This window comes from Sminthopsis crassicaudata, chromosome 4, assembly GCF_048593235.1.
Source record: "Sminthopsis crassicaudata isolate SCR6 chromosome 4, ASM4859323v1, whole genome shotgun sequence".
Lineage (NCBI taxonomy): Eukaryota > Metazoa > Chordata > Mammalia > Dasyuromorphia > Dasyuridae > Sminthopsis > Sminthopsis crassicaudata.
Window position 1 is genome coordinate 347,092,998 of NC_133620.1, and position 144,179 is coordinate 347,237,176.

General features: G+C 38.2%; 4 protein-coding genes and 1 long non-coding RNA gene across 6 annotated transcripts in view; 2 read left to right on the top strand and 3 right to left on the bottom strand.

Annotated features, from left to right (window-relative positions):
- Positions 1–4,580: 4,580 nt before the first annotated feature.
- IGF2BP1 (insulin like growth factor 2 mRNA binding protein 1) lies at positions 4,581–70,353 on the bottom strand. Its single transcript, XM_074261241.1, has 15 exons — positions 70,021–70,353; positions 68,735–68,795; positions 31,287–31,335; positions 29,354–29,405; positions 26,591–26,654; positions 23,485–23,766; positions 22,934–23,068; positions 19,051–19,173; positions 18,154–18,289; positions 16,627–16,749; positions 16,078–16,197; positions 15,341–15,415; positions 14,401–14,532; positions 13,796–13,909; positions 4,581–11,524 (listed from the first exon to the last, which is right to left on the bottom strand). The coding sequence occupies exons 1-15, from the start codon at positions 70,193–70,195 to the stop codon at positions 11,432–11,434; spliced, it is 1,734 nt and encodes a 577-aa protein (XP_074117342.1). The 5' UTR covers positions 70,196–70,353; the 3' UTR covers positions 4,581–11,431.
- Positions 70,354–71,966: 1,613 nt separating this feature from the next.
- Positions 71,967–88,222, bottom strand: LOC141539032 (uncharacterized). Its single transcript, XR_012481183.1, has 3 exons — positions 87,914–88,222; positions 72,512–72,612; positions 71,967–72,085 (listed from the first exon to the last, which is right to left on the bottom strand). It is a non-coding gene; the product is annotated as an uncharacterized LOC141539032 (long non-coding RNA).
- Positions 88,223–91,619: 3,397 nt separating this feature from the next.
- On the top strand, positions 91,620–107,606 carry GIP (gastric inhibitory polypeptide). 2 transcript variants are annotated; one of them, XM_074265472.1, is made up of 7 exons: positions 91,620–91,663; positions 101,971–102,049; positions 102,780–102,882; positions 104,080–104,226; positions 105,106–105,195; positions 106,565–106,653; positions 107,479–107,606. In XM_074265472.1, the coding sequence occupies exons 3-6, from the start codon at positions 102,797–102,799 to the stop codon at positions 106,650–106,652; spliced, it is 411 nt and encodes a 136-aa protein (XP_074121573.1). In that variant the 5' UTR covers positions 91,620–91,663; positions 101,971–102,049; positions 102,780–102,796; the 3' UTR covers position 106,653; positions 107,479–107,606. The 2 variants fall into 2 exon arrangements, with proteins under 2 accessions (XP_074121573.1, XP_074121574.1); XM_074265473.1 differs by lacking the exon at positions 91,620–91,663 and adding an exon at positions 101,349–101,644.
- Positions 107,607–128,430: 20,824 nt separating this feature from the next.
- SNF8 (SNF8 subunit of ESCRT-II) lies at positions 128,431–136,637 on the top strand. Its single transcript, XM_074261243.1, has 8 exons — positions 128,431–128,613; positions 128,819–128,869; positions 130,134–130,272; positions 131,000–131,104; positions 132,252–132,324; positions 133,228–133,369; positions 134,152–134,226; positions 136,408–136,637. The coding sequence occupies exons 1-8, from the start codon at positions 128,560–128,562 to the stop codon at positions 136,543–136,545; spliced, it is 777 nt and encodes a 258-aa protein (XP_074117344.1). The 5' UTR covers positions 128,431–128,559; the 3' UTR covers positions 136,546–136,637.
- A 1,036-nt stretch (positions 136,638–137,673) lies between these two features.
- The window catches only part of UBE2Z (ubiquitin conjugating enzyme E2 Z), a 14,064-nt gene continuing 7,558 nt past the window's right edge, over positions 137,674–144,179 (bottom strand). The window contains exons 5-7 of the mRNA XM_074261242.1: positions 143,765–143,877; positions 141,593–141,683; positions 137,674–139,795 (exon numbers count right to left, since the gene is read on the bottom strand). Of these exons, the coding sequence (XP_074117343.1) occupies positions 139,625–139,795; positions 141,593–141,683; positions 143,765–143,877 (375 nt within the window). The 3' untranslated portion in view covers positions 137,674–139,624. The remainder of the gene's footprint in view (positions 139,796–141,592; positions 141,684–143,764; positions 143,878–144,179) is intronic.

Consider the following 144,179-nt stretch of genomic DNA (forward strand, 5'->3'; position numbering starts at 1 on the left):
ATGCATATATTGGATTTAGCATATATTTCTACCATGTTTAACATATACTGGATTATTTGCCATCTGGATGGAGGAAAGGGGCGGGAGAATTGGAACAAAGATTTTGCAAGGGTTAATGTTGAAAAATTACCTATGCATGTGTTTTGAAAATAAAAAGCTTTAATAAGAAATTATTTTGCATTAACTTTGTTATTATTATCTACATTATTAATTTTATATATAATAATTGTATTATTTATATAAATATTATTATTTGTTATAAGATTTTGATTTTTCTTTTTTCTTTTCATCAGAGAATGAAGAACAAATGAATGCTTTTTTAATTTTAAAAAGTTTGGTTCTAATAACTTCTTTATCAGTTATTCAATTTTCACAAGGTTTTTTTTTTTAAATTGACTTTATTTCCTTGGAGTATTGAAATCTTGTTGGGTTTTTTTTCCCCAAATATCAATTCACTATATAGCTTTTCTTTTAATTCTGTTTTATTTTTTTTGAAATTTTTTATCCCATGCAACATAGTTTTGATAATTACCACTTTGTAGCAAACATATTTTGAGTTCTGATATGGCTATGTCAAGAATGATTGATGACTGATAAGGAAAGATATCCACTGAGTAGTCTAAAAGAAATGTTGAAAAGTTCCAACTACCTCTTTTTTGAGCATATGCCCTGGGACTCTGCCAACTCTCCCTGTTCTTCCAGTAAGGGGTTATATAAATGAAAAGATCCCTCCCCAGGAATCTGGGTGCATGGTATGTTCAAGCACATACACATCACCTCATTCTTTTTCATTTTTCTGTTTCCCTTCCTTTCTTTCCAATCTTTGCTCTAAACACTAAGGGTGTAGTTCAAGTGTAACAACCAGGAATTAGGCTGCCAGAACAAAGTCTCAGCAGAGAGGACAATGAGGGCTTTAAACCTATCTAGGAACTTCACACCTTTTTCTAGGAAACTAGAGGGAGGAGAAACTCCCAGGCAGGACTGAGCATGCCCTTTAAGCATCCAACTGTTGGAAAACGGCTGAATAAAACAGGGTGTATCAACAGGATTACATCATTAAAAACAATATGAAAAACAGAAACATGGAAATACCCACATAAATAATGCAAAGCAAAGAAATCCTACTAAAGAAAAGTCTACTAATTATCTATAATATAAAAAGCTTTATATGTTTGTGTGTGTACAGACAGCAAAAGACAAGCCGAAATTAAAGGGGGGGAGGGTGACTACATCTTTATTGTTGTCAAAGTGTTTGTTCCGGGATTATTGCTAGAACAGGAAAACGAGTAAAAGGCAGCTGGAGGACAATGACTGCTCACCAGAATAATTATGGGTCTTGCCTGTTTTAGAACTCTCAGAATGGAATCTGGAAGCAGTAAACAGATATAGCGGGAAGTACACTAAGGAGTTTCCAAGGAAACGAAAATTCCTTATAGAGTCTTTAAAGTGAAAGAAGCACGGATTTAGAGACAGGAGTCTTGGATGGTAGCTGAGCTCTGCAGCCTCACTGTGTATTAGCAAATCACTTTCCCTCTCTAGCTTGGGTTTCCCAAGGTGGAAAAAGTATCTCTTGAAGCCCAGACTCAATCTCTCTTACTCTACCGGATCCCTTCTTTTGTTCTCATGAAACACTATCTTAGTGTTTCTAAATGAGCTAAGGGAGAGATTGTTCCTTTGGAACTTTGAGAAGGGATGTTCACTAGGAATCACTTCACTGATTAGGGAGAAAACGAAGACTCAGTAAGATTAAATGACCTGCTCAGAATTTGACCTGCACAGGATTTGAAACTGAGTTCTGTCTCCAGATGTGACACTATCCACTGGACCACACTATTTCACTTCCTTTTGGTCATCATTCTTTGCTTATTTTGCTCAGGATCAGGCATTCCTCATACCTTTCTTGGTGTGAAAAACAAGCTGATCTTTTCTCTTCTATACTTGAAAAGTTACCTCCAGAATTATTCTCATTTAAGCTTCTCTTCTTAGGTAAGATTTGAGGAATCTTTCCTTCTGAAATCTCAATGTACCCATTGGAGCAGGAAGGGAGTTGGGGAAGGGACAAAGGAATAAATCATTTTAGGAGATGGGTGGTCATTATGGAAAGTGAAGTCCTAGATCTCACAGTTCATCTCCATTCTTGGAATCTCCCTATCTCTACTGGGATAATCCTGCTCTAGTCCCAATCGCTTCATCCAACTGGACTCAATTCTCAAGGAGTGTTTTCTTCCCACATTCAGGAGGTGAATGTTTTATTGAGTTGATTTTTCTTGAGGACCACTTACAAACTGTTTCCTAAAGAATATGAATAGAAAAATGTGAACTAGCCAGGGAGCATCTCTGAAGATGTCCACATTGAGAAAGACTAGGTGGCAAAAATAAGAAGGTAGAATTTGAATACTTTCAAAAGAGAAACATCTGGAATTGCTCACATAGGCCGTGTCCTATGGGGTCAGGTTTATGCTTCAGATAAGGTCAGACTAGACCTATCTACATTGTCCAGGATGCGCCCTACAGGGACTGAGATCCCCAGGTGATAGGACACCTGATAGATCTTGCCCTTCCTCATCCTTGTTTTGTGAGTGTTCCCTTCTCCACTACATCTCAATAAAAGAAGCTAGGAAAGAATAAAGAAAAAACTACCTTGTATATATTTTGCATGTACCTAATTGTTTGCATGTTGTTTCCCTTAGTAGAAGGCAAGTTCCTTGACCTCAGGGACTGTATTTGCCTTAATAGGAATCTCTAGCACTTAGCAGTTTGTGGCACATAGGAAAAATTTAAGAAATGCATAGTGACCTGACTTCACTTGTACTATCCTACAGTGAAGGAGGAATAACAGAAAGTCCATTTAGAATTATTTGTGGATGAAGATGGCTTGATTCAAGGTGCTTATACAAAGTACTTGCAGATCACAGTCAAGTTAATTTATCAGTCACCATCACAGATTGGTGGGAAGAGTTCTAAGCTGGACACCCAGAGAGACTGAAGGTGAGGAGCCATAGTCTTGCCCTCGAGGAACCCCCAGCTTCAGTATGGAACAAGATTGGTAAAGGCAGAAGACAGAGCTGATTCATGTTTATGGATTTAGAACTAAAAGGGACATTTATTGGTGGTGGTTGATGATTGTTGTTAGTTATTGTTTAGTTGTGATCTCAATTGTGATCAGCAAAAATACTGAAGTAGTTTGCCATTTCCTTCTCCAGCTCATTTTACAGATGAGGAAACTGAGGTAAGCTAGGTTACAGGACTTGCCTACGGTTACACATCTAGGAAATATCTGAGGTCAGATTTATACATAGGAAGAGATGGCTTTCTGATTCTGGGACTGGGATAAGTGGAAATCACTTATCAGTCAGATTATAATCTCCCCAATGATACCCCGCACTTCCTTACTATAGTCAACAAAACAGCCATCAGTTTCTAAAGCTATCTCACAAGGGAGAACCAAATGAGACAGTATATGTGGAGAATTTGCAAACCTTAAAGCACTCTCTATATCACCTACTTATCCTATCCTAATCCTAAACGAATCAAATTAAGCAGTGAGGAAATGAGATCTGCTTTAAGAAAAATTAAGATGCAAAATTCCAGAATTTGTCAACTAGATACTTATTGAAATGGAAGAAGAGGAGAAAGATCTTCCAAACTTGGAGACTCCTAATGAAGTTTCAATGATCTGTGTATGTGGAGATAGAGAAGAGCAGAAAAATATTATTAAACAAGGGTCACTATTTTAATGTTGGGATTGTAATGACCAATTTTGATCCCTAGAAGAGGTGAAGACGCAATTGGTTTTGATCAACTAGGTTGTTATTATAAGGGAAGACTCACAAGGGGAGGGGAAGGATTTAGAAATGACTAAAGTAATCAAAAGGAATCGATAAAACAAAATTTTTTAAAAGAATCACTCCGTTGTGCTTTAGGGTCACACAATAACTGATTCGCAGAGAACTCTTCAGGAACTAAAATATTGTGTGCAGTAGAAGTTCACTTTTGGATTATTTTACCTTTGGTTTTATTTGGTTTGGTCATTCATTCATCTGTCCCTTCACCTGTAAAAGAGATGCCTGCAGTTCCGATGATCTTGTGATGATGAGAGCCATCTACATCCAGAGAGAGAATGTGGGAACTGAGTGTGGACAACATAGCATTTTCACTCCTTTCATTGTTGTTTGCTTGAACTTTATTTTCTTTCTCATTTTTTTCCTTGTTGATCTGATTTTTTCTCACGCAACAAGATAATTGTATAACTATGTATGCCTATGTTGGATTTACATATATTTGTTACGGTATTTAACATATCTTGGATTACTTACCATCTAGAGAAGGGAATGGGGGAAAGGGAGGGAAACTGGAACACAAGGTTTTGCAAGGGTCAATGTTGAAAAAAATCATCCTTGCGTATGTTTTGAAAATAAAAAGCTTCAATTAAAAAAAAAAAAAAAGAGGTGTCTGAATCTGGATAATTAAAAAAAAAAACCAATGAACATCTGGAATTCCGACCATCAAATGATGAGACTTACCCTGCTCTCTCCTTTCACCTGATGTCAGTAACCAACAGAATGCTAAATAGACAGTGGTTTGTCAGTATAAGTTTCTTTTTATTTTAAAATGGAAACAGTGGAGTAAAGCGGTTTGTGGCTAAAACAACCTTCACTGGAAAGAAAACTGGAGCCCACATAAATCAAAAGAACAAACTCCAAAAGTCTGAACCAGCTGCCCCGCCTCCCCAGAGGACAGAGTAAAGGACAGGGTTAAAGCAGAGGATATAGGGAGGGTACAATCAGAAAGAAAGGTCATTTACAGTCAAGTACAACTTCCCAAGGCAATACAATCACATAGAAAGAGGGTAGCACTTAAGTTGAGACACATTCAAAACTACAAGCCCCACTCCACCCCCAACCCCTTAAAAATCCTTTTCTCCAATGAGGAGGGAGCAATGACATGGAGCATTTATGAGGGTAGGGGTGGGAAGGGATGGTTCACGGCCTGTGATATTCTGCCAAGGCCAGGGTGTTATCAGTGGTGGTTGTAGGAATTGTGTATTTTTTCATAAATGAAGTGGAAGAATCCAGTGGGGATTCAGGTATTTCTTTTAGGTATTACCTGCCAGAGTTAGTTTACATTGCTATACATGAAGTTGCGAAGAAAAGTTTTACTACACAAAAAATATTACATTAAAAAAAGTTCCTCCCCCCTTACAGGCGCAATGGTGGGTAAGGCGTGGAGCCCTCCAAAGCAATGGCTTTTATGGGGTGACCTGATTCTCAGGTGTGTTGGGGAGAGAGAAGTGAAAAGAGCCCAAGCAAGGCCCGCCAACAGGATAGGGGTGGGATCCACTGTAGATAGTTGGGGAATGCTGTACCCAGAAATCGAATATCTTCAGAGTGGGGGCTGGGAGGGGAAAGTTGCAGAAGATTGCAATGTATTTAAGGGAGGGGAAAAAATTACTGGGGGAATGTAGACAGTCTATTGAATATTGGAAAATGTCTTTTTTTTTCTTTTTTCTTTTTTTTTTTTTTTGGTTTTTATATTTTTGGAAAGTATTTTTAAGGTAATATTTTTTTCTCTCTTTGGAAAAAAGAAATCTTTCCCCCATCCCTCCCCCCACCCCAACCTACAGTCTGTGGAATTGCCACTATCTAATTTTTCTATTGTTTTGCTAAGAGGTAGATTTTTTTTAAATCAAAATGGGTTTTCTAGGAGGGCCACTGGAGGGTGTGGGGGGAGGGGAATTTGTCCAAAGGGAGTTCCCTCAGGACGAGGAGAGCCTGATAGGGGGAGGGGTTCCCTTCAGCTCCCAGGTGGGGGTTCCTGCACCACCTCCTCTCCCCACAGAGCAAAATGATCCCTTAAGAAAGGGGTTATTTGAGGGCAGGGGGATTGAGGGAATTTCAAAGAAATCTCTCTTCCCCTCTTTCCACCTTTTGGGCCGAGTGAATGGTAGGTGAGAGGTCAAGCCCCAATCTCAGCCCCACCAAAGCTTCTCTCCCTCTGCCAATCCCTCTTTTAAAGCAAGATGGGAGACAGGTTGAAGAACTGGAGGTGAGAGTAAGGTGGGGCTCCAGAGCAAGGAAGGTGGTGGTAGTGATGGTGGTGCCCTTGGTCCAGCCTCCAGATCTCCTGGGGGTGAGTAGGGGCTCCTGTGGCCCTGCCAATCCCTACTCCCACCCTACCAAGTTATCACATGGAGCTGGGGCCTCATCTGGTGTTCTCTAGGCAGCTGGGAGGGTGGATCCGTTCACCCGTTCATCCGTAGTCCCTGCTCTTCCTTCCAATCTTATTGTAAGGATTGAGGTAGTTAGTCCATTTTTACTCCTAGTCTCACCTGTGGTTACATGCTCATAAGGAGCTTCCTGCTTATTCCTTAAGAAAAACATTCTGTCTTGTTTCTTTTCTTTGTCTCATCCTTCTGGGAACAATACTCTCATGGCAGCCCTACAGGATAGCGCTGCCAATAAATCTTGCCCCAGGGATGGTGCTAAATAAAAGCCAGAGGAGAGGTGGGGAGGAATGGGATAAGGATCTGGTTTCTTGCCATCATCCCTTCCAAAACTCCCCTCACTCTTCCAAATCCATCTTCAGTCTTGAGGCGTCCTTCCTGTTCCTGGGCACCCAAATGAGAAGCCTTATGTATCTGAAGGAAAGAAACTGAAGTCTTCAACTGGTGTCATTCCTAGTCTGTGTTCAGGATAATTATTCTGCATCTAAAGGATGGATGTGTCTGGGAGGAAAATGGCTTGTGTCTATCCCCTACAAACAGAGGGATGGTTCTTCTACCTTTTTGTTATTTACTGATGCCTTGTTGGGTAAAAAGGCTTCCTGTCCCCTGAGTTCGTACTTAGAAATACACTAAATTGTTATCATTTGAATATTTACCCCAGAGTGAACTGAGCAAGAGGGAAAGGGAATCAGAAAGCTCAGAAAAACACTGGAGATGGAGGGGGAGAAAGTGAGGGCTTCTCCTGCTTCCACCTGAGTAGAAAGTCAGGTAGAAGTCTGAGAAGCTGTTGCTAATTCCCAAAGATATCAGGGGAGAGCTCTGGGCTCTTCTCTCACAGCCTCCCCCCAACTCTTCTATCAGGCTCGGTGAGGTAGTTAAATAGCATTTCTGTTCCCCCATTTGGCAGAGGGCTATGTTGGCTGGGAAGGAGGGGGAATGAGGAGAAAGAAGTTGATGGGAGAGTAGGGAATGGAACCAGGTTTCTCGTGCTCAAGATTTTTTTTCCCTCCCCTACAAACCTCAGCTTCTTCCCTTAACCAACACTGCCTCCACTTTGCTTTTCAGTGAAGCAAGAAGCAAAGTGGCTGGGCAGGAATGCTCAGATCTTCAGAGCCCTCAACTCCCTGTCATTCCCAAAAGTGCAACCAGGAGCCAAATGACCATAAGGAGGGGGGTAGTCATTAAGGTAGACCCCCTTTTGAACTCTCTACTTGTGGCAAAAGCTCCTCTAGCATGTCCCCCACGGAACTTTTGCTTCATCTTTCAGCAATCCACAATCCCAGACCCTACTTCTTCCAGAGCCCTTCTCCAACAGGCATACCAAGGGATCTGAGAATAGGTCTGGGGAATAGTTCATGCGTTCTTCCAGAAATGGTCACTCTCTCTGTCAGTCTTTGGCACAGAGGAAAATGGCCACACAGAACCAGTTCTGCTTGGTAGTGGAGCAAAGAAAAAGCTCCTGTTTCCCTGATATGTGGAGAGTTCAGGGAAGGGGAAGTAATAAGATTATTTTTTCTTTTTTTTTGATGGGATAAGGAAGTTGTGAGGTGGTAGGATGAGCATCTCACAGGGGTTGAATACACAAGCCAAAAAAGGACCCAGCCTTAGACCTTTGGGTTGAACCCTTGGAAATCGGTCTATGGGTGGGATTCGTGAGAGATGGGAAGGATGGGATTGGCAGATGCAGCTTCAAAGTAAGTCAGTGGATCAAACCATTCTGTTTTTCAATGGGATTCAAAGAATTAAAAACAATATCCTAAGAGAAGAGATGGTCCTTTCTTAAAAATATATAGAATACATATGTATCTATCTCAGCACAGAAGTGGCTTTTTAAAAAGTCGCCTTTATCAAGTCATTTCATCCAAGTCTCCCAAGTGCTTTTAGCCAGTTTGTTTTCTCTTCTTCACCAACAGGGAAGTGAAGGCACCATGGGGAGCGGGCAAAAGAACAGCCCTAACTACAATTAGCCAATGGGAATAAGAAGACCCCACCAAAGCAGAGCCTCTGATCCCTTTGCAAACCTTCTGCTATAACCAAAAGTTCATATTCCCCGGGAGTTTCTCCCGCCCCCCATTTCCCTGCTAGGCAAACTAAGGCTACCTTTGAATGTATGTCTCACTCAGTTCAAGTGAGTAGTGTATTATAGTCAAAGTCCCCATTCTGCTCTCCCTAAGACACCAAGATTGGCAAAAAAGGGAGACGGAGGTGAGGAGGTGAGGGGAATAGGATCCCAAGGAAAATGAACGCTGCAACAATAAGATGTCAGATATACTGTGGGGTATTTTTTTCTCTGATAAAACAGTCTGAACCAGGTATCAAAACATGCTTGCTGCTGGAAATTGGCTTTAAATTATCAACTGCCGATGTCTGAATAAACTGTTTTCTGCTTCAATTAGGAGGAAGTATGTAGAGCCAGAGGTTGAAAGAAATTGGGAGACCCTTTTTGCTATTAGGATAGGCAGGGAGCTAAATTACACTGGCCTTATCTGTCTCAAAATGCTGTTTGTTTCATCTCTTAGGAAGAGATGGATGTGGAAGCTTGGAAAGAGGCCTGATAAGGTGGGGTAAATTCGTAATGGCTAAGTTTCAAAAATTGCCAACCTAAAGACCAAAAATGCTCCAAGCCAGGTTCCATGTTTAAAATCTGACCATTCCAATGAAAAGGAGGCGAGGGACTCTGGGAACAGGCAATGGTTTCTGTTTGTCCCTACAGGTCGAAAGTGAAAGGAGCAGCAAAGATGGAATTGGGTCAAAAAGAACAAAGACAATGCAACTATAATGAAAAACCAGGTAGGCCTCTCTTTGGGGCAGATGGGTCAACCCTATGTTTTGTTTTTCTTCTGTGCATAAAGTCTTGGCTCCCAAATTTTAGACACAGATAAACTGGGGGAATTTTTAGAGGGTTGGTTTGTTCCACTTTTGATTTTTTTTTTTTCCTCAATAAAACAGAGGCAATATTTGCAAAATATTTCAACAGTGCCACAAGTGGGGGAAAACCAGCTGGAAGAGTCTTTGACCAAGGAAAATGAAGAGTGGGGGGAGGGGGGCAAAAGTGGTGGGCTACTAGACGTGCTGATTTTGATGAGGGTCACTGTAGACCTTCTATAGCACATTTCATTTTATTTCCCAGAATTTGGGCAAAGAGCCAGATAGGCAAAGTTTCTCCAGCTGGGGCAAACAATTTTTGGACTCAAAGTCAAAATAGAAGTGGAGCAATTTAATCCCACACTACTTTCAATATTTTCCCTAGCTCTGCCCCAGGAAAATTCCAGCAGTCTTTCTCCCACTAGGCCTGTTCTCCATACAGAGTTCCTATCTGGTGACTGGCTCATGTATAAGAAATTTATGAAACGTAACTTTCTTCTTTTTTTTTTCATTAAAAAAATAAAATATTCAAGACTATCAGCTTCTTTTGCTTTTTTGTTTTTCTCTCTTATATAAAATATCAGCAAGCCAAAATAAGAAAAAAAAAAGGGAAAAAGGGAACAAAAAGAAAAAAAGAAAAAAAAAAGGGGGGGGGGTTGGGGACAATTGCTGAGGTAACTTCATACCTTGAGGTAGTTTTACTATCACACACAGCATCACCTGACTCCACCCACATCTTGGGTTTTGTTGCAAGGTGGGAAGGAAGGTAATTTCATGCATGTGGCTTTCCCACATATGCACAGACCTTCCTCTCTTCCCAACACACACGACAGCATTTTCCAGGGTGTCATAAAGTTCATCACCCAGCTTGGTGTCCAGCAACAATCAGCTAATTAGATGGTACCCAAGTTGGTCATTTCCTCCACCACATAATGATGGGTCTAAATGAAACTGACAGCTGCTGCCTTCCTTTGGCCTTGTCAGTGTTTCCAAACCCATGTCTGTTAAACCTGGGAAAGTGAATTTATCTTTGATTCACCCTTTGGTTCCCAAGGTATTAGACTATTATTATTGTTTTTTTAGCACCTTTTCTTTGGGCCAACAGCAGCCAGGGAAGGCATAAGCTTACAATCACACAAATAATCCATCAGGAGAAAATAGGAACAGCAGCCTCCCTTTCTGATGGGCTGATTGTTGAGGAACACTTGCTAGTTAATGGACTTAACATTTCTATGGAGCTCAGGGTAAATAGAAGTCAAAGTCCCATCCTCAGAGAGGGAAGAAGAGGGACTACACATCTCCTCATTTTCCATGAGCTTTCCCAAGACCAGTCAGTGCTCCCCAAAGCTTTGTTTGCTCCCCTGATACCAGAGGAGAGACTTGATATCATCTCATCCCAACCACAAGGGCTAGGAGTGGGAAGCACCACAGGATTACCCAGGTCCTCAATGGAGCTGAGGCTTTGCCAAGGGGAACATTCCCCTTCTTGATTCTCACATCCAATTATTAAAACAGACTTTTAAAAATATAAAATCAGCCTAAGAGTGATGGGAATCAGGGATGGCAGCTTGACCCCTATCATGGACACAGCACCACATATGTGGATCCATGTAGTAGACAGGGAGTTTCATGAGGGAAAACCCTAATAAGGGTTGGAAAAGATTTCTCCCCAGAATTACCTGCTTCAGATCAAGCCCAAATGACTCTTTTAAATGTGGATCATTGTAATTCAAAGTGTTTTTCCCCATTCTTTTGAGTTTAAAGGGTAAGAATGGTTATATTCTATTCCCTGGGATAATGGACTCTCCCTTTAGAGCAATAGTGAGATACCTAGGGCTATGGACAATATCCATCAAGGGTTCCTTTTTCCCATTACAAGAAAGATGAAACCAACCTGACTAAACATAGTCCACTGAGGAATGAGGATCAGAATACTTTTGTCAAATGAGAGGTAAGGTTTGGGGTTATTGTTTTCAAAAGCAAATGACCTTTCCAAGAGGTTCCCCCTCCTCAATATGGGGCATTCATATTTGGGATATTCAAAAAGGGATATTTATATTTCTTTCCCTGATGTAGGAGAACAAGAGCTTGAATGTAATCCACATTTAAAAGCAATTGTCACTGAGCTATAAATTTGGAAGAGGAATGCCCAGGGGAAGGGCAAACAATAGGTTTGAGCCAATTGGTTTGATCTTTTAGAATAATCAGCCTTCCTTATTGAAACATGTTTTAAAGGGTGGAAAATTCTGATTCAATCCTCCCTGATTCCCACTCATTCTTAAGCTTGCTGCTCTCTTTTAATTTCTACTTTTTCTGTCCTGGGCCAAGAGAGTAGGAGGCAGATCATTTCCTCCGTGGCTGGGTCTGGTTATTCTGTCCCTTCTGGTGCTGTTGCTTCACCTGAGCAAGGATGTCTCGGATCTTGCGCTGGGCCATCTGTCCAGAGGAAAAAAAGAATAAAAATGAGACAGTGTTAGAGGGGTGTCGGGAGCTCAGACTCAGACACACAAGCTTCTGAAGACAACCACAACTGATGGGGCAGTGGATCAAGCACCAGCCTTAGAGTCAGGAGGACTCGAATTCAAATCTGGCCTTATACACTCAATACTTACTAGGTGTGGGACCCTCAGTAAGTCATTTAACCATAACAAAGAAAATCACAGCTGGAAGAAGGGAATGAACCATCCCCAGTCTCCAAGTCTGTCAGCTCATTCGCTAGCATTTCAAACCTCTTGAATTCAAGAGAAGGTACAAACTCATTTTATAAAACCAAATACTTAAGGAACTTATAGGCAGGGATGATATTATATATTGTTAGATGGTGCCATCAGTTTATTTATTGACACTCAAATCACCCTCTTCTCTCTAGGATCCATCAACACTACTCCTTTCTGGTTCTCCTTCTACCTGGCCTACTTATCTTGTTCAGTCCTTTGCTGGATACCTTCCCTCCATGTCAGGCCCTAAAAGCAGGTGATTCCAAGGGCTCTGACTTGGGCTCTCTTTTCCCACTTGGTGATCTCCATGGATTCAGTCATTTATCTCTATGATGATTATTCTCAGATCAGTTTATCTCACACCTATCTCCTACCCTGTAGATTCTCATCTCCAGTTTCCCAATAGACACTTCAAACTGAATGTCTTATAGACATTTTAAACTCAACAAATCCAAAACTGAACTCATTAGCTTTCCATACCCATCTCTCCCCTTTCTCACTTCTGAATTTCTCCATTATTGCCAAGGACACCACCAGCCTCCACATCATCCAGGATTACAAGCAATGTGTGTCACACCTATCCTCCTCTCCCATCCATATAATGTTGCCAAGGTATTTTACTTTTGTGCCCATATCTCATATACGCCAGAGCCCCTTCTCTCCTGAAGCTGTTACCACACTTGTACCAGCCCTCCCCTCTTCACACTTAGGTTATTTCTTTTTTGAAGGTGTTGAGGGAGGTAACTAAGGTTAAGTGACTTGTCCAGGATCACGCAGATAGCTCACACAACTAGTAAAAGTCTGAACTAGTAAATAACAAATGTACATTTTCCTCAAAAACTATTTTTGAGAGAACTCATGCAGGGGGCAGAAGAAGCAATACAAGGACACTCTCAACGTCTCTCTGAAGAACTCTGGAATTGAATGGGAGACATGGGAGACACTGGCACAGAACTACCCAGTATGGCGTGCCCACATCAAAGGCAGCATCGTGATTTAAGAACAAAGCAGAGTTCGAGAAGCTCAAAAGCATCTGAGGCTGGATATTAAAGCAGGTTCTTCTGGCTCAAGAACTGATATATGTCCCCTGTGCTGCCCACCGAGCTGCCCCCACATCCAGGCTACTCAGTAGCTATTAATTGGCTTCTCAATCTTAAGTTTCCCCCATTTCACTGTCAAATTAACCTGACATCTTAACTGACATGTTTTAACTTAATTAAAACTCTCCATCTCCAAAGCCCACCATTTCCCTCGACTTCCCCATACCTAGAATACATCACCTCTACTTCCTGCCTTCCTTCAAGTGCTAGTTAAAATCTCTCCTCTATGACAAGTATTTCTGATCCTCCTAAATGCTAGTGGTGGGCAGGTAGGTAGCCCAGTGGATAGAACACTGGATGGCCTGGAATCAGGAAGATGAGTTCAAATGCAGCCTCAGACTTTTTTTTGGTTTGTTTTTTAACCAATAACACTCAGGGTCACTATGGGATTCAAATGAGCAAACATGTGAAACACTTTTCAAACTTGAAAGGGTTATTAAATCCAAGGCAATGCCAATAAACTTTGGGTAGAAAATACCATCTGTATCCAGAAAAAGAACTATGGAGATTGAATGTAAATCAACACATGCTATGTTCATTCTTTTTTCTGTTTTTTAATTTTTCTCCCATGGCTTTTCCCTTTTGTTCTGATTTTTCTTTCCCAACATGATTCATAAATAAACATGTATTTTAAAAATTAATATACATGTATAACCAGAAAAATAAAACAATTAATAAAGGGGAAAAAGAAAATAAAAAATGGTTATTAAAATTAATTTTTTTGTTTCTGTTGTTGAGTCATTTCAATTGTGCTTAACTCTTCACAACCCCCTTTTGAGGATTTTCTTAGAAAAGATGCAGGAAGGATTTGCTATTTCTTTCTCCAACTCATTTTACAGATAAAAAACTAAGGAAAACTGAGTAAAGTGACTCCCTCCCAAACTTCTTACCTGGCTAGCATAGAAGTGTCCAATGATCTTGACAATGACTTGCTCATTTTCATCAGGAGTCTGATCTCTGGGCACCACAACTTCAGCTGCTGTCAAGTTCTGCAGCTCATTGACCTAGATAAAAAAAAAGGGGGGGGGACGGTTGGGAAGGCAAGGGCAGATTATTTAGTGGAATAAGAGCGCTACAAGTTAGAGGCAAGAATGAAGCCCTATCAGAATTAAAGAATAAAGAGAGAGCAGAGTCAAAAGGTAAGAAGCAGGAGAGAGGAGATCAAATGGGGCTGAGACATATATTCATCAGAGTCAGATGGCTGAGCAAGGAAGTCAAATGTCTGTTCAGTGAAACTTAGGATCTGAATTGTGGAGTGTGAGAAACAGAGATTAAGTCCACATAGTTATCACTTAGTTCTTTCCACTCCCCATTTTATAGGTAAAGAAACTGAGAGACAGTTAAGTGGCTCATAGTAGTCTACATTTTAATTCAAGTATTCTGACTCCAAGTCCAGTCCCTCATTCTTTCCACTTTGTCATGCAATTGGGTGATGAGATTAGAAACTCCCCATCACCTCTGACTCCCCCCACAACCTCCACTTTCTATAACTCACAGTTTTGCCACCTTTGCCGATGACTCTGCCAGCTGCTGATGCAGGCACCCTGATGTGGGTTTCCAGTTTTACCTCTTCCTTAGGACCAAAAAAGTTCTCCTCCTTGAGCTTTCCATAGATTCTTCCTTGAGCCTAGGAAAATAAGTAAAGGTCAAGCTAAAGTCCTCCTTGGGCAAAAACGAAGGATCTAAAGTGCTGAATTTCTTATCCCCAAGGAAAAAAGTGGGAGAGGGAACAACTAAATGGACAAGTTAGCTGTAACTGTCTCTATACTCTCTAGCCTCTTCCTAGACCAGGGTAACCACCTACCCAACTATAATGGGTTTGGTAGAAATCATTTAGGTTGAGTGAGACAGAGTAAGGAACATGACCTGGGAAATCTGTTTCTCTTTATTCTCACTCTGTTGGCTAGAGATGCCCTACAATTTTCCCATGATCTATACTACCACAGAAGAACAAGAAAGAAGATAGGAAAATTGAAGAATGAGTTCTATTACATTTGGGAATGAATCAAGAATATAAACAGTGACCCTCTCAAACCAAATCACAAGCAATTTGATGAAGACTTGATTCAGGAGGACCTGGAAAGCTGCTCAACTCTCAATCCAGCCTGTTCTGCTCTAACACTTAAGGGTAGGCTAATTCCTACTTTCCCTGGAAGCCAAAAAGAGAAGGGAGAGGTGAGAACAAAATCCAATGATAAGGAGGAAGAGATTCCTATTTTGGCTGTAAGAGATTAGAGAAAGGGAGATTAGAATATAATGATTTTGAAGATGACAAGAAAAAATAAAGCAGCAAACCTTGTTACCCTGTGGCCTGATAGATAAAGCCTAACAATTTGGCAAGTAATTGGCAGATAAATTGAGAACTAAAAACAATACAGACTCCCTCCTGAACAACCCCAAACTCGTTTCTTCCACAAAAACTGAAATGAAAATACCTTAAATTGAGCCTCCGGGGGTCCAGTGATGATGACCATCCGAACTTTAGAATCCGGGGTTTCTGGGGGAGCAATCTGAAAACCCAAACAGACAAGTCAAAGAAACAACTAAAAATACCCTTATCCTCCTTAAAGGGAAAGGATAAACTTAAAAAAAGCTAACTTTATCAATCGCCAAATTATTATTTCCATTAGCAAATCTATTATAGAGAGAGACAAACTAGCCTTTCTGGCATAACTATTGAAAAGCTTATATCAATGCGATTTCAAATCTTGATAGAAGGAGATTGTCCCAATTAGGATGCTATCCATTCTCACCCTAAAGCTTCCAAGAGCTAGTCAGATAGGATTTTGTCTACAAGCAAAAGTATGAATGAGGTGAACACTGATTTCTCTTCCCCCATTAAGCAATGAGAGGTCTTTATGGGCTATATCATAATGATTCCTATTACGATACTAATTGGGACTTGATGACCCTTTGATTCTTCTATAATGTATTAAATGTTTCTGACCAAACTGATGCTCCTTTGTTAAAGGAATCCATTTCTCCAATATGGCCCTCAAAACACAGGTGAAAAAATTTTTAAGTTCAGAGTACAAGCAAGAGGCTCTATTTGCCTCAAGAAGGGACTGAGTATAAATGAATAGAAATTCCCAAAATTGGAAGTACCTAAAGGAGGGTTAAAGTGAAATGGGATGAACTCCTGCCCCAAAATAGAAAAAAATGAGCAACTCACCTTGATGGAGGCGCTGGCAAACCTTGAGAGCTGTTTAATGTGCTGCCCCTTCTTGCCAATGATGGCACCCACTGCCTGAGCAGGGATGAATACCTGCACCATCTCCTGCTCTGGGGCCTGCTGTTAAGTAAGACAAGAGACAGAACCTAGAGGACCTGCTAATGCTCTAAAGTCACTCCGTCACCAAACCAGGCTGGGAAAAGATATATATATATATCCCTCCCCCACACACCCCGCCCCAACTCCTCTTCTTCCTCCAGCATCCCCATTCCTAGTAACTAACTGGACTGGCCAGGAGGCATCAGTTTCCTTATGCCTTCAACATGGCCAGTGAAGATAGGAAATTCCAGACATTAGACTGACATTAGAAAAGTATAGATAAAGATTATGGAGAATGCTGCCATATAAAAGGGTTCCTACTATAGCAGAGTGCTGGCCCACCCCCCCAAACACTACTTGGAAAATTCCCAGGTTGAGTGTCCATAAAGAAAGATTTAGCCCTTTAAGACCTTCGAAGAAGGGTCCCTTGAAAATACTTCTTCTACCTACCATGAAGGAGCTATAGGGGGCAGCTCCTGAGACACTGCTTGGAGGTGGAGGAACAGCACTGGATGAGGCTGGGAAGAGGCCCACAGCAGCCAAGTTGAGGCCAGGGATCAAATGAGATTGTAGCTGAAGAAGAAATGGTGAAAAAGAAGCAATTAACACAGTTCCTTTTGTATGTCAGTAGTAGTTTAACTGGTCCTTTTCTCCCCTATACCCAAATAAGCCTGGCCACTTTCTGGCAGATTTCCAAAAGAGACCGTATTATGATTACTAAAGGATGTCCACACTTTCATAAATCTGCCTAGATATTTTTTCTTACACATATCAAATTATAAAAACATTCATCCCTTTTATAAATACCCACAGTCTAACCAGACCACATAGACAAATATAAACACAGAGCCATTGAGTCAAAGGGGTGAATTTGAATCTCAGCTCTGCTGCTTACATCTTTTGCAACTTCCCTAGGTTTCCATTTCCTCATCTGTAAAATGAGGTTCCTTTGATCTCCAGATCTATGCTCTACTCACTTATAGTACTCTATAAAATACTTAAAGACATTGAAAAAATTTCCTCCTAATAAAACATAAATGCAACACAATTCCAAAAATAACTATGGGCAATACAAGGCCAGGCACATTCACACACCCCTTCGTCACTGCTTTGTAACTAACTGCTGCATGTCTGGGAAATGGCTCTGACTAGGCAACAGAATTTTCCCATTTCTGAGACCAACTGACCCTTAAGGCAATTACACTTATTTTCATGGGTGCTGGGTTTTGACCATAAGCAAACTCATCAGAAAGAACATAAATGAGAAATCACAAGAAAGAAAAAGTGGGGATTGGGTTATTTCATTAACATCTAAAATTTCCAGCAGAGGAACAGATCAGGAGATTCTGCAACTCATAGCTAGTCTGTGCTGGAGGGTATTTTTTGCCCAGGTCTACTTGGTTTCAAGGTCAGTATTACCCACTATGTCATACTACCTCTTTAAACTTCATATAATTAACTCTCCAAGCACTTCAAATTCAGAATCCAAGGGAATATGTTGTGTGCATGCACATATACATACACATGTAACTATACACATATGTAGATCTGTGTGTCTGTGCATATATACATGCGTATATGTGTAATGTCTGGTTTTGTTCCCTTTTTTTTTTCTTCTTGTAGGGAAAAAGGTTTCCCTTTGAAGAGTTCTAAGGATTGCCCATGGAACATATCCTGGATCTTTTGACTCTAAGACTAACCCTTTACCCAACTATAGTATACTGCTTTTCAAGGAGTTTATTACCAGAATTTACAGGATACCTCTCTCCTAAGTTCAAAAACTTTATTTAACCCATCACACAACCTGCAAGCTCATCCCCCAGCTTCCAATGATTTAAAAAGTTGGAAAAGATTTTACCAGAGAACTGATTTCTCTCTATCCCTCACACAAGAGTTATAGATGGGCAAAAAACTGGAAGGGGAATAGGGAAGGGGGTGGATTTACAACATATTCATTTTATTCCTCTAACTACTCACACTCATGGCTGCAACATCATTCTCATAGGCCTCCCGAACTTTCTTCATAATCTCCTGCTCAGCTTTACAGCAGTTCTCAATAGAGCCCTTAACTGTAATGGTCCTTTCAGGATTGTAAAGGGTCAAATCCTGCAACCTGAGGAGAGAAGTCAAGAAAATAAAACTTTAAAAAGTATTTCTCATACATAAGCTCCAAAATTAAAAAAAAAAGTAGTATTATACATTATAACTCTTAAGGCAAACAGCTTGTCCTATCTCTCAAGGTCAACACAACATACTTCCCCTCTTTTGACTAATACTGCTTGGTTTTTAATTTCTTCAACATTCTGATTGTCTTTTACATCCCAGCTTCTTAAACTGTAGTTCAAAACCTCACTTGGGGTCTCCTAATTGAATACAGGGGTTGTTAAATGATGATTTATTATCAGCATTGATTTGAATACCTATTTTATACACCTTATATGCATCTGGTCATATAAAAATTTCTCAGGTGAAAAGGGGTGACAAGTGGAAAAAGTTTAAGAAGCCCTGCTTTAGGTCTGCTGGGCACATGATAATGTTCAATTTTGTTTTGTTTGTTTTTTATTTTTCTTTTCTGTCTTTTTTTTATTCTTTTTTTCTTATTTCATATTTAGTACAATAAACTTTTTAAAAAAGAAGCTCTGCTTTAAAGAATGTGTTCCCAAGTCCCACAACTAACTCTAAACACAGTAGTTACATTGGAAAAACTTCAGCTATTAGATACACAAATATAAGCTCTCCCCCTAAAATGAACAAATACTATCTATAACCAGAAAACTATGTACAAAGAACTGAGGGAGATACATCCTCAAGGGCTATGACTAATACAACCCTTTTATTTCTCTATTTATGTTAAAAGCAATGAAAAAGTCTTACGAAGAAATGGTGATTTTGGTCTCTGTATCCTGTTCCACTTTTTTCAGGTTTCGTCCTTCTTTGCCAATTAGACGTCCCACAAAATTATTGTGAGCCAGAATCTTCAAGGGAACCTCATCAGCTCTTGAGAGAAAAAAGAATGAATAATGAATGAAAAGGCATTAACATTTATTATATGCTGCTAGGTGGCATAGTAGATGGAGTGCCCATCTTGGAGGAAAGATAGAATTCCTGAATTCAAATCTGGCCTCAGGCACTGATTGTGTGACTCCAAATGACCCAAGTCACTTAACCCCAACTTCCTTATCTATCTAGCTATCTATATATATATGTACATATATATGTAAATGAATAAAAGTTGGAGAAGGAAATGGCAAACTACTGTAGCATTTTACCAAGAAAACCTCAAATATTTTCCCATTTACTTTACAATTTACTAAAATAGGCGCATGGAGAGTCAGACAAAATCAAAATGACTAAACAACAAAATGTGCAAAATGCTGGAGATACAAATTGAAAAATAAAGCAATGTTTGCTCATATTCTAATGGGGGATGAAGGAACAGCACATAGGTGATTTTAACTACTAGTTCAATGATATGAGTCCCACATAACCCAACAGTGAGACTAGGTCATGATCGCCAAACTATTTATTTGCTCACATCTTCAAGGCTCAATTCACAAACAATCTTTCCCATAGACTCTCTCCTAATGATGAGGTTAGCAGCAGTCAGAGAGTTGTTAAAATTACCTTATGGTCAGCGCAAAGGTTCTTCATGAAAGAATTCATGAAATTCCCGGATTATTAATTGGCAAAAATGAAAGTTTATTGTTGGATAGGAAGCCATTTTTGCTAAAAGACTGACTTCCATAGTGGCAAAGTCCTATTAGGGAAATGGAGTCTGGCACAGAGAAGAGAATGTCTTCTCAGTGGGCAGGGTTCCAGCAGCTGAGCAAGCTGCTTGGGCATTCTGCAAAGACTGATTTTAGAAAATGCCCTTTAAAAGGAGTCTTGAGACTTCAGGAAGCCAAGGTTCCAAGCCTAGATGCTTGTCAGTATCTGGCCCAGATCTCCTATTGGAATTAACAACACTTCAAGGGGATGCTTTTTGACCAGGATTTCTAATTAAATCAAAGGGTCTGGCATCCCCAAAAGATAACTTACCTAGTAGAAGGGGAGAGACTCAAAAAGGAATCACAGATCAAAAGGGAACACAGTTTCCTTCTCCCGTCACTAATATCTTCCAAGTGAAAGTATTTTTTTCCTCCTCAAATCTTTCTAGAGCTCTATGTTTCAATCTCTTTTTATCCTCAATTAGAACATTAACAACTCGCATTTATATCACAACTGACCATTGGCAAAATGCTTTATATATGTTACATCATTTGATTCGACAAGATTGTTATCTAACTGCTTACAATTCTTATTTTATAAAAGAAGAAACTGAGGCTCAGAAAAGTTACAGGAGTTTTCCAGGGTCACACAATTAGCATGAGTCTGAGAATATTATATTTCTTGAGTTCAGTACTGATTCATTTATGACTTGGTATGCACAGCATTTTGCATAAAGGATACACTAAATGTCTACTTAATTGAATAACCTTGTATAAAAAAGCATTAGTAGAGAGAAAGAATTGAATTTAGGGCAGCTGAAAATAAAAGGATAACAAAGACGATAAGATAAAAGGCTATTTTGGCAATACAAAATTTAAAAGCCTTGCACAAATAAAAGAATCAGAAATAAAAGAGAAAAAATATTGACTTCATTGAGAAATAACTGTCAAATCTGATATTCAGAATATACTGGGATTTGATACAAATATTTCATTCTCCAAAAGACAAGTCATCAAAAGATATGAACAATCTTCAAGAAGAATTATAAACTACAAATGACTACATGAAAACATGGTGATTGGCAAACATGACTAATAATAATGATGTAGAACTAGATGCTTTCAACCTGACATTGAATTCAACCCTTGCATTTTGCATAAGAAAGTTAAGACTGAGGAAGATGAAGTAATTAATTTCATCAAGCTCATACAACACAAGTACAATAAAGGTTGGAGACAGAATCTGAACCCAGGTCCTCTGTCTCCCATCAGTGTTGTTCTACTTCTATTGGAAAAACTATGTGGTGAATGGGTCCCTATATAACCTCAGCAGGCCTTCATTACAGAAAGGCAATCCTTTCAAACCTCCCTATTTGATTCATTATTCCACTCACCACAGTGATTCTCTCAAAACCTTTCTATTCTTCTTCAAACTTCTCATACTTACCTTTCTTACCATCCTCTCAGCTAAGAACTTTGCCTCCTAATTAATTGGAGGGAAAAAAAGAGATCTCCCTCTTCTCATATCTCATGTCCAAATGCCTTCCCCCACTATCTCTTCCTTCACCCCATGTCATTAGATGACCTTTCTCCTCGCCAAAGGAAACCATTCCAGCCTGTCTTCTCCAATAGATTGATGCCTTTCTCATTCCTCATTTACTCATCATCTCACTTATTCCTACTGCCTAACAGCATGTCCATATCCCCAACCTCAAAAAAAACATACCATCCCGACTAGCTATTTATCCCACATCTCTTCTCCCTTTTGTAATTAAACCCTTGAGGTCATGTACATTTACTACCTCTACTTCCTTTTTTCTCATTTCTCAATTTTTTAAGTCTAACTTCAGACCTCCATCAATCAACTGCAACTATTTTCTCCAAAGTTACCAGTGATCTCTTAATTGCAAAAGACAGTGGCCTTTTATGGTCTTTTTTCAATCCTCATCCTCCTTGATTTCTCTGCAGACTTTGACACCATGGATCATCCTTCTCTTTCTTGATACTCTCTTCTCAACTTTGTGACATTATTCTCTCTTGATTCTCCTCCTCTTCTCAGTGTTCTTTGCTGAGTCTTCATCAAGGAAAAGCTTGCTAACCAGAGGGATCTTGGGCCCTGGGCCCTTCTTCTCCCTTATTTGGTGATTTCATCAGTTCCCATGGTTTTAAATACTATTTCTATGCTTAACCTCTCTCCTAACCTCCAAACTACATAGTGGACACTTCAACATCTTAAACACAGTTCCAAAGCTGAACTCATCCTTTTCCCCCTCAAATTCTCTCCCTTTTCAAACTTCGCTATTAGTTCAAAGACAAATATAAAATCTTGTTTGGCATGTTCAAAATCCTTTATGACCTGGCCATTCCTACATTTCCAATCTTCTTACACTTTATTCCTTTACATATATTCTGTAATTATACTGGACTTATGTTCTTTGAACAAGACAATCTCCTTGCTCCATACTTTTCCACTAACTGTCCACCATGCCTGGCTTCCTCTTGGTCTCAACTAAAATCCTGCTTTCCTCAAGAAGTCTTTCCTACTCCTTTTTAATGCTAATGTTTTTGTTCTCCTGATTATCTCCAATTTACCCTATATTTGTCTTTCTTTGTATGTAATTGCTTTCATGCTGTTTGCACTATTAGATTGTATACTCTTTTTTCTTTGTATCTCCAAGGCTTAGAAAAGTACCTGACAGCTTCATAAAATTTGCTGACCAACTGACTTGTTCTATGGAATTAACACAAAAAAGTGACTTGAACATCCTCTCGGACCCAGTGGTTCAACTGGTCAACAACAGAAACAAAAGTCCAACATATACTAAAATAGTCAGCATTTTCATTACTCTTCATGATAACATAGAAACAAAGGGAGTATCTTTCAATTAACTGCATGGAGGGGGGAGGGGGAGAAGAAGCCTATGGTACCTGAATTAAAGAATATTAAACAGCTAGAAATGACACTCTACAAGTGCACAGGAATGATCTGCATCATAGATCAGGGTTAATGGACACTGGTTTGGGAAATGAAAAGCAAGAGTAAGACTTACGTCTTGGTATCTTTTGCTTCTTTCTGCATGATTTCCAGAATCATCTTGCAAGCAGAAGAGCACCCTTCTGGAGTAGAATGAACGCTGATGGCCTTCTCGGCTGCTCCAGCATTCTCCTTTCGGTGAACATCAATTCTGAGGTAAAGTAAGAAATTATTATATTCTCCCAGCTAAGAGCTAGTTCTTATACTTGATCCAGAAAATGAAGTCCCTAAATGGGTACAAAGCCAAATTTAAAGCTGACCAGCACAGGGAGTGATATCTTAGGAGATGGTGCATATCCTTACCCAGTCATTGCTTGTCACCAGCCCCAACAAATTCCTTCCTCCCCATCTGATTTATATAATGAGGAATGGGATTGGAAAACCCTAGCCCTCCAAAGAGGAAGATGCAATATATCAGTGTAACTGAATTAACTTCTTGGAAATGAGGAATCAGATCTGTAATACCCATCCCTTTTACTTTCTCCCCTAACCCCAATACTATGCAGGATTTTTAGTCATTATTCTTTCTATATCCATATCCAAATGTCCAATCATATGTATACTCACTTAGACTGGGTCTGTTTAGTAATGTTACGGATGGTAGCTCCTTCCTTGCCAATGATGGCACCCACATACTGAGTGGGTACCAGGAGCCTCAGGGGAATGTCAACTGGCTGTTGTTTGGAGGGAGCACCTGCCACCACAGGTGAGCCCTGGCGGGGCTGACCTCTGGAATTAAAGCCACCCCGGCGACCATTCTCAGGACCCTGAGCCATCTGCTCATCTGGGATGTAGGAGACCTTTAGTGAGTGGTTCTCCAGCTGGTGACCATTCAACTTCATGATTGCTCTGTGGGTATAGGGAAAAGACAGTTACCCATGTATCCATCTACCTCAAAATAAAATTGAGAGTGTGTGCTCCATCCCTTTACTGTACTTGGTACTAATGAAATGCCATACCTGGAGAGTTCCTAGTCCAAAATTAATAATAAAAAATATAATTCAGAATCTTAGGAGTTACCTAGTCTAAGTAAAGACTTGAAGAGAGTTCCAATTTCCCTTACAGAATCAATTTTTATCTTGATGCAGGGGGAAACACCAACAGACATGTTAGTAACAAGGAAGGCATATTTAATTTTGAGAATTATATATGTAATCTTATTATGATTTGGCAGGGGAAAGAAAGTAAAGAGAATTAAATTAAAAAAAAAAAAACTTTTGTACTAACAGTAATCACTAACCTGATTAGAGTTCAGCTATGCTCAGAGAACACCAAGAGAATTTTACACTTGAAAAAGATCTAGATCATCTCCAATCGTTTACTTAAACAATAAAAATTTGTTAAATTATTACAATGTGCTCAGCAAAAGCTGAGATAACAAGGGCTCAGAGTTCTAATTAGTAGCATAGTAATTACTGGAAAGTAAACACAAGCCACAAGTAAACACAGTTCCCACATCCCTCCCTAGCAAAGTCCAAAAAGAGACAAGATACTAAAAATAGGGAATATAAAAGAGAAAGGCCATTTGATAAACCTGAGATGGAACACTAATTAAGCAATTTTAATCAGTACAAACTAACAATTTGGCATTATTTTGGAGTAAGTATTACATATACTGAAGGGGGACAGGGAGCAAAGGAGTGATCAGTTAAGATTTTTCAAGGAAGATTTCTTAGGGGCCATGAGTTTTGAAGGTCAGAGTCAAACAGGAGAAAGGACTCCTAAGACAAGTATAATGAAAATGTTTAAGAATAGCTTGTAATAAGTAATTAGGTTCTACACGCATTTACTGTATCTAGGATATACTGTAACATATTTAACATGTATAAGACTGCCTGCCATCTAGGGGAATGGATGGAGAGAAGGAGGGGAAAAACTGGAACAGAAATGAGTGCAAGGGATAATGTTGTAAAGAATTATCCAGGCATATGTACTGTCAAAAAAAAGTTATAATTATAAAATAAAATTAAAATTTTAAAAATTAGCTTGTAACATTTGGTAAATCTGTAGGATAAGGCAAAGATACTACAGACTGGTTTAGCTATTTTAGTTACAAGGTAGGGAGACTTATGTACAATGTATCTCTTAGTAAGAACATGAAGAAAGGGGGAAAAGAATACCTTGTCTTGCTCTTGTGTGAGCCAGAAAGCCATCAAGACATATAAAGAAGGAAATGGTAAAGAGAGAGCAAAACTATTGAATATGAGGAATGCAACTGAGCCACTGCTAGAGATTCTAAATTTCAGAGATTTAAAGTTTTAAAAAAAGACAAACCTCTTCCCCTCCCCTCCTCCATCCCCCCAAAGTTGAACTGGAAGCGATGCCTTTAATGACAGCAATCATTCTACTACAGAGATATTATAATGCTGGGCTTCCTAAAAGAAAAGATATTGTTTTATAAAAAAAAAGATCAACCCTACTTAGTAAAATGCCTGTGACCTCTGGGAATGCTGGCTTTTCCCAAGGAGAGGAGGCAAGTCCTTCTTTCAACCAACAGATGGAGCCATTGACCCAGCAAACAACCTTTGGGGTGGACTATTTAGCAGCCAGGCTGAATTCCAGAGACCAGTTAGTTTTTAAAGCAGATTCCTATCAATTAACCATGAGAGGTTTCAATCCCTTGCTTTATCTCTACTTCAGCTGGAAAACTGAAATCAATCTCCCACCCATCAGGCTGGCTAATGGCAAAAAAAAAAGAAGAACAATAAACATTAGAGGGGATGTGGGAAAACTGGGACACTAATGCATTGTTGATGTAGTTGTGAACTGATCCAACCATTCTGGAGAGCAATTTGAAACTATGTTAAAAGGCATAAGCTGTGTATATAACTCTTTGATTCAGTTATAACTCTACTAGGTCTATATCCCAAAGAGACTTAAAAGCAGGAAGGGAAAGGAGTTGAAGTAGAGAAGAAGCTATTTGTATGAAATATTTATAGTAGTTCTTTTTATGGTAGCTAGGAATTGGAAATTGTAGTATATGATTAAAATAAGATATTATACTAAAAGAAATAACAAACAGGATGATTTCAGGAAAAAACCTGCAGAAACTTACATGAACTGATGCAAAGTGAAATGAGCAGAACCAAGAAAAAATCTGTACACAGTAACAATATTGTATGAAGACCTGTGAATGACTTAACTATTCTCAATAATACAATGATTCAAAACCATTCCAAAGGATTCATGATGAAAAATCCTATCTGCCTCCCCAGAAAAAAATTGATGATTTCTGCAAATGGATTCATGCATACTATTTTTCACTTTCTTTTTTGAGTTTTCTTGCACAAAATTACTAATATGGAAATGTCTTATATGATTGCACATGTATAATCTATATCAGATTATTTAAGCTTAGGGAAGAGCAGGGGAGGGAAGAACAGATAGAATTTGGAACTCAATGTTAAAAATGTTTTTACATATAATTGAGGGAAAATATTACTTAAACTAAAAAAGCAAAGAAAACTGGGGTCACTCTCAAGAGGCCAGTGATTCATATGATAATATATTACCATTATTACACATATTTGTACAATTCTTTTAAGATTTTCAAAACACTCTCCTCACATACCAACCCACTGAGACACAAAATACACAAGTCAATATGGTTCTCTTTAATGTATCCCCAACCTCCAAGCCTCCCTCAGTATTGTGCATCTCCCAGCTAACTCACTGCCTGGTCTGCTCCCGGTTGGAATAGGTAACATTCACCACTGCAGTCTCGCTCTCGGTGTTCACTAGAGGAGAAAATATAAGCCAGATTCAGAGCTAGGGAGTCACTTTTTCCCCACCTCCACTCCCTTCCCAAAGCTTAAAAAAATCCCATAATTCTTTTTAAGAGAGACAGAACTATATCACAAAAGCTTCCCAAAGTGAAAGCTAACTGGCCAAAGTTACAACTGTTAATGCCACCAAACCCATCGTTTCCAAGAAATATATGTACAAATACATTCTGCCCAGTTTTTCTTTTTCAGTTTTCTTTCTAATTTCATCATTGTAGGCAGATTAAGTGATATATCCATCAGGTGTGGAAATATTAAGGAAAAACCTTGGAAAGAATCTAATCCTCTCGAACCAAATCTTCAAAATTTATTCTATCTCATATCCTGAAATACTGAATGACCCCACCTATGTAGAAAGGAACATGAAACTCATTTGATTAAAAAAAGAGACCTGAGTTCCTGGGAGGTATCCAAATAGAGGGCGGGCAAACTATAGGCCTTGGCCAGCCTACTCCCCGTTTTTGTACAGCCCAGAATGCAAAAAATGTTTTTTTAACTTAAAAAAAAACCTTTTATTCTATTTTAAAATGTAAATAATCCATTCTTACCCACAAAAACAGGCAGACCAACTCCAGTGCCAACTACAGTTAGAAATCTCAAACTCTCCTAGTGAAACTCATTGCAGGCTCTTCAAGTCACCTGCTTAACCCTGCTTGTCTAGTCAAGCCCAAAGTGATTTGTTAGTACAGGCTGTGAACAATGTTGGGCAGCATGATTATTCTATGATGTGAGTTTCATCCTGGTATTTATGATAAAGGCTTAGTTGCAGGAAGAGAGCTTCAGACAGCATCTGGTCCACCCCCTGCTTTCAAGCAAGTGGAATGTATGACCTATGCTGGGCAGGTCTCTTAGGTCTAATAGGACTGCCTATTCTCTTCAATTAGATCTTTAAGGATCTTACTTATAAAGAAGGTACCCATTCTAGTGTCTTCTTTCTTTGACAATATCTAACTTAGGACCATAGAATTGAAAAGAAAAAAAATTTTTGGCATCCCAAGACTAATCTTTTTTGATAAAGAGGAAAAAACTGAAGTTCTAAAACCCTGCAAGTTCCCCTCTTTGGGGGAATCTTTGGGCAGAGATTAGAAAACCATTTCTCAGGCACATTACAGAGGGGAGACTTTTCACATGTAGGTGGAACTAGATGGCCACTGAGATAATTTCCAACTTTTAAATTCTGTGATTCTATGATATCCTTCTCCACATAAATGCACAATTCCATAAAGATTAATGGGTTTTGGTGGCTATAAGTAAATAAGATAACAGTCCTTGTTCTCAGGGAGTTTACAATCTAGTAATCTCTCACATATGTGAAGATATTTGAATATAATAAACTAGCTTATATTTTAATTAAATCACCTGATGGCAGTTCCTACTTTCAGGCAGTTTCCAGTTATAAATTATGTCAAGGACACTGAAATAGGATGCATATACCAGAGATGTATATGTTGTTCTTTTCTCCCATCAACTTTCATTACATTTATTTCTCATATTTGGGTCATCAGTCTCTGGAAAGCTCCCCAGTTTTGTACAAAACTTTTTGTTTTTGTTTTTGTTTTTTAATGGAAATATAGTGACCCAAACTGGCCACATGTTTAGCAACATCAAAGAGCAAATAAACACCCCACACTTCTTTGCTTTACGTGTCTGAAATTCACATAATATTCATTCGAACACTTCATAAGAATTGCACATGTTTAACATATATTGGACTACTTGCCTTCTAGGGGAGAGAGAAGGAGGAAGGGGAAAGGGAGGGAAAAAATTGGAACAAGATTTTGCAAGATTGAAAATTACCTATGCATATGTTTTGAAAATAAAAATCTCTTTAATAAAATAACAACTTTGAAAGAATAAGTCATTTTTTACTCTTATAAATACTCAAATTAATTACAAAGTGCTTATGAAGGAAGAAGCTATCTGCATCTGGAGAAAGTACTGATAAATAAAAGCATGTATACTATGATTTTGCATATATGTACATATATATCTATATATAAATATATGCATATGTACATATATATGTCTAATGGTAGCCATCTCTAGAGTGGACAGGGAAAAAAGGAAAAATAAATTTACATGATAATTGTATATGTTTTTAAATTTGTTATTCTACTATGTTATCAAAAAACTTGTTTTATTTCGTGAATTAAAAATAGAATAAAAAAAAAAAAAAGAACACTCTTTGTAGAAACCAAAGAAAGGAAAAGAATTTCAGAGACATCCAATTAGGGTTAACTTTACCTGGGCTTGGGGGACTTATTAAAAAATATTTCACTCTATTTCAAAATAATTGGTTGCCTTTGCAATTCTATTCATATTTTATTTTGTGCATTTAAAAGCCTTACTCTGTGAGAAGATTCATAAAGCAGACTGCCAAAAGAGTTCTGTTGTAATCTAATTCCCTCATTTTATACTAGAGAATGAAGGTCAGAAAGAAATGACTTTCCCAAGGTCTCCTAATAAGCTTCATGGCAGGACCTAAACTTGTTTCCAAGTCACTTCTCACTCAACCTGAGTTTCTTGTTCCTGTTTTCATCAACTTTCAAAAGGATCTTTTTAGTGAGATACAAATATTCTTGTGGGCACTGAAGGACCAGCTGATTTCTCAGCCCCTCTAAGTCCCACAGTCCTTTTTTGTCTCAGTCTCTTACCTTGTTCGCAACTCTCCACTGTGCCATACTGAGCCAGCAGGCTGTCCAACACCTGTAAAAGCACAGAAAAGGTCCATGGTTCTTACCATCTCAGTCTTCTACATTCTTCATTTCAATTAACTGAACAAATATTTAAGACCCTACTTTGTGCTAAGCACTGTGCCAGGCACTGGTAAGAGATACAAAGACAAAAACTAAACAGTCATTATCCTCACAATGCTTGCATTCTCCATGAGGCTCTACATTTCTGAAAGCCCCTGCTCTTACTTAAGGGTAAGAAGTATCCCAGAGAGCACTGAAAAATATTCAGAGAATCTTGAACTACAGTGGGCATGGGAGGAGGATTGGGAATAATAATGATAATGATAATAATTTATATAGAGGCTACTATGTGTCAGACACTATTCTAGCCCTCTACAATTATTATCTTATTGATCCTCACAACAACTCTGTTGCAAGGTGCTATTTTTATGCTTATTTTACATAAGAGGATACTGAGTCAGAAGTAAATGAGTGAGTACTCAGGGTCACACAACTAATAAGTGTTTGAGGCTAAATTTGATTTCCTATTCCAGTGCTCTACCCACAGCTGCCTCTGAGTCCATAACCTTTTGACAGTGAGGGCAAAAATAAGCAGGAAGGGGGGGGGACAAAAAAAGAACATCTGGATATTATAGTCTACCCACTGGCCTAGGTGACGGGCCTAACCAGTTGGAGAGAAGTCATCCCATTCTTGTTTTAGTCCCTAGAGAGCAAAGCTGTGATGAAAACTGGTGGTTTTCCGACCTGTATCGCCTCCAAAAAATGTGGAGACACATGATTTGACAAAGCTTTCTGGCCATATTTGTATGTATGACTCATCCCAGCTGGAAATACTTTTGCAAAAAAGCAACACATATATCTCTGGCATATGAATCCTATTTCATGGTTGCTGGCAAAATCTATGACTGGAAACTGCGTGAAGGTAGGAAATGGCATCTTTCTTTCATCTGAATTTGCACCACAAGCTAGTACAGGACTCTCTCTCCCAATAACAATGGAGATTCAGATTAAGGGAATACACTTATTAGATACTGGTTGAACCAGATGACTTTTAAAGTCACTTCCAATTCCAAATCTATGATTTAATGCCAAGAGGGAGCTTCAGGGCATATGAGGAAGAAATGAGCAAGCCTACACTATCAAATGATGTGTACACTGCCTCAGAGAAAGCTACTTACTTTACAATCAAGGGAATACAGAGTGATGGTTATGAAAAGATAAGTTTTGGTGGTGATCAGGTCTGGAGAGTTTACTCCCCTGGCCAATTTTCTGCCACTTTCAATGCTCTCAGGTGTGATCTTCCCTTCATAAGCTTACTAGGTCATCTGCAACCCTCTCACCACTAGGAGAGTCAGAAGGTAATTAAGGAGGAGTTAGGTGGTTCAGTGGATAGAGCCCTGAGCCAAAGTTGGGAAAAGCTGAGATGTAATCTAGCCTCAGGCACTTAGTAGTTTGTGTAATCTCTTTTTGCCTTAATTTATTAATTGTAAAGTAGATCTCTACTTTACAATAATGGCGCCTATTTCCCAAGGTTGTTGTGAAGATAAAGTGTATATAGTACTTAGCACAGTACCTAGCACACAGTAGGTACTATATTAAATAACAGTAAACAAGATGATGACATTGATGATGAAGACTGAATCCTATTGTGAGGAAGAGGCTCAGAATTTGCTTCAGGTTCTATAATGAGAAACCTTCTTTCCCCACCTCCAATTATCCTTCTCCCCACCTATGAAGTAGCTGCTGGGAATATTGTCCCTATTCAAATCTACAGTTTTTGAATGGCACGTGCTTTCTTTCTATATATTTCCCAGAAATCTGTCTTCTCAATAAAGCAGCTGCTCTTCCTCCTCCTCATTTTGAGGATTCCCCCCCCCCCAAGGGCACTTACCTCCCATCGAAGCTGGGGTGGAATATTTCGGATCTGAATTTTACGGCTCCTGAAATGGAAAGAAAAAGTGGTCATTCACTCATGCCAGACCATTATCTAGATGCCAGGATAACCAATGGCACTGCCATTAAAATTTTTCCTGCCTTTTGCTTCAACATCAACTTCATTTAAAAATTATCTCCTTTTCTCCCTACTTAGTAGGAAATTGAGCCAAATTATAAAAAGCAAACAAAAAATAAAAGTGAATCAAACCAACTAACATCAAAAATGTCCAACAGTATATTTAATATTGTTCATCCCCTAGTTTCCCACCTCTGGAAGTCAGAGATCGGTGTTGCCTTTTTCCAACTTTTTTTTTTTTTTTTTTTTTTTTTTTTTTTTTTTGTGGGCCAGCCAAGCTTGGTCTTTATAATTATATCTTTCAGTTCCATCTTTTTGTTCTTTCCAATTACTGCTATGGCATTGCCATTTCTAATAACCACAATAACCACAGACATACCATGGATACCACTACACAACCTTAATCCCCATCTCTCAAGCCTAACCTACTCACAGTTATTTCTCAAAGGCTAATAATGTCACTACCCCAAACTTTTTATAACGACAACATAGTGTAGTGGTACAAAGTACTCAGTTGGGAATCTAAAAGTCCGAGTTCAAATCCAGAATCATCACTGTACAACTCTAGCCAAATCACAAACTCTATCTGTAAATTGGTGTGGTTGGATTAAATCCAAGAGGTTCCTTTCAATTTAGATCTCAGTGCTGTGGTTATAAGGTTTGAGTAATTGAAGAAAAGAAAGAAGGTCCCATGTGGAATCTCTCTACTTCTCTAGGACCAGATTACCAATAACAGATTTACAGGTTTAGGGAATCAAATAAGACATAAGAATGGAGCTTATGTTTCCCACCCACCCAGCCACCCACTTACCCTCTGCCTCTTGGAAATATGCTACTTTCCATCATTCCCACCCTAGTCTTTTCTCTAACAACATTCAAAATGTCAAGAGAATGAAAACTTTTGTTTTGTTTTGTTTTTCACCACACTTCTTCCTCTCTCCACTGAGCTCCTCATATGTGCTTAATATGGTATGATGTCTTCATTTTAGAAACAAGGAAACAAAGTCCCAGAGAGGTTAACTTTCTTAATGACAGGGGTAGGTAAAGTCAACTAATCAGTGCAATGAATGCATAGGCTGCCAGCTTTATATATTGGATAAATTACTTCAGTTGATCAAATGTTTGCATAACAAACTTTTTAGATTCTTTATGTCCTTTCATTTTGAATGCCTTAAACTCAGGAACCATGCCTGTTTCTACAATGTCTAAAGGCCCAAGAACCAAAAGATCTTGTTGAAGTCATTTATTATCTCTCTCAATTTCCAAACATGGCAATCTTCTCTAGTTTCTGTTAGAAGTGAAAGCAAAGGTCAGAATATTTTGGACTGGGGCAGTTAGATGATGTAGTGTGAAGTAAATAGAGTACCAGCCCTGAAGTCAGGAGTGCCTGAGTTCAAATCTGGTCTCAGACACTTAACACTTCCTAGCTGTGACCCTGGGCAAGTTACTTAATCCCAATTGCCTCAGCCAAAAAAAAAAAAAAAAAAAAAAAAAATCAATTTGGACTTTCATCAAAGGAAGGTAGTAATGAAGTCCCATGCCTTTGGTATTAAAAAGAAGAGAAGGGAAAAGATTCTGGAAGGCTCACTGCTGAAATGATGGAGAAGCTACATTATTATTGTAGGGGGAAGAAAGCAAAAAAAATAATTTGGTCATCAAATCAACACCACCATTCCCTGACTAGGCTGTGTTAATCAGTTTGCCCTATGAAGTCCAAAGCATTCTTCTCTGTGTGTTGCCTTTCCCCAGAAAATGTAACTTTGTCGAGGGTAAGGAGGACTTAGCTGGCTTACATGTATCTCTCCAGGACTCAGCACAGAACCCACCACAACTAGAATGCTGGCATTTCCCCAAGGCAATTTGCTTTTTATGTCCAGAAGAGCCCCAAAGCCTGGATAATTCACAGCAGCTAACAGGAAATGGAGCCATAACCACCATCCAAACCTTCTGGAGTTTCCTTATCTGGAAAATGTGAGAGACAATCTTTGATCCAGCTTTAACAGGGCTAGGTCAATACTCCAGATAATCAGAGATCAGAGAAGTAGGAGAAAGACCCTTATATACAGATAATATTCATAACAATTCTTTCTACAGTGGCAAAGACCTAGAAAGGGAAAATAGCTCAATAAATTATGATATATAAGTGTAATCAAATATTATTGTGAAAGGATTACTTCTGAGAATCCTGGGTAAGAGTCATGTGAAATTATGCATAATATAGTAAACAGAACCAAGAGAACAAATGGTAGCATTGTATGGTAACAAAACAAAATAAAAAACATTGAAAGACTCAAATCTAACCAATGTAACAAATCACAATTCCAGAGGACCAATGATGAGGTACCTTACCCCATTTCCTGAAAGATAGATTCAAGAGGAAAAATTATATATATATATATATATATATATATATATATATATATATATATATATATATATGAAGAAAATGAAAACTTTACTAAAGAGCCAAAATGCCTGAGGTCTTTTCCATCATTTAATTTATGATCCTGTAACTCAAACACAGTATCCTGCACAAAAGGGTACTTAAATATTAAGTAAATGGAACTGAGTTGTTCCTAAGCTAAATTGTGCTTGTAGTGGAAGGTGCCTTTGATTACATATATCCAATCACTTCATTTTACAAGACTGAAGGCTAGAAAAAGAAAGCTACTCATCCAGTAATCACATGAAAGAGTTAAGAGATAGGGTCAATACTGGAACCTAGAAATCCTGATTCTCCAAGCATTCCTGTAAGTCTACCCTAGCTTACCTAGGTGCCTAAATAGCAGTGACTCCAAATTCTTTAAATTGTTTCTCCCAGGACCCGGCCCCATTATGGGGTCTCATTTGGGTCTCAGAAATATCCCCAGCCAGGACTCAGAGTTCTTCAGCTTCCCTAGAAATTTAAATAAGGGACAAAAATCACACAAACTGTTATCCTTTGTCTAAACATGTCAAAGGTCACACAGGGATCCATTTGTTCTCTCCTCACTCCCTCTAGGGATTTTCTTTTCTGGTAGGTTAGTAAAGAGGATGGGGGAGGGGGAAACAGGATGGGTAGAGAAATGGAAAGGTGTGGATATGGGGAGGTAAGACTATGGTGAAATCAAATCTCTTCTTGGGATGTTAATTCACATCCTGAAAGCAATGGCATAGAGATTGTCTGGAATGTCAGGAATGTCCCAGTCCCTGGAAGGGGGGTGGTGGGAGAACAGAACGACCCAACCAATGAAAGAACCCAAACCCTCCCCTCCCCCATTCTGATAGGCAGGGCCCCTCCCACTCCTCCTGGATACACACCGAGCCCTGATAACACATTCTCAGTATCTCCACTATGAATTTTCAGTTCTCCCCTCCAACATCAGCAAACAGGGTAAAGTCCAGACCCAAACCCTTTCCCCAAAAAATAAAAGCCTCAAATCACAAAAAAATGGAAAGGGGAGGCCAGCAAACCTCACAGGCACACACAGTTTGTGGGAGTCAGTAAATTAGTGAAGGTTAGGTAAGAAACAACCTCTATCTCTAAAGAGTTGAAGGTTACAAAAGAATAAAACAATATTACTACTGTAGTAATATTACTGAGGGAAAAGCATATCAACATTACAACCCTTAGCTCTATCAACGTCCTCTTATTTCAATTACAATATATTAGGGATGCTCTAAGAACCAGTCAGTGTGAGCTGACAAACATTTAGGGGCTATGGTCAGATTTTGATTTTTTTCAGCTTCTTCCCAAGCTAGATGCCTCAGGCTATGAGTAAGTAAATCAGTGCCTAGAACCTGGCACACGAGAGAATCCAGGAGGCTTCAAGATGGACTCCAGGTGTGGGTGATGACAGAGGTAAAGCGCTCTGGAGTGGGAGGAATCAAGCAGGAGAGCTGGATTCCAGTTTTATGGCGCCTACCATTACCACAATTTTCATTCTTTTGGTCTGTTTCATCACCTATAAGGATGGGTGGGTTGGAGAGTCAATATCCAACTATTGACCCATCTAGCACGACAATGAATTCTATAAGTGTACTTCTTTGGGGGGTTTTGGGCTATTATCAATGAACAAAGGAACCAAAAGAAACAATAAAATATGAAAAACCAAAATGTGTATTTGAGAGAGCTTGTAGAATTCTACAATTCTACACTTCAGAGGGTTTTTTTTGTTTGTTTGTTTGGTTGGTTTTTTTGGCTTTTACTCATGTCTAATTGCTAGGACACCACTGGGGTAAATCTAATTCAACCTCAAGATTTAAATATATCCCCTATCACACTGCCTGGAAGATAGTGGACGCTTAATAAATGGATTTTCACTTCCCCTTTCTCTCCTTTACTTAATTTTGTTTGGTATTTTGTTGCTGTTGTTTGCTTTGTTTGTTGTTGTTGGAGAGGGAAGGGAGTCAGGATTAAATGACTTGCCCAGTGTCACACAATTAGTGAGTGTCTAGGGCTGAATTTGAACTTAGTTCCTCCTGACTCCAGGGCTGGCTCTATTCATTGCACCACCTAGCTGCCCCCTCCTCCCCTTTGCTTTAGAAAAGAGAGCCTCAGATATATTAGATGATTTGTAGCCCCAGAACACAGTGATAGTAATGGGGCAGATTCTTTTGAATCCAGATTCTGCTGCCTTTCTCTGTGTATAGAGGTCACATATATGGCTCTGGAATGTTCCCCAGAGTGGAAGGGGATTGAACTACATCTATTCTACATATTCATTGTGCTCCTCCAATCACAGGCTGAAGGAAGTTAGGGTGAGAAATGCATAATGACAGTTATTTGGGGAAAAGATATGGTGGGGAGGAGCAGGTAGAGAAGCTTCCCTTTTCCTTTGGAAGGTAAGAACTGGGAAACCCAAGCACAGTACTAACCAGTGAAAGGTTTTTCTGAAACAGGATGGCTTAAAAGACATGAGGCTTACAGAATTGAGAACAGAGAAGGAAAAAGTCTCAAGAGCTGGCAACCCAGGAGAAAGTGTACCAGGTAACACTGATTTCATCTTTTTTCCTTTCACATTTCTAGCACAGTGACAAATCACCAATTTGGAAAGAAAGGTTATTCTGAAATTGTGTAAAGCCTGAGATGCAATTGTATTCCTTTCAAGTATGGAAGAACCCTGTGTTAGATTATGTAAGGTTTAATCTATTAAGTAATGTGACTCTCCAAGGAAGGAAGGTGACTTCTTCTAGCTCTGATATTCTATGTGCTCTTATACTGAATAAATATAGTGACTCAAACTAGACCAATGAAGTGTTGCCACGGGAGAGGTCCTGCCAAGCTCACTCCCTGTATAACATGGGTAACTCCCATGTATAACTCCCATGTACAACAAATGTATATGTCTCAAAGTGCTTAAAAATGTTGCTTTACTATAGGTTAAACATTCTCCCCAAATCTTCTTTACATTAACTTGCTTTGCAAGCTACACATTTTTCCACCGTTCGTTCAAAGGTATCTCTCAGGGTTGGAATGATCACATACTCGACTTAGTGGTATTAAGCAATTGGCCTTTACTGAAATAATCTTGTTTTATCATCAAAGGCTCTAGTTGCAGTTGGCTGGTAAGAAAATGGGGGGCGGGGTGGGGGGGAGTAGAATGGTGTTTAGAATGCATGGAGGGGGAGGGGCTCAGGACACCTGTCCTTTCTTACCAGGATGGGGCCTCCTGAAAGGGCAGAGTGCACACCTGACAGCTAGCTAGTATTTCTGGAGAAGTTAGAAACTCCCTCCCTCTCCATGCTTAAAAAAGAATGTCACTTTTCTAAGCTCCTCTTGCTCCTACTTCTCACTCACCCCCTAAAAGGGGTCATTGTAAATTAAGAATCATTCCATCCTTCTCCTTAGGGAGAAATGAAGTCTCCAATTAGGTCAGAACTAATCAAATACCCAAATTCAGACCATCAAGTCTCAGTTTTTTCCAAACACAGAATCATCAAATTATATGCCATATCTTCAATATGTCTGTCCAGTTAAGCAGTACTAGTTTAACCACTTATGGTGTGACCTTGGATAAGGCATGTTACCACTCCAAATTTCAATTTCTTCAACTGTAAAATAATGCTACTGATCTATAAGACTTCATCATATTTTAGGCAGAAACTCCAATGATCTGGGTACAAATCCAGGTTACTTACTCCAAAATAGCACCCAACTGATCCTTTCCATGGTGCTTTGGACACTTTGGGATCTTTTGACACACCCCCTCTCCTTCCTTACTAAGCATTCTTTATCTGTCATCTAATAACTTCCAGATCTTCATAATCCTCTTTATTTCTTCCTTTCAAGTATCAATCATCTAAGCTACATATCCACTAGCATTTCAATGTCAATACAGTTCTCTAAGAAAAATGGACCATTCCATAGACTTCTCCATAAAGTGATTTTTACATAACAAAAATGTGTCCCAGTCACTCATTTCACTTAGCTAATATAACACAAGTATAGGCAAAATACTTTTTTTATTTGAGTCCTAAAATGTACTAAAAAACAGATATATTCAACACTGTACCATGATAATAAGCAGAATTAGGAAATCAAAGGTAAATTTTATAATAAAGTATGCACTGTACCATAAAGTTAATTTAAGTGTGCACTATGTTGCCCCTTCCCCACCCACTGCACCCAGCCTTTATCACTAAATAGTTGACTGTTTTGTATGAAACTATCTAGAGATGTTTGGACAATGGTTCTCTTTTGTTCCTCATGCCTGATAGCAACCAATATTATCCTCAACTAGTCTTTGAACTTTTAAAATTTTTTGATGCATTTGGACTCATCTTTTCAATGCTAGGGAAAAAAAGCATTTTTATTCAAATGGTAAAATGCTTCTGCCAGATGTTTCACTGTTTCAAACGCTTTTACTTCAAGCCTTTTTGGTTCAACCCTGAGTTCGGAAGCTTCTCTTTCTTCTGCAGTCTTTGCAGCTAGCAGCTCAATCAGATCCTCATTACTAGTTCTTCTCCAAGAAACTCAATCAACTCCTCCATTTCTAGCTCCAATTCTTATGCTAATTTTACAATCCTGTAACTCACTTTCTCCTTTGTCAAATCCACAAAGGCTGTTATGTTACATCTTCCCAAGTCTCAGCAATATTCTGGATTGCATGGGAATTATTGTAGGACTTCCAGAAATCTCTCAATTTCAAATCCTTATATGCATTCAAAGCTGAAATTGCTAGGGCAAATAGAGTGCATAAATAATAGGTTGTAATCCATAGGTTGTAATAATGAGATAGTATTAAGGGGAAATAAACTATATTTTACATTTTCATTAAAATCTTTCAAATGGGAAGAGTAGCCAAGGGCATTATTCAAAATAAATAAAATTTTAAAAGGAATTCATTATTATTACAAAATTTCTAACACAGGAAAGAAACAATGTATAAATCATCATTTGAAGCTGATGATGGTTATCCAAGTTTGTTGGTGTTTTGTTTTGTTTTGATGGTGTTTAGTCATTTTTCCATTAAAACCTTTGGCATGGTTTTCTTGGCAAAGATACTGGAGTGGTTTGCCATTTTCTTCTCCAGCTCATTTTACAGATGAGGAAACTAAGGCAAATAGAGTCCCACAGGCAAAAAATTAATGAACCCAGATTTGAATTCAAGTCCTCCTAACTCCAGTCCTAGTACTCTATTCACTGTGCTGCCAGCTGTCCCATCCATTTCTTAGGATTCTCAAAATAATACACAAAGTACCATGGCCTTGCTGATTCCTTTCAATGCTCTGGGATTATCTGATTGGTGTATAAGAACAGATTTTAATTTGCAAGTCCCAAACACACTCCCTCCAAACAAAAGCTTTTTGAAGCTTTTTCCCTGTTTTTAGATTCAAGATGGCTTTCTTAAATAAAATAGGCCAGTTTTACCTACATTAAAAATTTACTCTGGCAAGTAGGGGAAAGTCATCTAATTTTTTTTTTTCAGGAACCCTGGGAACTTCTTTGCTTCAGTAACTTCACTGGCAACCTCTTGCATTTGCACATTATGAAATCCTGCATGATTTTTAAATCAAGCAAACCAACTATCGCTTACTGTAAATACCCTTGTTCCTTCAGGGCACTTTTCCTTCAAATCTTCAAAGAGGCTTCAGGCCTTGGCTTGAATCGTCATCAAACTTGAAGAAATATTCTTCTGAGTCTGGTCTTCTTAATTATTATTAGTTAATTATTTCTCCATCTCAAGAATGGCACCTTCTCTTTGTTTCAATAGATAAGTTGACTTCATGCAAACTCTGTGTTTTGCATGCTTCTTTGTCCAGGAAGCATTCTTTATTATGGTGTTCACAGTCAACTCTGAAAGTCTAAGTTCATGTGCTCTAAATGATGTCTTCATATTTTCTAATTATTTTCATTTTCATTTCCAAATCTAATGGCTTATGCTTATAAGATGTTTCACTTTCCACTTCAATTGCATGTGTCATCACCCATGAATCACTACTGAACACAGAGAGGTACAGCATCATTCGTTGTTGGTAGACATATGGGAACTGACCTACAACTGCTTCCCAACTTTTCATTACCATTTTCATAGGTCATTCAATGTTTTATCATACAATATCTACTCTGCATAAGGAATTTTCATAATTTTTTGGAATGCAAACTTCTTTTAGAATTTTTTATTGAAACTTTTTATTTTCAAAACATATGCAAGGATAATTTTTCACCACTGACCCTTGCAAAACTTTGTGTTCCAATTTTTCCCACTTCCCCCCACCCCCTCCTAGATGACAAGTAATCCAATATATGTTAAACATAGTAAAAAATATATATAAATCCAATGTAGAAGTACATATTTACACAATTACCTTACTGCACAAGAAAAAAATCAGAAAAGGGGGGGAAATGAGAAAGAAAATAAAATTCAATCAAACAACAACAAAAGAAGTGAAAATGCTATGATGTGATCCACAATCAGTTCCCATAGTCCTCTCTCTAGGTGTAGATGATTCTCATGATCACAAAATTATTGGAACTGGCCTGAATTGTCTTATTGTTGAGAAGAGCTACATCCATCAGAATTGATCATCATATAATCTTGCCATTGTCATGTATGATGAAATTCTGGTTCTGCTCATTTCACTTAGCATCAGTTCATGTAATTCTCTCCAGGCTTCTCAAAAATCATTCTGCTGATCATTTCTTACAGAACAATAACACAGAATTCTTTAAAGTCAAATTTGTGCAATGTGAATTTTACACAATAAGAACTGTTCGTATGTCCAAAATGCAAGTCTTCCACAGCTTCTTCAGGTTTCCTATTTATTCTAAGGATACCACTTCCCAATTTACTTAACTATCTAAGGCTTGTCTGCTTAAGGTCATTCCCCTCTTCCTCAGCACCTTCCATTCAATCAATTACCAAATCTTAGTTAACCTCCCCACCTCAATCCTACCCCTCCCCCCTTTGTCTCCACTGTTACTCAGCCAAAGCCTACATGATTAGGTCCTTCCTGGCTCAGAAATGTTCAGAGGCTCCCCTCTGGCTCTAAGACAATAGCCAGCTCAGTTCCAACTTGCTTTTCCAGACTCAATTTATATTTCATTCCCCCTTACATACTATGCTACCAACTGAACTAATAGTTATTCCAGTTGGTATTTTGTCCCTTCCAAATAACTAATCTGCATACCTGTGGCAGTGTTCAAGCAGACTATAAGCATCTCAAGCTTACAAGAAGAACTGAGTTTGGAACATACAGACAATTCTCACTTTACACAAATTCACATTACACATATCTGACTTTAAATTTTAAAAGAAATTTGCATTCTAAAAATAAAAGATGAAAATTTCTTGTGCAATATAGATATTGTAGTATAACGTACTGTACAACATGCATAAATGGTGATAGGAAACTGAGAAACTACTGAAATTCAGTTCCTACATGTCTGTCAACAGTTAGTGATACTATGCTTCTCCACAATCAATAGCATCCTTATATTTTCACCATGGATGGTCAGAAACTCTTGGTTGGTGGGAGGGATGATTCATTTTTATTTTTTGGTCTTTGCACCTCTAGGATCCGAAGCCATTACAATACCTAAAAGGCATTCAATAAATGACTGTTGGATTTGTTTCCCTGATTTAATTAATCAATGCTCAAGAGCAGAGAGAAATAGAGTATTCTGATAGGAAAAAAAATTCCTACCTGGTGCCCACATATTGTGGGAAAGTCTTTCAGAGGGAGCCACCATTAGGATATGAGAAAAAGGAGTCTTAATATTCCACCCACACAAACTGTAGAAACAAACTCTCTAAACCTCCTACCTACTGTAATCTACTAAAAGAGATAAAAAGTGTGTAAGTATAATTTTGTTGTTCTGGGTCCTCCAGGAAAGCTCATAAAAGCATAGATTTAAACTTTGAAAAATTATCTACTACAACCTCCTTGCTAGTTACAGATGGGGCCAACAAAAAGGTGACTCAGCAGAGTTGGGGTCCAAATCCAGATTGTCTGCCTTCAAATCCAGTACTCTGCAATACAGCTGAACACCAGATGACTGGTTAGAAATCTGAGACTGAGGTGGCCATCTGAAGAGTTTACCCACTGGGTTATGTCTTATAATCCTCTGGAAAGTTCTACTAATTCCTCCACTTTTAGGAATATCATCCAACCTATTCTCAGTTATATAAACAATGAAATAGACATTTTTAGAGGCAACAAGGAATTTTATAATGATGGGTTCCAGGTGAGGAAACAGAAAAAGTGACTTTCCTTAAGTCACAAGAGAGCCAGTTAGTAACAGACCATAGAAAGGAACTCAGGTGTCCCTGAAAGCTAGTTCTCTTTCCACTAAAGCTCATTCCCTCTCCTATCAAGCAGGTGATAAAGAAAAGGAGCAGATGATTTCCAATCTTAACTTCTTCTTCTTTTTTTTTTTTAGTAATTGTGTCATTGTTTTGTTTTGCTTTTCCCCTTTATGGTACAAAAGTATAGGGGGGAAATCTCTGGACCTTGGCTCAGGGCAGAGAGTGATAGTCAGAGTCAGATCATCTGGGAAAACCCTCTCTGAAGGGGGTGTAACTGGCACACTACAGGGATGGCAGCAACTCAGACAAGAGGTGGGGCCTGGTGGAAGGAGGGGAGGGGAGGAAAAGGGAGGTGGAGCTGGCTTGATGCCCAGGGCTCCCTGCCCAAATTGTATCAAGAAGCAGAAAGGCAGGGCAGGCAAGCTCAGGGACTGAAGACACTACAGGAGGCTGGATGCCAGGTAGCCGGGAAGGGACATAGAGAGGGTAGAGAAGAAGCTGCCCTATGGAGGATGCTGCAAGTTGGGAAAGAAGATTAGGAAATATGTGGGGGACAGCCTATGCACATAGTTATATAAACATCTACATGCAAAGTCATTATGTGTATAATGATACTGGTTACAGAGATGGGAAGTCAAGAGTTACTTGAACTATAAGCTACCTGGGACTCTGGACCTTTTTTACGTAATTCCCAAGCTCTTCTTGTCCCACATCCCCTAAGTATATATTTCCTTGGGCCAAACTCCTCATGTCTCTGGACTGTGGTTTCTTTATTTGTAAATTCCAAGGACTAGACTTCTAATGTTCCCTTCAGCAAAAGCAGTGATGCTGAGTCAACGGTGCATTCAAAGCTAGGGTTGACTTGTAGACAAGGGACCAGACAAGAGGGAGAACAGAAAAGAAACAGACATATATAGCACTTTAATGCTTGCACAGTATTTTCTATATATACACAAGTCTCATTCAATCAACAGCCCTGAAAGGTTACTAATTTGAGGTACTGTAGCCTCAAATGCTAAGCAAGGCTAAGTGACTTGCCTGTGGTCAGTCTTAGAGACAGGACTGGAACCTAGGTCTTCCTATTCCAAATCTAGCATTCTATTGACTATATATATATATCACATTGTTCCTCGGTCTTTAGAATTCTAAAATTCCTTGATTAGGTCTGCTACATAGATTAGCTTAGAAGGAGCATGGGAACATGAAAAGAAAATTGAACTGGGAGTCAAAAAATGATCAAACCTGGGTTTAGGTTTGGTGCCACTTGGGACCTTTAAGATCATGGCCACATAACTTTGCCTCTCAGACTAGTTCTTCATCCCTCCCATGGTGGACTAATGGTAAAATCTCTTCTAGTTCCAAGACTATGATCCTACCAGCACTCACACACATATCACTTGATACCACAGTTCTACTAATCTTTCATCCAACAGGTTTCAGTTGGAAATGGATTTGTTTAAATTAAGGATATGAATACATATCAAATGTATATATTTTTTCCAGTAGCACTTTTTTGTAATAGCAGAAGTGGAAACAAAGTCAAGACTTACCTATCTATTACTAAAAGGCTATCCATTGCTACTAGCATATTATGCTAGCAATTAGAAGTGTGATAGATTATTAAGTAACAATTGAATATTACATGTTATAAGAAACAATGACCATGGTGAATACAGAGAAAGACTTACATGAACTTGCAAAGTCAAGAAATCCTAAGCAGAAAAATGATAGTATGATCAATATAAATGAAAAGATATGACTTCCCACCCATCACTCCCCATTATTTACAGGGAAAGGGAAATTTAAGTGTGATACACTGTATATAATAATGTCAGGCTTTTTCAACAGGTTGTTTAGTTTTACAGAGCTATATTTCCCCTTTTTTATTCTTTGTCATAAGGGACAGCTCTAGATAGCTCTCTGGGAGGAGGAGAGAGGAATATATTGGAGAAGTATATGTGATATATAAAAAGATATCAATAAAACATTTTTAAAATAAATTAAGACATAAATAGTGCCCAAGAATAGGGAAGATGAGATGACATTTGGTTATTTATCAGGCATTCAGGAAAGTGCCTTAATTGGAATGGAAGTTTTCATTCTTCCCAGAATCTAGGGACATATAAGGGGTCTTAAGGCATCATTTTCAAATGGTTATACAGAAGAAGACTGAGGTTCAGAAAGCAGCCCATTTAAAGCCATACAAATAGTTAGAAACAGAACCCAGCCTAATTCCCAGACCAAGTATTCTCTCTACTAAAATATCTTCCTTTTGAAAAGCAAAGTGAATGAACACAAGAAATCTCTTAGAATACAATAATGTCAGATGGGACTAATCTCCCTGATTTACTGATTAATCGTAGGATTTAAAACTATAAGAAGCATTGAATTTACAGGTTTGGAAACTAGGAGCTCAGAAAAATTAATACACTTGTCCCAAATCACATAGTAGTACCATTCAATGCCAACAAGTTCTTTGACTCTACTAAAGCACCCTGGCTTTCATTATACATATTTTAGAAAACAAAAAATAATGTATTACCAATGTTTTTACATTACCTCAAAACTCTCTCCTTTCCCATTCATCTTCCACATAGTCACTAAAGTGATTTTCCTAAGCATAAACCTAATCATGATAACAGGACTTGGAGCTAGGAAGACTCAGATTCAAATTCTGTCTCCAAAAATTATTGCTAGTTGTAGAATCCTGCTTAAGTCACTTAAATTGCTCTGCCTTGGGTTCAATATCAAAATCATTCAATATCCATAATAATAGCACTTACTTCCCAAGGTTATTTTGGGCATAAAAAAAGCTAATTTTGTAAACTGCTTTGCAAACCATAAAGTATCACTAGCTATGTCGATGATAATGGTGATGACGATTATGCTATTACTGGAATGCTAGCCTCCTTGCTGCTTCCCACATAAGCCATTCCATCTATCTCCATAAATTTGCATTAAATACTCAGCTCAAACCCTACCTTCTACATGAAGCCTTTCCTTTCTGAAGTGCCTTATATTCACTTTGTCCATATTGCATAAATATATATATATATGTATATATATATACACACACATATATATGTATGTATACATATATATGCATATATATATATATGTATATATAAATAAAACTCCAATTAAAACATAAGCTCCTACAAGACAACAATTGTTTGGTTTTTGTGCCTGTTTCCCCAAGGCTTACTACAAGGTCTAGGATATAGCAGGCATTAAATAAATGCTTGTTGACCAATCAGTTGACCATGGAGATAAAGGTGTACAGTCCAGGTTGAAGCTTTCTTTTTTTTTCAAAGGCATCAATTTTTGAAAGACTTTTCTAAATTAGGGAAGAAACCAAAGGGTTAATGGTGTGAAACTGAGAACTCTTGGAAGTAGCAAGGTGCTAAGTGGCCATATACAGAGTAACAAAACTTTTGTGGTAAATTGAAAACAGTCAAGGCTTTGTTCCTCAAGCCATTCATCTGAAAAAGAAACAGACTGATAGATGGGCTCCCAGGAAACTACACTTTTTGGCCAACTGATAACACATGATTTGAAGGATAGATATTCTGGTATCTCCTAAGGAATCCTTGAGAAGCCCAGGGTCTCCACTGATTCTAGTCTTGTCGCCTTGCCCAGTGTGCCATCATATCCCTTTCCTTTCGGCTCTGAATTAAAGCAGCGGCAAAGCAGTGCTTCCTAACCACAGCTGTCTTTTCAAAATATAGGGCAAATTTAGACCTAGAAAAGAACTTCAAGAACATTTAGTCCAACCCTTTCATTTTACAGAAGAGGAAACTGAAGCTCAAAGAGGTTGTAATTTGCTGAGTAGCAAAGATAGGATTCAAACTTAGGTCTTCTTGGCTACAAATCCATCTCTTTCCACTAAGCCATACTGCATCAAAGTCAATCCGACTAAAAAAAGAGCCAGAAGAGTATTGGATATGTGGGTTGATTGGTTAAGGGATAACCATGTTAAAATAAATAAATAAATGAAAATTTTAAAGCTCAGTTTAAAAAAAAAGTTTGTTTTTTAAAGAAATTGAAAATGGGAAGGGAAAGGAAATGGGGGAAGAGAGGTATTAAAGAAAAACAATCAGAACAAACTTGTCAGGGAAATGGAAGATAATATTTGAGCAGTGCAGCCCATCTGAGATAATTCACATATGGACCCTTGGGGATACATCTTCCTGGGTATTCTGGAACACTGAGCAGGGTACTCTTACCTGGGGGAGGCAATAAAACTTTAAATAAACTAATGTTGCTCTCTATTTTATTAAGAAAATCTAATCTTTCCAATCAGGCAATTAAGAAGCAGAAACAGAAATTTGGAAGAAGAGAAATATTGAAGTGAAGTATGATGTACAAATGGATGAGTAATAGAGGGGACAGGTTTATCCTCTACAGCTGAATATATACTCAGAGAATATATAGGACTTTGTGATCCTCATCTCGAAGCATGTAGGAGAAACTGATATCAAAAGAAATTTCTTTAATAACACTACAGAAAGGATTCTTTGAGTTATAAAACAATTCTTATTCTGATTGGGGGGAAGAAGGGAGCCACATCATTGCTATAAGTTACTACTGGCCTCAAAATATTCCCTACAAATCTGACACCCAAGAAGATGCTCTTAAGTCTCCTTCAAAGATCACTAGTCCCAAAAGACTTAAAAACAAGAAATAATTACAAATGAGGGAATTAAGGCAGAGAGTTTAATTGATCTGCACAGACATATATATATAAATAACTATTATATATAGATATATTATATTACAGAGTATATAACTATTATATATAGATTATATAACTATTAAGTTATCTGAGTCAGGCACTGAACTCAGGTCTATTCACTAGGTTATATTTCACCTGAAGATATTTCACCTGGGATATGACACTAGTGTTTCTCTTTAGGTGGAAATTCTAAGTTAGGAAACAGAAGAAATGATTCTAATCTATTTAAAATTAGTCAGATGGGATCAAGCCTGGAGCCAAGGAAATGGGTGAAATGACCCCCTCAAGTCCTGGATTCTGTTGGGGTGTATAGAAGGGTGGGGAATAAATAACAGCTGGTCTGATTGTCTCATCACTCCACCCTTTATAGGAAAGGAAGGCTGTAGCAGGTGTGTGCATGAAGAGGGGAAGCATGGATAAAAAGCTTTCAAAGCAGGGGCACAGAGCAATGGGGTTCCAGAAACTTGTGGGGGCAGAAGGTGCCAAGCAGACTGACTAGGAGGGGCTATGATAGCAGCTGAAGAGGGAAGGGCACAGCAGCTGAGGGGGAGAAGGAGGAGAGGGGTCACACCCTCGGGGGGAATTGAGAAGGTTTGAGCAGCTGGGATAGATTGGGGGTTGGGGGAGGCAGGCGTCAGTCCGTCTTATACTCTCCAAGCTCAACAACCCCCCCCAACACACACACAGGTCTAGCCTTTCTCACTTAGCCCAGGAAGAAATGAGTATGTCATCTCTTGATGTCTTGTTCACTACATCTCCTTTTTATTGTGAAGCATGAGCTCAGGAGAGAGAAGGGGGGGAAGGGACTCTGAGATACCAGGAAAAGGAGGATGCTGAGTAAGATGCTCCCCCTCCTCATTACTGTTGGGGCATTTGTTCAGCCTTTCTCTGATAAGCTAGCCCCAGAGCAAAAAGCCATGCTCCTAAATGGGAAGGAGGAGGAAGGGGGAAGGGAGGGGAGTCAAGACCCTGTTCTTTGTCTCTCTCTTGAATCACCCACCGGAAACCTGACCCCAGTCCCACTGGGTTCCATCCCCCTTGGAGGTCTTCAGTGAAGCCAGATCCAATCCAGTCCGCTCTTCTGCTGCTTTCAGGGCCATTGCTGAGACAAGTCCTGGGGTGGGGGTTGGCTTCTTCCATTGCAAACACTGAAATAGGGATGAAGGGGGGGGAGGGGAAATACACAGGACAGAGAAAATGGCAGCCCGGAGACAGGCAGCATTCTTCTGTGACAACAGCAGCTCTGCCTCTCCTGAAGAGCCGAGAATTTGGGCCTAGGCCTATGCCCAGACCCGAGAAGAACAGACAGCTAAAAGGGCTTCCTTTCCCTAAAAGATGCCTTGATATATTCAACTTTCTCCCCTCCTGCCCCCTCCCACACTTTTCTTTCCATCCCTTCCTTCCCTGATAAAGTGGAAGTCTGTCAACAGAGAGATAGAGCTACAGTTATTAGACTGAGCCCCCTGTCACCCACCTCCCAGACTGAGAGGGTCTAAGGGAATCCCAGCCCTGTTCGTCCTTATCCTAGGAAAGGGAGGTTGGAAGGGTACGGGGTGGGAGTCTGAGCCTTGAGATCATACTCCAAGAGATCATCCTTGCATCTGCCCAGTTGACACAGTCACCTCACCTCCTCTCCTGATCTGAGCCAGACTACTCCCAGATAAACAAACACACAAAATGGCTCTGAACCGTCTCAAATAAGGCTAACTCCACTCAGAGGTGAGCACCATGTGTATAGTATGTCAAGATGTAGGTGTGGGATGGAGTCAGAAGAAATCTAATTTCAAATCCTATTATTTGTCAGTTATTCTCCTCAGACCCTCAGATTTTCTTTAAAAATAGGGAGAATAATCGTGCCTCAAGAGTTTGTTGCAAACACAATTTAGTCTGTCCATTTCACAGATACATCAACATTCTTAATTCTTACAACTTATTGAAGAATGCCAGACACCTGTGACCACTTCCAGACATAGGCATCCCAAGAACTCAAGAATAATAACAACAAATAATAATTATAACTTGTATCCATATAGTGCTTTAAGGTATGCAAATATCCCTTTTATCCTTACAGCATCCTTGGGAAGTAGGTGCTATTATTATTCCATTTTACAGATGAAGAAACTAAGGCAAACAGTGACTAAGTGACTTGCCCAACAGACCTAATGAAGCTGGATTTAAATTTAAGTCTTCTTGACTCCAAGTCCAGAATTTTATCCACTTCACAGTTTAGCTGGACAGGTCCACAACTCCAGGCTTACTCTTGCTCTCCAACCATCTTGAGATTTCCTTACATTTTCAGGAGGTGGGAGGGAAGGAATGCACAACAAGCATATGAGTGTTTTCAATCTCTAAGCACTGGTATTATTTTATGAATAATATGTCACACGTGTCACAATTCTCTGAGATCCAGAAGATTGCATCTAAATTTATCTAAATGCCAGACCCACGAGTTTTCTCTATACTTCCCTAAATTTCCCAGCTTTAAGTTTGGCAGCCACTGAAGTTAGTGGAATTCAATTAGGAGCTGGGTACAAAGAGGTAGAAATAGTTTCTAAATAACCTCTAAAAGCAGGGGTGGGGAACCTTTTTTTCTGCCTAGAGCCATTTGGCCATCATTCTTGAGCCATACAAAATGATCAACTTATAGAATTCAACCAGTGGGAGGTTGTTGTACTTAACTTTCAGCTCATCATCATTTGCTATTGCCTTAACAAATTATTTCAAGGGCCCTCTTATGGCCCGTCATGGGCTGGACTTTCCATACCCAGTTGTAGAGCTTCAGCCTCCTTGTCTGTAAAGTGGAGATAATAATTACAGTTTTTATTTCAGAGGGCTGGTGTAAGGATCAAGAGATTTTTACACACACAATGAATATATATACACACACATATAATATACAAATATATCTACATATATAGTATTTTGCATATCTCAAAAGAATTAAACACAAATCAGCAGCTACTATTACCCTAAGTAATACTACCATTCATTGAGATGGTGAGCTAATTGTATATCAAGATCTCAAATACACTTAGATTACAGAACTAATTATTCTTCATCTTTTTTTTTTCCCTGAGGCTGGGGTTAAGTGACTTGCCCAGGGTCACACAGCCAGGAAATGTTAAGTGTCTGAGACTAGATTTGAACTCGAATCCTTCTGAATTTAGGGCCCTCCTGAATTCAGGGCTGGTGCTCTATACACTGCGCCACCTAGCTGACCCTATTCTTCATCTTAAATGGACTTTTCCTTTGTAGACTTCAGATAGTCTTATCTAAACTCTGTATCTTTCCCTTAACGTAGCATACCATCTGTAGATACATAATGAATGTTTTCAATAAGAATAAAAACAAATAGGGACAGCTAGATAGCACAGCAGATAGAGCACCAGCTCTGGTATCAGGAGGACCTGAGTTTAAATCTGTCCTCAGACTCTTAAGACTTCTTAGCTGTGTGATCTGGGCAAGTCATTTAATCCCAACTGCTTCACCAAAAGAAGAAGAAAAAGAGATGGCACGCAAAAACAGGAGGAAAAAAAAAAAAAAGATCAGAAATTGCCTCTCAAAGGAGCTCAAAGTCAGGGGGAAAAGTAGTATAACATAGAAAAATACTTGTAGCAGCATTTTTTCTTGGAAACAAAAATTGGGGGAGGGAAAAAATCAAATATTGACTTAATAATTCTGACATATGAATATAGTAGAATATATTCCATGAGAATTATCTAGAATCTAGAGAAATTTGGAGGTAGGTAGTATAGGATGTCCACAAAAGTCTTAGTGAAGCATTACGTTTTATTGGCTTAAACATTTCATTCTCAATAGAGAATTCCTAGAACTCTGAACTTAGGTTAGAATTCTGGATTTGACAATTTTGATCTGTGTGACCCTGAGCACATCACCTCTCTTGGATTTACTACTTAAAAGTGGTATAAGAGTTTCAGGGATATTTTGTATAGATAATTGAACAGATTCAGGAGAAACAGCCACATAACAAATAAAATAAAACAAAGCCAAAGAACATTACAAGTTACCAGTGCTCTGAGCAATGCAGTGAAGAATCCTGACTTCAGAAGATTACAAGAATGAGGTGGTACAATCACAGATATGCAGTTATGAGACATACAACCAAATGTTTTGGTTTAACTATACTTCCTTTCCTCCTTCCCCCAAGCAATTGAGGTTAAGTGACTTGTCCAGGGTCACACAGCTAGGAAGTGTTGAGTATCTGAGATCAGATTTGAGCTCAGGTCCTCCTGACGTCAGGGCTGGCGCTCTATCCAGCTGCCCTTTAATTATATTTTTTTGCAACATTGAGTTCTACTGGAGAGAAGGGGAATAATCCATAAGAGACAATGGAAAAAATAATAAATTTATAAGCATTTGAAAATATATGCAGTAATGAATATGGAAATTTTTAGAAGAATTGCACATGTTTAATCTATACTGAGTTGCTTGCTCTCTATGAGAAGGGGTAGAGGAAGGAAGAGAGAAAGTTGGAACACAAGATTTTTTAAAGTGAATGTTGAAAACTATCTTTGTAAAATAAAAAGCTATTAAAAGTGAAAACACAAAATCTAATTGGAAAATATTTAACAAAATCAATCAAAACAATAAAACATAGAAAATAGATTAAAAAGAAAAAGAAAAAAGAAAACATATGCAAAAAGAAAATATGGTTCTTGATAAATGTTGAGGATGACAAGGACTTCAAGAGTTTAGTTTCACTCCTCTCTGGACCTCAGTTTTCTAATAAGAAAAAAATTTTAAATGGAAATTTAAGGAAAATATTCCTGAATAATTAAATGTCAATGAATATTAGCAAGAGAAGGGCTTTTAGAAATCTTATAATCTAATTCCCTACTTTGATGAGGAAAGTAAGACCCAAAAAAGCAATGGCAATTTCCCTGAGATTGCACAAGGAATTAGAAATAGAGTAAGAACTAGAACCCAAGGCTTCGGACTCCTAATTGCAGGGTCCTTTTGAGTCATATTAAAATTTTAATAAGATATATTTTCTGAAAGTCCCTCTGGTCTATTTCCCAATCAAACATACATTTATTACTAGATTGGTTGATTGATTGTTGTCCTTAGCTCCCAAAAGGAACAAAAAATCATCACTATTACCAGATAATATGCTAGGGGGAAAATTACCAAAAAATGAAACTTTTCCTGTTCAAGGAGTTTAACAACTTTCAAAGAAATTGCATGTCTTTTCAATCATCAGGTATCAATACATTTGTGATGGAAATACAGAGACTGGGAACTAAGAAAACTGAATATAGATCAAAGCATAGTATTTTCATCTTTTTGTTGTTGTTTATTTGCTTGGTTTTTTTCTCATGTTATTTTTTCCCTTTTAATCAGATTTTTCTTGAGCAGCATGACGAATATGGAAATATTTAGAACTGCACATGTTTAACCTACATCTATTGGACTGCTTGCTGTTTTGGGAAGGGAAAAATATCTGGAACATAAGATTTTGGAAAGGTGAATGTTGAAAATTATCTTTGCATGTACTTGGGAAAAATAAAATACTATTAAAAATTTTTTTTTAAATTGCGTGCTCCAATAAGATAACAAACACTGTTTCCAACTACTTAAAAAAAAAAATTGCCTTCCAGCCTTTGCTCAAGCTTCTCCCTACTTCAAACAAATGAAAGTCCTTCCTCCTGTCCCATCTCCCTTCCCCCCAATATCCTACCTATCCCTCCTTGCTAGTCCAGTTTGCAATAATGCCAACTCTGCCCATTATCATTTCATCACACTGGACCTTGTACAGTGTTTTGAATGTCTTTGTCATGACTACCACCTAGATGGCAAACACCTTGATTGTAAAGACCTTCCCATATGTCTTTCTTTGTCTCTCCCCATGGGGGCCCAACACAGGATACAGCACTCAATAAAAGACCTGTTGAACTGAATTCTTTCATGGGATGGGTGGTACAGTTGGAGTCCTCAGAGAAAAAAAGTTAAGATGACAGACAAGCTCGCCACCATAGCAAAGCCATCTATATTATATGACATGGTTTCAGCTAGAAAAAGAGCCTTCAGAGATTGGTTAAAATTAACCACATGATCCATGAGTTGGCTTCTTATTGGTTTACAATCATTAAATACATGCAACAATTGCTAGCTGATGTCTGTCTGTTTAAAATAAGCAGTATCCATTATATTTCCAATGCAATGTGAGGGTTTGGTACTAAAGGGGATAATTTCATTTTTTAACTGTGTTTTTTCTATCACTGTCCTTTCTGGATCACTGGGTAAAACCAGATAATTGAAAGACTAGAAAACAAATGCTAATAAATCCAAAGATCACCCTGTTTTAGATATTCTATCTCATTGACAGAAAGAACAAATATGACCACACCAATCTCCCAATTCCAGATAGATTCTGGCAGCTTTAATGCGTCCTATGTGCTGTCTAGGGAAATTTTCAAAAAAACACTTCCATGGATCAAGCAAAATTACAATGAGGTGTTTATGCAACACACAACATTTAGAAACAAATTTCAAGGTGGGTGTTGGCTTTTTGTTTTGTTTTGGTTTTTTTAGCTAAGAAATATGTTTAAATTTCTCCAAGTATATGTTTCTGTCTAGTGGTGGTAATGAAAATCACAATCAATATACTTCAAATATTTGAAATATCATTAGATTTGAAAATGAGACATTAAAAAACCAGCCTTTTGTTATTTGGCACCATTTAATAAGCAGTTGCCTTTTTTTAAGTTAGAAGATTTTACTGCAAAGATTCTACCACAGTTTTGTTTTTAATGCAAAAGGCTCTGCCACTGAAAAGAGTCTGAGAGCAACAGGAACAGGTAGTGAAAAAAGAGAGAACCAAATTGCTGAGGATATAGGGAGCATTAATTAGAAAATTGAAGGTACCTTAGAGACCATTAGTTCAATACGGTCCTCCAAAATGAGGGGAGCTAGTGGGTTAAGACCCAATTCTTTTCAAATTATCATCAATGAGCATTATTAGTCACATTATTTATTAAATGTGAAGAACATTTTCCTAAATGCCAAATTTGAAAATCATGGTCCCTGCCTCTTTGGAGTTTACAATCCAGTGGACTGCTATTGGGTAATTGAACAATTCTGTTAAATGCTTCTAATCTCAATGAAACTAAGGTTAGTCTTTTTAACACCAGTATTTCTTTGGCATTGCTGTCTGGCTTTGAGTCACTCCAAAAACTTGAAAATAAAAAATGACAGAAAACCCAAAGTGCAATGAAGAGACTAGGTGGGCTGTAAGATATTATAAATGACACAACTTCTAGGAAAAGCAGAGTAAAGGACACTGTCAGAGAAATGCATACAGGAAAAAAATAGTTATGCAGGACTTCCCAGGCCACATGCCCCACTGGTAATTATGCAAAGTCAAGAAAACTATCAGGAAACCTTCTTCCTCCTCTTTCCCCTGCCTCCCTGCATATTCAGTGGACCCCAGTAACGAGTGATAACTTTATAGTAAGACATGGACAAAAGTTGCACAGAATGCTCAGAAAGAAACAGTTGGCAGTCTTCATCACTAAAGGAATGCCCAAAACCAAGAGAACACAGATTCACTTTAGTATCTAAATCCAATGGGAATAAAATACACAAAAACTCTTACCACACAATACCATGTCACAATATGCTATATTGAGCATATTAGAGAGGTACAAAATATATTGACAAGCCCGTTCAGACAAAGATGATCAATAAGTTTGGAAGGAAAGGGGGATAATTAACCTAGAAGATAGAAGTCTGAAGGAATGTCTTAAAGAATTTTAAATGAAAGGCTGCCAGATAGAAGTTATGGCATGTTTTCCCCTTTAGGCCAGAGGGTAGGACTAAAAACAATGGATAGAAACCAGAGAAGCTTTAGGCTCAATGTAAAAAAATAAAATAAAATCCTAACAATTAGTGATGTCCTAAAGTGGAATGGTTTCTCTTGAAAAAAGCCCCCTCACAGGATGTGTACAAGTGGAGGTTACTTATTTGCCAGGGATACCATAAAAATATTGCTGTCCATCTATAGGCTGAACTAAATGGTCTTTGGGTTCTTTCCAACTCAAGAATCTGTCTGAGAGAGAAGATTGCTACCAACAGGAAGGATCAGGTGATTCTTCAAGATGGCAAGAATTGGATTTTAAGGAGTGGAAGGAATTCATCAAGGGAAGAGTGTAGTATCTGTAGCATGGAAGGTCGAGAACAGAAGGCATGTTTGAGGAATAGAGGGCAATCTAGTCTGGCTAGAGCAAAGATTGAATGGAGCAGAATTAAGGCAGGAAAGGTATATTAGAGCCAGATTAGTTTTGAATGTCAAAAGAAATTTGACCTTTATTCCTTGAATAATGGGAGCCACCAAAGGGTTTGTGAACATGAATCATAGCCAAATCAGAAAATATTATCTCAGAAGCATAGTATATAATATACAACAGAATACAGAATAAGTAGAAGCAAAAAAACAAAACAAAAAAAAAACTTTTAGGTTAGGAAGCTATTACAATAGTTCAGGCAATTGGAAATGCTGACAGGAGTGCCTGGACTGAGACGGTGGCAGGAGGAAAAAAGATAGATTATGTGATCAAACAGGACTACGAGTAAAGCAAACACCATGACTATTTCAGACAGGAGATGTGTGGTTTGGGGAGGAGGGAAAGAGTTAAGACCAAAGAGTAAAAATCACATAAAGAAGTCAAATTCCTGAGAATAGAATCCTGAGAAATCATCACGGGTATTGATTTGTGGAAGAAGTAAAGAATGCCACAGCTGGCTACCTGCTAGTGGACAGTACAGAGGGAGCAGAAAGAGACAGAGGTCCCAATCTGCTTCCTTCTCTATCACATAAACAGAGAATTATGGACAGCCCTCAAGTAGCAGCTCAGACAAAAAACATACATAATGATACATAATACATACAGCACTGATTAGAAGACAAGGCAGAGGGGTATAAATGATCAAAGATCTGTCAGGATGGGAAACACTGTGGGCCTTCCTGGGAAACCCAGGAAAAATGACCTGAGATCTAAAGTCTAAGAAATGATCTTTGGGAATTGTAGTCCTTGAGACCATGGTTCTGAATGAGAAGCAAGTTGAGGAAAACTCCCATTTAGCATTCTTTATCAGGATGTCTTTATCCATAATACTTCGAAGACAAGATAAAAATAACATTTCACCAATCTTCTGGAGAAAAGAAATGGTGAAGGGGATGGGCAAAATTTGTGGCACTCACAAAACCTCACAAGATCTCATGCATTCATTTTGGATTAGAGTTTTTCCTGTCTCCTGCTACCATTGCAGAATGTCACAGCCCTACCTTCTATCTCCTGATGATATCTGTTTGCTACATACATTGGGAAAGGGGTATAAAATAATGTCCCTGGGGATCTGCACCCTGATCCCTATCTATAAAATGAGGAGACTTGATATTGCCATCTGTAATGTTCAGGGATAAAAGAAATGGCAACCTATGCTTTGAGTTCAGGTTAAATGTACTGTATCTATAGCAAATATATATCAAATATCTATATCTATATCTATTTATCTATATATCTATAGCAAATATCTATATCTATAGATATCTATATCTATATAGCAAATATATCTATATCATATATCTATAGCAAATATCTATAGCAAAGCTCTGAACCCCTTGCTCCAAGCCTTGAACCCTTCCATGCTTGCTATGTTTCTTATCTTCTCCCCTCAATTTCCCAGGGGCACAACTTGGAGAAGAGAACTCAATAGTTGCACTCCCCTACTTTAGGCATAGTAGAAAAGGGATTAGATTGGAAGAAGACCCAGGGGGACTTCCATCTCTATTATTTACTATTACAGCTGGGTATCACAATGGATACATCTCAGGCTCAAACTCAGGGAGATTCTCCAAGAGCAAATTGTCCTGGGGCAAGTCCCCTTTCAGATACCTGCTAGTTGTATGTCCTAGAGCAAGTCATTTGACTTGTTTTAACCTCAGTTTTGTTAATGGTGGTTGTCTCACTATGTTACAGTTGAATTACAGTGTGTCCAGATGTGGCTGATCAGACCAATAATAGCTCGGAATTCTCTGCCACAGTTCAGATACAACATAGTCCCTATGAATATTTGGGATGGACTCTCTAACTTTGCACATCTTGAATTTTTTTCTGAGCTAATTCAATTCTGCTTTGCTGTACTTGCTCCCATGTTTTTTAGCATAATGTTTTCTGCCATGTTGTCAAATGCCTTCAATGAGGACAAACGTGGAATTAAGGTCAGCTATCACACTGAGGGAAAGTAAAGTATTCAATTTAAAAAGACTACAAATTGGGCAGCAAGATGACTTAGTGGATAGAACACTAGCCCTGTAGTCAGGAGGACTTGAGTTCAAATCTGGTCTCAGACACTTGACACTTCCTAGCTGTGTGACCCTGGGCAAGTCACTTAACCCCAATTGCTTCAGGAAAAAAAAAAAAGACTACAAGTCAAAACTAAAGTGGAGAGAGTGTTGGTGCGTGATTTTTTGTTTGCAGATGATTGTGCACTCAATGGAGCAAGAAGACTAATGATACCATAACTACCACAAGTCTGGATTTCCCAACCTTCCTAATGAATAGCAAATTGCTATATTATACTAAGAAAAGACAAGTATTTCTAAGTCACAAGACTTCACAGAAGAGTAGGTGAAGAGTGAAGGTGGAGATCAGCTCAAATAAATAACAGGTTATTCCCAAAAGGGATCTATCTCAAAAATAAGGTAACAAGATTTACTTCCGGCTCCACTGTCAAATCTTACCACCTAATGAACTATGAGTCTCTAGTACAAATAGACTTCTCTCAAAGAGAAGCTGAAACACCAGCAGATGGTTAAATAATCCACTTAGAGCTTTCCTTTGTGCCCCAAAGAAGAACCAGTAAAAATGCTTCCATTCTGAGTGACTTCTTCCCCCATCCCTACCAACAATATCCAGGTTCTTATCTCCCCTTCTTCCTTCCAATTGGAAGATCCTAATAGAAAGGTGACAGGTCTCAAGTGAGCCCAAATGCTACTAAGACTCCAGAACCCCAAAATAGATATCACTCTATAAAACGGTAAAAATGATTTATAGTAACTGATTAAAATCACAGGCTTATTACATGGCCAAAAAACAATATCAAGATTTGAAAGTCCCTTCTTCTTGAAGTAAGCTGTTCTCTTCCTAGAATGCCCCCTAAAAGATCAGGAGGAAAGATCAGGAAGTTGTAGAAAACATAGAAAGTATATTGAGACTCTTCTTTTATAAGGAGAATGACTAGATGGTTTACAATATAGTGTCTAAGCCTTTAAGGAGGCGATATTGGAGAAAGGATAAAGCTCAACAAAACATTTTTTTAAAGCCATTATGAATGAACAACATGCTAAAAACACCAACTTTTGAATTCATGTTGCCTCATTTTGCTTGCTGACTTCTTGATAGCAAAAAATTTGCTTAGATTAGTTATCCATAATTGTAGGAAGGCCTATCCCTAATGTGGTAAAGGACAACTTCCATGACCCTCTTTTCCCACAATCAACAGCCTCTCATCCTTTATTATCCAATCCAAGATTCCTCAAACACCTGCTGCTCAAGACCCACCCTCCTTCAGATCACATGTGTTTAATTTAGGGTGATTCCCCCACCATATATGCCAAGCAAAGCCTACTCTGCTTATATACCTTTTTCTGGCTAAAGTACAATAACCCTAAAGTGTGAAATTTCAACTAGTGCCTGGCATAGCTTCTCCGCCACTAAAATAACAAAATAAACAGCCAATTTCCTGAAGGATTATGACTACTCTCTGTGAGGACATAACAAATTCATTCTCTCTCTCTCTCTCTCACACACACACATTCTCACACATACACCCTCTCTCTCACACACACACTTTCCCTCCCTCTCTCTTCCTCTCTTTCACTTTCCTTCTCTCTCACTTTCCCTCCCTCTCTTCCTCTCTTTCACTTTCCCTCCCCCTCTCTCTCCCTTCCTCTCTCTCATTTTCCCTCCCTCTCTCTCTTCCTCTTTCCTTCTCTCTCCCTCTCTTCCTCCCTCCTCCCTCTCTCTCACTTTCCTTCTTTCTCTCTCTGTCTCTCTCTATCTCCATCCTCTCTCTGTGTTCTCAATCTCTCCTTCTGTCTGTCTGTCTGTGTGTATGTGTGTGTGTGTCTTTGTTTTTGCTCTCCCCCACATGCATACCCAACTTTTCTATATGAGAAGGTGTATGCAAGACAAATTTAGGGACCTGTTTGACATTTGCCAGACCCATTAAAGCATAGCTCTAAATAGAAAATGGCAATTTCTTCCAAAGTTCTCTAAAAACATAATTGCCTAGCTTTTCATAATGGAGGAAGAAGTCAATATGTGCAGATCTACATCATGTACATCCTGTCTCCTATTCCTACCTTACCATGCAAAAATTACTTTGTGTATGAGTGTTTTTGTTTTGAGTGTGTATGAGTTGTTTCTCTCCCTCTTCCCTCCCTAAAATATTCCATGAGAATAAACTGCTTTGGGTTTTTTGGTTTCTATAGTCCTAGCCCAGAATCTCTTCCTATATAATAGGAGGCTTTAAAAAATGCTTGTTGGAGTAAATTAGATTACATACTTACCCTGTTAAGATACCAAATGTATCAACAAAAAAGAAATCATTTATCAACACCCCTTTCCAACCACCCAACACACACACATACATATAGATACACACACATACACACACACACACACTCTTACTCTCTCTCTCTCTCTCTCTCTCTCTCTCTCTCTCTCTCTCTCTCTCTCTCTCATTCAAATCTACTTCTAACATGGATTCACTCTATATTTATTATGCCAGTTTAGATCACTGGCAAATGTGAACAGGACTGTGTGGAAGAGAGGGAAGGCTAAAATTAAAGCATAATGCCCAAAGAAATGGTTAAGGCAAGACACAGACATCTCAGAGGAAGTCATCCCTCCAGAAACTGGCTGAGAACTTCAAGGACCAGTGTTTTCGGATGCTGCTCACAGCCTTCAGTGCCTGAATAGCTCAGACTGAAGGAAAAAAAATTCATAATGTAGCAGCCAGCTGTCTGGTAATGAGCCTCTCCACACTAAGCTAGGCTGATGCTGGCTATCCCAATGAAAGATTTGCAATCTGTCACCTGCCAGTACTGGAAGTCTTTACTACTGATAAGACCCACCAAGGCTTGTGTTCTACAAGCTAAATCTTCCAGCAACCTGGGTCACCTCCCCTCCATCAGGAAACATCAACATACATAACTTGAATGAAAGTTGAAAAGTAGCACTAAAAAAAGAGAGTTGGTTTTGTATTTTCATCTGGGATTATTCCCCTTTGGATCATTCAAATCATTTCAAGTGACATACCCAAAGCTCCCCACTCAAAATTCTGTGCAAAAAACATTAGGACTCTAAGCTGAGTCCTGAAGAACAGAGTAGAAAACAAAATATCCCTTGTCCTCAAAGACCTTACAGACAAAACCCCACACAAAAAAGAACTTCTAAGAATGAAAAGCAGAGTGTTAGTTGGTTATCACTTGGGCTTCTTAACTCTGATCTAAATTCTTCCCTAAAAGTTTAGGACTTTTAAAATGATAACCTGTCATGAGTTTACATATTATCAACATTTCCTTTAAAAACAAAACAAAACAAAACTCATTCAGACCCAAGAGTTTTATAAAACATCCAAAAGTTTCACTCAAATTTTGAGTAAAACAACCTGACATGTCAATTTCTATTTAAATTTCCTTTCCAAAGAAGTGGAATATAGAGAAAAGGTCAGGTCAGAAATCTTCCAAAAATTGATAAGATTGGGAAAAATTCAAGGAGATACATTCATCTCCCATCTCAATTTTTCTCTTCCTATTGAGAATTTTCCCAAGCCACACTTTTCAGACTTTAAGATCTTAAGACTTTTTCCAGACATTAAGATTTTCTCTCCCTCCATACTGCTATCTCAAGGAATCATTCTCAACACCCAAAACATGGACTTTTAAAGGATTTTAACAGGTCCTTGGCACCAAAAGATTTTGAATACACTTGAGCTAGTCAAAATTTCTGTCAGTGACCTGACTACTTAATTTAAAGACAATCAATTCAACAAATTTAGTACTGATAAGTGCTAAGACTACAAAGATAAATATGACACTAACATAAAAACTGAGGGGACACCCAGATTTGGAGCTGACTCAGCTATATTTTGACACTGCTAGATAGATGAATTGGTCTTTGCCTAATAATCTATTCTTTTACTGCAACATTTATTTATTCAGTAAGCATTAAGTATCCACTTTTCAGGAGGATACTCTGCTAGGTCCTAAGAATTCCAAGACAAGAACAAGAATTCCTTCCTCTTTAAAGATTTCACTTTCTACTAATCCCACTTTAATAGAATTGTTTCAATTTTATTTTTGTGAAGTCCTGACATACATTTATAATTTACTACTAAGTTGCAAAAATTTCCAGAGGTTTTAGATGAAGAAAAAACCCAACCTTGTTAATACCATCTCAACTGAAATCCTAATAGGCAACATCTTTGGCAATAATGATTCTGCTATCAGGGCAAAATTAAAAAGGGGTCTCATTTAAAAAAAATGAGGATTTTTTTCATTTCAAAGAGGAAATGTCAGAAGATATAAAAATGACATGTAACATTAGAAATATTCCTAAAGGATCTTTGTACCTTCAGTAACTTGGCTTTGGTGAAGTTCATAAATCTATGGGGTTACTAAGTCATCAGGGAACTTGTTATATTGTCTTGTTATATTGAACTAGAATATTTTATTCCTTTCTCCTGTCCCTTTAAGATAGCCAAAATGCCCTCTGATATATTTTTTAAAACCTTTCCTAGCATTTTATAGCATCAATTGTTAATATGTACATAATGTCAACCCTGTGAAGTACAGATAGTTTCTTTGGGGTCAGAGGAAACCATAGGTTCAGAGCAGGTAAATGATTTCCTCATGGTCACACAACAGTTAAAAAACATCAAAACCAGGATTCAATCCCAGGCCAGGGATCTTCCTATTACACTGCTAGCCCAGAGAAGTGTCTAACGGTGCCTTGCACATCATAGGTGTTTAATGTAACTCTTGTCCAATAAATGAATGAAACTCCAAGGGATTAATGAAAATGTTTCCATTGTTCCAAAATGGTGTCCACCGAACTTTGTTTAAACTAAGAGACCAGTGAGCTGAAACTTGGAAACCTTTTTTGTATACTAATTTATCCTTGGGGTGGTTCTTGTTAAAATAGGATCTGACCCTTTTTTCTAATTTATTATCAATAAAAGAGATTAACTAAATCAATCCCCTCTCTATCTAGAATAACAGGAACTTGAGATGCCTCATGTTTGTTATATGTTTCTTTTTTAAAAATTAACAAATGCCAAACATTTCTTTAGATCTTAAAGGAAGAAAAGTAAGGGAAGGAAGCTGAGCTGGAGACCACAAAGGATCCCTTGGCTACCATACAAAAAAATCCATGATATAGGCAGAATCCCTGAAAGGTCAAAGATCTGCCTCTGGCTCTAGGACATAAGTGACTAATTCTAACTAACACCTCCTCAGATCTACCTTTTGCATCCAAAATATGGTGTGCAGGCAAAACCTAGAGCTCACTTATTTTTGTTTGCTTAAAGTCCTTTGGGACATAAAGGGCAGGGCCTCTCTGTTTGCAGAGGGCTTCAAGACCATTCATAAACTGACCCTGTTAACTATTAATGGTTCCATATGTAGGTCATATTAATGTGTTCCAATGGTAGTGTGATAAGATGAGCTGGAAAAATCTGGTCCCTAAATAATTTTCTTGTTTTCTTCTTCAAAGTTTACTAGCTGCCCCTTTCCCACAAATGATCAGAAAGCAGCCTAACATTGGATCTTTCCTCAAAACCCTTCCAATTCAATCCTTGCCGTGATGAGTCATTCTGGAAACATAAGAGGATTTTTTTTTTCTGGCCTCAACTTCTGATTTCATTCATATAGGAACTCTTGGTACAGAAAGTCCTTTCACTATTTCTGACAAATACTTCTATAATCTAAAATCTTTAAGATGACTGTCTAGACTTAGAGCACTGAAAGATTTAATGACTTTTTCATAATCACAAAGCTAGTATGGATAAGGGCAAGGCTTGAATCTGTGTCTTCTGAATTCCAAGGTCAAAACCCATAGTGCCATTCTGCCTCAAGAGGACACATAGGATCAGAAAAGAAAGTGGGTTCCTCATATAAGAAGATGAGAGACAGAGAGATTTAGAAAATCAGAATAAGGCCTCTAGCATGTGATACAATTCCTTTCTAAAAGATTTATGGGAAGAGATGGACAAGAAGAGCACAAGTTGAAAAATTCTAGAAAGGTTTCAATCTACATAGAAGAGAATACTTCCAGTAATAATGAAATATGAATTTCATTCTATCCTTTCCCCATTCCATTTCCTCTTCTCTCTCTTCCTATATCCCATTTTCTCTCCTTCACTTTAAACTCTTCCTCTTCCTTTCCTTCTTCCCTCTCCTTTTTTCCTTCCATTTTTCCTTCTCCTTTGCTAACCTTATACATGGCCACTATCCCAAAAAAAGGCACTTTGTAGTAATTTTGTGGAACACAAGGGTTAAAGAGGTTCTATGATAGCTCAATAAGAAACCAATATCAAGATCTCCACTCCACATATTAAAGTAACATGAATGAAAAAAGAATGGATTTGGTTTCGAGCAGCAAAGACATTACCTTCCCTTAGCACCCCAGCATATATTCCTATGTTATTCTCTCAGGAGTGAGAATTTTGCTAATTAGGGGCTTATAGAAACTTAGTAACCAATGACTAGAGAGAACACAGAACCAGAAAGATTTCAAGACCTGAGGCTTGGGGGAGGTGAGTAGGGGGAGGGAAGAGAATGTGGAAAGGGGAAGGGTTAGTTCCTGCAGGGCAAGCAGTTAGCTAGCTCTCCAGGAAGCTCTCTCAGCCACCACGGTCGACTAGGAAAAGAAAGAAAAGACCCTGAAAGATAGAAATAAACTTTTCTTCTCAGACTCTTATCTCTAACTATTCTAAGCCTGAGGTGTCTCTTTGCCCCTTCTCCTTTACCAGAGGCTAGGAACATTCTGCCACTCCTCCAAGAGAAGAGGGGAGCGGGAAATTGACCCCACCCCCATCTCTGAGTTTTTTTTCCCCCTCGTCTGGAATTTCCAGCACTGGACTGACTTGTCTGATTTTTCAACAGTCTCCCCTGCTGCTTTTTTTTTTTTTCCCTTTTCTGTTCTCTCCCAATCCCCAAAAATTTTAGTCACACTTTCTGAAAGACATTAGCCAGATTTTCAAACTTTTTAAGAAGAGAAAAACCAAACAATTGGAAGGCCAACAGACACACATACATGCAATCACTTCCCTTCCCTCCCCACCAAAAAAGTGGTAAAATGCTTCTCCACCAAAATTTTTCCAAAAAAAGTTCTCATTTTTAATCCACCAACCTGAGAGATTTTTTTTTAATAGAGGCGATATCAATCAATGTTGAAATTTCTTCCAAATACTACTCTTTTTAACTGGTTGGCTCATATTAAAAACAGTGGAAAGTGACTTAATACCTCCCCCAGACAATCCTAAATAAATTCTATTAGTACATGCTGGGGGAAATTTGAAAGAGTAAGCATTTAAAAATTTAAGACATTACCTACACTTTAACTTTAAAACACCCATTCTAAGAAATCTTGTTCTACAAGATACAATGCCTTTAAAACTTTAGGTTGAGGATAATTAATAGCTCTTTAAATGTATCAGAAGATAAGAATTACAATTTATCCTCTTTGACCAAAGTTCCCCTTCCAAAAAAACTAACAGAGTAACATTTCATTTTTTCTACTTTGTAAAGAAAATAACTGTGAAAAAAAGCTAGCAATCCTTAAATTCTTTCCATGAGTAGTCCTAAATAATAATAATAATATTATACCCTAGAAAAAGCTAATAATGAAAAACAGGATTGTAATCTATTTATTACAGGTAAAGATTTAAGAGGCCAAGTTGATTAATTCAAAATAGCAATTTTTTTCTTTTTTTTTTTAACTGCAAATTTCTAAGTGGAAATTAAAATAAGGGGAAAAATGAAATCTGATTTTCCAGCTATATTTCCAAACATGGGAGAAAACAATTATAATTGTCTGAGATTCAACTCATCATACCACCTGCCTCTGCCCCAAGTATAATGAAATCTGATTTTATTTTTTTAACTAAAAATGTCTTGTTAGACTTTTTAAAAGCACTTTAATGCATATGAAACTTTTATCTTCATCAAGTGAAATTGTTAATTCTCCCCCGTTAGGATACTAATTCTCAAAAGTAATCACTAGGGTAAAATTTGCCTTAAAAGCTCCTCCCTCAATCTTTTTTTTTTTTTTTTTTTTTTTTTTTGGTCTTTTTCATCCCTCTGGCTAGTTTTTGTTGTTTTTCATTCATTCATTTTCACCCCTAACTACAAGTCTTTTTCATTAAAGACAGACCCATTTTAAAAGGTGAACATTCCTGAGCTTGTTTTCAAACCTTTCCCTAACCTAATTATTTCTTCTAGATCCTTCCACAAATCTTTTCAAAAATAAACTTCACACACACACACACACATCATTCTCAACACTTCCAACACAAAAATACTTTGGTCAAGCATAAGACATTAAGTGAGGCTTTTAAGAGGGAAAAAAAAAAAAGTCTAACCAATCTAAGATCCAATTGTAAAATATTTTCTCAAGTTAAAATTAATTTCTTTTTTAAACACTCACACTTACGATGAATGACAAAAAAAAATTTAAACAGCCTGGATTCTCAAAAAATCAGTAGCTCAGCTAATTTTAGTTTTACTTTGAAAATAACCAACAATTAACCTGAGTAAATAACTCCTCAATATTCTAAGTTGCACACACCCACAAAATATGACATTTTTTTTAACATTTTCCCCACAATACATTTAGTTTATCAGTAGATAACCTTTTTAAAAGTCACATTCCTCCAGAAGACATTCTTTTAAAGATAACGATTGTTCAGTTCTCTTTAAAAAGCCAGACATTTTTTTCAAATAAATAGCAACTTTCCAAAGAATTTAAATATTCTAAATTTAAAATTTTAATTTTTCAAGCCCTTTCAAATTAAAATTCTTCCTTCAATTCCTTGAAAAGCTTAATTTTTCTCAAGTATTTTTCCCTATTCTTCTCTTTGACAGTGACCACCATAACACACAATCAAATCTATTTGGTAAATAGGCTTCTAACCTTAAATATGAAAAAAAGAAGCTGAGGAGAACCAAAACATAGAAAAATAAACATTTAAATTCATCCAATTCAAATTTCTTTTTACTCAAGAAAATAAATGCAAATCAATTACTTTTATATATTTTGATATATAGCATTCAATTCCCAATTTGAAACTGGTATATATTACAGTTATCAAATGGATACAAATTTTAAAACCAAAATGTACATCAGAAATAGTTCTATTCAGACAAAATTGAAGCAGTGACACAAATCTTTGTTGTTTTGAGGTTTTGCCCTCAGTAAATAGTGAGGGCAGTCATAAAAAGTTTGGAGGGTTTTCTAATTCAGCCATAAAAATAAAAAATAGAAGCTGATTCAGAATCCAGTGTATCAGCAAGGAATATAATAAGAATGGTTTTTGTCTTTCTTGTTTCTCTCTCATTCTCATTTCAAGTTTCTTTTTCAAAGGAATTCGGAAATACCTGGATATACACATGGTCGTGTGTGTTATCTAGAACATGTTATAGTTAATTAAATAACTCTGGTTCTATAAATCTGAATTACTATAAAATCCAGTAACTGAAGAAATGTTTTTCAGATACAAACTGAGAATGTACATCTTAACCAATTTTTTTTAATAGCAAAGTGGCCAAAAAAAAAAAAAAAACAAAACCAAAAAAAACCAACTCACTTTTCAAAAGAAGTCTGATTTGGGGGAAAAAAAATTAATTGTGTCCCCCCCCAAAAAAAATTTCATGATTTGAATTTGAAATTATATAGGGAGGGAAAAGTATACAAAAGAAATAATCTGATCAGTTTTGGAAGGAAAGGAATAATTGTTACCCCAGTCCTCTTCAATCAGACCCCACAATCTCCCCCAACTCAAAATATTTAATTACACATTTTAGATGGAGCAAGAGAGCAGAGTGTTAGAAATGACTTGGAAAAAAGCAAATGGCTTAGGGAAAAACAAATGCATACTCCTACAGTGGGAATAAAAATATAAATGTAATTAATTTATTTCCTTTGAATCTCTGGAAGAAAAAAATAAGAGGAGAAATTCAGGGTTGCATTCCATCTCCATTTTTGATATTCCAATTACCTAATGTTTCAAGCTTCAACCTAAATCTCAAATTATGGAGTATACGCCATAATCTTTTGAGGTTTCTCCATGTGTATTATGTCTCTGGTTTTTTTCCCTCCTCAATCTCAAAGACTTTTAAATACAAGATTATTTTTTTAACCTTCCAATTTTATTGCCTCTTTTCACTTAACTCTAATTGTCCTTCCCGATAGCAAAGTATTGAAGCCAATAGAGATTAAATCACAGACTCTATAAACATGTAACAAGCCACATTGATCAGCCCTGGCTACGATGTTACTTAAATAGCTGAAGTGAAATCACCCAGCAGATTTTTGGCCTCAGTGTTAAACCTTTTAGCTTCTCTTAACCCAGAAAGTGCAGAGCCATTCACCCCCACCTTCCCACCCAGAAAAAGCCAAGAACCACACAACAGGAATCCTGCAAATGGTAGACACAAATTAATCAAACAATCCAGTCAGCCAGGGGAATGAGGGTAACTTCCCTCCATCATCAAGAATCAGAAGGGGGTGGGGAGGAAGGGAAGTCCATTTTGAGAGAGACAGAGAGAGAGAGACACACACACACACACACACACACACACACAGAAAGGACTTTGCCCCTATTCTTTCCCACCTACAGTTCAAGTGGAGGGAGATTCTGAATCCAACATGGAGAGGATTTGGGGGAGTTTGTGGGGAGTTGTTTCTTCTTCACTGGGAGGAAAGGAAGGAGGGTTAAAGAACACACGATTCCCTCCTCTCCATTCATCCAAGCAGTTCTTGGCCCTCCAAGAGCCCTTGCTCGCTGCCTGAACACAAAGCTCTCACCCCAGATGGTCCCCTTGCAACAATAGACTGATGGGGGTTGGGGGTTCCAAAAGGATAGTAAAGCAGTAGCATAGTCTTTCAAAAATCCAAAGAGGTGGGAGTGTAAGGAAGAGACTAGAGATCAGGGCCTGTGTAAACTGGCCTTAGCCTAATTCAGGATAAGAGAACCATCTTAAAAGGCATTCTCTGGGTGAAGGAATGGAGGTCTCATCCAACTTCCTTCTGAAACCATGAGGGTATCTTCTCCCCTTTCCCTCCCCCTTTCAAAAACACACACACACACACAAAACAACCAAGTAGAAATATAGTCTAAGTAGAAAGGGAGGAGGGGGGAAGTCCTGTGGTAAGTTGTAAGTTCATAGGACCTAGAAATCAGGAACTCTTGCAAACTTAGAGACCTTAGATCTCCTTGTAGTATGGGCCACATTCTCTAAGCAAACTCCTCAGGCTTCCTTCATTTTGCCATAGTGATTCCCTTTTATTTTCCAAATTACTTCCTGCATCCCACCCATGCTCCCAACTTATCTTTTTTCCAAAACAAACCAGAAAATACCTCCAAATAAGATGGGAACATCTCTTCACCTGTTCCTAATATCCCAATAGAGTAGTAAGCAAAGGATATACTTCCATCTAGCACGTTTTATATTATGTGTGTATATACATACACAAACATATTAATTCATACACACACAGATTAATTAAAAGGCTCCTGAGTCTGAAGGATTTCCCTAAGGATAGGATTTTCCCTACCTTTGTTTTTTGGGAACAGAGTGTTCAATTTCCAGTCTTTTGCCCTGCAGTTCCACTTTCCCTGAAAAAATAAGAAAACAGCAGAATCTTATTAGTGGAGGCCTAAATTGGGGGGGGAGGGGTTGGAAGACAAGGAGATAAAGCGATTGCAGGAGTCATTAAGTAGATTCCTCCATGAGATGGCAAAAGAAAAAGGAATATTTGGAGAATAGTGGTGTCTTAAGTTTGTTGTTGTTATTGTTGTTTTTTAATAGTATTAAAGCATGGCTATAAGATGTTTTAAGTCCCCTGACTCAGAGCTTGACTACGAAAGTAGGGTACATTTATCGCATCCCCTCACTCCAGATGATAAAGAAATAGATCTAGAAATAGATCTAGGAGAATTCACTCTCCTTCCCCCATTTCTCTGCAAAGCCGGGGTTGGTTAGAAAGGTGGAGGGGGGAGCAAACTTTATTTTTCTGTTGGCACAGGACTTTAGGGGCCTCAGTGGGTGGGAGTCTTTGCACTGCTCTGTTGGAGGGGGCAGGCAATTACCCAGGAAAGGCTTCGAGGGCTGGAAGAGCCCAGGGCCTCCAGCAGCCTCGCCGCCTTCCCTTTCCCTAGTTTCTTGTCTCTAAAGGCAGCATGGCGACTACGGCGCTGCTTCCTAGCTCCATCACACGCCCCACTTCAGAATCAAAATGGCCAAAGCCCCTTCCCCCGAGGCCGGGACACTCTCCCCATCCCGTCTCACCCCAAGTCCGACCACCCGCCTTAGCTCATTATGAAAAATGGGATGAGGGGAGTTGGCGTGGGGGGTAAGCGGGAAGCCCGGGGCCCCCTCCCTGCCTCGAAGGGCCTAGGAATGGAGGGGGTGGGGGCAGGGAGTGTTTAAACAGAGAAATCCTCCTACCCAGGGCGAGGGAAGGCTTGGCGGCGAAACATTGCCAGTTAATGGATACCCTGAACCCCTGAAAGAGGAGGGACCCCTTCTTTCAAATGAGGGGGTGCCCGTCCCGTCGGGCAGCGGAGTAGGGGGTGGGGCAAGGAGATGCTATGCCAGCGCCTCCAAAGTGACTGTTGCCTTTGTGAGAAATCTTACGACTGAAAGGGGGGACCCGATTTTTCCCCAAGAGGAGACGTCGAAAGAGGTGGCCGTAGGCTGAGATCAGGGCCCTAGCTGTAACCTAGAAGACTGAGACTGGGCCGAGTAAGAGGGGTGGGCAGAGTGGGGGAAGAACAGCAGGTATTTGGGTGGGCCTGGCGAGGGGAGAACTGCAAGGAGCTCAAGGATGTCCTCTCTTACCGGAGAAAGTTTCGATGGCTTTCATCGCCCAGTGTTCGTCGGGGCAGTCCACGAAGGCGTAGCCGGATTTGACCAAGAACTGGCCGCTATAGGAGATCTTATGCTCCGCAAACACTTTCTCCAAGTCTGCTGGGGTGACGCTCTCGTTCAAATTGCCGATGTAGAGTTTATTCATGGTGGCGGTTTTGGGGGGCTGGAGGGAGTCCCCCGGATCGCCAAGCCAAGCAGGAGACCGCGACAATCCTAGGCCGAGAGGTGGGGGGGGGAAGAGCGCTAAACTTTCTTTCCACCCCACCCCTAAAGTTGTCCGGAGCCGGAGAGGGGCGGGGGAGAGGGCGGGGAGGGAGGCCGGAGGGAGAGGAAAGGGGAGGGGATGCAGAGAGGCGTGGGGGGTGTGGGTGTGGGTGTGGGGGAGGTTGGCTCTTTTCGGGGGTGGGGGTGCGAGTAGGGGCCCGGCGGCTAAAAGGGAGGCGCTGATAGCGGTAGCTGCAGCGGCAGTGGCGGCTTCCCTTTCGGCCCGAAACCCCAGTGAGCAGAGCTCCTGTGTCACGTTTCTCCCCGGCCGCCCTGGCGCCGCCTCTAAATAAAATCTACTTGGGGAAAAAAAAAATGGAGCGGAAAAAAAAAAAAAAAAAAGCGAAGCCACGTGGTGGAAGCCCCCACCCACCCGGGCGGGGGAGGCTTCGACGCCGTCCGCCCCCTCCTCCACCCTACCCCCGGCCTAGCCCACCCACCTCCCCAGTCTAGGGGCTCGGCGCGCCCCCCGGGCCAGACTAGAGGGGGGTAGGAGGCGGGAGCCAGGCTTCCGTGGATTTCCGCGCCCTCTCCCCGAGGAGGGAGGAACTTGGGCCCCTCGGAGAGTGCCCCGCCCTCAGTCACCCACCCGTGATGATCGGAGCTGGCGGAGAGGAGGGGATCCCCGCGATCTCTTGGGATCGGGTGCTGGGTTGTTTTTAATTCGTTTATTTTCTGTAGGTTTCGTTAGGGTTTTCGTTCGGTTTGGGGTTTTTGTTTTGGGGTTTTGGGGGTGCCTTTTTTCTTTTAAAAACACCCACTGCCTGCTTGTGTTTGGAGCTCCCAATGGGGGGGTAGGGGAAAGGAGGGCGAGCACGGCAAGAGACAAAGGGAAGCCACGGACTCCGGGGTCCACTGTAAGGGGCTGCGGGGCGGTTCTGGGAGAGGAAAAGAACATTTCCCCCAAGACCCTCAAGCTGGCTTCTCCGCTTCTCTCGCCGAGCCAGGTCGCTCCCCCAGAATGCTAGAAAGGTGACCGGTGTTTGCTGGGTTTCCTCAGAGCAAGGAAGCTAGCCAAGCTGGGGCCCCTGCGAAGTGCTGCGGGGATCTGAAGGGAAACCATGGAGGAATTCGAGGGATTCTGCGCGGAGGGAGGACAAAATTGGGGATCCCGCTGACAAGTTCTTTCCAGGAACCCAGAGGGGAAGAGAGAATAGGCTCGGTGCATCCACTTAAAGGGCAGGATGGACAGCTAGGTAGATTACTGCGGGTGAAATGAACAGAACCGGAGAGGACGAGGTTAGGCGGCGGCTGGAATTTACCCTTTTTTCCTTCGTACCTGATGGGGGGCTGGGAGGTGAGACAAGTGGAGTTATTCTCTCCCGGCCCCTCCCGGACCCCCAGCGTTCTCCAGGAGGAGAGCTCTCCAAACACGGATTTCTGCCTCCTGGGTCCCCTACTCAATTGGGGTGTGGGGGTGGGTCAAGGGGCAGGAAGGTGGGTAAGGAAGCAAGAGATCCTAGGGCCCAAACCAGACGGGGTGGGTGGGGGAGGGAGGGAGAGTTTCCGCTCAGCGCTTGGGGAAGCGAGGGGCGGGGGCTTTGGGGAGGGGCGACAGAGGCCTCCCCTCCCCCCTCGGATTTCGCTAGGGTGTGGGTGAGGGGAGCGGATCCGCCTGGGTCCTTCCCCACCCCCAACTCTTCTCTCCAACCGATTAGTCCCGCTTCCTCCGACCCGAGAGGCGGAGTGGGGAAGGGGCAGCACGTGGGAGGTCCGCACCTCCTCTCCTGTGGGGGAAGAGGTGAATCTTGTCCTCCGCGCCTTTCGAAATCTGCCGGGAACAGGAAAGAAGGAATCCTTGGTAGAGAGCAGGACCTCTCCGAAGTTGGGAAACGAAGGAGTTCCCGGTTGCTCTCCGGGGCCGGGATACCGGCAGGGGAAAGGAGGAAGGAGCAGCCCCGGAGCTCTCTGGGCCAGGGAGCTAGAAAGGAGAGAGGCAAGGAGCCCCTAAGCCTTCTGTTCCCCAAGCTGGGCGGTGGGTAGACTAGGACTCCGTGAGCTTTGAGGACGGAAGACTAGGTAGAGGGGGGCACGACTATCTGAAGAACAGTTGGACGAAGGAGGTCACTGTCCCCCACTTCCCCATTGTCTGAGTTTCCTTCGGGGGCAGCACCCCAACACGTGTTGGCTCTATCAATAAGATTTCTTTTTAGAGCCACCCTCTTAAGGCTAGTGGGTTGCCCCCCACGATTCTCACCTCAGTCCTACCAGTTAGCTTTTTGTCAGCATTTTGAAGCCATCTTTTCTGACACTTTTCTTCCTTTGAAGCTCAAGGAAAGGGTGGACTTCATTTCTCCCCTTCCCAACGTACCCAAAAAATAGAATAAAATAAGAATAAGATCAGTTTGTTATGCCCTAGCAAGACTTGAATTCATCGTTTTCTCCCCTGCTTGGGACAGTTGCAGTTAAAATTTGTACAACTTTTCAACTGAGAGAGAATTGGGGGAGGGGGGAGACTTTCTGTTCAAAGAGCTGTTAGACTTTTTAAGTCTTCCTCCCACCCCAGATAACAACCTTTTCACCACCACCCCCATTCAAACTAAAAAGATCGAATCAGCCAGGCCAGGCCAGTCAAAAAAGAAAACAAAACTTGAAACAGATTAATGTCGATTGCAGAACAAATGGAAAATTTTGAGAAAAATAGAAAGGAAAAATGACTGATTCTTTTGGCCAACTAATCTTGGGGGTGGGGGGGAGAGATAATCATCTGTTCCCCGGGAATATTTCTTGGTTACTAGGGATGGTCTCTAAATAAACAAAAGGCAGACAGTCAAAAACAACTCGCATCTTTAGGGCTGTTTCTTAGTCTTTTCCTCTCTCTTGTTGGACAGAATGGATGATAGAGCAGCTCTGTTCTACCTAAATTCTTTCTAAATTGGAATAAAAGAAAGGTTAAGATCCCAAAGAAGGGAGTCTCCTATTTCTCACTCATTGTATAGCTCAGACTGAAAATTGAATGATGAATCCCCCCCCTATTATAAACGTTGTACTTATACATATGGGGCACCCTCATTATTCTCCCCATAGATTTTTCCCATAAAGGAAAATTCCACAGTGGATTCTTATCCTGATATAAAGCTGGATCCTTATCCTGAAATAAAGCCTAATTTTACCCTCCATCCAAGCCCCCTCATTTAGAAATGCTTCCTTCCCTGTCCACCATTTCTTAAATTTAACTTAGGTTGCTTCTCCAGGCACAGACAGATTTGGGGTAGAATTTGAATTTAATTTAAACTAACTGTTTTCAAAACAATTACTAGCCAGTTTAATTCAATTTCAAGTTTGCTAAATCAGCTTCTGCATTTGGAAAACAAATTGGTTAAAATTTGTGATTATAAATTTGGTTGGGGCTTTTAATGGTTGTTGCCAACATTTGTCTAACAAAATTCACCATCTATTTTTCAATTACCAGTTTCACAGAATTCTTCAAAAAGAATTGTTGTATGTATCCCCTCCCCCAAGATAGTATCTATACTGCAGAAAAGAACTGGGCAGCTGCAGTGAGATGCAGACCCTTCAGTCTATCAAATCACTTTTGCCTCAATGATCTGGATATTCCAGGCAGAAAGTTGTTTTGTTTTGTTTTGTTTTTACCAGAATGTTTCTGATCAGGACTTCATTTCCCAGTCCTTGTATTAGCTGGGGTCAGTAAAGACAGCTGTAGAAGAGTGGCATTTCTTGGTAAGACTAGAATACCAAATGACAAGACAAAATTTCCAGCATTTGGTATTTTATGTTTAATTCTCCAAAATTCACATTTAAAGAAAAAAAAATCAGAAGTTCAATTCTATTTGTTCCCAAAGATATCTTAACTTCCTTTAGAAGACAAATTTTCAGCCTCCTCAGTTGAGTCCTTTACACAAAATATGATTTATGTTTGGAAAAATTTGCAAATATGCCTCCTGGATAAAAGAATTCCCTTCTTTTTTCAAACAAGTATTTGGTCTAGTTAAAGAATTCAAAAGTACCTCTGAATTAAGAAATACTAGAAATTGCCTGAAAGTTAAAGTTTCTATACAGAAATCCCTATGTCTGAATAATGTCTCTAATCCACTCACATTCCCAGTTATACAACATATAGTATTTGTTTCCTATTGTCAAAACTCAGAAATGTTTTTTGGGGAGAAAAAAAATCAGAGGTATGGGAAGAAGTTGAGGAGTTAATATAAAGATGAAATTTTTTTTTGACATTTGAAAATAATAGTTTCTTGGATAATATTCTGTTCCTTATAGAATACATTAAGAAAATGTTTTAAAAAATCAAATTTCTTGGCATGTAGCTGCTTTAATTTATTCTCTCCCTTTCCCCCTCCCCCCAAAGTAACTGCTGTGGGGTATTTTGTTTCTTCTTACAACATGAAATCTCAGTGGATTTGTTTGTGTGTTTTGGTTTTATTGTTGTTTTTAAAAATATAAAAGTTTGAAAAATGTAAATGAGTACCAGTTTAAAAGGGGTACTACATTTCCTCCTGTCAAAGAAATAAGGTAATTATATGATTAGGATAACATAAAATATAACAGAAGAAAGAGAAGAAGGGATATCTCCCCCCCCCCATTAAATTATAATTCAACCATTTCTAGTATGTAAAAGCTCAAAAGAAAAATGTTTATCCTGGAAACTTAGTAGTTGGAAGGAGTAAGGGAGGGGAACCCTTTAATAACATAGTTGCTTGTTCTGTTTGTGTGGCATAATTACTCAAAAAATATTTTTGCTCAAAATAAGATATATTATACAGATGGTTCCTGGGTGATGGGGGAGGGGATGGAAAGTGAGGTGGGAAAGGAAGAAGGAGGTTTTAAGAGGGAAAGAGAGTCATTCATTAGATTAACAGACTTTCCAAGAGAGGATTTCAAACTCAATTTATCAATGAATGTTTTCCTTCAGTCCTTTGCAAAACTATGTCCTTCAAATTGCTTTATCAGTCCTGCCTTTTGAAAATTTCAGATCACAATTCTGATTCCCATTTGGTGGAAACAGGGACCAATAATAAAATCCTTTTTGATCCCCATATAAAATGGAGGAAATTTTTAATTCTTGGAAGAAAAGGGATTATGATTTTGTGGTGTGCATGTGTATGTATATTTTTAAATACCTGGCTCAAAAAAGAATTGATTTTTTTTTGTATATGTGGAGAAATTAAGTGTAGAAAGTTAGGGAAAAAATAGAATCGTTGTTCCAAAAGAAAATAGTTACAAATAAATATTGCCATTTGAATCTACACTCTCTCTTAAATGTTTAGGTTATTTGGGTCCAATATAAGTTAATATCAGCAGCCTGTTTCATTAAGGAGTACTGGTCCCATCTTTCTTCCCAATACTATTAATTATTAAAACTAAGAGAATTTTTAAAGAAGAAAACAAGATTTTTTTTGTTTACTTTTTGTCTTTATTTCACTATAGTATGTGGGCTGATTGGTTCCCTGTCTGTTTCTAGTTAAAGTATTTTTTCTCAGGGCAGCCCCAAATATTTAGGGCTCTAAAGGGAAATGGTGGTTGTGTTTTTTGGATTTTCTTTTAGTGGTATAAAAAGTTTTTCAGGGCATTTCACCCCCAGGAAGTCACTTAAACAAATTTAAATCTGTCTTCACAAAAAAACCCAGTTGTTTTAAAGTTGGATCCAAACAACTAGTTAAATTCAATCAAACAACCAGAGTTACTAATTAGATGTTTTTCAAATAACTGGCTATTTAATTGGATTCAAATCTACTTTTTAAACTGGTTTACATTGTATAAGTATCCTAAAATGAGTTTTTATATAGTTATTCTTTGTCCACAACCTCTTCCTCAATTCCTATTGAAAAAAGCAGCACACTCTTAGAATCTAAAGATAACCCCCCCAAAAAATGTGGTTGGCATTTAGATATTTAAAAATAAATATCTCATGTGCCCCATTTTCATTTATCGAATATGATGTTTCATTTCTTTCTGAACTACAAATTGTCTGGTATGATTTGAAGAGAGTTGTCCATAATCCTATCTCCTTTCTCCTCTTTCCTCTTCCTCCCTGCCCCTCCCCCCCTCTTTCTGTTCCTCTATTTTTCTCCCACCCCCTCTCTATTTCTTTCCTACTCTCTCATCTTTACCTCTTTCCTTTTAATTATCTTTTTTCTTTCCTGTTTCAATACTTCCTACTTTTCTTATCCCTCCTCTTCTTTGCCTCTCCCTCCTTTTCTGTTCCTTCCTTTCTCTTTTCCCCTTTCTCTCCATCTGTTTCTCTTTCAAATTACCTCTGTGTGTTAATGTGTCTTTCTCCTCCCCCCCTCCTCTCTCCGTGTCTCTCTCTCTCTCTCTCTCTCTCTCTCTCTCTCTCTCTCTCTCTCTCTCTCTCTCTCTCTCTCTCTCTCTCTCTCTCTCTCTCTCTCTCTCTCTCTCACACACACACACACACACACACACACACACACACATTCCCTCTTCATGTTTTCACTTTTTCCCTCTTCATATTTTTAAATTTTTTCTCTCTATCCCCCTTCCCCAATCATTGATCTTAAGCTAAAATACCACCGGTACATAACAATGTAATAAAGTGTATTTACTCTGAATAAGAGAAATGTATCAACTTCCAGAGACTGGATGCAAAGTGATTCAACTGCCTCACAAACAGCCAAAGGGTCATCTCTTGAATGTCTCTAACTCCAGGCAGAATTGTTCCAAATTCATCTCTCTGGGGGATGGGGAAAGTTGTGTATTTTGTTCTTTCATTAACAGCAGAAGAGGAAATCCTACCATCATTCCACTTATCACAATTTAAGGCTTCATTACAACTGGTAGGTAGTTATTCCTCACACACACCAGTAATCTGTTTGCTATAATATCCTGACCTGGTTGTCCTTGGTGGAAAATCACACTATATGTCCTAGAAATAAATGACTGAATGAACTATATTATATCAGTGTAAAAGAAAATTATGGTTCCATGAAAAATGACAACTATGAAGAACACCAAGAAATGTGGGAAGACATGAAATGATGCAAAGTAAAAATTTAGAACTGGAACAGCAATATGCACAATCCAATCCAATGAGTATTTATTATGCACCTACTACATACAGGACACTATACTAGGCACTGAGACTATCCAGACAAAACGAAAACCAGTCTTTACCTGACCTTAAAGACCTTCTATTCTTCTATAAAAAGCTAAGTATGGTCAGATAAAAATAATCACAGCAAAAGAATTCTGTAATTACATAGAATAAAATAAATCATAAGGAGATGCAGAAACATTGAAATTTGCCTATTAATATTTGATTTAGGTTCATTTACATATTTTAAAAATTAAATAATTTAGAGTTTATGGTTAAATTTATTTTTTTAACATTTTACTTGTTTCCTTGAATTTTTTTGATGATACTTATAAACTTTACAATAAAAAAAAAGAATAGTAGATCTCTGGAAAGGACTGGGGAGAGAAAGATGGAAACTTAGACAATGTGAAAACAAAACAGATTTTTACCATTATTTTCATAATTAAACAAATAAAAGAAAAATGGATTTCCATTTTATTTAATTATTCTCATGTAATTTATCTTCTTCAATGTGAAAATGTACTAAAATTAGGGCTACATCATGCCAAAGCATGTAGTTGAAAAATGAAAAATTCAGCCATCTACTAATTTTACCTACTCAATGTGATCAACTGGTAAGGCTGATTTTTTTTTTTACTGTAATAATCACTTTTTTAAAATTCAACAAAAATCATGAAGAGAATGAAGAAAGTAAATATTGACTATTAACCAAATTTCAGAATATAATCCAAAACAATCTAACAAGAATTTATTTATTAAGCACTCACCATGTGCAAGACACTCTGTTTGGTACTGAGCATTCAAGGACAAAACGAAAGCCAGTCCCTGCCCTCTGGGAGCTTACTCTTCACTGGGTATATACAACATTTACAGAGGTAAGCAAATAATGGAAGACCCCTGGTATTCACTCTCCTTCTTGAAATGGCTATATATTACTTTATTTATATATGTATATTCTTATCTCATATTTGTTGTTTTCCTCTCTTTTCTCCTCCCCTTCCAGCAGAAATTGAGTCTTGCAAATCAGGGGAATTATATAATTTTTTTTTTAATATTGGCATTCCAATGTCTAACAGTGCTTTGCACATAGCAGGGCTTTAGTGCTCTTTAAAATTGATTTAAATTGTTGAAGTAGGGAACAATCCTCCAAGTTTAAAAGAGGTAGTTTAAAGTAAAAGGAAGTACACAAAGTGAAGTTTGAATTTATGGCACAGGCTGATGATATAAATAGGTTTGAGACCCAGCAGTGTGGTGTGGGGAGGGACTAATAGTGTCAGGAAATCAGAATTCTAATGCTGGTTCTGTCAATAACTCCCTGTTGTGACCTTAGACAAGTCACTTCTCTCTCAGCCTAAATTTCCTCTTCAGTAAAATGAAATGTTGCATGTAAGAAAGATTTGAGTTCACTTTTAATAATAGATAATTGGAGGTCATTCCTAACTTTTTGATATGGTAGATGATGATGAAGAAGAAAAGAGGAGGAGGAAGAGAAGGAGGAGCAGGAAAGAGGAAGACTACCATCTTTCTTAGTACCAATGTAATTGGCAACTCTAATCTGGATCAAGTGTGAATCTGATTCACTATTCATTCTTATTTACTTGACCAAATGTCTAGTCATCTGAGAGATGTGACATATGACCTACCTTCAACTTTCTACATTAATGGAAATGAAAGTAAATTTTGTTCTTTGCATCCAAATGACTTTTAAGTGTCTCAGTCCAAAATAAGTCAGTGCCAACATTATGTTTCCCTAAAAAGAACTTGTCCCACATTAGGCTAATAAGCTTTGAATAAGAGAACTTTGAATATTACTTTGAATAAGAGAACTGCTCAAACAGAAAGTGTTTGGTTATTGCTGTTTTTAATTTGTATATTACTCCAGAAAATAATGTTGATTTCAAATTAATTTATGTGTGTGTATTTATTTAAGCCCTTCTATGTGCATATGCCACATCTGTACTATGAGAAGTGGTAGGATTGCAAAGAGAAAAACCTATAGAGTCCCCATTCTTCCTCCAGGAGTTTACATTCTACTTGAGGAAATATAACATGCTCACAAATGTGGAATATATATCCAAAGCAATGAGAAAAGCAGCAGGGTGTAGTGGAAAGACTACCTAGAAATCAAGAAAATTTGTATTCAAGTACTACCTCTGTTGTATACTGACTGCAGGACCTTAGACAAATTATTTCACTCCTCAGTGCCTTGCGAAACAATCCAAAATTATAATTTGCAAAGAGGCTGGAGACCTGCATCACTAGTGGGATTTTCCTCTTCTAGGAGTTCCCAAAACTGATAAAACTCCAATCATTTGCTTAGTAATAATCATTCATTCTCTTGCAACATTCTATATTCTGGCTTAGCTTTTTATGAGTATATATTATTTAAAAAGTCCTCTAGACTATAAATTCTTTGAGGAGTAATTTTCATAAAGGATGATTGACCATCTTATTCTCTTGTTCAAAATTCAGTGGTTCCTTATTGCCAATGATTAAATTCCTCAACTTGATATAATTTTGGATAGCCTACTATAATCTGGATCCAATCTAATTTCATATTAGACCATTGATCAATTCCCTGAAATTAACATTCTATCTGATACCACTGTCAATTTTTATTATCCAACCTATCCTCCATGCCTGTAGCACATATAGAACACCAGAGTTAAAAGGGATAAAAAGCCATCAGAATAACTTGTATTTGGTTCAGAATATCCTCTACAACATACCTAACAGATGATCATTTACTGCTTGTTTGAAAATCTCGAATGAAAGGGAACTCAAACCCTGCAAAGCAATTCATTCCATTATGGAACCCTAATTGACAAGTTTTTCCTTATGTCAAGTTTAAATTTGGTTCTCTTCAAATTCTAGTCATGGTTCCAAGTTCTATCTTCTATATGCCAAAAGAACCAGACTGTTTTCTCTATCGAAAGCTCCTCAAATACTAGAAAACAGTTATCAGGTCCTATCACCAAATATTTTCTTTTCCACAATAAATATTCCCAGTTCCTCCAAACAGTTCTCATGTAAGTTGAACTCAAGTCCCCTCTATGGATGCTCTTCCAGTTCATCAATCAATGTCTTTTTAAAAATGTGTTATCAGAGATGGTCAAAATACTCTGTGTTCTGTTGTACAAGGCACAATGGGACTATCAGCTTCATATTCCAAAATGCTTTCTGTTAACTAAAAACAGCCTAACATTGTCTAACGTGTTTTTGCCTGCTGTCTTACCCTGTTGACTCTCAGTAAGCTTGTAATTTCCCCAAATTCTCCAAATTTCTGCATCTCTACCTGTCAGAATCCTTATCTACCTTCCTGGCTTGGCTCAGGTGCCACTTCTTCCCTGAAGCCTTCCTTGATAGGTCCCCCAACTCACCACCCCTTAGTTCTATCCTCTGTCTCATATTTAATTACCTGCTTAGATATGTGCATGTTGTCTTTCTCCAGAATAATGTTCTTCATTTAAGAAATATGTTCCTGCTTATTTCAAAGTACTGCTTCAATGTATTTGTTTTGTTATATCTGCTGCCTCTCACAGTGTCTGGCAACTGCCAGGTATTAAATAAATTTTGACTGGGTTGAATTGACTTTTGGTGAAGGGAAAGACCTTAACTTTGTATCACCCTCAGTACTGACTATAGCATCATATACAGAGTGTACTCTTAATAAATACCGTTGACCTAAAGAATCCACTTTACAATAACTATCTCTTAGCAGCTCTTAGCAGCTCTTAGTTGTCAATCCCTACACTGGAGATCTCAGAATGTGATGAAGTGTTACTAACATGATGTTCAGGTAATACTAGGCTTGGGACAGTAAAGGGTTGTTAGCCTAAGACTTGGTAATATTTATATAAAGCTCCATATTCTACAGAATGGGGAGGGATGAAGATGGAGGGAGAAACTACCTCATTTGAGTTAAGTAAAACATTAAGTGGACAATAAAATCAGGCACAGTGCTATGTGTTTGGATAAAAAATTCCCTCCCCCCCAAAATTGTCCTCAAGCAACTTCCATTTCTGTGGAAGGATATAACAGTCATACATATCAATCCATTTAGTCCAGTGAAGTCAGCAAGCATTTATTTATTGCCTACTGTGCTAAGTGCTGGTATCAAGTAAATGAAAGGAAAGAGCACTAGTGAAAAGAAGAATAGTGATGAGGAATTGAAAAGAATTAGAAGTAAATTTCTCAAATGTAATTGACTTTTAGCACTATTCTTAGCACTTATTCTTAGCACTATCAGTACCTGGTACATTGAACATAATTTAATAAATGTGTGTTCAATTGAATTGCATTGAGGTAGCATTTGATAATTATGAAAGGATCCTGTCCTTTTGCCCATTGGAGGAAATAGCACAGGCAGAACAAATAAGTATGATACAAAAAAGAACTTGATACAGGCAAAAATGAAGTTTAGGCAAAGTATTTTAGGACAAATCCTGTTTCATAATTGAATGTGGAGGTCATGAAAAATTTGGCAAAAGTAAATGGTATCAAATATTCTGCCAAGATCTAATTCTGTATGTAATAAGCAGATTCTTCTCACTAATATGCAAATTTGCTTTCATCTTTAATAAATGGTAAAATTATATTTATGCCAAAGAATTGTTTTAAAATAAATTGGGGGGGGGAAGTTGTGGAAAGATGGTGGAATAGTTCAGAAAATTCCAGGCTCTCCAGATTTCTGCAACAAAGGAAACAAAATTGGTCCTCAGGGCAAACATACATTGGTGAAAAACAAATAAAACTTGAGGCAGAACCCAGTTCTTCCTAGGATAACTAGAAAAGTAGGGAAGAAAGATCCCAAGATTTAGGATTAACCAAAATTAAATATAAACACCTCCAGGCTAGCTCTGCTGAGACTGCTGGCAGGCAAGTTAGCTTCAGTCCCAACTTTAGAATTTTCATTTCTTGGTTAGCTTGGGAATCAGGGTATGACCCTGGGAATATTGAGGGAATTTCTACTGAGAAGAGAGTAGCCCAGCTGAGATGCTGAGACATGGCCTTGGTTGAGAAGAAACCAGAATACTGGATGAATGCAGAAAGAGTGATGTAGGGAATCTGATGGCTGCTGGCACTTACAGGAGGATGGAATTCCTAGTTTGGGGTTTCAGGTCAGAGGAAGAACTGAAGAAAGACTTGAAGCCAGAAGCACAATCCCCCCTACCAAAGGACTGAGGTGATTACACTATTAAGTTCTTTTTTTTTTTTTTTTTTTTTTTTTTTTTTTTTTTTCCTGAGGTTGGGATTAAGTGACTTGCCAGGGTCACACCGCTAGGAAGTGTTAAGTGTCTGAGATCAAATTTGAACTCAGGTCCTCCTGAATTCAAGGCTGGTGTACTATCCACTGTGCCACCTAGCTGCCCCCATTAAGTTCTTATTAAGAAAAAAAAAAAAAAGAGGGGCAGTCAGATGGCAAAGTGGATAGAGCACCAGCCCTGGAGTCGGGAGAACCTGAATTCAAATTTGACTTTAGATTTTTAATACTTCCTAGCTGTGTGACCTTGAGCAAGTCACCTAACCCCAATTGAAGAGAAAGATAGACAGACACACAGATAGAGAAAAAAAAATAGAGCAGGCAAAGAAGGAAAAAATCCAACCAAAGAAAATTACTATGGAAATAGTGAAGATTAGTGTGCATCTTCAAAGGATGATACAGAAATTTTTTAAAAGCTTCCCTTACCCCAAAGATTAAATGGCTGCCAGCCTCAAAAGAATTTATAGAAGAACTCAAAAAAAAAAAAACTTTAAAAATCAAATGAGAGAGACCGAAAAAAAAACTTTTTTTTTTAAAAGTTAGAACAATTTAAGAAAAACAAGGAAATTATGAAAAGTTTAAAACCAACCAATTAGAAAAGGAGATCGTCTTTTTTATGTTATACATGTTAAAATATGTTAAATCCAATATGTGTAAACACATTTATACAATTCTCTTGTTGTACAAGAAAAATCAGATCAAAAAGAAACGAAAATGAGTAAGAAATCAAAATGCAAGAGAACAATATCAAAAAGAATGAGAATGTTATGTTGTGAGAGATCCACAGTCTTAAAACAGAAAATTCTTTGAAAATTAAAATGGGCAAAGGAAAGCCAGCGACAAGAGACCAAGAAATAACAAAACAAAATATAAAGAATGGAAAAAAGAAAAGAATGTCAAAAGATTTGGAGAACAGATCAAAACATAAGACTAATTGGACTACCTGAAAGCTATGACCCCAAAAAGAGCCTTGACACAATAATACAAGAAATAAAGAAAATTGTCCTGAAGCAATAGAACAAGAAGAAAAAGTAGAAATCAAAAAAAAAATCTACCAATAACTATCCTCAAAGAGATCCTATAAAGAAAACATATAGAAATGTCATTACTAAATTTTAAAATCTCCAGATCAAAGAGAAAATTTTACAAGCAAAAAAAACAACAAAAATCAATTTTAAAATCCTGGAATTACAATAAGAATTATAAAGTATTTATCAGTGGCTACAATAAAAGACCATAGATCCTGGAATATTATTTATCAACAATCAAAAGAAATAGGGTTGCAGCCAAAAATATTATATCCAGCAAAATTATGTATAACATTGAATGGGAAAAAATGAACTGTTTTTAATAAACTGTTAGATTTTCAGAATTTTGTCTCAAACCCACCCCAACTCAATAGAAAATTTAACATATAAGAGCCAACATCAAAGACTAATTTCAAGGGATTCAATAAGGACAAATTGTTTATGTTTTTAAAATGTAAATGTAAACTACATGTCTAAGACTGACATTAGTAATTGGGCAGTTTAAAAAAAATTGGAGTAGAGCTGAGTATCATGTGACTCTAAAAAGCAAAACCATCTAAGAATAGGTAAAAATAATAATTATGCTATATGAATGAAGTACAATAGCAAGAACTAACACAGAGGAATTAGATGGGGGAGAGCTGGTAGTTCTAAAAACCTATTTGCATCAGGAATGGGTTAAAGAGAGAACAAAACATATATGTTACACACGTATATCAATAAAGCTATAGTACCCTCCAAAATCTATAAAGAAATAAAGTTGGGGGGAGAAATAGGATAAGGTAGAGTATAAAAGGGTATTAGATTAACATGAATGGGATAAAGTAGGTGAATGGGAATGGAATAAAGAAGGAGGAAAAGGGGGGAGATAAGGGAGAGGTAGGTGAGGAGATTAAGTAATAGCAAGGCAAATCAACAAGTAGAAGTAGAAGAGTTAGCACTGATGGAAATAAGATATACACAAACATAATAACAAATGATCATAAGTAGAATTTATTAGGAGAAAAAAGTAGAAGTAGTTAGTAATCATTGATCTCAAGCAAAGTTAAACTTTAAAAAGATTTTATCAAGAGAGAAACCTACATTATATGTACATCATACATAGATTATATGACAGACCTGGAGGACAGCTCTATTTAAATGCATAAATGTGGCAGCAACTAAATGGCACAGTGGATGGAGCATCACCTCTAAATCAACAGGACCTGATTTCAAATCACTTATTAGACACTAGCTGTGTGACCTTGGGCAAGTCACTTGCCCAAATTTCCTCAAACACACACACACACACATACACACACACACACACACACACACACACACACACACACACACACACATGCAGGAGAAGTTAAGCAAGCCTGAGGCACAGCTAATAGTCCCAATCTGCTGGAACATGAATACATGAAAGAAAGAAATTTGAAATGTAACTAGAAAGGTAAATTGGAAACAATTATCATAGGTATTTAAATGCCAGGAAAGAGTTTATACTGTATTCTATATGTAGTAAGCAATGGTTCACAGTTTTTAGCTGGGAAATGACATAGTCAGCTCAGAAGATTATTTTGACAGAGGCTTAAAGGCTAGAAGGGGTTTTAGAGGCATTCTAGTCCAAACTCTTCATTTTAGAGAGAAGAAAATTGAGACCTAGAGAGGTGTTAGTAGAAAATCAGTTCTAGTAAGTATCAGAGGTAAGATGTGAAGTTAGAGCCTTTGAGTCCAAAGAGAAAGGCTATATTGTGGAAGTAGAATCCACAAAACTTCATCACTGGTTGTAAGTACAACCCACTGATTGTAAAGTGGGACTTGAAGTAGAGGAAAGGGTTCAAAATGGTATAGGGAAGCTAAGTGGTGTGGTAGATAGAGCACCGAGTTTAGAGTCAGGAAGATCTGAGTTCCAGATCTTGCTAGTTGTGTCACCTTGAGCAACTAACTTAATTCTGTTTGCCTTAGTTTTCCTTATGTATAAAATGAACTAGAGAAGGAAATGGGAAATCATTCCAGTATCTTTGTCAAGAAAACCCCAAATGGGGTCAGGAAGAATCAAATGCAATTCAACAACAGCAACATAGGATTTTAAGCCTCTATGATGGCTGGGAGAGTAGGCTGGGCAGGAGAGGGAGAATCCTCAACTGAATAATCCAGCCAAAAGAACACACTTCAGGAGAAAAAGGGAAAAGATCTGGAAGGAAGAAAGAGACAAGTACATACATTTTCATCCTTATTTTATTACAGATGAGACTGAGGATCAGAAAGATTCATTGATTTGCCTAGTATCACATAGTTTATACATTTCAGAGAAAAAGTATAAGCTCAAATCTTCCAGTATACTTTCCAAATATAATGTTGCCTGTGATATCTTTTTAAATATTAATAACTTTTATTTAGATGATAATTTTAAGGTTTGCTAAGGTTATTATTTAAATAATAACTTTAAGGTTTGCTAAGCACTTTATGTATAATTTACCTATGGAGCATAATAGCAACCTTATAAAGCAAGTACTACAGGTTTTATTACACCCATTTTACAGACAAAGAAATTGAAGTTGAAAGAGATTAAGTGACTTGCTTGGTTGGGATCACAGAGCTAGTAAGTGTCAGAGACAGAATATAAACTCAAAATTTTTTGAATGTCTATTATGTCCTACAAGAGAATTTCTTCCTTAACTGTACTTGTCTCTACATGAAAATCAAGGCAATCAGTTGAGAAGTGGGAAAATTTTGTCAGTCAGATGTTATTGTTTAGTCAATTCTGGGCTTGGATTAAGAAGATTGGGGTTAGAATCCTAGCTGCCATTTATTCCTTCATTCCTCTCCATTCCTCTCCTCCTTTCCAATGAAGAAAGAATTCTTCATTGTGTGTCAGCAGTTTTCTCACTTTGGAATATCCCCTGCAGCCCCTTCCTCTGTTTGGTCAGGCCCTCCCAGAACCTCCATTTTAATAAGGGCCCAGGCCAGCTATGTTCATTCCTTCATTCCTTTTCAGACTTCTGACAACTGTTTTTTTCATCATTTTTTCATTCTCACTCCTTTGCTTTTTGACTTCCTTTTATGTATTGTCTTCTTCCATTAGACAGTAGATTTTTGCTTCTATTTGTTTCCCAGCGCTTAGCACAGTGTCAGGAACACAGTAAGTACTTAATAAATGCTTGTTGACTTGAACTGACATTTATTAGCTGTGTGACCACAAATAAATCACTTAAATTCGAAGTTTGCAAATGGAGATAATAATTCTTGTATTTCTCATCTCACCTCACAGGGCTAGGATGGGATATAAAGATTGCTTTATAAAACAAAGTATTCCATAAATGTCAGCTATGATTATTAAGGACTTAGCTTGTGGCCAGGTCTTTTTTTTTTTTAAACTTGGGTGGGAAGCAATATAGTATATTGGACGTCCTAAACTCACTCAGAATACTTTAGAAAATTGCCTCTCTGTTGTAGAATGAAGGAATTGGACTAGCTGGCCTCCACAGTCCCTTCAAGCTCCTAAACTACAACAATCCTGTAGTCCCATTCCCTTTCTTTATTTTTAAGGTTTTTATCAATGCCTTTGTTGTTGGATTTTTGTTTGTTTGTTTGTTTTTACCAGTTCCCCATTCATTTCCATCCTTCTCTGCTCCATGAAGTCTCCCTTGTAATAAATAGCATTTTCAGTCATTTTTAAATTATGCCTGATTTTTTCCTGACTTCATTTGGGATTTCTTTTCTTTTCTTCTTTTTTTTTATCAGAGATACTGATATGGTTTGCTATTTTCTTTTCCAGATCATTTTATAGATGAGGGAATTGAGGCAAACGGAGTTTAGTGACTTATCCAAGGTCACAGAACTAGTAAGCGTGTGAAGCCAAATTTGAACTCAAGATTAGTCTTCCTGATTCCAGGACTGTAATTCTATCACATGATCTTGCTGCCTTGGCAAATAGCATTAAATAACATTAACTGGTTCAATGTCCATGATGTCCATACATCATATTCTGAACTGCAAGAAGAGGGAAATATGATTCATCTGAGATTCTGCATTTAGTAGACTGTCATTAAGAATTGCTACCATCCCACATCATACATCTTCAAAGGAACATCTTCAAACTCAGTTGCATTGGTTTTCCAACCAAAAGAATGTATGAATGGTCACATCGTTAGTCATATCTGAAGCCTTGCCAGCTTGGAAGTAGAATCTTCCAAACTACTACCAGGCAACAGAGCTGGGGGTTATCAGAGATAAACCTCGATTTCTCTCTGAGTATAATTGCAAAGAGGCAAAACAGCAGGACATACTCACAGGTGCAGTCTCCAGACAACTCTTGCCAATAGTTCTCCTTCTGGAAATGCAGCCAACTCTCTATTACCCACGTGCAGCTTATCCACTCAGTAGATCATTCAAAAGGAGTTTTCAAAGCCTACAGCTGACTTCTCTTCTCTCTTGCCAGACTCACTGTCAGGCCACCTGCCCTAGCTGTTGGTACAGCCAGAGGAGAGTTCACAGGATGCAAGCTAATTTGAATCCCAGCCAGAGCCTAACAGAAAATAGACAAACTGCTGAACACACAGTCAAACAATGCATTCCGATGCCACTGCACTGCTCCAGGGCTATCTGCTGTTGGGGGCATCTTCTAGCTGCTGTTTGGGTTGCCACAGCTCTTCTTCATTAATGACCAGAGCACAAAATTGGTGGCTTCCCTCCCACAGCCCACATCAATCACTGGAGCTGTTGGGCTCTTGCTGAACAGCCAAGAGACTGGGTGATTTTTGTAACAGTAACAGACTTGGTTAAAGGGAGCTTGCAACAGGCATAGGCAAACATCACGGGGATGACCAAACTGTTCAAGAATGGTCATCCTTTTCATAGATCATTCAGACTCACCTCACCTCCTTTACCTCTTCACCACAGATCTAAGGAGTTTCCCTCTGTGTCAACAACTACTTTGCTAGAGGTTCTTTAAAGGCAGGGACTAGGTTTCCTTTTTCAACTTGTGGTGAACTCCTTGAGGTCAAGAACTTTGTCTTGTCCAAGACTCTAGGCTTCTCTTAAGAAAGGAGTGAATCTCCTCCACCTCCCTCCCAACACGATGAGTTCTCCCTAGAGGTAGGAACTGTGTCTATCCCCAACACACTAGGAAATCCTTGAGGGAAGAGATTGAATCTTCTCCTATGTCATAGAGATTCCTTGAGGGCCCAGATTTTTATTTCCTTCCTCTGATTCTTCCCTTGCCCCCTAATCTTGCCATTGCAACATATACATATCTTTAATTCTTAGGTCAAGGATAGGGAAGTTCTGGTGCCAGGAACCAGCTCTTTCTTACATTCTAGATTTGATTCATGAATTAAACATCTTTATCTATACTATGAATATTTATAGGCTCTCTTAATACTCTGTTCCCTTTCCTCAACTCTTATTTATTTCTGATCCAGTAATCTACATCTCTGTCCTGGCTTCAATTTCCTCCCTTCTCAATCTTGACCAAATAGTCAACCAATTCAAATTGCTCTGGTCCTCTACTCTGGAATACCTTCCCACTTTGTCCCATCAATATTCTTGCCTTCCAAATGGGAACTCTAGATTTTTCTACTATCAACCTTTGTGGCTACTATTTTGCACATAATTGTGATAATGACAACACTAAAATTTTTATCATCTAACCTCAATTTTGGCAGGCATCATGGCCTAGTGACTAGAGAACTGATCTGAGAATAGGAAGACCTGGTTTCAAGTTCTTTCTCTTAAACATATTGGCTGTATAACTGTGGACAAGTTATTTTAATTCAGAGCACTTCAAGCAACAATCTAAGGTGCAGAGCTGTATTGGTAGAGGGAGTTTTCTCATTAGGGATTCCCTATATCAATGAACTCATAGGTTCAGTTTAAAAAAAATTCAACTGGACCTTCATTGCTACAAGGCAATCCTATTTCTCTTTCTAGTTTCATTCTATTACATTCTCCTCAGTGATCATTCCAAACCTTTTTTCTTCCACATATCCCTCTCGGGAGAGAATTTTGCCTACCTAATTCACAGACAAAACAGAGGTTATTTTCTATGAGTAGTTTCTTCTCCTTTGCTGTGTCTCAAAATCCTTTGACATCATCCTTTGGTTTCTTCAATATCTGATGAAGAGTTGACCCTTGTTTTCACTTAGGCAGATCCCATTACCTGTATACTTGATTCTATTCCCTTCTATGTGTTCTGGCAGACTGTCCTTATGATCATCCCTTCTCCTTTCATTCCTCAATCTCTCTCTAACTATTGGCTCCCTCTCTACTGCCTATAAATATGCCCATGGTTCTACCTTCTTTAAAGAACCCTCATTTGACTCTGTCACCTCCTCAAACTATCTTTCTCTCTCCTCCCTTCCAAAGTTAAAAGGCTTCCAGGACTAAATTTATGATTTTCATTACCCACCTTCTGTGATCCAATCAAACCAATATACCTGCAGTCAAATCAAACTAGCCATCTTATCTTTTGTTTTCCCATCTCAATGCCTTTACATGGATTCCGATGTCTGAAATACATCTCACCTCCACTTCTTAGAAACTTAGCACAGACTCCTCCTCCTACATGAGACCTTTACAGATTTCCTCCCATAAGCTAGTGTGCTTGCTTTCATCAAAAATCACTTCATTTATTTTCTACAAATTTTGTATTTACTTATACATAAGGACTATTTTTTTCATTATATCACTATAGCCTAGCACAATAGCTAACAAATACTATGTATTAAAAATAGCTAGCATTTACATAGCACTTTTAGATTTGCAAAGTGCTAAACAAATATCATCTCATTTTGTCCTCACAACAATCCTGAAAAATAGGTGCTATTATTATCACCATTTTAAAGTTGAGGAAACTGAGGCAGTTAAAGCTGAAGTCTCATCATTCATCAGTATTGAAGGGAGAATTTGAACTTTGGGCTTCCTGATTTCAGGTCAAGAGCTCTAACCGATTGACCACTTAGTGCCCTTTCCATTGGTTTTGTTGGTTAGTTGATCAGATTAGCTAGCAGCCCCTCAGAGTACAGTTCAAGTCCCAGAAAATCACCCAAAATGAGAATTCATTCCAATTCTACTCACCTTCCTGGGGGATTTGAAGGAAGTGATTTATTTGTATTCTCTGGTCTTTAGTGTCCAAAACCATCCCAACCCCGTCCCTGATGGCAAGGAAAGGGAAAAACTAAATTGTTTCTGAGGAGACTCTTCAAAAGACAGAGTTTATACTGATGACAGATGCTGATGCTTAGTTGATGATGGTATAAACAAAGATAATATCATTCTAGGTAATTAATGAGGTCTTGAGAATGAAGGTCATGGGTTCCTGGGTTTCCTGAAATCACAACTCCTTCCTCTCCTCCAAACCCTATACCTGCCCTCCCCCCCAAAAAAAGGGCATGGGTATGCATGGAACCTGGAAGATGTTGCATGCAGCCTAGCCCTGTCATGGAAAGGGACAGATGGAAGATTTCCCAGAGCTAGGCTGGTGTCCTGGGAGACCAGAATACTCAGGAATGTGTTATTCTCTCTGGGAGGTCTCAACCTCTTTGGAGCCTCTTATTCTAAACCTGTCAGGGAAGTAAATTCCCTTCTTCCCAGAGGAATACTTCAGGAAGTGAGATTCATGCACTCTTAGTCTGTCCTCTCTCTACTCCTCCTGAATTGGGGTTGATCCTCAGTATAGGATCACTTTGACTATGAAATAAGATAGAATAGAGCTGAAGAGAAACATCGGCTGAGCCCCTGTAATAAATTCAGTCCCACTTGAGACAGACTAAGCCCTAGGGATACAAAGACAAAAGTAAAACACTCCTGTCCTCAGGGAAGTTATATTCTTTTATAAGTGCATATGAAATCTGAAAGAAGATCAAAGAGTATTAACATCTATGGAGATCAAGATAGATGTCTATAAGAGATGACACTTTAGTTGAACCCTGAAGGAATCTAGGAATTCTAAAAAGTAGAGCTGAGGAGGGAATGCATTCCACATGTCATTCCCTGTACCCAAAGATAGGAGATGGAATGCTGTGGATAGGGGACAGTAAGAAGGTCAGTTGGACTGCAACAGAATGTATGAACTGAAGAAATGAACAACAAGCCTGAAATGTTAGGTTGGGGTCAGATTGTGAAGGCTTTTAGATAGCAAACAAAGGAATTTGGTTTTGTTTTGTTTTGTCTTTATTCTAGAGGTAACAGGGAGGTACCATAGCAGCTACAGTTAGGTGGTTTGGTGGATAAAGTGCCAAACCTGGATTGAAGAACTCCTCTTCCTGAGTTCAAATCTGGCCTCATACTAATTGTGTGATCCTGGGCAAGTCACTTATCTCTGTTTGCCTCAATTTCTTCATTTGCAAAGTGAGTTGGAGAAGGAAATGGCCAACCACTCCAGCATCTTTGCCAAGAAAATCCCAAATGGAGTCACCAATAACACAACAGCAATGCCTAAAGCTTTTTGAACAAAGTAGTGATTTGTCACACCAGTGCTTTAGGAGTAACAGTTTGGGAGCTGTGAATAGAAAAGATTCCCTGCTAGCATGTAAGCTCCTTGAAGGCAGAAATTATTGCATTTTTGTCTTTATAGTCTGAGCTTCTATACAATTCCAGGCATTCATAAGGTACTTAATAATACTTGCTGATTGACTGGTTTGTTAATTATTTAAATTGGACAGAGAGGATATTTATTGAGGTCAATTGTAATAGTATTTATCAAGAACATTATAATAGTATAGAAAACTATAATATTTAAGGTGTAAAAAAGAGAAAGGGAGTAGGTGCTAGAGATGATTTGGAAGTAGAACCAACAAGCTGGCAACTCTTTGGATATGGGAAGAAGGATAAGGAATTAAGGAAAGGAAAGCACTGAAGATGACTTCAAATTTGGAAACCTAGATGACCAAAAGAACAATGTTACTCCCAAGAAGCTAGAAGGAAAAAGATAAGATGACAATGGGAGGTTGAGGAAACTCATCTCTTGAAAAATCTTTTCTTATTAAGATATCTTCATATGGGATATTATAATTTCTGGTTTTGGCTTTAGTTTACAGGGATAGGAAGTGTAGGAGGACTAGATGAGGTCCTTCCTAAAGGCAGATTCACATCCTGAGCCCCAAACTAGGAGTCTGCCCTTCATCCCACTTAGTCTAGCTCTTTGCTTTTGCTTTTCTAGGGGAAAAATAAGGTCAAATGAGGGAAGAGAAAGCAGAAAATAGACAATGTCAAGAGTGAGTAAGGTATCTGTGTGGGCCATCTGACATGGGTATTCCCATTCTCTAGTTTCTAGTCCCAGTATTCAAGATATTCCTGGCTTCCCACTAGATGCTTTGCCCATGCTGGACTTTGAAAGAAGTCATTCCTCCAAGCTTGAATGACCTCCCCCTTCTCCTCTTACCAACTCTTGTCTTCTCTCCCCCACTTTCCAAATCTTGCTTCACATGTTCCTCTTCCAGGAAGCCTTCCATGACTTACCCAATACAACCCTCTTTCCCTCCTTCCCTCCTCCTCTCGCCCACCCCCAGTTTCAATGTCCAGAACTCTAATTTTGGAGCTTGTCTTTACATCCTGGCTTTTCCCTCAGAGCAGGGATTCCCAGCAGGTTAGGCGGATTGTCTCCTTTTTACCCTTGCTCTTCCCAAGAACCCAGGGAAGAGGTTTGCCTATATGACCACCTTCCACGTAGGTGTTGACAGACAGGCTGACTCAGCTGCAAATTGGATACGGTTTACTACTTTCACAGAGACTCTAGGACTCCTCCAGTTGCTGGTAGGCTTATAGGAGTGATTCTGCCCATGTCAACTCCACTTTGCTGCCTGAATTAGTCTCGAGGGGCCTGAAAAGACAATCCATTCCAGGTGCCCTGGATCCAGGATTCAGAACAGAGGTGGGACCTTCCCCTTGCTGCTCTAGGAGAGCTAGAGGCCTGCCAAGACGTGAACAAGAGCCCTCCGGGTTAGCTCTCCACCCCATCCCCCACTTCTGCCTGGCCCCTCCCCCCAGCCTGGGCTACATTCTTTCCTTGTCTGGAGGAAGCAAGGCTGGGAGGGCTTGAGATCAAAGGGAAACTGGATCCTGAGGCTGCTGGGAGGTCACCTAGGAAGAGGCCAGGACTAGCTACCACCCTAAGGTGGTGGGGGTGGAGGTGAGGATCAGGGTTTATTTTTAAAGTGTCCTCATCCCTGACAGCCTGGTGTGTAAAGCCAGCAATGCTAAACGGCACTTCAGATCTTTCCCCTCCTTGCCATTTAGGCTGAGGGTAGGGCTTTAGGGAGTGGGGGTCTAGGTGACTTGGGACACAGGACTACATTTCATGAAATCCTTCATTTTCTGGGCCAAAAGGTCTGGGATACAGGACCTCTCTCCCTTGACTCTTAATCCCTTCTAAGTCCAAAGGGCCACAGTCCCCCCGTTTAGGTTATCTCTAAAACAGCATTTGATCTCCAGAGGCTGATTGCAGGAGCATGCTAAGAGAGCTTGCCAAGTGGGGAAAGGTTGTCTGGACTCTAGGAAACTGAGGTTTCTAGGAGGCAGAGGCAAAATGGATTCCATGTGCTACCTCCCATCCCACACATACATTTAAACTAATGCAGGCACTTTTCCTGGGGTGGAGAGGTTTATCTCGATGGCTGCCTAATGGGTAGTTAAGAGAGGAAGCACTATGGTGCACTGAACTTAACTAGTTGTCCCACAATTTACTGGAGGAAAGGTGAAGAAGATGCTGGTGAATCTTTCAATAAACATCAAATCTTTACCTACTGAACTATAAACCCCCTTGCAAAGAGGGCTTTGTACTAGGCATTTAGAATATCCAGGAGGAATCTGGAAGAAAGGGAAAAATACAGTTCTTACTCTCAGCAAGCACTCAGTCTGGTGGGGAAACAGTTCTCATTCGACTTCTCTCAAAGAGAAGGGCTAATTCTTGGGAATAATCACAAATATAAAGATCCAGCTCTCTTTGGGCCCAGTTTCTCAAGTACATATGCCTTATGTTCCCTTCTGTTCATGTGATAAAAGTGAGTATATAAAGCTCAAACTTTACTCCCCGCTAAAGTAGTCGCCTCTTCCTCATTCTACTCCCATAAGACATTCCTTCCTTCCTCACCCTTTCCCAAGTCTTTGTCCAACTTGTTCCCCTTAGTTCTTAAATGTTTGCAATCCCCATAAAGGTAGGACACTGTTTTCAAACACAGACCAATAGTCAGTGTTATTTATTCATGTTTACATCCAAAATTTGTGACCTAAGACCCTAGTTCTGTGTTTATACAGACTGAGTACAATCTTGAAATATCTTTTTAAATGGCTTCATTAGGATCATGTACACACCTAGAGTCTTCCCTGGAAATATCCCAATATAGTTTGAAACTAGTACTTCAGAGGAAAAAAAATTTTTTTTCAAAGGCTGTTAGCTCCCTTGCAAGCATTCAAGGTAAACATATGTACAGGAAATAAAATAGTCTATTCATCATACAGAAAATGTAAAACATAATGACTCCTACCCCAAACCCCAAACAATCAAAACTATGCTTCTACCCCATTTAATATACCTTACCTCCTTCAGGTAATTCCAAACTTGTTCTCTTGTGGTTGAAAATCCTCTGAAGAAAAGGAGAAAGTACTTATAGTTTATTTTTTTTATTTAATTTTTATTTTATTTTATAATTATAACTTTTTTTTTGACAGTACATATGCATGGGTAATTTTTTACAATATTATCCCTTGCACTTACTTCTATTCAGATTTTTTCCCTTCCTCCCCCAACCCCCTCTCCCAGATGGCAGGCAGTCTTATACATGTTAAATATATTACAGTATATTCTAGATACAATATATGTGTGTAGAACCGAATTTCTTGTTGCACAGGAAGAATTGGATTCAGAAGGTAAAAATAACAGTTTACATTTATTTCCCAGTGTTCCTTTTCTGGATGTAGCAGATTTTGTCCATCATTAATCAATTGGAATTGGATTAGCTCTTCTCTATGTTGAAGATATCCACTTCCATCAGCATATATCCTCGTACAGTATCATTGTTGAAGTGTATAATGATCTTCTGGTTCTGCTCGTTTCACTCAGCATTAGTTGATGTAAGTCTCTCCAAGCCTCTCTGTATTTCTCCTGTTGGTCATTTCTTACAGAACAATAATATTCCGTAACATTCATATACCATAATTTACCCAACCATTCTCCAATTGATGGACATCCATTCATCTTCCAGTTTCTAGCTACTATGAAAAGGGCTGCCACAAACATTTTGGCACATACATGTCCCTTTCCCTTCTTTAGTATTTCCTTGGGATATAAGCCCAGTAGTAGTATGGCTGGGTCAAAGGGTATGCACATTTTGATAACTTTTGGGGCATAATTCCAGATTGCTCTCCAGAATGGTTGGATTCTTTCACAACTCCACCAACAATGCATCAGTGTCCCAGTTTTCCCACAGCCCCTCCAACATTCATCGTTATTAGTTCCTATCATTTTAGCCAATCTGACAGGTGTGTAATGATATCTCAGAGTTGTCTTAATTTGCATTTTTCTGATCAATAGTGATTTGGAACACTCTTTCATATGAGCGGAAATAGTTTTAATTTCATCATCTGAAAATTGTCTGTTCATATCCTTTGACCATTTATCAATTGGAGAATGGCTTGATTTCTTATAAAGTCAATTCTCTGTATATTTTGGAGATGAGGCCTTTATCAGAACCTTTAACTGTAAAAATGTTTTCCCAATTTGTTACTTCCCTTCTAATCTTGTTTGCATTAGTTTTGTTTGTGCAGAAACTTTTTAATTTGGTGTAATCAAAATGTTCTATTTTGTGATCAATAATGGTCTCTAGTTCTCCCTTGGACACAAACTCCTTCCTCCTCCACAAGTCTGAGAGGTAAACCATCCCATGTTCCTCCAATTTATTTATGATTTCGTTCTTTATGCCTAAATCTTGGACCCATTTTGATCTAATCTTAGTATGTGGTATTAAATGTGGGTCCATGCCTAGTTTCTGCCATACTAATTTCCAGTTTTCCCAGCAGTTTTTGTCAAATAATGAATTCTTATCCCAAAATTTGGGATCTTTGGGTTTGTCAAACACTAGATTGCTATTTTTATTCACTATCTTGCCCTGTGAACCTAACCTATGCCACTGATCAACTAGTCTATTTCTTAGCCAATACCAAATGGTTTTGGTGACTGTTGCTTTATAATATAGTTCTAGATCAGGTACAGCTAGACTACCTTCACTTAATTTTTTTTTCATTACTTCCCTTGAGATTCTCGACCTTTTGTTGTTCCATATGAATTCTGTTGTTATTTTTTCTAGGTTATTTAAGTAGTTTCTTGGAAGTACTTATAGTTTAAAGAGAGAGAGAGAAAGAGAGAGAGAGAGAGAGAGAGAGAGAGAGAGAGAGAGAAAAGGAGAAGAAGAAGAAGAAGAAGAAGAAGAAGAAGAAGAAGAAGAAGAAGAAGAAGAAGAAGAAGAAGAAGAAGAAGAAGAAGAAGAAGAAGAAGAAGAAGAAGAAGAAGAAGAAGAAGAAGAAGAAGAAGAAGAAGAAGAAGAAGAAGAAGAAGAAGAAGAAGAAGAAGAAGAAGAAGAAGAAGAAGAAGAAGAAGAAGAAGAAGAAGAAGAAGAAGAAGAAGAAGAAGAAGAAGAAGAAGAAGAAGAAGAAGAAGAAGAAGAAAAGATAGTTTAATTACTTCTGGTTAACCCTCCCCATCTTCATTTCTTTCAGGAACCTCTGTACTTACAGCACTTTCCTATAGTTTATAGTTTAAGCAATGAGTTTGTGAGAGAGATAGCCCTCTGCCTCAGATGAGTATAGTTCATTCATTGGTAGTGGGGAGCAAGGTTTAGACTTGATTCTTGATTCTATATTGTAGTTCTGTCTGTTGCTACTCTTCAGAAACTCTACATCCTAATAAATTTTAGAATTCTTTTTCTTTTGGAGGCTTGGGTCCAGGGATTCAGTGATATCTAGGAATCTTGGTCCAGAAATATTCCATGCTATAAGCATTACTGTCACCTGCTATTCCTATTTGTTGTAATTTTTAGTTATCTCTTCTGGGAACATGAAATTACCTCTCCAATAACTCCTTCAGATCTCCACCACTGTCTCTCTATTTCTTCTGTCTTTGGATTGAGAGGTTTCATGGGGAGATAGCTTAGATAAATAGGCTTCCACACCAAGGTTCTCAAGTTGTTAACTTTTGTCTATATGTTTCTTAGCTAGTTTTTCCAACTCATGATTTATAGTTTCAATCCATCTCAACCACATATCCTGACATTTATACCCTTAATTTCACCATCACCCAGAGGATCTATCTCTATGATTCCATCCTCTAAAATTTCTCTCTCTAATCACAACTTCCATCTTTCTCTTTGTTTCATCCCTTCTGGTTAGTTGGTTAATTGTTGTCCTTTATTTCCAAAGAGGATCAAAATAATCACTATTTCAGAATCAAGATATGTTGTGTCTTACTATGGCTGATCAGATCAATACAAGTTTGGAAGGTTCTACCATAGGTCAGGCACTTGCTGTGCATATGAAGATTTGGAGTATAGATGTTTCTAAAGTTGCATATTCTGTCATTTGTTTTGACCTTTTGCACTTCTGCTTTGCTCATTAAACAAAAGGAGAAAAACCATGAGGAAGAAAAAGCAAACAGATAAAAAAAAAAAACCAAAGATGAAAATACTATGCTTAGATCCACATTCAGTCTCCATAGTTATCTCTCTGGATATAGATGGCATTTTCCATCCCAAGTCTGTTGGAATTGTCTTGGGTCACTGTATTGCTTAGAAGAGCCAAGTCCATCACAGTTGAGCATCACATAATCTTGCTATTACTGTGTACAATGTTCTCTTGGCTCTGCCCATTTCACTCAGCATCAGTTCATGTAGGTCTTTCCAGGCTTTTCTGAAATTTCTATAAATTTTTATATAATTTTATATATTTTCTATAAATTTATAAATGAAATTTCTATAAGAAATATTCATTTACATTCCTTTACCATAACTTTTTCAGCCATTCCCCAACCGATGGGCTTTTATTCAATTTCCAGTTCTTTGCCAATGCAAAAAGAATTGCCACAAACATTTTTGCACATATGCATTCTTTCCCCTCTTTTATGATCTCTTTGGGATACAGACCTTGTAGTAATACTGATGGATCACAGTTTGCCCTTTTAGCACAGTTTAAAATTCCTCTCCAGAATGGCTGGATCAGTATTTACAACTCCACCAACAATGCACTAGTATCCCAATTTTCCTACATCACCTCCAACATTTATCATTATTTTTTCCTATCATCTTAGCCAATCTGACAGATGTGAGGTAGTACTTCAGAGTTATTTTAATTTGCATTTTTCTAATCAATAGTTATTTAGAGCATTTTTTTCATATGACTGTAAATACCATCCCTTCTAAACTTGTTTGGTATCTTATATATGATTTTTAGTCACTCTTTCCTATGTTTTCTTAATTATTTAATCCTAAATCAGCTCCATTTTCCTCTCTTTGTCGTTTTGATTCTATAGTCAATATCTTCAACTATACTTTGTCTTCTTTGATCAGATACTGAAGGTGCCAAGCTCATCTATTATATCCTGGGCCACAGTCAATCATCTTCACTTTTGTCTTGTCATTGGACTTTGATGACTTTGGAAGAGAGAATGAAGCTGATGACTTTGTGAAACTATCACTTAAATTTAATTAATCTGCTAATCAAAACTTCTTCCAATGAAATTACTGGTCCTCTTGAAAGTGAAGAACAATAATAACAACATTGTCCTATGTCCTTGAAACTCTTTCATCTTGTTCTCTGTGGCTCAAGGCTTGTCAATCTTTATTTGATGGTTACTCTCAGCATCTGCTTTCTCTGCCCCTCCATACAATTTGCTGAATGACACTGGAGAAATCATAAAACTCTGGGTACTGAATTCTCCATAAATGTATACTATCTAATCCCAACTAGACCCTCATTACTACTGTCCCTGAGAGAATTTTGTCATTCTTACCTGAATGACTTTTTTCTTCCACTTTCTACAATGGCTTTTTCAAATCTTCTAGTCTCTCCTAAAGCCTCAATTCTATCCTCCCTCTCACTTACATCAACTGATGCTGAGTGAAACGAGCAGAACTAGGAAATCATTATACACTTCAACAATGATACTGTATGAGGATGTATTCTGATGGAAGTGGATATCTTCAACATAGAGAAGAGCTAATCCAATTCCAATTGATCAATGATGGACAAAATCAGCCACACCCAAAAAAGGAACACTGGGAAATGAGTATAAACTGTGAGCAATTTTTTTTGTTTTTCTTCCCAGATTATTTTTACCTTCTGAATCCAATTCTTCCTTTGCAACAACAACCACAAAAAAATTCGGTTCTGCACATATATATTATACCTAGGATATACTATAAGATATTTAATATGTATGGGAATGCCCGTCATCTAGGGGAGGGGGTGGAGGGAAGGAGGGGAAAAATTCGGAACAGAAGTGAGTACAAGGAATAATGTTGTAAAAAAAATTACCTATGCATATGTACTATCAAAAAATGTTATAATTATCCTCCCTCTCAAAATAATAATAATAATAAAAAGCCTCATTTCCTATTTCACCTAGAAAGTGGATGGCATTTATCATAAGAATGTATCCTGTTCCCCTATCTCACACTTTAAAAACTCTCAACATTCTTTACCCCTTTACTCCAGTTTCTGGTCATGAGATGACCTTTTTCTTCATCAAGATCAATCCAGGTCTAGAAGAGAATATTAACATCTCATAGAAGCTGATAGCTATAAATGCATTCATTTAATCATTCATCAAGCATTTATTTAATACCTACAGCTCTACTAAGTACCTTACTAGGTGCTTGAGATACAAAAGCACAAATGATATATAGCTCTTGACTTTAAAGAGCTCACATTCTGTTAGGGGAAACAATATCCACAACAAACAAAATACAAACTATATTCAAGGTAGACAGAAAGTAATTCCCAGAGGAAGAGTGCTAGCAACTAGGGAGATCAGAGAAGATTCCATCAAGGAGGACCTAAGTTGTGCTTTTAATGTAATCAGCATTTATGAAGTATCTACTATGTGCAAGGTACTCTGCTAGGCACTGGGAATACAAATACAAAAAAATACATAATTCCTGATCTCAAGAGGCTTGTATCTTTTTAAGGGATACACTATGGATAAATAGTAATAAATAGTAATAATAGTAGGCAAGTGTTATTATGATCTCTATTTACAGATGGGAAAACTAAGGCAGAGAATAAGTAACTTGCCCAGAATCACATAGTAAATGTCATGAGGTGGGACATGAACTCAGGTCTTCTTGACTCAAGACCAGGCACCCTATCCTCCCAGCGCCACCTAGCTGTCTGGTTATTAAGTACAATGTAATTGCAAGAAGGAAGAGTGTTAACAAGTCAAAGAATTTCAGGAAAGGCCTCTTGTCCAAGGAAATAGCACCCGAAATAGCACCCGAACTTAGGAAACTAGAAATTCTGGAATATAGAGGTGAGGAAGGAGGGCGTCCCAGACATAGGGAACCACTTGTACAAAGGCATGGCCTGGGAGATAGAATGTCCTGTTCAGAGAACAGTCAGCTTGAAGAGATTGTAAAGGGGAATGACATAAAATAAAACTGGAAGGATTTCAAAGTAGAAAAGCATTTTAAAGGGAAGAAGGAGAAAGAGTGTTGCAGGAAATGCAGTCACAAATGGAGAGATCAGGAAAGGGTGAGACTAGGTTGGGAAACAACTAATAGTCCAGATTTGTTAAAACCCGGGGTGTATAAATGACAATACATGTGGAAATTTAAGTTGGAAAAAAAAAATTGAAACCAGATTGTTAGGGAATTTAAATGCCAGGAAAATAGAGAACCATGAATGTTTTTGAGCAAGAGCTGTGCATTAGAAAGATTATTTTAGTAGCTATGTGAAGAATACATTTGGAAAAAACAGGGACCTGAGGGAGTAGAATCAGTTTGGGGACTAAGTTGTTGCGGGATCCTTTTCTTCTCAACAAAAGTAAGAACAATTTCGTCCCTACCTGCTCTCTCTTTTTCCCCATTATTCTCCTTAGCATAGGAAGAGGCCCTTCCTTCACCTCCACACTTAAGGTCTTAACAATCTGTCACTTTATGCTTTCACAAAGCATTTTCAAATGAACCATTTTAGTCAGAAAAAGGTTGAAACCAGTCTAGTCCAAGATTAACTCAAATGTTAATGACCAATTAGTATTACTCAGGTGGAAAAGGTTTACTAAGTGTTATATGGCTTGTAGATAGTGTAAACATTGGACTTGACTTCTTGTGATAAGAAGCTTTTAATCCAATCTGTTCCTTTATATTTAGGAAATATAAAGGGACTGAAGTTCAGTAGTCACCAACAGATTCCCCTGAAGCCGATTCAGAGAAAGCGCAAGGTTGCAAGGTAAGAGGAACACTACTTTTCTTCTTCTCGTTGCTCAGTCATTGCAGTGATGTCTTTGTGATTTCATTTGGGTTTGGTTTGGGGTTGTTTGTTCGTTTGTTTGACAAAGATACTAGTGTCTTGTCATTTCTTACTTCAGTTCATTTTATAGAGGAAGAAACTGAGGCAAACAAGAATAAAGTGACTTGCCCAGGATTACACAGGTAGTAAAGTGTCAGGCTAGATTTGAACTCAGAAAGATGTCTTTCTGATTCCAATCCTTGTGCTTTATCCACTGTATTGACCTGTCTATGGTATAACAAAAGAGAAGCCAGGTTTTGAATCCTGAGGATAGGACATGGATAAGAGAGAAGAAGCTAGAACTTAGTAACTGGGGGATGTCTAGAATCCTAAATCTACCTTTCCCTCTCCTTCTCTCTCAGCATTAAAGATGGCATACCTGGGTCTCTGGGTCTCTTTTATTCTGGCCTCAAAGTCACTTAAACTCTCAGTGATCCAGGCAAGTCTCTAAAACTAAAATAGAATTTATCCATTGATGTTTCTTCATCTATCCCCAGAGCTTCCTACAACTATAAAATCATATATCCAGACAGAAAATTCTCCAGATGGCAGGCTTAGCACAAACTAGGCTGCTTTTCCTATCTTAACATCTCCAAAAGGACATAGCTACTACACTCGCCTCATTCTCAGTTCTACTTCTCTAACTCAGAGCCATTCTCTCTCATTTTAGGAAACAGGGTCAAGAAGATGGTGAAAGTCAAGACTTTCTCTCTGATGCTGTTGCTTCTGTTCTCCGTAATGATGAGCAGTGCTATGGAGGACACTCACTTCAGGTAAAGTATCTCTTCCTTGACAAAGTAGAGAGGACTGGAGGAATGACTCCATCTTGGACTTCCTCAGAGACAACTGGCTTAGGCTCAGCAGGGGTTCTCAAACTATGGCCCTCGGGCCAGATGCAAATGCTGAGGACGTTTATGCGGCCAGTGGGCTATGGCAAATGGGTTGAGGGGCGGAGACAGAGTGTGAGCTGTTGTTGTTTTTACTATAATCTGGCCCTCCCACAGTCTGAGGGACAGTGAACTGGCCCCCTATTTAAAAAGTTTGAGGACCACTAGTAGAGAATGAGGATTCAGTAACCCAAGCCCAAGAAAGTGGCCTATCAAAGGTCTCTGAAGGATAGTAATTGAACTATTTTGTTTCCTCAGAGGACAAAGCCAGACAGGGAGTGTGGTTTAAACTGCAGGTAGGGAGATTGAGAACACACATTTAAAGAAACTGCCAAAACTGGAATATTCCTTCTTGGAGAACTTTAGGTAGCATCTACTTTCTGTTTCTTGGATAGGTTAGGGTGGTGAGTTGCCTTTCCAGAGGAAAGAAGATAAACTATATGGCTTTTGAGGTGGACTGTGTTATTATGTGCCTCAGAGTCGAATAGGGCAAGAGAGGTCATGGAAGTGTGGCAAGTGTAATTAAAAAAACCTCTGACTCATTAAACTGGAATACCTCCATTGAAATTGGACATATTCTCTGGTTCCTTGCTGAGGGACATTCTTCTTTCTGAGGTTATTTAGCTCCCAATTAAAAGAAGAAGGAATGAGAGAAGTGATTCAGCATGAAGGGAATAAGGAAGCTTATGTGACACAACTCCACTTCTCATTTCTTTTATCTATCGCTCAGCTCCCACTGTAATCAAAGCTACATATTACGTGAAGTCCCTGGGTTGAGAATGAAACTCTATCTATATCACTATAATTGTGATAGGATATCTGGATGATGAAAACATATTTTAATGGTCTTCCTGAGTTGTAAATATTTTTTCTCTTGATCACTACTGACTTCCCTTTCCTTCCTTCTGTACTTTCCCCTGTCCTTTTTTCCTTTCTTATCTTCTATCCCTTCTTTTTCTCTCCCTTCCTCTGATCTATTTCCTCTTCTTCTCTTCCTGTTCCTTTCTCTGTTCTATATTCTATCCTGCCTTACCTCTCTCCTATGTTAAGTGATCTTTTTTCCTTTCTCTTCTCACTTTCTAGGTCTCACCCCAAAGTTGGTGGCCCTTGGGCTCGAGGACAGCGCTATGCTGAGGGGACTTTCATTAGTGATTATAGCATCACTATGGATAAAATCATGCAACAGGACTTTGTTAACTGGCTGCTGTCCCAGAAGGGGAAAAAGAACAAGTGAATTATTTCTCTTCTCTTTGCCATGGTCCTTTGCCCCTTCATCTCAGTTTCCCTATGTCCTCTTTTTTCCCCAACATCTCCCAGTTCCTCTCTCACAGTGTTCCCCAGTTCTCTTCCTTTCTTTTTTTATACTGTTTGCTAATTTCTTTTTTCCTTTTAAAATTTTTTGACATTGATTTCTTTTTTTTTCATTTTAAATTATTTCACTCCAACTTCAGTCTTTTCCCTTTCTTTCCATCATCTTGCCTGCCCAGTCCCTCTCTCCAAGTAAACTCATCATTTTCCCCTAGAGTTACCTCTGCCTCACATTTCAGTTCCTGACCTTGTTTCCCTTTTCAGTCCCTTGTGTCATGTCTGGTCTAGTCTGTGTTGGACTGATCTAGCCCTTAAAGCTTAAGAGTTTTATCCAGTAAAGGTCCTCTAAAAGCACCCTATCTACTTCCCTTTAATTACAGCTCTGATTAAATAAAATAGTCTAGTTTCAGGGTTATATCAGATTGACTTTTCAATACCGAGTTTTTGTTACCAATTTTAAAGAAAGTTTACAGATACATGTCACAAAGGAGAGGAATGTTGAGTCAATATGAGGTTCAATACTCTCAAATTTTGAAATGGCAGCAAACTTTGAGAAGAAGATAAATCAACAATTTTTCTCTTCATTACTCTTTAAGACTGGTCTTAATGTAATTGAGGATATCCTTAATATTTAACATAGTGATAATAATTTTAAACTGAATTAGGAATTTGGTGGGTGAAGGAAGTCTGTGAATGGGAAACAGAGGTACTAGGGATTGAAAGCCACTGCCCTAAAATCATCATTTCCCTCCTAAACTGCAAAACTCAGTTTCATCTACTCTCTGATCTTTGTCTTGCCAGTTGGAGACATAATATCACTGAGAGAAAAGCTGATGATACAGGATTAACAAACCAAGCCAACTGGAACCTAAAGAACATGGAAAACTGGAGGTAAGGTCAATCTCCTATAGAAAAGAAAGAATAAGAGATAAAAGATTCCTGGATATGGTTGGAAGTGGAAAGAATCATTATGACTAAATTTCTACCCTGGCATCCCCTAATCTCTGGATTGAAGCAGTTCCTTGAGATCAGGGACAATTTTTGCCTCCTTTTGCTATATGTAGCACTTAGCACATTCTTATTTGAATGAGGGAATTGAGAGTTCTTTGTAGATGGTTTCAATTCTAGCAATCAAAAATTGAATGAGGTCTCAGCTGAGAAGATGGGGAGAGAGTGCCATGAAAGGACTGAAGAGAGACCAGAAGATTATGAATAGTAGTTGCTTCAGAGAGAGGGATGGTAAAACAATTGGGGAGCCACTGAATATTTGCCTTGCAGCAGTGAGATCCCTGTTATGATTAACTAACATACATATTCAGTAGACCCGAACACGATCAGAAATAAGATGAAGGTACAAGGATTTCAAAAATGGAGAAGAGGATAGAGTTGGTTCACCAAGTGGTGGATATAAGGAAGGAAGGATAAAGTAGTCATTGTAGGGGATCTGGAAAAGAACTGAGAAGTGCTAATTTTAAGACATTGATATGTTAAAAGATAAAGAAGTATGGCAAGGACTAAAAGCTTACTTCATCTGGTCAATATATCCCTAGTTGTATGTCAAAGGAACTGAAAGAAAATGGTGAATTGTTGCTTGATGTGAGAAAAGAAACTTAAGGTGCTTCAAGGCTGCCAAAGTGCTGCCAAAAGCATTTCATGAGCATTGAACAATTTAATTAGTCTGGGGGAATAGAGGAGGAGCCAAGGGCTCACCTGTGTCTGTCCTTCCTGCCCAAAGTCATGCTAAATGTAGTGTTCACATTATTTTCCATTCCAAGATAGGATGCTTTCAATATCTGAAAATTCAATTAAAATTAACTTTATTTAAAAAAACCTGAGGGGTGAAAGTAGAGGTCATGATGCTGATGAAGAATAAACAAAAGCAGGGGTTGTGAAGCATAAGAAAGATGGAAGGATTAACAGAAGTTTATGATCAGATAGATTGAGGCTCAAATATAATTTGATTAATATATCACATGTAGTACTTGTTTTATCTCATTGTAAACTTCTTAAGGACAGACATTCATGAATCAATCAATCTATAAGTATTCAGCATCTGGCTAAGCACTGGAGATTCCAAGTCAAAATAAAACAGTCCCTTGCCTTCCCTCTTGTCTCTCACAGAAATAGTAGGTATTCAGTAAATAAATGCCTAATGAAGGAAGTAAAGGAAGGATGGAAAGAGGAAGGGAAGAGGGAAGAAGGAAAGAAGAAAAGATAGGAAGGAACATTGATCCTAACCTTTGGGTTATTTCCTTTGCAGCAACCTGTTTAAGGATTCCTCCCCATTTGAGGATTCTAAGAACAAGAGATTGAAGGAATTGGTACTGGCATGGTTGATTTTATCCTAAGGTAAGAATTGATGATGCTCCCTTAACTAGATATGGCATAGAGTGGTAGATACAGCATTGTACTTGGAATCAGAAAGATCTGGATTCAAAATCTCAACCCTCTTTGCCTCAGTTTCCACATCTGTAAAATAAGGCATTTACACCTTTTAGGTCTTGTTCAGCTCTAAATCATTGATACAGGGATCCCTTCCTCTTTTTCTCGCAAATTGCATCAGAGGCAAACTCAGCAGAGGATTATTGCCCATATATAGAACACTTTGAAAGAACCTTCTTTCCTTGGATTGAATACTTCTTCCATTAACCCATACTTTCAAGCGATCCCCTTTGAAGATTTTATTTTGCATTGAGTTATTTCAGAACCACTTATTTGTCCTGTTTCAGCAATGCCCTACCCTCTGCCTTAATAGAATCCAAAAAATACACCTACCTTTCTATATCCATGCCTGAGCATCTCCTGGAGGCCAAATGTTACTGGCCTTTGTCTTCTTAGGTTCCTTTCAACTGTAAATCCATGAACCTATGGGACTATTCTAGAGAAATGATAAATAATTCCTGTACTCCATCTGATAGAGGAGAGAGGATGCAAATATGGCGATGCACTGACTGAGACAAATTCAAATTCTTTAGCTGGACAATACTAAAAATTTGGAAGAGAATATCGAGAGCAGATAAGGGAAGAACTCAACTGAGAAGTGAGGAAAAGATGATCTTGATTATGGGAAGGACAGGTTGAAAGAGTTGTGTGATATGAGCAAGGGAAGGGGACATAGGGTTCATTTACCTTGATGTAATAATCATTGATGACATTTCTCTCATTTTCCTCCAGGTTTGAGTGATTCAGCGTAAACATACCTCTGGCACTTGATTCTACTAGCAGAAAAACTTCCATGTGAAAATTCTGTCTATACTTTTCTTCATATGTTCCAAAGAGAACAATAAAAATTGGAGATGAAATGAATCTTGTAGTTTTGCATTGACTTAAGAAAAAAAGATTCCAGTATTTATTGAGCCCTGAGCAGTGGGCAAGAGTGAGATAAGAGGATGGGATGAAAGAAACTCTTAAAATATAAGGGAATGAGGTCCTCATTTTTTTTTAATTTTTTTATTCATTTTTCCAAATTATCCCCTCCCTCCCTCCACTCCCTCCCCCCATGGCAGGTAATCCCATACATTTTACATGTGTTACAATATAACCTAGATACAATATATGTGTGTAAATACCATTTTCTTGTCGCACATTAATTATTAGCTTCCGAAGGTATAAGTAACCTGGGTAGATAGACAGTAGTACTAACAATTTACATTTGCTTCCCAGTGTTCCTTCTCTGGGTATAGTTATTTCTGTCCATCATTGATCAACTGGAAGGGAGTTGGATCTTCTTTATGTTGAAGATTTCCACTTCCATCAGAATACATCCTCATACAGTATTGTTGTTGAAGTGTATAGTGATCTTCTGGTTCTGCTCATTTCACTCAGCAACAGTTGATTTAAGTATGAGGTCCTCATTTTGAGAAAGATCTCAATATAATGAAGGCAAAGAAACTAAAGAACTATTACAAAACATATGCAAAATTCAAGACATAATCTTAAGTATATAAAATTTAGTGGGAGGAAAGAACAGGGGAACTTTTTGGAGTAGGTTGTGAAACAGACTTGGGTAGTACAGCACCCTCTGTCCTCCAGAAAGGTTGGGAAGATGAAGGGTTCATAATACAGAGGTCAGAGCACTAGATTTAGAGCCAGCAAATCTGAGTGAAAATTCCAGCTTTAAGAAGTCATTTAACTTCTAAACTTCAGTTTACTTAGCTAAAAATTAGGAGATTATATTAAAGGTCCCTTCCAACTCTAAATCCCACTATCCTAAATCACTTGTTTCCCTCTGATCTTTAATTTTCTCAACAGTAAAATAAAGGGAATTATGCTAGATAATCTATGAGGTCCTTTAAAGCTCTAAATTCAATGAAACATTTTATCCATTAACTTTCTTTGCTTCTCTTCCTTATCCCATAGAATAACTGAATAACTATGACCTTTCCCTAAAACCTAGTCACATACCCTTTAATTCTTTACAATTTCTCTCAGTAGTCAGGGTTTCAACAGTTACCTCTATGTAAATGATTCCCAAATATTTATGTCCAAAGCAATCCTGATTTTGGCGCTCCAGTACTATATCTCTTGAGTGCAATGAATTTTTTAAAAAATATTAAATTATATTCTGACAAAATTAAATTGTCAGCTTTATATTTTGTTTGTGATGTTCAATAGAAATTGTTTGTAGCACCTTCATTCTCTCTTCTTTTTTTTTCCCCAGAGACAATTGGCATTAAGTGACTTGCCCAGGGTCACACAACTAGGAAATGTTAATGTCTGAGGCCAAATTTGAACTCAGGTTCTCCTGACTTCAGGCTGGTGCTCTATCCATTGTACCACATAGCTGCCCCTTCCCATCTTTTTTTTAAATTTTATTTTCAAAATATATACATAGTTCTCAACATCCACCCCCACAAAACTCCATGTTCTAAACTTTCCTCTCCCTTCCTTCCTCTGACCTTTTCCCCTAGACAGCAAGCAATTCAATACATGCCAAACATGTGCAATTCTTCCACAATTATCATGTTGTGAGTCCAGTGAATTAATAAAAAGCAAATATTAAACAATATACAGATACTGCTAAAAGCAGGAAATACTGATACAAAAAGCAAGACTGTTCCTGTCCTTAAGAAGATCACATAAGAATAAGAAGGGACTTTAGGATATTTTTTTTTTCTTGAAGAATGTCACTTTTTTATTTTATTGGATTGTTTAATCCATTCACATTTGAAATTTTGACAGATTTATACTGTCCTCTATTTGTTTCTACTACCATCTCCCCTTTTTGTAAAGACAATATTTGGTGTCTTCTATTATTTTAGATTAATTCACTTTAAGGCAATCGTATTCTTACAGATTTTCATTTCACTTTCAACTTCCCATCTCCCTGCTTCCTGTTTAATACCTTTCCTTAGTTTTAGAGTTTTGCTTAATTTTTTTCTTCCTTTGTTCTAGTTATTTAATTAATTCCCTCTTTTATTTCCCCCAGTTAAGTAGTCAAGCAAAATCCCCTTCCCTTTCTCTCCTTCAAGTTATTTTCTTCATTGGTTTTGTAAATTTTTATATACATTTTTCTTTAAGAAAAAAATGTTTCCCTTATTCTCTTCATTATATACTTTCCCTTTTCATCTATTCCATCAACATTCTTTGATTAATTATCCTTATTTAGACCTTCTTTAGCCTTAATATTCCTCATGCTATTAGATATCTAGTTTTAGTTCTAAATAGTTTTTTTTTCCTTATTACTTTAAAGAGCTTGTCCCTTTGCCTCCTTTTTCTGTTGGTCCCTCTTTTAGAACTAGAATTTCTGCAGTTGATAGAAGTGGATGTCCTTTAGTAGGAATTTTCTTGTATCTCTAATTATATAATTCAATACCATCCTTTGCCTTCTCTAAGATCATTTCCCCCCCACTTCTCATGGAATCTCTCTGGGTTCATGCCCTTCCATTGTTCTGGATGTCTTTTGCCCCCATGATATCTGATTATAAATTAGAAAAGAAAACAAAACCTCTGTAATTTATTACTTATAAGAAACATACAACTAAAAAGCAAAGACATACCAGAATAATAAAAATGAAAAGCCCATACAAAATTGACTATGCATCAGGCCAATCTAAAAAGGCAGGAGTTGTAATCAAAGTCTTAGGGGGAAAAAAAAGTTCACAATATAGGAAGGAAGCAGAGACAATAAACCATTATTAGTATTAAGCTTATATGCTCCAGAAACCTTAGCATAAATTTTAAAAATTCAAAAGGTTTTGCAATTGTCAATGCTGAAAAATTACCTATGCATATATCTTGTAAATATAAAGCTATAATAAAAGTAAAAAATAAATTAATTAACTGAATTACAAGAAGTAATACACTATTGACAAGAGATATTAATGTCTCAGTTTTAGATAAGTCTAACAAATAAAAAGAAAAATATAGAATTGAACCAATTGCTAGAGGAACTAGATCTTAAAGATGTATCTTATGAACTCTTTAAAAAAAAATCCATGTATCACATGGAACTTTTACAAAAATTAACCACATATTAGGATACACATGCTGCAAAGAAATGTTAAAAGACAGAAATCATAAGCACATCCTTTATAGAACATATCAAATAAAAATAGTAATTCAGAAAGCACAAGCAAAAGATTCATCTAAATGGAGGCTTAACCAAAAAAAAAGGCTAAATAATGAATGAGTCAAAAAACAAATCATAGAAACAGTAATTATATGAAAATAGTAATGGTGAAATAGCATTTCAAATATTTTTGCTAGGTATTAAAAAGAAATATCAAAATTTCTGAGCTGTAGCTGAAGTGATCCTCTGAAAAAATTATATCCAAAACCATTCATTAAGAAAAATAGAAAAAGAAAGGATTAAGGAATGGATGTGCATTTTTAAAAATAAGAAAACAAAAAAAGAAAAATCTAAAATAAGCACAGGAGAGATTTTTTAATTAGAAGAGAACTAGACAAATTGGTAATCTAAAATATTATATTAATGATAAATAAAACAAAATTAATTCTTTTAAAAGAACAATAAAATTGATAAATATTTAGCTAATATGATTAAAAAGAAGAGGACAGAAAAATCAAATGAAGAAAAAAAACAAACGAACAATGTGAAATCACAATGAAATCAGAATTTAAAAAATAATCAGAACTTATACACAATTATTTTCTGCCAAAACAGAGGACACAAATAAATAAAGGAACACTTTCAAAATATGAAATATCCAAACAAAGAGAAGATGAACAATTTCATCTTAAATAATACAAAGATTTTTAAATAATCCAATTTCAGAAAAAGAATTAGAACTAGCTTTTAAGGAACTATCAAAGGGTTTGGGATTGGGACTTGTGTGGGGAGAAACTTTCTGGTCTTGATAAATTCACAGGAGAATTCTATCAAACTTTAAAAAAGAATAATTTGCACCAATACTACACAAATTATCTCAAAAATTGGTAAAGCAAGCATTCTACTAGATTCCTGCAATGGGATAGCTATATTCCTAGCATCTAAACCGGGGGGGGGGGGGGGGGGGGGGGGGGGGGTGGAGGGAAGCCATTAAAAAAACCCTATAGGTTAATATCATTAATGAATATCAATTCAAAATTATTAAATAAAATCTTGTTCAAAAGCCTACAAAGATTCATCCAAAAACATGTGTATCATTATCAAGTTAAACTCATATCAGGGATGCAAGAATATTTCAACATTAAGAAAATAATAAACATAATTAATCATATTAAAAACAAAAACATCCCTAATTACGATTATTTCAATAGATACAGAACATGCATTTATGCTAACACACACACACATACAAAGTATAGACAGAGGGACTTTTTCAATATAAAAAAAATATCTAAAATCAAAAGTAACACCATACCAAACAGAAGTATACTAAAGCAAAAATAATTTCCTGCCCACTATTATTTATATCTCTGGAAATATTATCAATAGCAATAAAACAGGAAAAAGAAATTAAAGGCAAAAAGCTATCTCTTTTTGCTAATATGATGGTTTATTTAGAAAATCCTAGGGATTCAGAAAAGTTGTTAGTGAGGAAATAGCTTCAGCAAAGTTTCATGCTACGAAATAAACTTTAAAATCAACAGTATTTCTATGTAATGATAACAAATCCAAATGGCAATGATAAAAAGGGAAATCTTATTCCAAATAACTTCAAAGTATCTGGGCTCAAAATGCCAAAACACTTGTTCAAATTCAATTACAAAGTGCTTCATAGCTGAAGGAATATTCATTGCTTATGGAAATACTCTTATATGATAAAAACTTTGAGAAAATTGGAAAGCAGTGTGGCAAAAAAAAAATTATTCTTAGATTAGCAAATTATATTAGATTTTGTAATATATTCTAAATGATTATGTGACCTTAATATTAGAGGCATATTATAAAAAATTAGAGGAGGTGCAAATAATATAACTCATAGTTATAGATAGGAGATGTAGTCTTTTTACATTTTTATGTATTTTTATTCATTTCATTAAACTTATTTCATATTTCCCAAGTACATGTACAAAATTAACAATCATTTTTAAAAATTTTGAGTTTCAAATTCTCTCTCCTTCCCACTCCTCCCCTCTCTTTGAAAAGAGAAGCAATTTGATATCAATCATAGATGTAAAATCATTAAAAACATATTTCCATATAAGTCATGTTGCAAAAACAAACAAAATAAGGGAGGAGGAGTTTTGTTTTTTAAAGTATGCTTTACAGGCTGATGTCAGAAGAACCTGGAAAAACTTTCATGAACTGATGCTAAGTGAGGTGAGTAGAACCAGGAGAATATTGTACATAATAATACTAAGATTTCAAGATGATCCACAGTGATAGACTTAGCTTTTTTTTTTTTCAGAAATATAGTGATCCAAGACAACTCTTACAGACTTGGGATAGAAAATGTCTTCCATATCAAGAGAAAGAACTATTGAATAGCACTGAAAAATACTTTTCACCTTTTTGTTTTTTTTCTTTCTCATGTTTTTTCCCTTTTAAAATTTTTTTCTTTCACAATATCAATAATACAGAAATATACTTAAAATGATTGTACATGTACAATCCATATCAGATTGCTTCCTGTCTTGGGGAGAGTGTAAAGAGAGGAGAAAAAAATTTTGGAACTCAAAATCTTACCCAAAAAATGAATGTTGAAAACTTCAACCGATATAGAATGAGACAACTTCTATCTCTGACTTTGAATTGAGCTTCCCACATGGAAATTGACTGTGAAAATGAGAAATTCATCAAGAAAGCTTCTAATCAACTAGAAAGGTAAAAGTCACTAGAAAATTACAAATCTATTTGGGAAGCCACAAATGGAAAAAAACCTAAGGAGATATTCTGATGATTTTTTTCACTTTCAAATCAATCAATATTTGTTAAATTCCTGCTATGTGCCATGTATTGACATCTTTATCTCTATTTTCCTGGTCAGTTATAAATCTAAGTAATGGGAATTGTTCTTGCTGCCCATTGATTGTGAGATATAACTAAACCCTAGGTCATTTGGTCCAATGTTGTCCATCTACACCACATATTTTTTCTCTTTGATGACTGACCTTTAAAGCAGCTTCTTTAAGCAAAACAAAAAAATCAGAAGCCTTGAAAAACTTTGCAAGATTTAGAAGAGTACCAAATACAGAAGAAAATGGCCTCAGCTTTTACCTACCATTTATTCTTTACATTACATACATACACATACATACAGCAAAGTGGTGCAGTGGATAGAGTACCAGCCTTGAAGTCAGGTGGACCTGAGTTCAAATATAAAATTAGAAAAAATAAAATACTATTAAGGGAAATAAATAAAGTATGCTTCAACCTGCATTTAGAGTTCATCAGCTCTTGTTCTGGAAGTGAATGGTATGTTTCATCATGGGTCCTTTAAAATTGTTTTGGATCATTTTCTTGATCAGAATAGCCAAGTATTTCACAGTTTTGAATATATATTTTTAACCAAATGAGGTTATGAAATTTGTTTCTGTTACATGACATTTAAAAGCTTCTGCACAAATACAATTCATCTAGAATAAGAAAGAAAATGGTAGAAAGGGGAGGGGATTGTATAAAATTTCTTTAATAAGGCTTTTATATCCAAGATATAAATAATCTAGATACATTTAAAACCAAAGACCCAACAGACAAATGATCAAGGGATATAAATGAGTAAGTCTCAAAAGAATTGAAAATTATTAACAAAGACTTGAAAAAATGCTCCAAGTAGCTATTAAAAGAAATGTATACCAAAATAACTCTGAATTTTCAACTTAAACTCTGAAAATTGGTAAATATGACAAAATATGGGAATCTTCCATATCATAGGGCTTATAGGAAGATAGACAAACTAGTGCATAGTAGATGAGGCTGTGAATCAATATAACCATTTTTAACATAACAATTTTTTGAAAGTAATATGCACATAAATGAAGAAAATGAACATACTATTTGACTCAGAGATTTCATTATTATATACAAGAAGAGGCCATTAATAAGAACACACCAAAATAATTATAATATTATTTTTTATGATTATAAGGGACTAAAAATAAAGTAAATGCTTATCAATTGGGAGAATAGCTAAGCAACTTCATGACTGCAATAGAATATTGCTATGATGTAAGAAATAATGAATATGATAAATACAGAGAAACATGAAAAGTTCTATATGAACTCGTACAGAACGAAGCAAGCAAAATCAAGAAAATAATATATACAATGATTACAATAATGTAAATGGAAAGAACAACCATAAAAAAAGTCAAAAATAGGAATGAAAATTGTTAGCACTAATATCTGTCTGCCCAGGTTGCATGTACCTTCGGATTCTAATGTTTATTGTGCAACAAGAAAATGATATTCACACACATGTATTGTACCTAGACTATATTGTAACACATGTAAAATGTATGGTATTGCCTGTCGTCGGGGGGAGGGAATAGAGGGAGGGGGGGTAATTTGGAAAAATGAATACAAAGGATAATATTATAAAATATATATATATATATAATAATAATAAAAAAAAAGTCAAAAATAAATATTGGAAAATTATAAAGTACAAGCATAGTTGGAAAAAATAAATATGAGAAGATACTGCCATTCCATCTCTTTGCAAAAATAAGACATTTTTAATTTTCCCTTCTTTTTCTTAAAGAATATTATTTGTTTTATGAGATGGCTCTCTCAGAGGGAGAGAAAAAGGGATACTAGAGAAAATTATGGTGATATAGGAAAAAAAAGACATTAATAACAATTATTTCTAAGAAGATTAGCATTTCAGAAAAGGAGAAAGAATAAGAGTTGGTTGGGGAACAAGACTTTGTTTAATAATTCGACAGAGTTGTCCATGTAGTAAGGAAGCCAGTAGAAAAGGAAAGAGCAAAGTTGAGGAATCTTAAAGAAAAGCAGCCAAAGATATTAGAAAAGGGACTGTCCATATTAGAAAATAGTGATATTTCTTCTTCTATAATATGAGAGAAGGAAAGATTAGGTGATAATGCTAAAAAGTTAAATAGTAGTGTTAAGTTTTGAGTAATAGCAGAGGGGTTGCTGGGGGATTTTGCTTATCTCACTGTAAGTGTCGAATGAAGCATTTATTGAATGTAAGAAGAAAAAAAATTTGAAACAATCAATGTGAGAAATAAGAGTTGGATGGGTCCAGATCAGCAATAAAAGTCCAGATGAGTTTACCACATTTTTTTCAAGTGGGAGAAATCAGCTCAATTGAAGAATGTTCTTCAGCAATATTTAGTAACTGTGCAAAAGGAAAAAAAGCAATCATAATATGGGATACTGTGTTTGAAGAGAGAGGAGGACACTGATAGTTACCATTCTGTTGTTACCTAGTCCATATATTGTCTGCCAGCACCAATTGTGAACTTAATAGCTAATCACCCCTTCCAATGATCAGTCTCATCACCCATGAGCCCAATAGTTTTTTTTTTTTTTAAATCACCTGTATGATAAAATCACTGGGGAGAGACAGGTATCATTAATGCAATCATTAACTACTTGCACCAGCATCTATTATACCTTACATCAATACATAGCTTAGGTAGGCACCTAGGTCACTTTTTAAAAGATTTTTTTATTAGATCATTTTTGTTGTCCCTTACCTGATCTTTACTCTCTTTATATATTTTTTGATTCTGAATCTCTATTTCAACCATGTTGAAAGTAGAGTGGAAATTGACCAGTACAGAAATTATAACTTCCATTTTTCCATCCTAGGCATGGCCATTACTCCTTAGGCAGCTTGGCAATGGTCTATTCATGGAGTTGATCATATTAGTACCTGTAGTGCAGACACCTGATCAACCTTGACCCTACTGCACCTCAGAACTCCTGAAGTCAAGTGGTCCATTAATCTCAACTTTCCCTCGTAGCAAAGATTATAGGCATGTACCACTATCCCTGGTTCATCTGCCTTACTTAATTATTCATATTTAAATTCATTAGAACATTCTGACTTCCTAGTCCATCATTCTCTTCAACTACCATGACCATTATTTCTATTTTACCTTAGCCATCTCAGACTTCATCATAACTAAAAATTGTAGCAACTATATCATCTAAAACTGCAATTCCTTCCCTCTCTAATCATAACTTCTTATCCTTTCCCTCTATCCTATTAAACCTAGTTTTCATTTTCAGTATATTTTCTTATTATTGCATTGACATCCTCAATTTTCTTTTTATCTTTTCTATATTTACTGTAGATTTACCTGAAATCATGATTGTCATCCTGTTTTGTTTTGTTTTTTTTTTTAGTTTAGCTGAAGATTTTTTTTCCCCATAACCATTTTAATTTTATTTCAAATATATTTCTAGTAAACAACATATTTTGGGATTCTGTTTTCTAATCTAATTGGTTTTCCTCTTTTGTTTTGTGGGTAAGTACATCCCATTTTCACCCATTCAGTTCTCCTTGTCTATCATCAGTACTCTGATTTCTCATCACTGAATTAATTCATTTTAAAAATTATTTTTATTAGGAACTTACAATTGTTAATACATTTTATTTTTCACTTAATAATATTTTATTTTTCCAATTATATGTAAAAATAGTTTTCAACAATAATGTTTTGTTAAGATTTTGAATTCCAAATTTTTCTCCCTTCCTCTTTTATCTCCCTCCTCCCCAAGACAGCAAACAATCAGATATAGGTTAAACATGTATAATCATTTTAACTATATTTCTTTTTTTTTCTTTTTTCTGAGGCTGGGGTTAAGTGACTTGCCCAGGGTCACACAGCTAGGAAGTGTTAAGTGTCTCAGACCAAATTTGAACTCGGGTCTTTCTGAATTCAAGGGTGGTACTTTGGCTGGTGCTCTATCCACTGCGCCACCTAGCTGCCCCTTAACTATATTTCCACATTAATCATGTGAAAGAAAAATCAGACGGGGAAAACCATAAGAAAGGGGGAAAAACCCAAAACATGAAAATAATATGTTTCATTCCTCATTCAGTCTTTCTCTGAATAATTCTTTCTCTGAATGCAGATGGCATTTTCCATCCCAAGTTTATTTGGAATTGTCTTGGATCACTGCATTGCTGAGAATAACCAAGTTTATCATAATTGATCATTATGCAATCTTGCTGTTACTGTGTACAATGTTCTGTTTCTACTATTTTTACTCAGCATCAGTTCACGTAAGTTTTTCCAGGTTTTTTCTGAAATCAGTTAGCTCATTATTTCTTATAAAACAATAATATTCTATTACATTCCTACACTGCAACTTAATCAATCATTCCCCAATTGATGGGCATCCACTCAATTTCCAATCATTGCCACCAGGAAAAGAGCTGCTACAAACATTTTTGCACATGAAACACATACATTTTAAACAAAGAACAAAGATCATTTCAGATGAAACAAACTTCTGTTATATGCATTTTTAAAAGCAAAAATTAAATTGAACAAAGTAGTAATGAAGTTTCCTCGTCTATCTGTTTCCCTTCCAAATATTTTTTTGCTTTCTTCTAGATATTATAAAATGTTTTAATAATTTTCTTTTCCTTCTCTGTGTATTTTAACCTCTAATTCATCCCCTACATGGTAAATAATCACAACATTGATCAGATCTTCAATGTCTTTAAAAGTAATTTTCCTTACATTATTTCCATGGTATAAATTATTCTCCTAGTTCTGATTTTATTCTTAATTAGTTCATTCAATTCTTCTCAAGTTTCTCTGAATTTTTTATATTCATTATTTGAGTATAATAAATTTTGATTATATTCTTATAATAATATTTGTTCAGTCTTTTCCAATTAGTAACTTTGAGAGGCTGAGTGACTTTCCTAGGTTGTCAGAGATAGAGCTTGAATTCATCCTAAGTTTTAGGCTAGTTTTAGCCAGTATACTGCTGCTTTTCATTATATAGTTGCAATAAATAATGGTACTCTACCCCAACCCCAAACCTTATCACTCATTCCTCCTTCTTTCCCTTCCTTCCTTCCTTCTTTCTTTTTTTTTTAATTTTTTTTCATCACCATCACTACCTCCTAATTTACACCCCCCATTTTTGCCTAGATGACTTTCCCTTGTAAGAAATAAGTATAGTCAAACAAAATCTATAAATACATAGTTTAGACATGGCACAGTAGAAATAGAGCTGGCCTTGAGCAAGTTAATTAATCTCTCCAGGCCTAAATTTCTCATCTGTAATTCTGTGCTTCTTTGAAAATAATTTATTCAGATTTTTGATACTGAAAGTAACAAGTGGACTTACTTCAGAATTCCCCAAAATGCATTAATTAGGAACATGGGGAAATGTGTATATGTTTAATAAAGTGTGTGTGTGTGTGTGTGTGTGTGATATAGACATATGGAAGTTTGTATATATAATCACATGGTCCTAAAATGCTGGAAAAAAAGAAAATTGTAAAACTATAAGAATTGTGTCCACATAGTATTAAACAAATATTTGTCATGCTTTGGAAATATAAAGACAAGTGTTCTTAATAGTGCTTGGCAGCAGAAACTTAAATAAAAATAAACTTTAATAACTTAAATATTCAACCCTAAACTTTTCTTTGAGGTTCAGGCCTTAGCCAACTGCCTGCAGTACATCTTCACCTGGATTTACCTGTCTGCATCTCAAATGCAATATGTAAGAAAGACAATTATCTTTTAAGTCTTTTTCCAGTTTTTTCAGGTAATATAGCCTTCCAGTCACATAGGCTTATCATTTCAAAGTCAAGCTTGATTCTTCCCTATCTCTAGCTTCCCACAACTGACCCATGTCCTTGGCAATTACTTCTACAATGTCTCTCTCACCCATTCCCTTTTCAATATTTACATACATTACATGGCCACTATTCTAGTTTAGGCCCTAATCATTTCTCATTTAGATTAATGTAATAGCTTCCCAGTGGTCTCCCTGTTTCCATTTTTTTGTTTTCCCAATCCATCTGCCCTTCAGTGATCAAAATAGTCTATGTCAATTTTTTTACTCCCAAATCTTTATTGTCTCTCTATTGCCTCCTGACAGACTGACATTTAGTGATCTCCATAATCAGATTCCAGGTTATTTTTTCAGACTTATTTCATATTATGCTGCTTCATATTCTCAACATTCCAGCCAAATTGGACATTAACTGTTCTGCAGATTCCACATTCTTTCTCATACTTCTGGGTCTTTGCTCAAGCTTTCCATGTACTTAGAACGCAGTCTCCTGAGTTCTACTTTCTAGAATCTTTATCTTCCTTCTGGGCTCAACTCAGGTCCCTCTGTTGATAGGAAGGCCTTTTTTCTGATCACCCTTTGTTAGGGTTCTTACTTCCTAACTTGCCTTGTATTTAACTACCTGAATGTGTACAATGTTGCATGTCTTTATAGTGGAATCTTAAAATTTTTTCTTTGTATCTGCAGTTGACACATAGTGGACACTTAAGTATTCATTACATTGTATTTTTATCAAATGAATCTTTAATCTCTTCCTATCAGCACCTTTAAAAAACAAGATCCCATCTTCCCCATTCCTAAAAAAAAAAAGCTTTTCACTTTTCTCTAACTTCCCCTCATATGATCACAGAAAAATTTCCCTTCATTTCTTGTATAAATAAGTAAAATTCATGATATGCACTTCCTAAGTTACCAATGATGTCTCAAATGCTAAATCCAATGGCCTTTCCTGCTGGCTTCATTTTACTGTGATTTTACAATCATTGAGCAAATGTCTTTCCTTCTTTAACTTCTCTGATACCTTTCTCTTCTATCATTCTCTCTCTCTCTCTCTCTCTCTCTCTCTCTCTCTCTCTTCTCTCTCTCTCTCTCTCTCTCTCTCTCTCTCTCTCTCTCTCTCTCTCTCTCTCTCTCTCTCTCTCTCTCTCTCCTTTCTTTCTCCTTCCCCCTTCCCTTTCTCTTCCTTTCTCTTTCTCTTTCTCTCTCAGCAAAGGTATAAGGATCCATCCAGACTCTCTTTTCTTCTTTGTTCTCTACTTTCTCTCTCAGTGATCTTATCTTTTCCCATGGATCTAATTATCTCTCAAAGATGGCTCTCAAAATATATACACACTTATCACATATACATAAACTGTATATATGTACATCTGCATATATACTGCATCAAAACTTCTGAGGTTCTCTCTCTATGTGTATATATATATATATATATACATATATATACATAACACATATGTATATACACATATATGTACACACATATACATAGATAAACAGTTAGGTGGCATAATGGATACTATTCCTAGAATCAGGAAGATCTGAGTTCAAATCCACTCTCAGACACTTACTAGCTGTATGACCAAGGGCAGATCACTTAATCTCTAATTTCCTCAGCTTTAAAATAAGAATAGTAATAATATTTACTCCCCTGAGTGATTGTACAGATAAATGAGATATTTATAAAATGTTTTATAAACCTTAATGCATTAGTTAAATGCTAGCTATTATTATTATATGATGTATTATATTTGCATAGATATAAATAAATATGTACAAAGGGACAGCATTAGCATTTGGGGGAATGACAAAAGGCTTCACATGGTATGGACTCAAGAGACAGATAGTTAGTTTTAGCAACTAAGAGTTAAACTATGTAGAGGAGCAGACCCTGGTAATTCAGTTAAGCAGCCTGGCTAGTGAGAGATGCTAACCTAAAGGAAACTTTGTGAGTATACCATAAAGAGACAAAGTCTTTTGAGGTCCTGCTATATCTAGTGAGTTGCATTTAACTTAAGTATTACCCCCTAGCATTTTATTTTACATGCATATCTCATTATCATTTTACTTTAAATTTGAGCTCATACTTCCCATAGACACATATGTATTTGTGACAGAGTATGCACTATTACTGAGGAGGATGTTTTATAGCTACTACTCTTACTATCCCATCTTAGCAATTAATCTTGCCAAGAGTTAACTGTATCTACCAGCTGACTGTTAATGAAAAGAACATATATTGGGGAGGGGTGGAGATTATGAACTATATTAGTAATTCAGGCCAAGGCTCTATATATCACTCCCCCCCCTCCAATCATCTGATGCATTTAGTGTGTATTTTATAGCTATTGATGTTAGTGCCTCATCTTCCTCCTGAATTGTAAGGTCTAGGAAGATAGGGACCATGTCTTGTTTAAACTTCCTTGCTCTCCTAATGCTTAGCACAGCAGTGTCCAAACAGGAAGTACCTAATGTTGTATAAGAAGGATTCAGTGCCTTCTGAAAGAGGGTATGTGTGTCAGTCTGAATGGGTCTATGTGTGTCTGTGGGGCAATTAGTTTGTTTTTGACTGAAGGGTTCTCCATATGAATATGTAAGGGGACCATTGTCTATTTTATAGTAACAGTGTCTAAGGGAGTCAATGTGTCTATATAAGCAGGTCAAAGTGTGTGTATGTTTTAGATGGGTTTAGTGTGTGCATATAAGGTTATCAATATGTATATATATCGCTATGCATATGTCTGCCTGAGATAGTCTATATATGTTTTTCTCAGGTGTTTACTATGTATTGGTTTGTATTCAATGTCATCAGCATATTTGTACTTGTGATAGTATGTGTATAACTATGTGTATGTGTGTGTGTGTGTGTGTGTGTGTGTGTGTGTGTGTGTCTATGGAGAGATGGGAGCATTGCATATCTGTAGGAAGGGTTCTAATATATTCTATATAGTGTATATGTGAAGGTTTTGTATATCAAGTATATTATATAATGGGTAAGACTGTGGGGGGGAATTGCCTGAGAGGCTCATTATGTATAATTTGTGCCTTAGGATGTGAATATGTATATAGGATAAGTGTATGTCTATATAAAAAGAATCAGTAAATTTGTGTCCCAGAGAATTATTGTGTTTTTACAGGAGAATCCAATAAGTGAGAGGAGCAGTATATAACATCTGCCCAAGAGGTCATTGTGTTCATTAGTCTACATCAGGGGTTCTCAAACTACACCCCAGGGCCAGATGTACCTGTTGAGGACGTTTATGAGACCTGCCCAGTTATGGCAAATGGGCTGAGGGGTAGAGACAGAGTGTGAGTTTTTGTTTTTACCATAGTCCGGCCCTCCCACAGTCTGAGGGACAGTGAAGTAATTAAGCATTTACTATATGCAAAAAAATTGTGCTAAACGCTAACCAACTATCACCAAGTGGGAAGTAAGCCCTAGAACTCTTAAAATAACATTATTTCACCACCACTATGTGGCCTAATTTCAGTCCACTCCTTTTCCCCAACTACTACCAAGAGCAACTGCCAACTGCAAGCAAGCCACACTAGCTGAGACAATAATTTGCCATGAGAAAGAGAGGAGATATCATGTACTAGGCAAACTTCCCAAGATTCTGTACATAATAGCCCCAGGAGTAGCATCACCCCCAAGGCCACATCCAGTCTAGTTCCACAATCATCTCCTAGGAAAATAATACTTGTGGAGAATCAACTTGCAAGGCATGCCTCACGTTTTTCCCAGTTGGGTTGACTGGCATGCAATAATGAACACATGGTGCTGCCCTGGTACACTATGAGTGCTAAATAAATGTTCAATATATCTATGTATTCTTTCCTGTTCTTAGGTGAAGGGTGGAAGACAACTATGATCTTGTGAGTTTCAAAAATGTTAAAGAGTCAACAGGGGTCCAGGAACTGGATTCTATACCAGAGTTTGCCAGCAGCTGAGCCCAGTGAGGCACCAACACATTCCTGAGGATTAACCTGCTTGACCCAGCACAGCAGTGAACCCACGGTGGACTCAAGACACTGAATCATGAAGGCAATGGATTGACTCTCTCCATTGACTATGTCACTTTTGGAACCGAACTTTTGAGGTGTCATTTCACACCCATAAAATTAGCAAAGTTGACAAGAAAAATGCCAAATGTTAGAAGGGCCTGGGGATAATGGGCACAGCAATGTATTTTTAGTGAAGCTGTAAATTGATACAGATATTCTGAAAAACAATTTGGAATTTTATTTTAAAAGTTACTAACCTCCTTTGACCCTTTGGCCCAGTGATAATATTAGCAGCTCTATAGCCCAAAGAGTTCAAAGAAAGAGGGAAAAGACTCATGGAGGATGTGTGTGTGTGTGTGTGTGTGTGTGTATGTGTGTGTGTGTGTGTGTGTGTGTGTGTGTGTGTGTGAAAATATATAGGTGTATCTGTTTTTTGTGATAGTGAAGAATTGGAATGAAGGTGATCCCCAAAAGTTGGAGGATGGCTAAAGAAATTATGGTATAGAAATACAATGAAATACTCTTTGACATAAGAAATGATTAAAAGGGATGATTTTAGAGAAAACTGAGAAGACTTGTAGAAACTGATGCAGAATAAAGTGAACAATAACAGAACAATTTATAGAATAAACACTGTAAAAACAAACAACTTTGAAAGATTTAAGAACTCTGATCAGAGACACAATAATGAATCATGCCACCTAATTACTAACAGAATATTTTAGAACAAGATATATATTTTTAAAATATGACCACATGGGGATTTGTTTTGAGTCTGCCTATTTGTTAAAAGAATGTTTTCCACCTGACAAGTTAAGTAGTATAGAAACAGAAAATTATTAATGTTTTTAAATTTTTTAAATGAAATTAATTATGACAAATGCTTTGTAGCAATCAATTTGAGTCTGAGCTTACTCTCCTCAGTCACAGAAGTTGTAGAGGGGAAGATATACTTTAGTAATAGGAGAAATACTTTTAAATTTTGGTTTTTGCAATATCTTTTCATTAAAAATCTCTTTGTAAAAGTTGATTTTAATTGATTAAATTGATAGGGGAGTGCCAGTCACTAGGTAGATCAATGGTTTAGGGGAGATACCAACTGGCAGAACTCACATATTGAGGAGAAAACTAGCAGAGACAACATAGTGAATTGGGAGCATAAGCTGCTAAAATTATGAAGATTATCACCTCTCCAAGTTACTCCTGAAACCATAAGGCAAAGATGTAGCTGAGAATCTGATTCATCAGTGCAAGTGAGGGTGGAATAAATACTTCCAAAATATATAGATCTTAATATATGTATACTCTTTATTCATTAGTGCAAGTGGGAAGGGGAATAAAGACTTCTAAAATATACAGATTTAATATATGTATACTCTTTTTTCAGATGAAGAAATTAAACCCACCTATGGACATGAAAAAAATGCTCTAAATCACTATCAGAGAAATACAAATCAAAAAAATTCCTAGCTACCACCCTTATGTGTATGTACTCTAATGAATTCGATGTATGTGTGTGGGTATGTTTTTCTGAAGGTACTGGTACATATTTTTGGTGGATCAGTAAGTAAAACAGGGAGTAGTATGTTTGACGGTGTTCACTGAAAGATCATGGTATTTGTGCAAGAGGGTCAGAGTACTGTCTATATAATGTTGTCAGTGTTTCTATGTCTGTCCAGAGAAGTTGGATGGGAAGTCAGTATGTCTGTTTAATGTGTTCAGAATGTGCCTCAGGTGGTTACTATGTATGTGTTTACATATGTGTTGTGTGTGTATATCTCTTCTCCTCAACTTCTACCTTATCTTTTAAAATTAGATATCACCCAATGTTCTCTCATTGGCCCTTTTTAAAAAATCTCCATATTCTCTCCCTTGATCATATCAAACACTCCTTTGACACTCTATAGATGATTCTATCTGTATTTGCCCAGTCTTCTCACTCATCATCATCATCAGCTCCATTCCTTTATTTCCAATTGTTTACCAGACCCTTTCACCTGGAGTCCTACCAAAACCCAAACTCAACATGTCCAAAATTAAACTCATCTTCATCCACAAGCCTCTTCCTTACTCTACCTTCTTGATTTTTGCACCATGGTATTCAGTATTGTTACCCAATGTTAAATTAGAATTACCTTTGATTTTCTTCCTTAATCCCCCTCCAATAATTCAATTCAACCCAACCAGAATTTATTAAACATTTATAACATCAAAAGCTTTGTTCTGAGTACAAGGATACAAAGTCAAAAAAGGTAAAGAGGTTTTGCCATCAAGGAGGATGTTGTATTTAAAAGATAAATTTATACAAGAAACTAAGTGACTTGCCTAGGATTACACAGTCTAAGGCCAGGTTTGAACTCTGGAAGAGCAACCTTCCTGATGGTCTAGTACTCTATTCACTGTGCCACAGAGTTTTGAAGTATGTAGCTGAGAAACTCTAAAGCAGAGAAGTGTTTGGGGATCATAGGTGTGAGCACTGAAGAAAGTATAATGCTCAGGCTAAATTTTAGGATGAAATAAAGTACTCCTAAGACATGGAACAGTTAACAAAACTTTGAGCATAGCATATGTATACAAGGATGCAGTAACACAGCTTGTATAGATCAGGGCTTCCTAATTTTTTTCCTCTTGCACCCTTTTTAACCCAAGAAATTTTTGCATGAACCTGGCTATATAGGTATATAGAATAGGCATACAAAGCAAACATTTATTGATATCATAATTTTGCAACTCCCACATTCAATTATGAGACCCTACATTTTAAGGTGCTGGGATATAGATAATGCCTTCCTGGAAACACATCTAGTCAGCAGGGTAATGACCTGAATAATCTTCAGACAGTTTTGTCACTATTTTGTGAAAATTAATCCCTGTTGCATTTTTGTTGTAAGGGGAAATCCTGGCATATGTTGGTTCTATCACAAATACTATAAGAAAATTGTATATTTTCTTTTTCTTAAACGAGATATTCCATCTTATTCTGCTTCTTAAAATCTGATTTCTTAAAATCCCACCTTCTAAAAGAAGCCTTTCCCAAGCCCCTTTAATTCCAGTGTCTTACCTCTATTGACTATTTCTAACTTAGATCAGTCAGTGTCTCTACGTTACATCCATCAAAACTTAGGACAGTGTCTAGCACATAGTAAATACTTAACAGATGTTTATTTATTGAGCGATTGTATTATAGCCGATAAAAATGTGACCTCTGATTGATCAAACTACGGTTGGGATAGGTCACTGATCATAAGAAACGAATTTGAAGCATTTTAGAAGCCATAGGAGAAGATGAGATGAGAAGTCAGAGATCAGAAAAACGAGAAGACACAATAGTCACCTGACAAAAGAAACAGACCAGAGAAGTATCAGATGATAAGAGCAGCTACTTCGGGTTGAGCGCAGAGGGGAAGGACTAAAGGTTTGCAGGCAGAACTCTGCTGCCGTGTGAACAGCTGGCTGAGCTTGCAGCTCTTTAGCCCCATCTAGAGCTCTAGAAATTACTGAGGGCAGAAAATCCCTGCAGATACTCTGGGAGCTGATTGGTGAAAAACAAAATCCTTTTTTCTCGTGAAAACAAGTTGGGCTAATTGCTTCTAGCATCATCTACGGACTAGAGAGGGGAAATCTTTGCAGGGCTTGATTGGTGCCCTCTATTATCCTCCACTATCTGAAAAACATATTCTTCAAAGTCCCAGAGAACATGGCTGAGGAACTGTTCATTTCTCTGGCTTAAAGGAATGCTTATTGCTAAAATATATTCAGCATACGGCCAAGAAAGAAAACTTAAAACAGGGGTTCTCAAACAGGGTCACACAGCTAGGAAGTCTTAAGTGTCCAGGGCAGATCTGAACTCGGGTCCTCCCGACTCCAGGGCTGGTGCTCCATCCACTGCGCCCCCTAGCTGCCCCTAAATTTTAGAATTCTATTTAAACTCGTTACTATAATTTTTCCGACTACAGAGTTTCTTGGATCAGAGGCTGAGATTATACTTCGTAGGCAAACTCTTCAGCCTGGTATTCAAGGTCGTTTACAATGTGGTCCAAATCCCTTTTCATGATATTGCCTGTCAAAGTCTTTCCACCACATCTTAATTACGTAGCCTTTTACCCGAACGGGCCTTCTCTAATTCTGCATTTTGCCAAGACCTCATCTCTGTTTGGATGGGACTCCCCCATCCGGGGCACCCCTTCCCTGAACCCTTCCCAGACACGGCCACCCATCGGACCGGACGGGAAAGCCTTCTCCCCCTTCTCGGATTTTTCAGAACCCCTCCCCCAGGGCCTTTCTTCTCGCCTCCTCTCTTGTAACAGAATCGCCACCAGATAGCTCCTAGTTTTGTTTCTTTGTATCCTTTTAGCCATTTTTTTCCCAGTCGCGGCGGATACCTTTAGGGGTTTTCTTGGCAAAGATGCTGGAATAGTCGGCCATTTCTTTCTCCAGCCCCTTTTACGAATGAGGAAACTGAGGCAAACTAGGTTAAGAGCCTTGCCCAAGGCGACAGTTGTGGAGTATGTGGAGTGGCGTTTAAACTCAGATCTTCCGACTCCAGAGCTCTAACTACCCGGCTCCTCCACCCCGCCCCGTATCCTTAGGGTCTTGCACAAAGTAAGGCTCTGATTTGTGAGAGAGAATCTAGGTTCTAATTCTGGTTCTGTCATTTATATCCTTCCTGGCCTTAGACAAGAATCTTTTCACTTCTGTGGACCTCGGTCTCATCTGTTCATCTCCTTATTTAAGGAGGCGGGGACACGTGACGTCTATGGTCCCTTCCAACTCTGACAATCCTCGACATCCATGTTGACGAATAAATGATAAATGAATGAATAAGTGAATGAACACACAAATGAATTAACGAAAGGATAAAATAATATATGGGGGCTCATTGTGTGCATAGAAGGATAAGGCCAGGGCCCGCGGGGTTGAGGGGAAGGGCACACGCGTCACGCGCAACGAAATAGGCGAGAATGCTCAAAGTCGCCAGGTGCCGGAAGTTGCGCGCCCTCTCTTCCGGCGCGGGGAAATGACGCACCGAGCCGGTACTTCCTGGTCGAGCAGCCCGCGGCAGAGCCCCTGAGCTGGGACGGCCTGGGGGCCGCGGGCTGGCAGAGATGCACCGCCGCGGGGTGGGCGCCGGCGCCATCGCCAAGAAGAAGTTGGCTGAGGTGACTACCCCAAACCTCCTGGAAACTGAGCTCCCAAAGCCGGGCACCCCTCCTCCCCTGCCAGATTGGATCCCTCATCCCCGGTACCGGCGATCCCTAAATCAGGCTCTGCCCCCTCACATTCTGGGTTTCCGGTGCCAGTACCCCAAGCTGGGAGAACCCGAACCCAAATCTCTCCACTTATGCTAATATTATTCCCCCGCAGGCCAAATATAAGGAGCGTGGCACTGTCTTGGCCGAGGATCAGCTGGCCCAGGTGAGCTGGTTGGGGGCGTGCGATCTCCGCATTGGAAGCCGGAAGGGACCTTGGGAAGCGTTTGGTCCAAGGTCGTCTTTTTGCAGAGGAGAACCTCTGACTGTGAAGCAGGGACTCTGCTCCAGCAGGAGAGGAGCCTGGTTTACGTCACTAACTTATGTGCTGAGTACTTGGAAAGTTCCAGCGTCCAAGCTTTTATTTTCCTCTAACCCACTTTCCTAAAGGGGGTCCCCCAGGACAGCTCGGTGGCTCAATGGATAGAGACCGGGCCTTGCAATCAGAAGGACCTGAGTTCAAATCTCTCCTCTGACGCTGTGTGACCCTGAGCAAGTCTCTAAATCCCTAATGCTTCCTTCATGTACACACTGGGGGGGAGGGGGAGGGAAAGGAAGGAGAGGAGGAGGAGGAAGAAGGGAATTCTCTTAAATGTCAGTGCTTGTCCTGGAGCCCAATCTTTAAAATGGGAGAGACAGGCAGTGATGGAATATCCTACCTCAGTTTCATTATCATTATTCACTATTCATTATCTCGGGGAAAGAAAGGAGAAAATCTGGGGGAAGGGAAAATTTTTAAATTTCCTAATATAATAGAATATTATTGGAATGGTGAGACAGAGGGATCCACAAAAGTATCATAAACCTTGCTGTAATATGCTGAAACAAAAGGTTTATCTAACTAATTTCATGAGATATCAATTATATATGAATGTATGGGTTGCAAAGTTCTTAACATGTTACTCTTTGCTGCTATGAAATTCTGACTTATAAAATGAGATGGCAGGTGTAAATTAAAATTTCTTAACATCATACTTAAGAAAGGATTGCACTAATTTACTTTGGGGGAAATCAACTGGGAGAAACAAAACTATTGATTTCTGCTGGCAGGATAAAAGGTACAGGAAAAGAAATATGTACAATACAAAACAACATGTGTTAACCTTAGAAAGCAGCCAAATATTCTTACTCCTTAGCTCTTGCCTAAATTTAATGCTCCCCCTGACTTAACTGATAGTGGAAACTCTATAAATCTAAAATATTTTTTACTAATTGAATCTCATTTCTTGAAACAAGACAGAAGTTAATTTCTTCTTATAGTGGGTTAGATGAAAGTAAAGAAAAGGAAGAAGAGAGGTAAGAAGAACAGAATATGGACACTTCTAGGTATTTTGAGCCTTCCCTCTCCCTCTAGGCCAAGGGTCCAATGCTGGCATGTGCCTATTGCTTAACAGGGCTGCCCTTTTCATTCATATGTATCCCTTCTACAGATGTCAAAGCAGCTGGACATGTTCAAGACCAACTTGGAAGAATTTGCCAGTAAACACAAGCAAGAAATCCGGAAGAATCCTCAGTTCCGATTACAGTTCCAGGATATGTGTGCCACCATTGGGGTTGATCCCTTGGCCTGTAAAGCATTACCTCTAATTGTCCCACTGAACCTTAGAATTTCAAGAGAGAAGGGTATCAGTTAGGGGTCAGTTATTAATTGAGTAACTCCTGTGGAGAGAACCAAAGAGCTCTTCAACAGATGGGGAAGAGATAGCTCCTGGCTTGAAGAAACTGCCAGTTTAGAAAAGAAAAAATAAAATTATGTAGACTAAGTGGATTGTTTCTTAATATTTATGGATTATCAGATTTTAAAATATCTCTTCATTACACTTCCTCAGAATTTTCTTTTTTTTTTCCCTGAGGCTGGGATTAAGTGACTTGCCCAGGGTCACACAGCTAGGAAGTGTTAAGTGTCTGAGACCAGATTTGAACTCGGGTCCTCCTGAATTCAAGGCTGGTGCTCTATCCACTTCACGACCTAGCTGTCCCCAGAATTTTCTAAGTCACTTTATCAGTCTGTATGCTCACAGAAGGCAAACTCATTTTTACATGTATCTCGGTTATTTAGAAAAAGAGACATTTATGTTTATGTACATTCCAAACCAAGTAGAAATGTTTTTGGTTTTTTTTTTTAAATTATGCCACTTTGTTTATCTAGTAGTGGGACTACCATATAAATTGTTGAAGAGATATTGAGTAAAGGAGTGAGCAAGAGTTAGAAAAAGGGTTTTTATAGAAGGGGAATTTTGAGAAGAGGGTTGTAAAGTAACAGAATAACCTTGACTTTTCTGCTTCCTTTCTTTAGCTGGAAAAGGATTTTGGTCTGAGATGCTGGGTGTTGGAGACTTTTATTATGAGCTGGGTGTTCAGATCATTGAGGTGTGCCTGGCACTAAAGCATCGTAATGGAGGTGAGGACTTCCAGTGGGAAGAGGAGGTAGCTGGACTATAAGCACCTAAAACTTTGCCTTTCAAGTTCATCTTATCTATGTCCCTGCTGATGAGTTTATTTTTATTTTTTTCTGATGCACACACACACACACACACACGTTACATACATTCACACATATATATATATTATTCTGCCAAATTGATGGGCACCTACTAATTTTCCAATTCTTTGCTACTATTTCATGAGTTCATAAACTCTTTTGAAGGTTTAGTCAATCCATTTAACTGAATCCATGACAAATCTCTACATCTTATGCTCTTTTGTAGCATTTCTACAGTCTGAATTCTAGTTGAGAGGAAGATGCCTAGGACATAGGTCAGGCTTGGTCCATGATATGCTGTATAACATTTAAAAAGTCACTTAATCTTTCTGGGCAAACTTCTTGATTGATTGTAAAAGGACTGCTGGTCCTACCCCTATTCTCCCTGCCATGCTGGGTTAGTTGTCAGGCTATTAGCCATGTGAAAAATAGTCCTTTCAAAAACTGCATAGGGGACAGGAGCTTCTAAAAAGTCTCCATTTTACCATTTTATTGATTTATGGGATTAATCATGCATAAGTTAGGAGCTTGGACTTGAACCTGGAATTCTACTGGTTTAGGAAACTCCTTGGTGAAGAAATACCTCTACCTGTGCAGGTTAGCACCTTCTTCACATCTTGTAGTCTTAGGGATACTTTCTAGAATATTGAGAGATTTAGTTACTTGCACAGGATCAAGTAGTTAGTATATGACAGGCATTACTTAAACTCAGCTCTTCTGACTTGAAGGCCTGATCCACTAAGTTAATTGAGAGCCAAAATCCCTATGTCTATTGGCTATAAATGGGTATGATCTTTGTGACAATAAAAATAATTTGAACTTTTTAGAGGAAACTTTAGTTTTTCTCAAATCTTGTGATCCTCAAAAAGATTTCAGTCCTGTTGGCTCTAATTTAGGTTTCCATTTTCTATGGTTGTTATCTGGTAGAGGGGAAGAGGGCAAAAGAAATTCAGCAACTTAGGGGATACTTTTAGGCCCAAGTTCAGGAATTGAGATAACTCCTGTAAATGGCTGCTGCTCATATAGGGATTCTTTCCATCTGATTTGTACTGTCCCATCCCCTTAGGTCTGATCACTCTGGAGGAACTACACCAGCAGGTGTTGAAGGGAAGGGGCAAGTTTGCTCAGGATGTCAGCCAGTAGGTATTTTCTTCCATTCCTTTGGGGATGAGGTAGAATTCTTTAGAGATCAGATACAATCACCTTGGGTACTGCAGAAAAGTTGAAGAATAGCTTGGCTAACTCTTGGGTAACTTCATCATATCTATATAATTTCTGACAAAGGAGACCAGGATAGAAATAAAGTATATCATGGGATGTAAATTGACTTAATTGACTGAGACAAGCATTTTTAACTTTTTTGTCTTTTCCCTTCATTATTTTGGTAAAGCCTATGGACTCTTTCTGAGAATATTGTTTTTAAATTTCTAAAATACATAGAATTACAAACTCTATATTAAAAGAGTTAACAAGATATTTTTAAAATATAAGTCTGTGGTCCCCAATTTAAGACACCTTTGACCTAAGGTATTCTAACTTTAATTTGGGGTAGGATGAGGTTGGTTGTTTATTATAGTGATAGATTACTGGTAGGTTTCCAAGAAGGCAGCCCTCAAGTTTGAGAAAATGGAGCAGTAGATATTCAGAAAAGGGAATAAAGGATTGCTAGCCATACATACTATTCAGACCTACAGCTCATCGAATAGGAATGAAGAGAGAGTGTGAAAGGATGAAACTTGGGCAGCTCTTATTAACTGCAGTCCTAAGAATTTAGAGTAAGCACACCAATAGACCCCAAACTCCCTTTTGTGACTTGGCAAAGATGCTTTCTTCCTAGGATGAGGGAAGGAGTGGAGATAGAAGTTTGGATTCTTTGATGAGTAAGATCACATGATCAACACCTCCAGTCCTGGAATATCTTAAGCCATTTGGGATTCCTTCCTTCATGCTTTCACCCTTGCAAACCAGGAACACAATTAAAAGGGGAGGGTGACATGGTGGTGTCATTCAAGTGCCTTTGGTCATTTTTCCCCTCACTTCAGAGATGACCTCATCCGAGCCATCAAGAAACTGAAGGCCTTGGGCACTGGCTTCAGTATCATTCCTGTGGGAGGCACTTACCTGGTCCAGTCAGTTCCAGCTGAACTCAACATGGATCATACGGTAGTGCTGCAGCTGGCAGAGGTACCCTGTCCCTTTCCCTCAGTTCCCTCATTTCTCTTTGTATCTCTTTTTTCCCCATTCACAAAGTTCATTAATCAAAAGTCAGTTATTCAGGTTAACAAGTACATGAGGATAGGGTCTGGACCTGGTCCCTTCTCTGAGTGAGAAGATTTCCATAGCCCCTTCTCTGCAACTTCTTTCTGGCCTAAAGCATGGAAGTTGTGTCTTAACTAAGATCACAAAGCCTGTGGTATTAGAGAAAGAGATTAGACCAAGGTTTTGCTTCAAGAAGCAAAATCATTAATATTTAATATGATAATAGCCTATATCAGATTGCTTGCTCCCTGGGAGAGGGGTAATAGAAAAAAACAGAACTCTAAAATCTTAGAAAAGTAAATCTTATAAACTAATAAGAAGCAAGGCCACTAAACCACCCTTAGGGACATCTCAAAGAGCACTGCCTTTGCCATCAAGATCTGGTGCTTGTTACGGTATGATGCTGGGTCTCAATGTTCTTATCTATAAAATGAGGGAATTGGACTCAGTAGCTTCCAGAACAAAACTAACTAATATTTTACCCACCATCCTACTTTTACCCTTCCTGGGATTTGACCTTTTCAATTCCAGAAAGAACTCAACACACACTGTGCCCCTTGAGCTATATCGTTATCATTTTCTCTACCTCCAGCCTAATCCCAGCTCCATGTTCCTGGGATAGAGTGAGAAAAACATTATGCCAAGTGGGGAGGTCAGGGGGAGGCAGACAGCCCCTGCTAATTGGTCCATGTTCTTTCTCCCTCTAGAAAAATGGTTATGTGACAGTCAGTGAAATCAAAGCAAGTCTCAAATGGGAGACAGAGAGAGCTCGGCAAGTGCTGGTAAGTATGTTTAGAATTATTAGGAGAGATGGGGAATATTTATACAGAGAACTCCTTTTAGTTAATTTGAGGGAGAGAGAGACAGCAACAGGATCCTGAGCCTTATATATTGTTCATTGACTCCCCTTTCTTAATTCATTCTGTCTTCATTAGTCATGATTAATAACTAATACTTTTCTAAGGCGGGAGTTCTTAATTTGTTGCCTAATAAATTTTTTAAAAAATATTTTGGTAACGTTCAGTAGAATTGCTTTTTAAAAATACACATGTAAATGTGTATATGTTTGCATTTTAAAAACATTTTTAAGAAAGGATCTGTATGCTTTACCAGACAGAAAAAAGGTTAAGAATTGTTTCTCCAAGGAAATAAATTGGAATTGTACCTTCCCTTGGTTAGGGTTATTATGAAACATGCAGTATCTACAAGAAAGCAAGTTGCTCCTAGGAGACCTCTCTTGATCCTTGGTAATTGTTAAGATTACCAAAATTGTGTGTGTGTGTGTGTGTGTGTGTGTGTGTGTGTGTGTGTGTTATATGTACATGACAAAATTTTCTCTGTGTATGCTATGTATATGTACATGCATGTGCAAAAATGTACTGGGACACTGTCTTAAGGGTTAAGGGAATTAACAGTACATATCATTATAGCATAGGTGTGTACATGCATGTGCAAAAATGTACTGGGACACTGTCTTAAGGGTTAAGGGAATTAACAGTACATATCATTATAGCATAGGTGTTAGGTTTATATGCATAATAAAATTTTATGTCAGTGTTCTGGGTTTTAGTTGCTACCACTAATTAATTGGCTGGTTTTTAACAAGCCATTAACTGTAATCCTTATAGCCCAGAGAAATCATGTATAAAATAAGGATGATAATAGTACCAGAAGGCAGAAAACTGGTCAAATGATCTCAAGGTCCAACTCCAGGATTTATGATCCTGTCCTCTTTCCTTCACCCTACAAGCGTTTATATATTTTAAAAGCTTTTCAGAGCACTTTCTATATATCTTTTAACATAGTAAAAAGAGCACTGAGTTTAAAATCGAAAACTTCAGGTTCAAATCCTACTTCTGCTACTTTTTATGTAGCTGAGCAAGTCATTACACCAAGGATTTAATTTCCTCACCTATAATGTAGGTAATACAATATTTATACCATCTACTTCACTCAGGAAAGCTCATTGTAAACTATTATAAACATCCAAGTACAATATAAATATCAGTGGGTCTATTCTCATCCCCAACAAGACTGGGAGGATACAGTAGATTATTTCCAGTTTTGCTGATAAATAACAACTTGCTCTGTAACTCAGATAATTTATATTATCCCTCACTTCAGGTTCCTTCCAATATTTCCTGCTAAGACCAGTCCTCATTTCCCTTCTATACCAGGCAAACAAGATGCAATTTTTCTCCATACTTTGGTTAAAAAACAAACCCAAACAGGTAATTCCATACTATTCAAGTAGATGGAAAGTACAGATAAATATGGTGATTGTTTAGGGTGAAGATCTCACTAAGACAAAAATTTCAGGATCCAGTTTGGCTGTGGCTCCTTACTGCACCACCTAGAGATTCTGCTCCAGCTCACTTCTCTAAAAATCAAAGTCATTGTCAAGAACCTCAGATGTCATTTAGTTCAACTGCACCTGACCAGTACTCCCCACTAGAATATCCTTGAACAGGTGGTCACCAGCCACCACCTGGAGGTCTCCAGTAATAAGAAACCCACTACGACTGAAATACATGCTCATTCTACTTTGAACAAATCTAATTGTTCAGAAGTTTTTTCATTAAATAAAATGACATTTGCTCTGTGCAACTTCCATTTAGTACTTCCAGTCTTTGGGGCCAAGCAGGATATCTAATTTTCTTCCATGTCTGCTCTCCAAATTCTTGAAGATAGTAGTGTTCCCTCACTCTGTTTCCCAATTGATCCTTGTATTAATGTCATTCTCACTCCACCCCCAATTACCTTCCTTTAAAGAGGATCTAATTGTTCAATAAAGTCTGGTATCTGTAAACACTATATTCTACACCAAGATCTGTTTGCCTGCCTGCCCTCTCCCCCTACCCTCCTGCCCCAATTGTGCTTCTTAGGATACAGTCTCTGGCTATATCCTAGAACTTCTAAAATCTTATCTTTTCCATACAAATTCTTGTCCATTCTATCCCCAGGAGCACCTACTGAAAGAAGGGTTGGCCTGGCTAGACCTGCAGGCTCCAGGGGAGGCACACTACTGGCTGCCAGCACTTTTCACAGACCTCTACTCCCAGGAAATCACAGCTGAGGAAGCCAGGGAGGCCCTCCCCTGACTCTAGAGGAAGTAGAACTTGGGAAAAGCGAAGAAAGGCGGGTCAAGATCTATCAAGGGAGTCTGGACAATAAACATTTTTTTATAAGAAAATGGTTCCAAGTTGCCTCTCTTCCTCAAGGATTTTTTAATATCTAAGGTTTTCCATTCATGGAGGAATTCAATTCCCTTTTGTTTTTCAAAACCCTACAATCATGACTGACAATAAATAACTAACTGTAGAAGAGGTAGAATAGAAGCGTAGGGTCGAAGTTCTAGTAAATTCATAGATGAGTACAGCCCAGGAATCTGGTTCTGTCTCCCAGGCCACTGTTTTTAAGTACTTTGTAAACATCTGTAGGGACGAAAACCTAAGCAAGCCCCCTTTTACTAAGCTTAATGATGCTCATTCATTGATTTGCCAATTCAAATTCCCTCCTATCTTGTTTACAACTCTATTTTGAACTAACAATCTGAATCACCAAGGAAAGGCCTGAGAAGCCCAAATGCTTAATTCCTTCCTTTACCATGAAGGAAAATAAGCATTCTGCCCGAGAGGCAACAGCTGAAAGAGAAGCTGGATGCCTCTTTTTGCTCCCCCAGTCTCTTACCAGAATTGTTTCTTCTCAGCATAGGAGTTATTAAATAATAAAAACATGATGCCAGAATATCACCCCATAGTTCTGGATTACCCACAAAGGAGCTCCCCTCAGTAAAGGACCGTAATGTCATTTAGGCAAATAACCATTTCCTTTGTTACCCTCTACCCCCCCCTTCATGTAAGACTCAGCATTCTCCATCTTAGGCTAAGTTTTCCACAGGTCTGACTGAAGCTGAGACAAGACTTTATCCCATTAAACCATATCCTCAAGGAACACAACCAGTTCTGGGCAAAGATTCTAATATCTGCCAAGTGGAACACTCCCAGACACTCTAACAGCTCCTATCAATTTAATGAATTTCTATATTATTTTCAGAGAAAAAAGCCCCTATATTATGGTGATGAATTCCCCCTTACTATGTAGTTTACATTCCAGTTCAATTTTATTCTCTACACTCCCCATGTGCCAGGCAGTGACACAGTACCCAATAACTAAGTACCATGCTTGAGGGGGTCCTAATGGCCCCTTCCACACCCACAGCAACCTCCTTCTGCCAAAACAAACTTTATTGCACAAAAAATCATTTATGTACAGTCAGATATAAAGATGTCTCTTTGAGTGACTTCTGTGCATATATTTTCTCAACTCAAGATTAGAGCATAAAAGTTGGGCCACAATGCCAGAGGTGCTCTGCTCATGGCAGGATCAGGGAGAGGATTGTCACTTGGAAGTAGAAACACTTAAATGGCAGAAAGACAACACTGCATCTATAGACCAAGAACACTCATCCACAACCCTGTGTCTGCTCCAATTGAGGGAATCTGGGCGCTGAGTCTAGTGCTCATTCCAGACTATACATCTGGGTAGACTAGCAGCCTTGAAACTTGTTTTGAGTGGAATAACAACCAATCTTGACTAATGGTTGCCTATGGTTCTCTTCCTACTCCCTAAGCCCATTTTACCCTGTTTGTTTCCTGCTCTACATCTATTCCAAAGAATTCTCCCCCATTGCCCAATAAGCTCCATCCCCACAATGGTAAGTGTTTAGGTTAAATATAGTTCTAGGTTATTCTAGAACCTCATCTAAAGTATATATTATCTGACTCATGAGGCAGAGGCCCTTTAAACTGACCTCTCTCTTCCACAGAATCCAGTCTTTTCCCTCACAGGTAGTAGGATGCTGACCAAAGCCTTAGGGTTAACTAGATAGCTGAGTGGATGATGCCCCGAGGGGGAAACATAATACAGTAGGAAGCTTGGGGCAAAGCCAAAATGGGAAGGAGAGGAGATGCCCAGCACCACAGTGCTTAAAGCATGTCTTCTCTGTTAACCAGCCAGAAGGATCCTTGCAGCTAAATAAAGCTAGGGAGATTAAGAACTAGCCCTGCAAGCATCCAACTAAGCCAGCAGATGAGTTCCCCTCTGATGATTCTCCTGCCAAGAGTCAACATTTGGCAGCATGCACAGCCCAGAACAAAGTCCTCCAGCCTTAGTCCTGTTTCCCCTCTGCTACTGGCCATCACTGCTTCCCCAGGTCCCAAAGTACTGTGAAGTTGAGGGAATCATAGACTGGAGTGCAAATGCCAAGGAGAATAGCTGGACAATCCACTCCTCAAAAAATGTCAATCCCCTTGTCATTCCAAAGGAAGAATATCCTTATTTGGATGAGAATTCAGAAGAAACTTTCCTTGTAACGGTTCTAACCCCAAATGGACAGCAGCTGCCAGTGTTGAGGACTTTTCCATGAGAATCAGTGATTGTGGGAACAAACAGTGAAATTTTCAGTTTCCACGGCGCCTGCGCTGGATTTGCAAAGACCTTTTGTTGGTCTCAATCAAATCTCCATCTAATGGCAGCAGAAGGGAGTAGGGAAGAGGGAGATGAGAAAGGTGCTTGGGTGCTAGGTAAAGCTTTCTGACCAACAGCCCAGACTCCACCACTGTTCCTTCTCTTTGGTCTGTCTAGAACAGTGACTATAAATTAGGGAAAACAAAATTATGGTGGCAGACAGGAAATGAGGTCCAGGAGGTTACACTAGGCTGGGCTGGGTTATGCAGGTTAAGGCCCAGCTTCAAGACTGAAAGACAGACACCCAGACAACCACCTGGACAGGTCATGTGACACCCCTCCCCTCTTCCCTCCCTCCCCACTCCCTTGACCCTGCCCTCCCCTCCTGGTATCCCCATTGACTATTCTGGGCAACCCCCTCTGGAAGTTGCAGTCTTTGCCTTCTATCCCCAACAAACTGCCCCAGTGGAAATGTCCGTCAGTTTTTTGCCAGAGAACCAGGCTCCAGGCTCTCCTGTATCAGTACCTTGGGATTGGCCCTCGGCATGGGATGAAAATGGTCCTTGGTACCAGGATGCCAAGAAGGTTGCAAACAACAGCCCACTCCCACCCTGGGGTCTGAGTGTCCTTGGTTCTTGCCTCAGGCAGGATGCTGTTGGGGCTGGAGGGAGATGTAGTGCCGCTCCATCCCAGGGATAGGGTGGGGGGCATCTAGGCCCTTGAGCTCCCCTGTGTGTCTGTCTCTGTTTCAGATGAACTGCTATCAGAGTCTATTTCAGCACTGTCCTGCTGGTGTTTCTCCTGCACTTTCAGACGGATTGCCCCAAGGCGAGTAAGGAGAGATTGGTAGTCAAAGTGGCCTCGCTTCTCTCCAAAAGGATCCTAAGGGAAGAGATAAACGGAAAAAGTCAGATTTCAATTGTTCATATCAGAGACAATTATGGGACCCATAGAAGCCAGAATAGCTTCCTAGGAGCTTCCCTCCATGAAGAGAGCCATATAGTAAACCCACATATACTGCAAACAGTATAAAAACCTTTTCTACTTGGGGTTTAAGAATGTTTTCTCAAAGTTCCTTCCTACCTCTCCACCGCTTATCTTCTCTAGGGATATCTGGCTGAGATATACATTAAAATGAGTTTACTTTCCCAAACATACACCTGCAAACAACATGGGGGGGGGGGGGGACACGACTAAAAGAGAGAATGCACTGAAGGTGCATAATCAACTTAAATAATTCATACGCAGAGTACAAAAGATTGTTTTCTAATATCCCCAGGAAAAGATGAAGATTAGCTTTTATTCTTGAAGTCAGTAGAGTCAGAACAATTGGCCTTTTAAAGTTTATCTAGTTATTAAAATACTTAAAGCTTATGTCCCTACCCATTGGGAAAAAAACAGAGCCTCTGTCTATCTACAAACCTTCTAATCTAGTCCTGCAAAGATTCTTCTCTCTCTTATATAGGTATCTTCTTTTCTTAATTCCGGCTTTATTACCCTATATGAGGAATCATAAAGCTTCAAAGCCTACTACAGATAATGAGAAAGGGTAGAAGCAGGGACTACAAATCAGTACACAGAAGATGACCATCCGTAAAGAGGAAAAAACTGAAATACTGAGATAGAAGAGTGCAGCTATCTCACACAGGAACAGGTTTCATAAATGACCAATTAGGGACATAACATACCAAAAGATACCCAATCACTTCTGTCAGCTCCTCATATACTCCCCCCATCCACCCCCACCATTATGGTTTTCTATAGCCACTACAAACCATTTTTTATTTCCCAGAGTTACACTCCTAAAGCCTCTGCTCTATACTTTCATTGAAGTGATCAATTTTCCAAATTTTCCTTCCTTCAGACTTCAGCTTCATTCCCACCTACTCACTTCTTCTGCAGGTGCTGGCAGAAAAAAATTATAAATTTTTTTTCAATGTCCCAAGCAATTCTCTAAGCCTATAAAGTTGCAGAGGAGATAAAGGAATAGAATCATAAGTCTAGTCAAAAAAATGTTTTCCTTCCTAAGGATTGATACTGGAACTGGTTAGCAACAAAGGTTACAATTTCTGATGCAAAACATGCTGAGGGACAAATCCTTTCTCAGGATGCAATAGAAACGGAACACAAAGCAATATAACCCTAACAACATCCTGACAATTGAACTCTGGAAGCAAGTGAAAGGCAACATTTACCAAGAGCTGCACCTCAGCCAACAGAACATCTGATATTTCTAATATATAAGTGTTTTACATTGTTGCAATCCTCCTAATTTCTCCATTGGTGAGGACAAAAGAAGAAACTTACCTAAGCAAGTGCTTGAAAAAGGCCGTAACAAGCCATTAAATCCATCCCATCAAATTTAGGATCAAACACCTCAGAGATGACGGATTTTTCAGAGAAGTATTTCAAGTGGATTTGGATTACTAAATTCTTTTCATCTAGCATAATTTTTCACATTAAGAGGTTTCCCTATCAAAAAGTCAACTATCACTACCATTCCTTCAAATGGCTAAATTTGGTTCATATTCCTTCCTTATCTCCTAGATCCTTTACTTTTCCATCCTTTTCAGTTAACAGGGTAGGTTGATGCTACCCCTGGCTTATTGATACACCCCCTCCTCACTGCCCCCTTCCCACTACCCATCAGAATACCCAAGGTCCAGAGATCTGCTCTACCTGCATTGTCTGGCCTTGGAGGTGTAGTCGGTCTTTGCACACCACCTCATAGAAGTCATAATACTCCATAAAGGATTTCTCCATCACACCCCTGGAAGACAAAGGTGAATACAAGGTCATGGGCTTGCAGAATGAGAGAAGGGATGCCCACACTAACTCTATCTCCTCATTTTACAGCTAGATTCAACATAGACTCCATTCCTACCTCAACCATTGGCAAAAGGGCCACTGGGACAAGATGCCAAGTTTACTAAGGGCCACAGTCTACACTTAACTTCCCATGCAATGTGGTCACTGGAATGACATGGAACAGCATGGAAACTTGAACTCAATCTGCTTGCTATTGCCTACCCCAAGCTTATTCATTACTACCTCAGCTTTTAAAAATTAATATACTTATTTATGAATATATGCCTTCCCCCTCCTCTATAAATGATTCTTTGTAACATACAGTTTAAAAAATAAAAAATAAAAAAAAATTAAAAATTAAAGGCAGCTTGAGTAAAACCATCAACAACACATCAACCCAAGTCTGAAAATACATGCAATGCTCCATACTCATCATCTTCCCATTTCTGGAAAAAAAAAACAACAAACCTAACTTCTTTCACAAAGATTCCCTCTCTACCTCTCCCTGAAACTTACCTTGATAAGTCCCTAATCTTGGATCACACTTTCCCCCATACTGTCCCAAAATTTACAAATGGCCTTTACTTATGTTCTTTACCTATTTTTATATTGCTTTTTAAGTGTTCCTGAATGCTTTTCATTAACATAAGTTTTGTCCAATCTAATTCAATAAGCATTTATGAAGCACCTATTATATACATAAGGTGTCAGATACACACACACCAAAAAAAATTCCCCTCTCTCAAAGAGCTTCCATTCTATTAAGGAGATCCACACGTTCAGACAAGTGCCTGTTACAATTTGAGGGATCAAGTACAAACGGATCAGGAATGGCTTCTCAGAGGAGTTGGCACATGAGCTGAGTCTTCAAGGAAGTTAAGGATTCTACCAGACAGGTGAGGATGGAGCACATTCTAGGCACGAGGGACAGACACCCTGTTTAAGGCAGAGAGGCAGAAGATGTGCTAAACTGGGGACAGGCAAGTAGACCCCCTCCTCCCAGAAGAGCCTCATCACTTTCTCCGGTATAGGGCCCCTTCTCTTCTTTGACATTGCCACCTTATCACCTGCATGCCCTTATCACCTCAAACCTGGACTACAGCAATAAGTTGCTATTCAGCTATCAAAGTGATCTCCCTAAAACAATGGTGTGACAATATCATTCCCTAATTCAGTAAATCTCAATGGCTCCATCTATTGTCTGCAGGATCAAATATAAAATCCTATTTGGCTTTTCAAGTCCTTTATAACCTACCTCCTTCCTAGCTTTCTAGTCTGCTTATACCTTACCCCCTATTCCACTTACTCTATAATTCAATGATACAGGCCTTGTTTGTTGTTCTTTACATAAGACACTGCAATCTCTGACTAAATTTTTACTGGCTGTCCCCCATGCTTAAAATACTTTCCTTCCTAATCTCCCTCTCCTAGCTTTAAATCCCAAGTAAAAATCTCATCTTCTGCAAGAAATCTTTCTCAGTCTTCCTTAATGTTAATGACTTTCCTCTGAGATTGTTGTTGCTCAATTGTATATGACTCTTTGTGATATCAATTTGGATTTTCTTGACAAAAATCTTGGAGTGGTTTGCCATTTCCTTCTCCAGATCATTTTACAGATAAGGAAACTGAGGCAAATAGGCTTAAATGACTTGCTCAGAGTCACACAATTAATAAGTGCCAAAGACCAGATTTGAACTCAGGAAGATGAATCTTGCCGATCAGCACTCTATCCAGTGAGCCATCTAGCTGCCCTTTGGGATTAACTCCAATTAATCCTGTATTTATCTTGCTTTGCATCTTATCTCCTTCATTAGACTGTGAGCTCCTTAAGAACAGGGGCTGTTTTCTGCCCTTTTTTGGTATTTGCAGCAATTAGTGCCCTGCTAGGCATATAGTAGGTACTTAATAAATGCTTGTTGAATTATATTTTCCTTTCCTACAAAAGAAAGCTCTGCATACTGAGGATCTCTGATTCTCACTCCATCAGTAAGGTTTCCCCACCTCTACCCCCAGACACTCCTAATCATTTTGTTTTTCATATACCTTAGAGGCTCAGGGCACGGACATTTTCCTTCTAGCATGTCACAGACTGCCACTCTGATGGTTTCGTGCCGGATACACTCATTGTAATTTTTGCTGTCTCCTGGGTGTCTCTCCTATTGTGAAAGAGAATGACATTGATACTCAAGGTGCTCATATTAAACAACAGAAGTTTTGGGGAGTGATGGAAAGAAACACTATGTCAGGAATGGGTAAAGACAGAAAATGCAAGACAGGCTGCATTCTTATCCTATTGTTAAAAATAACACTCGACACTGAAAATCAGATATCAAGGAAATTTATTAAAGAAGAATCTTAAGGAATCAACTTAATGTTTCTGACCAGAAGCAGGCCCTAATCCTCTTCAAGAAGAAGAGAGCACTGAATACAGAAATGGGGGAACCTTTATACTTGCTCA

Coding starts and splice junctions, on each gene's coding strand:
- IGF2BP1 (XM_074261241.1), bottom strand. CDS start 70,195: ATGAATAAACTCTACATCGGCAATTTGAACGAGAGCGTCACCCCAGCA. Junction 18,290..19,050: donor ACCAAAATCACCATTTCTTC/GTAAGACTTTTT, acceptor TTCTCTCCTCAG/GTTGCAGGATTTGACCCTTT. Junction 16,198..16,626: donor CCCCCTATAGCTCCTTCATG/GTAGGTAGAAGA, acceptor CTTACTTAACAG/CAGGCCCCAGAGCAGGAGAT.
- GIP (XM_074265472.1), top strand. CDS start 102,797: ATGGTGAAAGTCAAGACTTTCTCTCTGATGCTGTTGCTTCTGTTCTCC. Junction 102,883..104,079: donor ATGGAGGACACTCACTTCAG/GTAAAGTATCTC, acceptor CTCACTTTCTAG/GTCTCACCCCAAAGTTGGTG. Junction 105,196..106,564: donor AAGAACATGGAAAACTGGAG/GTAAGGTCAATC, acceptor TTTCCTTTGCAG/CAACCTGTTTAAGGATTCCT.
- SNF8 (XM_074261243.1), top strand. CDS start 128,560: ATGCACCGCCGCGGGGTGGGCGCCGGCGCCATCGCCAAGAAGAAGTTG. Junction 130,273..130,999: donor TGGGGTTGATCCCTTGGCCT/GTAAAGCATTAC, acceptor TCCTTTCTTTAG/CTGGAAAAGGATTTTGGTCT. Junction 134,227..136,407: donor AGAGAGCTCGGCAAGTGCTG/GTAAGTATGTTT, acceptor TTCTATCCCCAG/GAGCACCTACTGAAAGAAGG.